The sequence below is a fragment of the Mauremys reevesii genome, linkage group 4 (genome assembly GCF_016161935.1).
Source record: "Mauremys reevesii isolate NIE-2019 linkage group 4, ASM1616193v1, whole genome shotgun sequence".
Taxonomy (NCBI): domain Eukaryota; kingdom Metazoa; phylum Chordata; order Testudines; family Geoemydidae; genus Mauremys; species Mauremys reevesii.
Window position 1 is genome coordinate 116,954,998 of NC_052626.1, and position 141,142 is coordinate 117,096,139.

Genomic DNA, 141,142 nt, shown 5'->3' on the forward strand with positions numbered 1-141,142 from the left:
CGCTGTTATTGGCCTCCAGGGTATTAGGAGATATCCCAGAATGCTTTTAACTAAATTATTCCCTTTGTTTTGTTATGCTGCCTCTCTTTGTTTTGTTGTGAATGCGGGGCTCGGGCTCCGGGAGCTGCTTATCTAAAAAAACAAACACAGCTCCTGTTTGCTGTGATCAATCTGTGAACAATCAAATGAGATATCCCCCTGCCTGCGTGATTCACAGGGGTTGAGTGTTTGCTTTTTGCTTGACCAGAAGCGAAAAAGGGAGTTGGCAGCTGCTTATCTGGTCTGCAGGCTGTTTGCAGTTAAAGAGTAAGGGGTCAGGAAAAGTTTCTGATTTTGCAAGGCAGGGAGCCGATACACAGTGTCGGCTCCAAAAATCCACTCTCTCTCTCTCCCCCGCTCCCTGTCACACTACACTCTACCCCACCCCCCTCTTTTGAAAAGCACGTTGCTGCCACTTGAACGCTGGGATAGCTGCCCATAATGCATCACTCCCAACAGCGCTGCAAATGCTGCAAATGTGGCCACACTGCAGTGCTGGTAGCTGTGAGTGTGGCCACACACCAGCGCTTTCCCTACACAGCTGTACGACCAGCGCTGTAACGTCCAGCGCTGCAACTCTCAAGTGTAGCCATAGCCTCAAGGTGCAATGGGCACTTAACACTTCTGCAGTCCTAGGACAAAGAAGGATTAGTGTGTTATAAACTCTTGTAATCTAAGCAATCACTCCATAGCTGACCTCTCAGTCCTCGTTCTCAAAGGAAACCTGCACAACACCTGCAAAAATGAGCCTGGGAGCTTAAATTCATACCTGTGCTGGACGCCAAAAAATCATGGATTCAATAAGGACCACTGGATTTATGGTTCACTACCACAATCTATAATGAACCCCAAGAGGCAACAGCTAGGTCTACAGGTGAATTCTCCCGTCGACTTAGTACCGTCTACGCTGGAGTTTAGGTCATAGAACCACTGGGTTAGAGGGACCCACGAGGGTCGTCTAGTCTAACCACCTGCCAAACTGCAGGATTTGTTTTGTCTAAACTATCCAAGATGGGTGGCTATCCGGGCTCCTTTTGAAAACTCCCAGTGAAGAACCTCCCTAGGCAGTCTATTCAAATGTCCTACTGTTCCCACAGTTAGGAAGTTTTCCTGATCACTTTAACTGAGTCACTCAGGGCACATTTACACTTAAAATGCTGCATGAGCACAGCTACATCTACAGCAGCATGTGTTCAGGTGCCCCTCCCCACCACTGCTTTGCAGCCATGCTGCTCCCGCTCCTGCAGCTGTTCCTGGGACCCTCCTGCTGGCTGTGCAGAGCTGAGGGGGAATGGGGTGCTGATGTCAGGGCATCCCTCACCCCTGTATCCCATATACAGAGCCGGAGAGAGGGGACAGGGTTCAGGACTTGCAGCAGCTCTGAGGTCTCAACAAGCCTTCCCTCTAGGCAGTGAGTGCCTTGAAAAGACTTCCCCAGCAGCCAGTGCACACAATCTTAATCACTCACACACACCCCTCAACACATACTTGCATTATTGTTGTGACTCCTTGGTACTTCCTGCAATGCACATATTGTTTCTGTAATTTATTCTTTCAAAGTGTGTTATTTTAGTTTTTTGAATGGTCTATGCATTTCATAATTTGTATTTCTCTTACGCTTAAATTTAATTCTTTGAGTAGGAAGTTCTAAAATGTCTAACCTGTCCCAGCTGGAGTAATTATCCCTATGGTAACTTTTAAAAATTTATATATTATGTTTTATGTTTTTACTGATGGTGCACTCCACACATGGACAGAAAAAATTAGAGGGAACATTGCATAGGATGTTAGGTTGGTGTAACTGTGTCACTCAGGGGTGTGGATTTTTCTACTTTCAAGTGATAAATTATAGCAGCCTCGTTTCCTAGTGCAACAAAGCCTCAGACCTGAAGAAGAGCTCTGTGTAAGCTCAAAACTTGTCTCTTTCACCAACAGAAGTTAGTCCAATAAAAGAAACAGAAGTGTTTAACAGTACACACAAGGATCTGGTTCAAGAGGTTTATTATAATTGGGAAAATATCAAGTTAAGAAAAATAAGAGGATGTTTAATAAAACTGCTCCCCCATGTCTAGATCATCAATTCACACTTTGAACTATGTCCTAACCTAAGGTCTTGACTTAACTTTGTTAGATAATCTGTGGGTCATTTATCTAGATATTAGTTTAAATTTTGTTCGGCAGATGTATCTTTTAGTTCATTACAACATAAGGACAATTGCATAACTTGATACATCTGTGATGTTTTGATGTAATTAGAAACAAAAAGCTGCTTATTTAATGGAAGATGGTACATAGCATGATTTTAAAGACACATCAAAGGCTACCTTTACAGCATTTTTTGCAATGGTAATCTTTGCATTCAAATAAGCCAAATACAAAGTGGGGGTCAGGATCATAGACTCATAGAATATCAGGGTTGGAAGGGACCTCAGGAGGTCATATAGTCCAACCCCCTGCTCAAAGCAGGACCAACACCAACTAAATCATCCCAGCCAGGGCTTTGTCAAGCCTGACCTTAAAAACCTCTAAGGAAGGAGATTCCACCACCTCCCTAGGTAACCCATTCCAGTGCTTCACCACCCTCTCCGTGAAAAGGTTTTTCCTAATATCCAACCTAAACCTCCCCCTCCGCAACTTGAGACCATTGCTCCTTGTTCTGCCATCTGGTACCACTGAGAACAGTCTAGATCCATCCTCTTTGCAACCCCCTTTCAGGTGGCTGAAAGCAGCTATCAAATCCCCCCTCATTCTTCTCTTCTGCAGACTAAACAATCCCAGTTCCCTCAGCCTCTCCTCATAAGTCATGTGCTCCAGCCCCCTAATCATTTTTGTTGCCCTCTGCTGGTCTCTTTCCAATTTTTCCACATCCTTCTTGAAGTGTGGGGCCCAAAATTGGACACAATACTCCAGATGAGGCCTCACCAATGTCGAATAGAGGGGAATGATCACACCCCTCTATCTGCTGGCAATGTCCCTACTTATACAGCCCAAAATGCCGTTAGCCTTCTTCGCAACAAGGACACACTTGACTCATATCCAGCTTCTTGTCCACTGTAACCCCTAGGTCCTTTTCTGCAGAACTGCTGCCTAGCCATTCGGTCCCTAGTCTGTAACAGTGAATGGGATTCTTCAGTCCTAAGTGCAGGACTCTGCACTTGTCCTTATTGAACCTCATCAGGCTTCTTTTGGCTCAATCCTCTATTTGTCTAGGTCCCTCTGTATCCTATCCCTACCCTCCAGCATATCTACTCCTCCTCCCAGTTTAGTGTCATCTGCAAACTTGCTGAGGTTACAGTCCATGATATCCTCCAGATCATTAATGAAGATATTGAACAAAACCGGCCCCAGGACCGACCCTTGGGGCACTCCGCTTGATACCAGCTGCCAACTAGACATGGAGCCATTGTTCACTAACCACTGAGCCCGACGATCTAGCCAGCTTTCTATCCACCTTATAGTCCATTCATCCAGTCCATACTTCTTTAACTTGCCAGCAAGAATACTGTGGGAGATTGTATCAAAAGATTTGCTAACGTCAAGGAATAACACGTCCACTGCTTTCACCTCATCCACAGAGCCAGTTATCTCCTCATAGAAGGCAACTAGGTTAGTCAGGCATGACTTGCCCTTGGTGAATCCATACTGACTGTTCCTCATCACTTTCCTCTCCTCTAAGTGCTTCAGAATTGATTCCTTGAGGACCTGCTCCATGATTTTTCCAGGGACTGGTAACCATGCTGACTAGCATCCGTCAGGTCGATCAAGGGTGCCTGGCCCTAATTTTTCCTGGTAGATGGTACAGTATGGCTGATAACCATCGTCATCATAGCAACAGGGGGCTGAGCTCCGTCAGCCCCCACCCTTCATGTGTAAAAAAAAAAAGATTCAATTGCCCCTGGACTAGCAGAGGGATGCTGGGCTCCTCTCCTCCACACTCCTTACTGTCCTGTCTGGACTATCATAGCAGCTGGAGGCTGCCTTCCACTCATTTCTCACTAACAAGTCAGTGTGTCTTATTCCTGCATTCTTTATTACTTCATCACACAAGTGGGGGGACACTTCTTTCTCCACGAAGTGCAGCAGTCTGGGAGCTGACCTTGTTCATGAAGACAGAGGCAAAAAAAGCATTGAGTACATTAGATTTTTCACATCCTGTGTCACTAGGTTGCGTCCCTCATTCAGTAAGAGGCCCACACTTTCCTTGACTTTCTTCTTGTTGCTAACATACCTGAAGAAACCCTTCTTGTTACTCTTAACATCTCTTCCTAGCTGGTAACCATCTCTGCTGTCATGCAAAAGCAAAAGCATGCTGCTGTGTAGCGCTGCTGAATCGCCTCTGTCAGCGGCATCTAGTACACATACGGTGACAGTCACAAAAGGCAAAACAGGCTCCATGGTTGCCATGCTATGGCATCTGCCAGGGCAATCCAGGGAAAAAAGGCGCGAAATGCTTGTCTGCCGTTGCTTTCCCAGAGGAAGGAGTGACTGACGACATTTACCCAGAACCACCCGCGACAATGATTTTTGCCCCATCAGGCACTGGGATCTCAACCCGGAAATTCCAAGGGGCGGGGGAGGCTGCGGGAACTATGGGATAGCTACGGAATAGCTACCCACAGTGCAACGCTCCAGAAGTCGATGCTAGCCTCGGACCGTGGACGCACACCACCGATTTAATGTATTTAGTGTGGCCGCGCGCACTCGATTTTATACAATCTGTTTTACAAAACCGGTTTATGCAAATTCGGAATAGTCCCGTAGTGTAGACGTACCCCCAGTGCCCCCATCAGCTGTTACCCTTGCTGGGCAGGTCTTCAGTGGCTCAGACCTCCATCTAAGTCACTTAGTAGGTGAATGGATGAACCCCTTCTGGGGTAACAAAGCTCAGCAAATGGTTAGCCCTCATTAGGGTCTTCAGCCCCATCTCTGGGACCACTTTTACTAAAAGCCCCAGAAAGAGGCTGCAATTGGAGAGTCCTCTTTTCAGGACCTGGACCCACCCACTACTCCAGGTCCCAATCCATGGACTCTGCAAACAGCAGCCATGTGCTGCTTCCCTTAATAGTTGCTTCTGCATTCCCTGGGCTGTCTCCTATTAAGTTCCATCACCTTCACCCTTCCTTAAGGTTTCAGTCCTTGGGTTCTCTCTTTCTGTTCCCTGGTCTCTCACTCCCAGGCCTCATTGCCTAGTGAGTTTCAGTGTCTCCCACCCCTCCTGGTCCCCACCAGGAACTGATGAGCTGCAGGGCCTGCAGCTCCTTTTATATCCGAGCCTGCTATACTCTGTTTGGCTGCTTTCCTGCAGTCTCGCAAGGCAGGCCTGGAGAGGACCCACCTTCACTACTTCTTCCCTGGCACAGGGTGCGGTAGGACAACGAGGCCTCCAGCATGGGGGCATCAGAGGACTGGTACACCCTGTCACAGTAGGACACTTACTGCCATACATTGTTAAGCTTGGCAGCCCTGGTTTCCGAGACAGAACTCTCCTCCACTACCCCCACCACCAGAGTAAAATTAAAGCTTTGAGGGAATGTTGAATTTGTGATCAACAGATCTTGCCACACATCCTGTGATTTTTAATAGCAGCAACAAATAGATGTTTGGGTAGCATTTATTGTTATCTACAAGGGCTGGTCTACATTAGGAATTTATTTCAGAATAGCTACATCTCACAAGGGTGTGAAAAATCCACTCCTCTGGGAGACCTAGCTAAACCAACCTAGACCCGCACTAAGTTGACAGAACCTCTAGCTTTTCTTTGCCAAGACGTAAATTTCTCACTCACCCCCTTTTTCCTGCCAAAGAATGGCCACTTAACCAGGTGATAGTCCATTTAATTTTGTTGATACCTGGCGGAGGTGTCAGTTTGCCCTTTGTCTCTGAAGAACCAGTTTGTAGCTGCTTTTCTAAACCTGGAACATGTCTCACTAGTGTCCCTATCCCTCTCACCCAGGGCCGGTTTAATAACAAGCAATTCAAACAATCCTCAGGTTCCCCAAAATAAAGTCCATAATCACAACACGGAAGTTGATATTTAGGCATGGCTCTTCTACCACAGACCCATTCAAAGCCACCAGTCCCCCTCCCAGGCCTTTTTTGGCTAAAACTCTGCTTTCTGGCCCTGGCTGCCTTCTCCTGTCAGCCACACCCTATCCCCAGACCTTACTGCCTAAGGCCTGTCCTGCTTTGGCAGGTTCTACCTAGCTGGACTCAGGTTTCTGGCTCTGACTTCTAACCCCCCTGGTTTCAGAGTCTTCCCTACAAAGGCCTTTCTACAGTCTCCTGAGCTTCCCTCTTCATTACAGCCACCTGCTGCCTTTTATAGGGAATTACTTGATCCAACCCGTGTGCCCCTCTTTAGTAATCAGGGTTGGCTCTCCCCAGCCCTCCGGCTCTTAAGGGTCGAGCCACCCTGTTACATGCAGCATTAACAGAAAGATAGTTATCCAGAGTTCATTCACTGAGTTGCTCCTGTTGCCTAAGGGGCCAGACACATACATAGGATAGACACTGTCTGGAGTGCTCTCAAATGTGCCTGGTGCTCTATGTCCCCTCTGAAGTCTTAACATTGCAGTGGAATAACATCATTTTACAGAGTCTTTCCACAGAGGACCAGAGGCAGCAACAGATCACAGCAGCTTAATAGAGACTGATCAATATGTGTACACCTGCTCTGCTCTCCTTCCTTATGTAGTTTTCCTTTTACATTCCATCTCATACTGAACAAGCAGCTGATTAACAACCAAAGAAATATCATATGGCTAAATCCTGAGGAACCTGCTATGATGGGTTCAATCAGGGACCCCTTGGGGACTGTCACTTGACATGCTGAGATAGCACTGAGCCTAACCCTTCTGCCTGTATGGGCACCCCTTAACTCTGTCTTGCTGAGCCAAGCCCTCCAGCACAGACCCAGAGATAGGGCCACACCCCTCTGCAGAATACAGATGCTGAGATCAGATCAGCTCTGGAAAAGCTCAGCTAAAGTGACTTGGCTCAGCATCCAAGTGACTTGCCTTCTGGGAACCTGAACCCCAGATAAAATGTGTCTTATGCTGCATCGAAAACTCTGCAGTATAAGCTCATAAGAATTTGCCCTCTTTCTCAAAGTAAACAGAGATATGCACAGACTCCTTGCCACCCCGCAGGTAACAATTACTTACATTGGGTTTATTAATAAACAAAAGTGATTTTATTAAGTATAAAAGGTAGGATTTAAGTGGTCATAAACAGACAGAACAAAGTAGGTTGCTAAGCAAAATAAAACAGACCATGCAAACTAAGCTTAATACACTAAGGAAACTTGTTATATGTAGTATCTCACCCTCACAATTGTTCCAAGAATCTTTGCACAGACTGGATACCCTTCCAGTCTGGGTCCAGGGCTTGTCCCCAGTTCAGTCTTTAGTTGTTTCCAGCAGTCATCTTGGGTGGGGTAGCCGGGGAGCACTGATGACCAGGATTACCTCATTCCTCTCCCTTAAATAGGATTAGCATAAGGCAGCATTCCTTTGTCTCCCAAACATGACCCCCTTTCTTCACGCCAAAAGTTACAAAAAGTTCCAGGTGATGTTCAGTATCAGGTGACCAGACCACCTGACTGTAGTATCCCAGAGTCCGTGAGTTAGCAGCATGGAACATCAGCAGGAAGGCAAGCCAAAATGTTTTCACAGCCTGTTGTACTAGCTGATGAGTCATTAGCACTGTCTGGCTTCTACATTATTGTAGCTGACGTGTTAGCAGTGGGAGAGACCCAAAGCAGCAAATATGAACTACAGATACACAGGTCAATATTCCTAATTTCAGCTACAGAAATGATACATGCATACAAATAGGATAAACACATTCAGCAAAGTATAACCTTTTCACTTATGTTACATGAAGCATTTTACATAAAGCATATTCCAGTTATGTCATATTCATAAGCATATTTCCACAAAGAATATGGAGCGCAACATCACACCTGCTTTTATTATTTTACATTTATAGTGTGGTAGTGCCTAGAAACCAGACAAGCTTTGGCCCCATTGTGCTGAACATGATGCAAACATATAATAAATGAAAGTCCTTGCCCCTTACAGATAAGGACTATGACTTGACTCATGAGCATATTGTTACCTGAGTTCTAACTACAGGGAATGAGGGCTACGAGCCATGAATGTAAGTGAATTTAGTGGTGGTGAAAAGTGCCAGATTAACAAAATGGGTGACTGAAGACCTATTGTTAATCTACAGAATTAGTACCGCACCAGAACTGACCATACAATTTCCCCATGACACCATTTGTGTTCCCCTGCAATGACCTGGACATTACACCTTCAGGGGTTAAAGAACAGGTCATTCTGCACCCCCCACCCATTCCCTCCCTTCTCTTTTTGTGGAGAGTGTTAAAAGGGGGGTAGTTAATGCCAGTTGTAATAGTGGTTTCTGCAGCATGGCCATCAGTCTGCTGGCCACGAAACAAGCCCCAACTAATTCATTTCATGTATGCTGCTGATCAGCCACCCCACTGTAACAGTCAGTAACTGAGCCACTGTACGCCACTTCCCTTCCATCTCCCGGGTCCGGACTGAACTCAGCCATTATAACCACCACCTACATGGTTGGGGAGACTGACTATCATCCATTTTGCCACTGTCAGGGGATCCATTCCCCCCCCCCCCCCCAGAACTAATCTAAAACCCAGTGAAGTCAATGGAAAGACACCAATTGATTTCTATGGACTTTGGCTCAGGCCCTCACTGTACTAACTCACATGCCACAGAGATGAGCTCAGTCTAAGTAGACTAAACAGAAAACCTAAGTTTTCCATTAAGGTTCTTCCTCTTATCTTTTGGCAGGAAGGGCTCTGGCTTTTGTCTGCTCTTCTGGGAACTCCGCCTCCAGTGACTGAGCTGCTGCTAACAAAACCCACAGGCAGATCCCTACATTTCTGCAAGCACAAATCATTCCCATTTACAAGGACCCAGTGCTGTGAAATGCTGAATATCTTCAACTCCAAATGAAGTCAGTGGGAGTAATGTGCTTCAGGATCAGGCCAAAAAACACATTATAGAATATCTGAATGAATCAAATATGCAGCACTCCATCAGATAAATGGTAAAATTGGATTATTAGCCCCTTCTACTACTATTATATGAAAGGATTTTTGATGTATTGTATTGAAAGGTATATAAGAGAAGTGCATGTCCAGGGAAGGAGGGTGGCTAGGAATAGATTAACCAAGGCTGCTGGGAGGCCAGAATGGAAATGAATTATCAACGTGGGTGCGTATAGAGAGGTTAATTGCAGGTAGGAGTGAATAGTGAGAATTCAGATCAGCTCTCTGTGAATGGACAATCCAGTATCGGAATCCTAATCTGAATAGCAAGGGTCAGATTTAAGAGTTCCTTTTAAATAAATAAAACATTTGAGCCCCATCTACAACCGTACTCACACGTACCACTCTTGGAAGTTCAAATATAATTACCCTAATCACCATTAATGCTGTTTTCTTCCCTTTGCACACACACATACAGTCTTGGTAAATGTGGAACACAACCAGTGTTATTTTGGGTAACCAAACAAATCAATCACCAAACTAATTGATCATCTGGGTTGTGCCCAACTGTCCACAATTCTGGTTCACAGCAAAGCACCAGCAATGCCTCACCCTTAAATCCATCCCCATCTAACTCAAACGGATGCAGCAGGTCCATTTCGCTGTAGATTTACTCCAGCCCACTGATATTAGCTGCTTCTAGTGTGCTCTTGCACAGTTCTCAATTACCAGCTCTTTTCTGGTTCTCTACCACCACTCCACCAGCCTAGAGCAGATACCATATAGGCCACCAAAGACACATAACCAGAATCCAACTAATTAAATTTTAATTAGAACTTGGTTATCTACTTTAGACTCTTAGACTTTAAGGTTAGAAGGGACCATTATGATCATCTAGTCTGACCTCCTGCACAATGCAGGCCACAGAATCTCACCCACCCATTCCTGTAATAAACCCCAACCTATGTCTGAATTATTGAAGACCTGAAATTGTGGTTTGAAGACCTCAAGCTGCAGAGAATCCTCTAGCAAGTGACCCGTGCCCCACGTTGCAGAGGAAGGTGAAAAACCTCCAGGGCTTCTGCCAATCTGCCCTGGAGGAAAATTCCTTCCCAACCCCAAATATGGCAATCAGTTAAACCTTAAGCATGTGGGCAAGACTCACCAGCCAGTACCCAGGAAATAATTCTCTGTAGTAACTCAGATCCATCCCATCACAGACCAGTGAACATTGTTTGGGCCTGGTTACCTAGTCTGGGTGCACTAACTTCTAGATTAGAGTCGCCCACTTTCCCCCTTGGGATAACATCCATGAAGTCTCACACTTTCACCCCCTTTCACTCATCTCCAATTAACTGGAATTCTGTATTACTGTTTATGAGTGTGGAACACAGGGAAACTCTGGACAGTACAGCTTTGGGCAATCTCTGGAACTCCTCTAAAATATGCAGATTATATCCACCAGCTGGTAGAAACAAAGTCTCAATTCTCCCACTTCACCTGTAGAGGGAACCAAAGAGCTCTCATTCCAACAACATTGTTAGCTCAAGGACAATACATTCATCTATTAGCATTGGTTTAAAAAAAAATCCTATTTTATTGCAGTGAAAATTTTGAAACAATTTTGTTAATAAAATCTTCCAGACAATTTTGATTTTTCAACAAAAAAATTAAATGAAATTTTTCATCTCATTTCAAATTGAAATGTTTGTTGTTTTGTTTTTCAAAAACCAAATTGAAATGAAAATTTACATGAAAACCTAAATTACAGGTTTTGTTTAGTTTCGGTTTGAATATTTTTCACTGAAATACTGAAAATATAGTTGAAATTAAACTGTTTTTACCACACATTTCAATGAAACTGCATTTTTTAATGCAAAATCATTTTAACCAGCTCTCTATTCAGCGCCATCCGCCCCATGGAAACAAACCCTCCTTCCCCAGTTCCGCCCCGCTAAACAGCTGTGGGCCGAAAAGGAAGGTTGGGGGGAGGGGGAGAAACAGCACGCCTAGGGTGATCAGATCACAGCAGTAAAATAGGACCCGTCCCCTCCCTGCTCGGCCCCACCATCACACCCCTCTTCACCTCCTAGCCCCCCGCTGGCTTGCTGCATCTCTCCTAGTCAGTCCCCCACCCACCACTCTCCTCCTTTCACCTTCTCCCTCCCCTGCCAGAAACCCCCATGCCCGCCCCTAGAACTCCTGCTGGCTCACTGCTCGCCTCTTTGCCCACCCGCTTGCCCCTGAATTGCCGCTCACCCCCTTGCCCCCCCCCACTATAAAGCCCCATTCAAAGACCCAGGGGTCACTATATTACTGCACACAGCAGTCAATCAATGCAGTTGTAAATAAATCTCTGCATTATGCATTTTTGTATAACTTTTATATGACTTTGTATTGAACCTTGGTAACATGTTATAGCGGGTCCCTAAGGTAGTATATTTAAGGTAAAAGAAAAATGTCTTTTTGCTAGAGGTAGAATAAGATCTTCCCCCCACTTTGTAATCAATTGCCCTGTTGAATGAATGAGGTGTGAATGAGGAAGGCCTGGAAGGCAGGCACCTCCAGACAGCTGCAACCCTTGGAGAGGGGCTGGGAGCCAGACCAAGGACAATCAAACTTGTCAAGTGGGCTGACTAGAAAAGAGCAGACAAACTGATGGCCTTGGGGGTTAGAAGCAAGCACCTTCCTTTGGGGCAACCCCCAGCCCAGAGAAAAGCAGCAAAAAGGACCAATGGACACAGTCCCAGATTTTGAATCTGGGAGATTTGCCCCACTCCAGCCACTGACTCGCCGCTCGCCTCCTCCCCCCAAGAATAAAGCCTCATTCAAAGACACAGGGGGTCACTATATTAATGCACACAGCAGTCAATCAATGCAGTACCAAAAATTAAAATACTGAAAATGGATGCCCCTGTCGAAGAAAAACTAAGTTCTCGCTTTTTGTTTGGGTGCAGCAGAATCAAATACTTTATTATTTCTCCAGTAATTACAATGGAGGGAGAGAGTGCCATAGGACACAGGGTCCTGGACAGGTCTCTCAACTGGTAAACAATTACATCAAGCCTTTATACCTTTGTTACAGACAATTTCTAACAATCATGGAGACAGTAAAAAGCAACAAATACATTTTGTTTATACATAAGCTTTTCTGCTATCTTACTAGAAAAAGCAAGACTGCACATTGCAAGGTCGTAATACTTTCACACAGTTCACTCTGTCTTACATTATCTTGCTTCTACAAATCTCACGTCATAAGGGTCACAGTATGGCCTGACTCTTGCTAACTGACTAACATGCATTAAAATCCCCTTCAAATCCTTATTAATTCTTTCCTTGCTTCCACACTCCCCCCTTTTGTACTTCTAGTACAACAAACAATTTCAAATCTCAATTCGCATTAAACCATGGAGTTTAGATTCTACAGCAGATATGTCAACCTGAGGGGTTGTCAAGGGATGTAATGACAATGCATGATTAGCATGATCATGAAAGGTATTATTACTATAATTATGTTTTTTTCAAAAACAACAACAATAACATAATCCTAAACTAACTAACAACACGACAAACAATAACATTCCCATAGGAATAATATAATGGGGCTGTTGTACAATTTTGATCACAAAGCATAAAACATCATACCTAGTACATAAAGTAAACACTCTATAAGCTGTATGAAAGGCATTCTTTTCAGCTTAATATATATTCTAAAGCATGTGAATTTGCCCTTGCAATTCAGAGATTCTTTGAACCTTTGGCAACAATGAAAGCAAAGTTTGAAACCAATCAGGCACTATTCTAGTCCAATCAAAATATACCTGAAATCTAAAAGCTACTTGCAACATTCTATCTGCATTCTATCTGCAGGCCAGTAAATGATATAATTGCCTGCAGCAGTGGTAAGATCAATATGTATATCTTGTAAAGTGGTGGTATTAACGTACACACAGCTATCATTAGCTTGAAAAAGTGGGTGTCCCATCAGGGTAGTTCCTTGACCACTACCCTCCCAGCAAATATTGTCATAAACAGTGACAACTTCCCCTGGCTTCAGTGTCTGTACACACTGAAGCTGTGGTGGTTCTAACGGCCAAAATGTCCATAGATTTCCTACCCCATCCAAATATTAGCTGTAATCCCAGGAGCACTAACTAAAAATCGATCAGGAGAATCAGGCGGTCTCACTTCCCAGATATCTCGGTGAATCACCCAATCCCACATGCATCCTCCCCATGGACCCGGCAGGATTCGGTATGTGGAAACCCACACCCATCCTAACCGGTCCATATGCTTGGAAGGAGCACTGTGAATGTCCACACTTCCATCCAGAAAGTGTCCAAGTATGTCTTCATGACCACAGATCAGATGGTACTCCTGACGTGTCTGTAAGGGCAGTGGGCCAAGTCTGGTCTAGATCCCACTGCAATGCCTTCCCAGCCTCAGTGATATTGCAATACCATCTCTATCAGTAACTTCTGGGTCATAGAACTAAGGGCTGTAATGACATGTAACTTACCAACTCCAGCTTGTACTGAAGATAGCTGAGCGTCAAAAATAAGGCTAGTGGCCTTTTCTAGTTGGCCCAATTTCTTATCATGTTCTTTGCTTTTAAGATATTGGCCCTAGCCCACAGGGATCTGCTCAATTCCCTTTTTGTCCAGAGGAAATAACCCAGGCCTTTTGTTGTGCTAATCTAATGGCAGCCCCTTGTGAGCAATCTGGGTATGTAGAAGTGATTTGAAAACCTGATAAGGGCAATGTCATTTAAAATCCAATTAGGGAGGGCAATACATACTGAAGGATTTATCCAGAACACAGGGCGCAGCCTGTAGAATAAACCCCAAAATCCAATTAATACCACAGTCCCAAGCATGGGTCCCACAAATTTCTTCCTGCCAGTATGTAATTCTTTGTTTCTTCACCAGGGTCAGTTCTCAATGTCCTTTTCAGTCAGGAATTCCTGGACTTTGGCAATGTCAGTGGAGTGAGTGTTTCTTCTTCTTTCCCAAAACAATCGAGGTTTAGCATCCTACAGGGGAGAGGTTGCCAGCACATATCACCCTGTAATGGCTTTGCTTTTCTCTAGAAAAGTCTAAAGGCACAGTTGGTCTGTCAGTGGACAAGGGAGAGGTTGCAGGTACGTCACCTTGTCCTTTTTCCCTGCTGTCCAGAAGCACAGTGGAACTAGAAGAAAGAATAGGGTAATCATCAGTAGGAAAATTCTTCTGATGTGGAGGGGTCTTTTTGCAGTGAGAATCCTGGGTCCAAGCAGTCAGTCTGTGGCACTGCACAACGGTGTTGGTAGTCAGCAGGACTTGGAAAGGGCCTTTCCAGCGTGGAGCCAAGGCAGTCCTTCGTTGATGGATCTTTATGTAGACCCAGGCTCCTGGTCCCAACGAGTGGCAAGGTTGCACAGGATCCTTCAGTAGTGCTTCCTTCACCTGTGTATAAAAAGACTTAACACATTTCATTAGTGCCTGACAATACTTAAGCATTATGTTATCCAGCAAATGAATGTCCATCTGAGCTGGGGTTAGTGGGGGTGCAGTTGGTAGTCAGCATTGGGTGTCCTGTCAAATTTCATGAGGGCTGAGTCCAGTCGTTCGATTGGGAATGGCTCTCATACACATCAGTGCCAAAGGAAGGGCATCTGGCCACTTTAAGTGTGTCTCAGCACAAATCTTGGCCAGTTTATTTTTTGTAAGTCCCGTTCTGGCGTTCCACTGTCCCAACTGTGGGTGGTGAGGGCAGTGAGTTGCACATAACCCCTTTACAATCTGTCCAGTAAAATGAGTTCCAGGATCACTGTTGATAGTCACAGGGATGCCAAAACGTGGTACAAAATCAGTAAGCAAAGACATCTACTGTCCTGCAGGGAAAAGCTTCAACCCGAGTGGTAAATACATCAACTAAAACTAATACATATTCATAACCACAACATTTAGACATTTAAATAAAATCAATCTGAATATTTACAAAAGGTCCCCAAGGAGGAGAGTGGGCTGGCCGCGGCACACCAATCTCGTGTAACTGCAGCAACCATTCCACCCCCCCCCTTCCCTTGGTAGGCAGCCAAGCGGTGTCCTTGACTTTATTTTCATTTTAACCTACAAAGGAAACTTGTACTGTTTACTTATACACCTCCTTCTATACCATGAACACATAAACATTACCGTTATACAGTACATTAGTCTTATTATTCAATGTATGTCACATATACCCTTACATTAAAATAACCTTATTACAGAACTTTGGAACAACAAGCCAGGACAAGCACACCCACTTTAAGAAGTTCACCTAATATAACCTCCAGTCCAATAGCTATCCACCATCCCCAGCCCTCTAGCTAAAAGTCTGATGTAGCCAGAAGGATCCCTCGTACAATATGGGGAGTGGGTTAACTTTTCATGTCCTTGCTTCCAAAGACTGTCAGTATGCAAATTTTAACAACAATTCTCAATTAAAAGATTTGGCCAATGTAGTTCCTTTCTCTTACTGAAGAAAATGTATTAGACTTTAGTATATCACATTTTTCTGATGTAACCAAACACTTTGTATTCTAAGTTGAACAAAACAAGTATCTGCATTGCAATGCAACATTTTTGCTTGATGTCAAATCAGACCATCTCATGAAAATATTAAACACAACAATTTTGGCCACGAGAAAAACACAACAAGACAGAACATAGAACACACAACATAATTTTTACTGTGCCAGTAAATCAAGGTACGTTGAATGCTGTGCAGCTGGCATTAGTTTTCTTTGATTATCTGAAAGACAAAAACAGAGGTCCACCCCGTCTGGGCAGTTAAATACTTAAAATATACAAATACTCTTGTTGATTCTAGGCAAAACAGAGGAATTACCCCATATTTTCTCGTATGTGTTTCTTAGACAGCCTTGGTTTCAGCGGCCTTTACCTTATCAGTTAGTTAATTTGCAGTAACACAGATTATTTCTGGCTTGCTTTTTATTTCTTTTAACTCCTGCTTTTAAACACTGACAGAAAACATCACCTCTTACAGTGCCTGTAGAGCCTAATACAATTTTAATTACATAGCACTATATCCATTTTTCAGCTAATTCAACAAAATTGGTCACAGCCAAATTATTACAATCTAATACATTTATTTGCCTGAATTCATTCACAAACATGTCAAAGACACCAAAAAACTGTTCTCTTTAGCATTTTTACAAAGCTCAACCGCTGTTCCCTCCAGCAACTCCCTTCCAACAGCCACTTTACCAATTCAAATCACCATTCCAAATATCCTTCTGAGTATTTGAAATTCTCATGGTCATATTCACTTACTCCGTCTTTCCACTACACCCTCAAAAGTTTCCAACGTATTTTCCAATCTCTCTGTCTGTTGCCTGCCCGTCTGGGCCCGATCCTTTTTCTCGCTGAGCCGTCCCTATCCTAGGCACAACTTGTGCCACTACCAGTTTAGCTAGGAGGGTGGGCTTCACAACTAGCCCCCACCCTTCTGGTCTTATCCCTAAAACATTTTTACTCCCAAACTACTCGAGTCCTCCCTAGTAAGGCTTGCCACCTGGGCAAAAATACATGGCCATTGGGTAAAGGCCATTTACTTAACACATAATCCAAACCCCTTTGGGGGTCTACCCAGAGACCCACCCATTTGTCTGCTGACACTTAAACAGAAAAGAAAAGTACACAGAGAGCAGAGAAAATTACAGTCTAAGCCAGATTTTTCCACTTCTATTACATTGTCCGTCACAGGGGGGCGGGACAGAATTATCTTATTACAACCTCAGAGCTTCATCGCACACATGGCTTCCACCCTGAGGAATTACGAACGAGAAGTTCAGTTCCGCTCACACACCCAACACCCAAATGAACAGAGCAGAAAAACAACAGTAACCGGTTAAACAAAACAGAACAAAACTAAATAGTGCACCAAAACCAAATAGTGTTTCCTTAATCTATTAGAGCTCACCTTTAATCATGCAATCCTTATCATATAACACCAACAATACCAAACAAAGCAAACACAAAATAACAAGGGTAAAACAGATAGATGGTGTAAATTCTGCAGGGCTCCCCCATTATTAAGTGCTCACCAAACTGTGACAAATTCCTGTTACTAACTTATCCCTCATGTCAGGTGATCAGACTGACAGAGCACATAATCAAACTTTAAAGCTTCATTAAAAATAATAAAACAACAATGGAGAGTATTGGGAATGCTCCCACCTCACACAGGAAAAACATGAATGCCCCAAGCCTTAAACCACTTTAATACTCACACATGTCTCACTGGGAAGTTAAGCTTTGCAAATATAATTCCAATTCTGTAACTTGTACTGCCTTTGGTTTGCCTGTCTCTATTTTCCACAAGCAGCTGGGGCTGAAAGCAGTTTTCCTTTGCACTTAGCATAGTCCGCACTGATTCTTGACCTTGAACACAAAACAACTTCTCCTATCTCTGGGTGAAGCCAAATTTCAAATTAACCCGTTCCTAGACAAATTGCTCACACTGTGTCAGAGGTTTTTCTTTGTGATTAAAGCTCCACTGAGATATATGATCTTATCTAGATTGAAGGTACCTTCTAATGGGCATTATTTAGATGGCTTTTCACGCATGTACAGATTCCAATCATTTAAATACCTGCAGGTTTTAGGACCATAATGTACGTACATGTAATATGCTGGGGTACCCTTAGGGGGTGAGGTGGAATATTTAGACTGTCCCTTACCCATTCAAATCTAGTTTTGCCTTACCCATTCTCCACTTACACACACAGAGAGGGTGCCCTGTCCGCGCTAGCGGCTCAAAAACTAAGGAGATGATCAGACTGTCAGTAGCCCACACGGAAGGGAAAGGGGAGGGAAGATGGGTTCACACACCCCTAGACCCAGGCAGCTTCCTCGCCGGACTATGCCAGGCTGAGTCAGCCCACCGTGGGTCAGATCTCCTAAAGATCCACTAGTTACCGGGCTTGCGTTAGAGCAGTCCTGATCATTAGCTTCCGCTTCACAGGGTACTCTGGGCGTCTTCCGATAACGATCACTCACACTGGTGTACACACACACACACACCAAGGCCTCTTTCCTCTTTTTTTTAACGCTTTTTTTAACCTTTTTATCTTTTTAAATTTTTTTTTTTAAACCATGATGCGTCTTTACCTGGTCCGGACCAATACCATGAGGCGGTATGACAACCCCTCTTGAGGCGGTAAAAACCCCTCAGCACCGGTGCATTCTAATGCATTTACCTATGCATTACCTTATGCATTACCTTATGCATTTCCTTGGCCAACTTAGCAGTTCCCAGTACTGCTATAAACTAACCTTATTGGGGCCTCTCCCCAATACCACTTTGCATCTGATCCTGCTGCACAGTCAATAAGTTCAGATGGCGTGAGCCCAACAGAGACAGACGTCCTCACGGAAAGTCCTCCTCCGATACCCCAATAGAGATTTCAAAAGGTCTCATACCTCTCATGTGGCGCCATGGGATTCGAAGGGGAATGATCCGTAGTAGCCGTCTGTGGGTCCGTGGGCATTGCCATCCCGGACGAGCCCCCAAATTGTCGAAGAAAAACTAAGTTCTCGCTTTTTGTTTGGGTGCAGCAGAATCAAATACTTTATTATTTCTCCAGTAATTACAATGGAGGGAGAGAGTGCCATAGGACACAGGGTCCTGGACAGGTCTCTCAACTGGTAAACAATTACATCAAGCCTTTATACCTTTGTTACAGACAATTTCTAACAATCATGGAGACAGTAAAAAGCAACAAATACATTTTGTTTATACATAAGCTTTTCTGCTATCTTACTAGAAAAAGCAAGACTGCACATTGCAAGGTCGTAATACTTTCACACAGTTCACTCTGTCTTACATTATCTTGCTTCTACAAATCTCACGTCATAAGGGTCACAGTATGGCCTGACTCTTGCTAACTGACTAACATGCATTAAAATCCCCTTCAAATCCTTATTAATTCTTTCCTTGCTTCCACACCCCCCTCCATCCACCGACTCACCACCCGCCTCCTCACCCCACCCCCTCCAAGTATCAGAGGCGGACACTCTTGAAGAAATTTTGGTCGTGCCCAGAACACTCAGAGCCTGCCCCCCTCCGAACTCTGCCCCCCACCTCCCTAAGGCTCTGTGAGGGAGTTTGGGTGGGGGGAGGAGGTCTGGGCAACAGACCCTGGGCTGGGGCAGGGGAATGGGGTGTAGGACAGTTGAAAGGTTGGGCTCTGGGATGGAGTCTGGGGTGCGGGCTCTGGGCTGGGGCAAGGCCTTGGGGTACAGGCTCTGGGATGAAGTTTGGGTGCTGGTTGCAGGTTCTGGGCTGGGGCAGGGCCTCTGGGTGCAGGAGGGGGGTGAGGGGTGCAGGCTATGGGACAGAGTTTGGGTGCAGGCTGTGGGATAGAGTTTGGGTGCAGGAGGGGGTGTGTGGGAAGGGAGTGGGGGTACAGGCTCTGGGATGGAGTTTGGGTGCTGGTTGCAGGCTCTGGGCTGGGGCAGGGCCTCTGGGTGCACGAGGGGGTGAAGCCCCAGCAGCTGCTCAGGTGAGGTCCACTGGCTGCAGATGATCCTGTCTCCCACCGGAAGCTCCCTCGGTGTCTCCTCCAGGTAGGTGGGTGCCGGGGGAGGGGAGGGCTGTGAAGCATGTGCCTCCTCCCCCACCCCGACATGCAGCGGGGGGCTGCTCTTCCCAGCCCTCTGCCCACCAGCATCTCTGGTTGCCATAGAGACAGCAGCAGCCAGGAGAGCCGCGCAGCTGCCCTGCGCCCCTCGGCCTCACTCGCCTCGCCCTTGTTACGGCACTGATTCTTGAGCCCAGAGGGGAGAGCTCTGTGTGGATTGTCAGCAGCTAAACAAACAGGGCTGGTTTTTTACCTTGATGTGTTTTAACACCTGGCTGCACGGGAGTGGTGAGTAGAAGACTGGATTGCCTAATAATCATAAGCACTTCTGGCCTTTGAAAGTTACAGGGATGCTGTTCCCCTTTCTCAGTGATGATCTTTGAGTTTATAGCTTCCTTTCTTAATCCTAAAATTGAGCAGGGGCTAGGCTCAAGTCTGGGGAATTTACTTCCCCTCACAGTGATTTCTCTAGGTAGGTTGGGGGCCATTGTGGGATCAACCCTGAAATCGCTAGCACAGCCTGGCTCAATGTGATTAACAAAACAGTGTTTTTCCAGATCAGTAACCAGAGTTCCATTCCAGTCTGAGCTCCTATTAGACAGGAATTTGAAGGGGAGGGTGCCAGTGGGGAAGGTGATAGCATGGGCAGTGAGCAATGCCCCATAGACCCGGGGAGCTTTCACTGAGTCTGTGTAGAGAACACCACTTAGCTTCAAGCCTGAACGTTTCACTACTGTGAAATGCAAACCCAACACACATAAGGGTAGGAACCCGATACATGGAATGGCTAGTGGTGATCATCATTATGGCTCCGGGAATCCTGTCCCTGCTCAGAGGCAATTCAGGGAAAGAGGGATCTGAAAGAGATGAAAACCTCTAGGTCAGTGGTCCCCAACGTGGTGCCTGCGGGCACCATGGCGCCTGCCGGGACATTTATGTGCGCCCGCCTAGTGCCCAGCAGGGGAGACAAGCTGCGGCCCCACGCTTGATGGGGACAGAGAACTCCGGGGCTGCAGGCTGCGGGCGCCAGTGTTCTCGGTCCCAGGCAGGCGCGGGGCCGCGGCTTAAGCCAGAGAGAAGCCATGGCCCTGCGCCTGCCGGGGACAGAGAACTCCGGGGTTGCAGGCTGCGGGCGCTGGTGTTCTCTGTCCTCGCGGCTTCTCTCTTCTCTCTGGATTCATATATATCATTATATTAAATATGATGTTTTTCGTATTATTTAATGTACAAATACAAAATAAGCCTTGAAAAATTGTTGGCGCCCGCCACACTCTTCTGAAAACATGAATGTGCTACTGGCCACAAAAAGGTTGGGGATCACTGCTCTAGGTCACTAATGACCAGTAGCTGTAACCAGCCAGTGGCTGGTTTTTGGCCAGTAAGAATGAGTGCACGGGCTCAGTTTTTCCTAATGGAGCGGTGTTCACGTCGCTCAGTAATACTCAGCACGGCTGGCACTCGCATGCGAGGATACAACAGGCCTGGAAAATGAACGACTCTCTCAGCCCACCAGGGCTGGCTTTATGAACTGTGGGGCCTGATTCAAATACTCGGCGGTGGTCCGGGGCTTCGGCGGGACTTTGGTGGCAGGGGGTCTACTCCGGGTCTTCCGCGGCACTGAAGGACACCCCGCCATCAAAATGCCGCAGAAAACCCGGAGCGCACCTCCCTCCCCCTGCTGCCGCTGAAATGCTGCCAAAGAAGACCCGGAGCAGAGCCGGGTGAGTAAAAAAAAATTAAAAAACTAAAAAGGCATCTAAGGCGCAGGGCCCTCTTAGGTGCAGGCATGGGGCCCTCTTAGGCATGGGGCCTGATTCCGGGGAATCAGGGGAATCAGCCTAAAGCCAGCCCTGCAGCCCACCAGGTAATTCTGCAGCTCAGCACGTTAGCACAGCAGTGAGGGGAGAAGCTCAGATTGCCACTGCCTCTAGGCTGTGCCCTTTCCGTGAACACAGGACTTCTCAAGTCCAGCACAAAACCCACTTTTTAACCATGAAACATGGAAAAGGAGAAGAAATTCAGGGTAACCCAGAGGGAGTGACAGCAGCATCCTGGACACAGACTTTCCTGTGAGTAAAGGATCAGCCTTGGACTTTGGTTTTCCGACTAGTCCTTGTTTACCCAGCTCCAGTTCTGAAAGTGCCTGTTCATCGTACAAACATCGAGAATGCTGGCAAGGCTGAGGGGAAGCAAAGTTCAGCTGCAGGGAATGCAAGAGGAAGGGTGGTACGGCAGCTCCCCTGGCAGCAGCTCAGGTCGTTAAAGCAAACGGTTCTGATCGGCAGCAGGGTAAGAAAGAAAAAGGTGGGACTCCACCTCCCAAAGCCTGGGTCTCTATGTGCTCCTGGCCATAAAAACTGGGGCTGGGCAGAAATCCAAGCCCTCCCCACCAGCCACGTTAAGAGCTGCTGACTGACCCCCAACAGTGCACATTCACTACAGCTCGTTGAGGGTTGCAGTACCATCGGGGAGATTATTGTGTCACCAGGTTATACAACAGCTGTCTTCCCACGGTGCCACGAGAAGAGACTCAGCAACGGCCTCTCTGAAGGCTCCAAAGCCCCTGCACTCTGGGGCCTGGCCCAGCAGCACCGGCTGGAGGAGGACGGGTTCAGGTTCAGCGTGCTCTGTGGTCGACAGCTAAGCACTCATTTCCCCGTATCCACTCGCCCCTCCTAAAAACTGTACCTGCAGCATGTGCTTGGTTAACTCCCTCCTGTTGACTCATTCACAGAAGTCAGGTTTCAGACACATCCCAGAACGATGTGCTCCTAACAGAGGGGTTTGTTGCAGAGAGCTCCACTGTGTTGTGGACTGTATTTGGGTTTGGATGTATTTAATCTGTCGGCCAGGTCTGTTTTCTATTGCTTTTTCCCATCTGAAACATGCTAACTCTGGTGCCGTTCCTCTGAGGAGCTCCAAGCACCTCACAAACATTGGTCAACCATCAAACCACCCTTGTAAGGCAGGTAGGATTACCCCCATTTTACAAAGGGGAAAACTGAGGCTCAGTTACCCAAAGTCCCACAACACACCAATGGCAAAGCCAGGAACAGAACTCAGGTTTCCTGATTCCTAGCTGCCCCACTTTAATCACTAGACTAGATTCTCTTGCTTCAGAAACATTAATTCTGTTTTCTGATGCTAATTTAAAAGGACTTTATTCTATTTCTGTAGATTAAATGCTTTCCTTAAGCAGATCTCTCCCTCATAGAGGTGCTTTTCAAAGGTCTGCTCCAATGCACTTGAATGTTTCCATCATGCAGCCTTTGTTGTCTCCCTTTCAGCTGTGAAATAGCACTAATCTCACACAGGCAAACTGACAAATGAAGCAAGTTCAGACATTGTCATCCAGAAGTCCCCCTGTACTAAACTTAGGAAACCATATGTGGCTGCCTGTTCTTATCGGAGGGTGTGACCAAGCAACTCCCCAGCCAATCAGAACCAAATTAATTCTGCAGGCATGAAGCAACTGAACTTGTTTATCACTTTGACATCTGGCACCAGAGCAAAAACTTGCAAATCTTAAACTGCCTTCACACAAGGAACTTGTGACACAGACAGCTGCAGTCTCACAGCCCACAGGCTGGGACTAGCTACACTCCCTACAAAGGGTACAGAGCCTGGATTGGAAGAGAACATAGTAGAAGGGCCATGTCGGGTTTTCAACGTGCATTCAGGTTGCTCAATGCAACAGTGAGGAATCAGATTGTTCCCAGAGCAAATATTGTTTCTGGAGCACCAGAGGAGATTGTCACTCCAGCTGTGAGTAACCTTTTGTTTAGGGGACTAGTGATATTCTATTATTGTAAATGTAGCAATTTATTGACTTCTGGGCACTCAAAACTGATTAAAAATATAGCTGATATCATTGGGATCACCTAAAAGGACAAGTATCTCCTGTGTGTGACAGCAAAAATGGGCTCTGATGGAAAAGAAAATATAAATCATGCAGGGAGAAAGTTAAATACTGACACATCTTTTTAAGAAAAGGAGAAATTTAAGTAAGTTTTCCTTGGGGTGGGGATAGGAGATGTTGCGACTGGTGTTTTTCCATTTGTTGAATTTCATTTGGACATGAAAGTAAAAGTATAAAGAAAGAGGGAAATGATGAGTTTCACTCAGGAATAAAACCCTTTTCTTACAAATTGCCGATCAGGTCACATGATGTATCAAATTCTGCTCTCAGTGACCGCACTGAAGTCAATGGGGCTGCCTGGCTGTAACTGAGGTTGACTCACTTTGATTCCCAGGGGTTATTTTTCTTTATACTCTACTTTCTTCTCACATCGGTCAAAGGACAGAAAAGGGCCTCTTTTCATCTTGTGCTTGCACCAGTGGGCAGGGCAGATGTTCCGCTTTGGGTGTGAGTGCCCAGCAGGCCTAAGCCTGTAACAGGCCAAACCACAATCCCACTTCTAATCACATGGGGGGTGGGATCCAGACCGGCACTGTGTGGCTTGGGCTCATCTCTACTCCACTCAGTACCATCACAGAAACTAGTGCTGCTCCTGATTTTGATAGGAAATGTTCTTTCCCTGCAGAAGCAGTTCCCTGCTTCGTGAACTGCTTTGCATAGCTGGTAAGGTGAAGACCCCAAAGAAAGACCTCTGATCCTGCAGAGATCTCCATGTGAGATATTGGAATCTGGAATATTGCACAGATGCAGGGATCTGCCTACATGGAGCTCACTGAGGGATCGGGGACAAACTGGGTGAACAGAGACAAAAATCTCTCTGCTTTTTACTCAACTTGAATCTGTTTGGCATCTACCGGGTTAAAAAAAGAAGCCTCTTTGGAGGCTGTGACAGTGGTTAAGTCAGAATCCATTGTTGGTCAGATCTGTTACACGTACCAGGAAACAGTAGTGATCAGTCACCTGCAGGCTGACTTATGGTGTAACTTTAAACAAACAGACAGTGGCAGAAACTAAACTCTGTTCCTTCCATTAAAATAACCCAGCTCCCTGTTTTGTGGAGCCTGCCAGGAGTGCCATGTTCAGAGGTGAACATGGGCGCCTCTTTCTCAACGAGCCAATAATAAAAAGAAACAAACAAAAAAAAGGTCATATGGAAAGAAGATGCTGTCTCATTCTGGCTATAAAAAACATTCCCCTTGTTGGGGGTGGGGCCAAGGGAGGGGTCATACTGCAACCGCCTACCGTTTTAGCTCTAGCTCTGAGATCTAGTGACAGGGCATCTGGGTGTCTCATAAGAGGTTGTGTCGCAGTTTGCTTCACTCTACTCTTGTTTTGTTTGTATTTCTATAGATACTATCTCACCCCTCCCGCCCTCCCTCTGTAAGATCACCTCTCCTCGCCTCCAAATAAACCCTCATTTTAGTTAAGCCTTTAAAATGGGAATTTCACCAGTTGAAATTGCATCCGCTACCGTCGTGTAGCTGTGCAGAATCCTGTTGTTTTCCTGCTTTCCTCTCCTTTTCCAAGAGATTGTGTGTGAGCTGGGGCCAGGCCTATACTAAACTCAAGAGTGTCCAATCCTGAGGTGCTGACTTGCTACTCAGTTCCCCGTTCCTTACTCAGGAGCCTCAGAGAAGCTTTGCTAGATTAAGGTGTAAATAAAAATTGAATAAGAGCCTTAAACTTTGGTCCGAAGATTTATTCTATTAATATGCTTTGCTCTCAGGAACAGAGCACAAAGGATTAATGTATTACAGCTGTATGTAGAATTAACTTAAGACTGTTTGCAGCCAGCGCAGATAACTTGGTACTAGGTGAAACTTTGTCCAGGCCATTGCTACTGTTCTTGGCACCTCAAAGTGATTTGAAAGTCAGACTGATTGTCACCGTGCCCTTTAGGAATGCAGTCCCAGGCCATGACCTTCTTGCTGAATCTGAGGAGCTGGCGAGCTCATGGCACTGATCAGTGACCTTGGAAGGCCGAGAGCGAGCAGTTATTGCTGGGCTGCTTTGAATATGTCCTATGCCTGGAACCTTGCTGAGACGTTAGACCGAGCCCTGCCTGCGTGGGATGAATTTTATGGGAACTAACCAAACCAGAACAGGGAAGCTCGGCTCTATGCCAGCAGGTGGAGCTTGGAGTCATTCTGTTTTTCGAAGCAAGTGTCCCAAACCAGGTCCCAGCTAATGGCAGGATCTGGGCTAGGGAGCTGGGTTACTTTGATTTCCGTGCCCAAACTGAGATGCAGCAATACAGGTCTGTCGCATCTTAGGAGTATTTAACATGCACGGTTTCAGCTTTACGCAGTCGGCAAAAACAAGAAGAAAAAAAGAGAAAAACAATTTAAATACTGTTTCTGTAGTGCGGGCAATTCCACCCACCATTACACTCAATGTAATTTTGACTATATGCGATTTTTGCTTTACGCACTGACTGTGGAACGTAACCCCAGCGTAAGCGGAGGCAGACCTGTACACAAACATGCAGCAACAGAACTAAACAGACATATCAAACCACATTTAGTCTAGAGCTAGAGGGAATCAGTACATTTACCTATAGCTCCTCTCCCCGTCTCTCTGTGAATCTGTTTCCATGTTCCCTGGACACCCAAACTTCTGACTGAAGTCAGTAGGAGTTTGGGGTGCACCTAGAATGGAGATGCACTGGAGCCAGCTACAGTTTGAATCCCTAAATCCCAATATGATGTCCCATCTCTATACTGATTCATGCTGCAGAAGACCCTATATGACCTCTGGTTTCTCTCCCATTGGCAGGATCAAGCCATTGCGCTAACTGCAATGTTTGCAGCCTTCCTGATCCCTTCGGGCTGGATTCTGGCACATCTGGAGGACTACAAGAACAAGCCTAGCGAGTGAGACACAGGAGGAAGCTGCATCCTGCCCAGTTCAGGAGAATGGGAAGAGGAGACTATTGAACAAACCCCTTCATGGCAACCTTTGAGGATTTTATAATTAAAACACCATGAAAAAACCACAATGGGCTGAGCAGGGTTTTTGTTTTGAGTAGAATTGGATTGTATATGCTGGTTAGAGTAGACCCTAATCTGTACTACACCTAGCACAATGGGATTTTCCTCTTAAGATGGACATTTCACCAGCTTTACAGTGTAGCCCTAACTCAAGTCCATGAGGAACAACTTACTATGCTCAAGTGCACTCAGGTTGCAGGCCCAGTCACTAAAGTGCAATAGAGCAGAGATACTGGCAAGAATGCGCAACATGGCCATTCACTGTTCAGTAAGACTGGAAAGCTGTTAAGTGGGGGCTTCTGCACATTTATAGTTCACAGACTTTAGCTGTTGTAGGTGCTCCACATGCCTGAAAAATCAGGCCCATTGGCCCAGATCCACAACACTATGTAGGATCTTAACTCCCACTGAAGTCAATGGAAGTTAGGAGCCTAAATACTTCTGTGGATCTGGGCCACATGTCATTTCTCCCCCCTCCCTCACAAAATAGCTAACGGGGAATTAGTGCCAAGCAAACACAGCCAAGGCTGCTCCAGGAAAGCTGATTGCAAGGGTAATTCAGAAAGGGGGCAGTAACACTGCTTCTATCATGACAACCCCGTCTCAAAGAGGGATTAGTTTCTTTAGTGAATATCATGTCTATGGACCCTACCGGAGTTATTTGAAAAGGTTAATACAATAAAAGCCCATGGTTCACTAGGATAGGGGAAACTCCCTAATCCACTTCTGTTGGTCCCCCCACCCTTATCCCCATCTCACGCCAAACCTAACCCTCTCCACACACTACTGAAAGGGCTGTAATGAGGTCTCCTGAGCTCCACTGCTTCGAGAATTAGGAACCTATTAAGTATTGCAATTAAAACTAAACTGCCAAGTCATACATTAACTCTGCTTTATGATGTTTGTTCCATTACTTTCTACTTTCCAGTGGCTCTCAGTCAGCATGAACTAGTGAGGTCCTACATTATTTTTAAAAGCCCTCCACTTAGCCCAACCCTGAAATATGACAGAAAATATATTCATCACCATGGTTATTTGCTCCTTACCTGTGCATCACAGACTGAATCATGAGAAGTGGCAGTACATAGTGAGGGTGTCTTAGGAATTAGGTTTGCGAGCAATCTTGCATATATTAATGACTCAGGGCATAAATATGGGAAATTTTCAGATTGCACAAGGTTGGAGGAGGAAATGGACCATGACACTTGCAAACATCACAGAATTATTTCAGTGGCTAAAACAAGGGAGGAGAGAGAGACTCTCCAAATAGGGTTTGACAGAGTGGTGTGGCTAGGGAACATGATGGTAGATGTGAAAACAAGGGGCCACTTGCTGAAATTAAATAATTTAGAACTTATAAAAAAGGAAATGTTATTTATGCAGGATTTTCCTGCCAGGCAAGGTCGTTCAACTGAACATGGAGGTCAAAGAGTAAAAAGGATTAAGTCATTTTATAACCAAACTCCACAGGTGAAACTGGTGTACATCTAATCAAGTCTCACACCTTCAGATCTTCTCTACCGCTGTTCACTACTATTGCACTAACATGCACCCTATTTGCGGTGCGCTTGCCACGAGTGTGAGGAAAGACTTGAAAAGCATATGCAGAGCTACAACCATGGGAAATCCTACTGTGTTGGCAGGAGTCTTTGCCTGGTGAAGAAATCCAACTTGTATACTTTGATGAACTATAGGCACAAGCACTGGTGAATAGCATGCCAGCTTTTGGAATAAGCCAGTCCTAGGATACTGTCCCAAGCACATGGTGCAAGAATATAAGTATTGAATCTTACTGTTTAAAGCTAACTTTATAAATCTTCCTGGAAGTTTGTCACTATAATTTATTTTTCATTTGACACCATCTGCCCAATTGACAGGTGGAAAGGGGGCTCAGTTGCTGTCTGCAGCAGCAACCACTGAAGTCAGTGCCACACACAAAAGAGCACCAGCCACCTAGCGGAGATTAAAGACCTGCTTTGGTATCATTCTGACTAGTGTTTATGCTCACACATCACATTTCCTTTGGCACTTGTACCATCATAGCCTAGGGCAGCAGGCAGCCTCTCCTTGATGTGGAACCTGTGCCCCACCCCCACAATCACTCCGTTCATTCCCCCAGCTGAAGTAGTAGCCCAAGAAAGGTGTCTTTTCAAATAGACTGGTCATGGGCCCCTTTACCAGCTTTCTCTCCTGGCTGTATGAAAAATCCACCACCCCCATGAAAGACCCAAGCTGGCCACACTACTAGTAATACTACGGAAAACTGACTATCATTGAACTGAAAGACTATTTAAACTAAACACTGGTATAAGAGCCATGGACAGTGCCAGAATACACAGGCAGACTAAACCAAAGCAATAAAGCTTAAACTATATTAGAAAAACATTCATTATCTGCAGCCTAGTTCTGTCATCTTTCCTCACCGAAAGTTGCTACTCCATGTGAGTATGGGTGACAGAGTCAGATGTTGAGAAACGTGTCAGAAACACAGCTCCTAACAAGACAGATCCTTGAATGCTGCTCTTGGCAGTCACCAATATTTCAATTCATTGTTAAGATGTATTGCTCTGTAATGAAGACTACACCTGGCATGCCGTGTAAGATCTTACGTTATTCAGTTAGATTTTAAAGAATATTTCAGTTCCCCCTTAAACAGGACACAACCCAAGAATTAGCAAAAGAGCATGTGAACAGAACTGTAGAAGAGGGAAGGCAGAGAAGTTTATTCCAGCAATACTGCTGCACCACACTTCACAATAAAGTGTTCATGAAAGACAAGAATAAACCCAAAAAGGATATAAAACCAAATGCACTAAATTAATGATTTTATTCCTGGCAAACCCACTGATGGGTGAGCAGCTCCCTTTACTGCCAACTGTGGGGGGTCAGGTGTCTTGGTAATGCTGCCTTTGGGCTGTTAGGAGGAGGGGCTACGGGGGAGAAAGTCATGCTCTCCCAAGTCCAATCACCACATCAGCAATGCCTGATAGTGGGAATATGGCATCTCTCTCTCTAGCACAGTTTAAGACAGAAGCACCCATTTACTGGGCTAATGACTCTACCATGTAGCTACCACCAGCACCCTCCAGTGCAATAGTTTGACACTAAGACTGATTCAACCACCATTATTGAGCCCTTTTCCCCCTTGGTGACAGTAGGACAGGAGCTCCTATGGTCAGTGCTAGCAGACTGTTGGCGCACAGGGAATTCCTGACTTAAGCACCAAAGGGTTACACAGTAAAGGCCACTTACTCCTCTGTACACGCGTCAAAAAGTAGTTCTTCCCGACCTCCCCTAGCCCCCCCTTTAATATAATTCTGTACAGAGTCAGTGGTCTGAGCACCACCAGTTTCAGCAGCAGCAAGAGTTATTCGCTCAGGCAGTGCAAGGTCTTCTATGTTAGGATATCGTGGGCTTGGTGCTCCACCAGCATTTCCATGCTCCTCACATCTGTGCACCAGAACTCCAGACGGTCCTTCATCCCCTTGATCTGGAAAGCAAATCCATAACAGCTTTAGGAGCCTGGACATAGAAGGGGAAAAGTAATTGCACCTCCCCAGGAATGGGCACTAGCGCAAGACTGGGCATGCTGCACACTGAATTCAACTACATTGGAGCAGAAGTTCTCACTACATCCACTGCATTTAAAGGTGGAACATGAAAGCAAACATGGCTAATCAGAGGCATGGCCCCAGGAAAGCCATTACCAAGAGTGAAACCAATTCAACATGGATAGGGCCCTACCAAATTCACAGCCCTGAAAAAACACATCACAGACCGTGAAATCTGGTCTTCTGTCCGCTTTTACCCTATAGTATACTATACAGATTTCATGGGGGAGACCAGCATTTCTTAAACTGGGGGTCCTGACCCAAAAGGGAGTTGCAAGTGGTTGCAAGGTTATTTTAGGAGGGTCGTGGTACTGCTACCCTTACTTCTGCACTGCCTTCAGAGCTGGGTGGCCAGAGAGCGGTAGCTGTTAGCCAAGGGCCCAGCTCTGAAAGCAGCGCCCTGCCAGCAGCAGCAGCAGAGAAATAAGAGTGGCAATACCATGCCAAGCCACCCTTACTTCTGTGCTGCTGCCTTCAGAGCTGGGCGGCCGGAGAATGGCACCTGCTGGCCGAGGGCTCAGTTCTGCAGGCAGCAGTACAGAAGGGTGACAATGCCATGCCATTCTTTCTTCTACACTGCTGCTGGTGGTGGCTCTGCCTTCAGAGCTAGGCTTCCGGCCTGCAGCCACTGCTCTCCAGCTCTGAAGGAAGCGCCACCAGCAGCAGCAGCACAGAAGTAAGGGTAGCAGTACTGCAACCACCCCACAATTCCTTTTTGGCCAGGATCTCTACAATTACAACACCGTAAAATTTCAGATTTAAATAGCTAAAATCATGAAATATAGGATTTTTAAAATCCTATGACTGTGAAAATGACCAAAATGGACTGAATTTGGTAGGGCCCTAAACATATGACATCAAGATCCCAAACTTGACCTCAAGATATGGTGTGATAGGACTCCAAAATTCTAAGTATGTGGGTTTCTGAGAAAGCTTTTAGAAAATGAGGGTAATGAGGGAGGAAATTTTAAGGGAGAATCATTTTAAGTTTTGTAAAATGAAGCCGTCCATCAGCTGTGACATTGTCTCATTAGGACAGCAGTGTGCATTTCAGTTTTACTCAAAGCAAAGTCAAACATTATTTCCCTCTCCCCAACCAAGTATTTTTCATGGTTTAAAGGTTTTTATATCTCAGAAAAGCTATTCAAAGAGTTCTTAACACCTTCTTGTTACACATTCGTTATGGGAAAAACTAATTAATCATGGAAGGGAGGGATGGTACAGACATAAGGTCTTCTAGCCCATCCCCCTCCTCAGGCAGAATTATCTATAGCATTTACTAATATGTCATAGGCCCCAAATGATGAGGGACCAACCCTGGGAGACTATTTAGCTCTTAACCTTTCTTTCAAAGTCAATCCCTGTTAGATGCAAGGTCTCAGATATAGACGATGCGCAACATGGCATAGTTATTAACCTGAAACCTTAAGTTTTCGCTTCATTAAATTTAAATTTGTTACATTAACCCAAGTTTTTGTCAATTTATATACACAAGTGTGCATGTGTGATATGCCTATAGTTTGCATGGCCCTATTCTCAGAATCTCACACTTATTCCATCCATCATGTTCCCAAGGAAGGCTTGTGAGTACAACTGCAAAGCTTAGTTATGGATATCTGGGTTGAAACCAGGAACTTTTCAAATAGTGTTTTCCTCTGGAAGGGGAACCTTTGCTAACTCTCTTCTCCAAACCACTGCAAGAAATGGGCAGAGCCAAGGTCTGAGAACTACAATCTTATTAACAGCTCTCATGTCAGTATTCAGGCCAATCACAGATTGAGAAGGAGAGTTGCCATTGGTTAAGTATTTCAGCTGACATTACCTGCTGTAAATCCAGCACACGCGGTTGGACCCAGGTCATGTGCACTTTCTTATCCACTTCATCAATACTGCCCTTTACTAACCCTACTGAGAGGGCCTTCATCACCAGCAGTTCCACCTGAAGATAGGAAGAAAGGGATTAAGAACCAGTCACTTTTTCACAAAGACTCCCCAATTCTTTTAAATTGAGTCATATTATAATGCAGTCATTAGACTACTGTTCGCCACAGCACAAAACAAAACTGAAAAGTGGCACAAGGCAACTATCTCCACAACAGATCACTCTGACCAAGCTGGGCAGCATTCTACACAAACATCTGGATCCACAGAAATGAAAACTGTGCGCTTGTTCTACCAAGGAACATGAGGGCCACCTGTGTCTGAGACAGAGCAGGAGATGGCAATTCATTCTTCCTCTACAGCCAAAGGATTCTTTGCAGTTAATTTGCAAACATTAACGCAGTGAATTCCCCCCCCACACACTATTTGACGACATATAGAAATGAATCTGTTCCGCAGATATTGTTAGGAACTTCACAATCAAGTTACTTATTGTCATCATTAGCATTAACACAACTCACCTCATTCACCGTGACTTTGGCACTTTTAGCAATCTCTTCAAAAGTGAGCTGTCTGTGATTGGCTGGTCGGGTGAAGGTCATCTAAAGGCAAGCAGAAAATCAGCACTCTTCAGAGTTCTTCTCACAAGATGTATTGAGTCTCCCTAGTACTGTCCTCCAGAAGCCACAGGGTATGTCAACACAGCAATTAAACACCCGTGGCTAAACCAGGTCAGCTGACTTTAGCTCCAGGGGCTCAGGTTGCAGGGATGTAAAATTGCTGTGCAGATGTTCAGGCTGGGATCTGAGCTCTGGGACCCTGCAAGCCTAAACGCCTACACAGCAATTTTTAGCCCCCCAGCCCAAGCTAGCTGACCCGGGCCGGCCACAGTCATGCCGCAGGTCTTTTATTCCAGTGTAGATGTACCTGCAGACTTCAACCTCATCTCTACCTGTGCAAATCAGAGGCTCTGATAACAAAGGGCCAACAGCAGCTAGTTCTCCCTCTATTTTTAAAAAAAAAGACTGCTTTATTGAAGATGCTAAAGTAAGCAGCAGTCACTTCCCCCCCCCCGCCATCTACCTCCCCAAACAGTAGGCTCCCTAGGAAAAAAAAATCGCTCAAAGAAAGTAGATTCTAATCCTGAAGATGGAAATTCTCCATGCACATCATGTTATTGGCATAACTGCAAGTGCTTAAGGACCAGTAGTTTTTAAACTTCTTTTCTGGGGACCCAGTTGAAGAAAACTGTTGATGCCTGTGACCCAACGGAGCTGGGGATAAGGGGGGTTTGGGGTGTGGGAGGGGCTCGGGGCTGCGGTGCAGGGGTGAGGGCTGCGGGGTGGGGTCAGGAATGAGGAGTTCAAGATGTGGGAGGGGGCTCGGGGTTGGAGTGCAGGAGGGGGTCTGAGCTGGGGGTGCAGGCTCTGAGCTGGGGCCAGGGGTGAGGGGTTTGGGGTGCAGAAAGGGGTTCGGGTGCAGGAGGGGGTCAGGGCTCTGGCCTGGAGATGAGGGGTTTGGGATGCAGGAGGGGCTCCAGGTTGGGAGGAGGGCTCAGGGCTCTGGGTGCAGGCTCTGGGGTGAGGGTGGGGATGAGAGATTTGGGGTGCAGGAAGGAGTTCCAGGTTTGTGGGGGCTCAGGGCTGGGGCATGAGATTGGGGTACGGATTTACCTACAGCAGCTCCCAGTCAGCATTGCAGACGGGGTGCAGAGGCAGACTTACCACCTGCGCCCTGGAAGCAGCCAGCAGCAGGTCCGGCTCCTAGGCAGAGGCGTACAAGCGGCTTTGCGCAGCTCTCACCAGCAGGCGTGGCCCTCCCTGGTTCCCAGCCAATGGGAGTACAGAGCAGGTGCTCTAGGCAGGGAGGCCACAGGGCTCCGCATGTGGCCTCTGCCCTGAAGCCAGATCATTGCTGGTTGCTTCTGGGGCACAGCGCGGTATAGGAAAAGGTAGGCACTAGCCTGCTTTAGCTGGACAGCACCACCGACAGGACTTTTAACAGGTTAGGTTACCCATACCCATTAGTGACAATGAAACCAGGCCTTGTACATAGAAGGAATGCCAGGACAAGCATTTGTGTCTTAGATGTTAAAGGATTTCCTTGCATGGGGAGAGTTTTCAACCCTTATCCATTTGAGGTGAGAATCTGGGCTATTCTTTAGGCAGTTATGTTGGGACATAGTTGAAGAACCGTCCCTTCAGATGCTGTCTTTGGAAACCTTTTTGGCTCTTGCTATCTCATACTAGCATCTACTGGCACTTTCTTCCAGCAGCATTTGTCTTTGAGCACCACCAATAGGCAAAATCATGTAATGTCACCATTAGTGATTTATATCTAAAGAGCAACTATATAAAATAGCAGTAGACTGAAAGCACCATGCACACAGCTCTCAACTCATAAACAGAATCTACTTGGACACTACAGGGAAGTTAATCATGGGGACACCTTCCAGACCCATAACACAGACAATTGGGGTGCCCAATCAGGGTCTCCGCTAGCAGCTTACCTCCATGAGGCACAGCAGCTGGATCTTCTTCAGGAGAAGAGCTTCATTTGCAGCCAGGTCTGGCTGTGAGATAACAAAAACATTAAGCAGCTGTCTATGAATAAAGTTAATTTTTCTTCTGTTTCTTTCTTTTTTTAAAGAAACATCCTATGCACTAGAAATGAGCCCCACAGAGGGTAAATACTCTCTCATCTGTCTTGCTTCTGTACTAAAAAGCCCTGGATTCAAACCCAGTACTGGCTGACCACTCCATATAGGGTGGTGTACTGTGAACTGCTATCCTCCACATGATATGTAAAATGATGGTCCTTAACTAAGGGCTGTCTAGGTGGACAATAAAGATCTCTGGGAGCTATTGCCATATTGATAACTTCCTGCATAATCACTGAAATATTAGTATTGACAATCATTACTTTGCAAGTGTTTCGGGAATGTGAGAGGCACTCTTTAGTGTTTTCCATAGTACCTTGAAAATTATATTTAAGTGTGTCCCAGGTAAGTTAGACTGGCACAGCAAGAGCCCTCTGCTCTTGTTTCCTTGGTTACAGAAGACTTTCTTCCATCCTTTATATTTGATTAGAATAAATACATGAAAGTAATCTAGTTATGGTGAGAAGGTGCTGTTAGAAACATTATAGTGGAGATTTTACATGGACTGAAGTCAGGAAAACTAGAGTTATGGGTTGTATATTATCCGTAACTCTGTCCCTTTGTACTCCCACATTATTTTATTATTCTAGCTGATGTCTATGCATTTATCAGGGCACATGAAGTTGTGTTGTGTTTCCCATCTCACTCACTCACCTGCTGGCCCCAGGCAGTCTTCAGAGCCTGGAATTTCTCTACATTACCGCTATTGAAGGCATAAAGTGTGTCAATCAGCCACTGTCTGTCAGTGTTTCTCAAGGACTCCAGCACAGGGTGCATGAGCTGTGATAAATAAGGCAGGACAGCATTATTGACCGACTATAACCAATTTCCACCATTCAACAGCTGAGACAACACAGAGTCTACTTACCAGCTCGCCAAAGTTATAAACTCCTTCTCCTAGGAGTCCTGCCAGCCCCAAGGTAAAGGCTCTCTCCTGCTGCTCTGACACTGCAAGGAAGAACAGTGTGTGTAAAGCGACAGCTTCAACCCTATTGCTCCTTCCTCTTTCAGTATGTGTATATGATCTCTCTCAGATTTTTTGGTCATCACCACGTCCACATTTACTCAAGACTGCAAACATGATCAAATCTAATCTTAATCCACGTAAAATGCAGTTCCATGCCAATACTGGAGGCTGCAAGAACCAGTGTGTGACAGAAATCCACTCCAGTGCAGCCTGAGGGTCTGAACTACTTGAGGTCACTGACCACCACAGTGATCTGCTTGCAGCAGAGCCCCACCCCCGGTTGGAAATTCAGAGGAATATCGTCATTTACCATATCAGCTACGCAAAGGAGCTCACAAGAGTTGAGAAACGGTCATTTACTCTCCGCTACCTCACTGACAGTCTCCCCACCCCCATACATCTTGGGTAGAGTAGCCCTGAGATGAATGAGCAAGCAGAATTCATCTCTCTGGGTGCACTCTAATAGGATAATGGTGGAGTTATATAATACAACAATGCTGAGAAAAGCTGACTTCCCTATGTGCTACGTGCCTACACCTGGACTACATTGGTGGAACAGGCCAGGACTGAATGAACATGGAAACTGCTGTCCCCTATATCTGGCACAAGGAGGCAGATTTACCTGGTAGATCCTTGACATCAATACAGCCCAGGAACCGCAATGCATCCTTATAGTAAGAGGCATGATTCCCAATTGTCTGGTAGTACTTGCTGGAAAGGTCGTAGAAACGGCTGTGAACAGATGTCACCCCAGGGAGATTGTTCAGCATCTCCTCAACATCCTCTATGGTCTCCTAAAGAAAGGAGAAAGTCCAACTCTTGACACAGACATTTTATACACACCTGTACCTTTCACCTCCACCACTCACTATTTTAGTTAGTCTTGAAATTTACAGCTTATCACAAATTATATTCACACGTTTGGCACAAAAATCCCATCCAGAGTGAATCAGATGAGAGTGCAGCTGAGAACATTAGTAACAGCATTTGAAACAAAGCAAGACAACTCCCTTTCTCCCAAAAAGTCTCATTCATATTTACAAACACTGGTCAGTGAGTGCACTTCTTGACACTTGAAACTTCATATTTCCATTAATACAAGAACATGAACAACTGAGGGATCCCCATTTGGCTCATGTTGGTGAAAATAATATATCATAACTTTGCTTAATAATAATAGAAATGTAGGGCTGGAAGGGTCCTTGAGAAGTCATCAATTCAGACCTCCACGCTGAGAGAGGATCAAGTAAACTTAGACCATCCCTGACAGCGTTTGTACAGCCTGTTCTTAAATACCTCCAATGATAGGGATTCCACAACTTTCCTTGGAAAAACCCATCTGTCAAAGCGGATTCCCTCTTACCCAAACGCTCCAACCCCCACTTATGTCAGTAAGCTCCCTCTCCCCCAAAAAAGGTCAACCAAGAAGCTAAATACAGATATACAATACTACTTAGCTCTTTGCCAAACCACATACATGATCCTAAATTCGTAGAACCACCTGAAGTTTCAGTTCGAGACACAGAAGGGTTAACTCAAGTGTTTTTCTAGCTCTTCTCAGAGGCAGCTGCTGATTCACACCAACTGAAGATCTGGCTCCATATGGGTCATTCATTAGTGGTGATAGTCATACACTAGAAGTATATGCCAATAGCATCTCAGCTAAAGGAATAACAACACTGGAAGTAAGAGCCAGTGTTATCAGAACTAAGCAAACACTTTCCAGCCTTCCAAATAGAGCTGGATTTCCAGGAGACCTGCCCATGCTGCCTAAGAGAGGTTACAGATTAACTTAAATTCACAAAATTCAACAGACACAGGAAGAGAGGGGATGCCTCTAAAGGCTAAGCAAGTGCATGGGCATCCAGATGAATTGAGTGCGCTCAACAGACAGAACCTAAATAATCTCACCTTTGTGACCTGTAGGTCGCCAATGTTTAACTTCAGAGCCCCGATGGCTGTTTTACATAAAATCACAGCCTCATCACTGCTTTTCACCTGCAATCATAACACAGTTACATATCAGAAAAACATAACTGTTCCAGCCACGCAGGCAGCTACTGGCAGTTAAAGCATAACAAGTGCTAATTTAGTGAGGTTGTGTTTCTTGCTGTGTTCCCAAATCCAAATCCACGTTGGCTTGTTCACAGAGAATTGTATGAACTGAATACAGACACAGATGTAAACGTATCTACCCACACAGACCTACATATACATGTAACAAGCAGCAGCTATTTTATTTAACTGTGTGCCAATAGGAAAAAACTTGGATTTCACAAATACCTTTTCTCGAGTCTTTTCCAGGAAAGTAAGGGCCACATTGGGATCTAACAGGGAGCAAGAAGGAAAGCATATTAAGGATCCAAACAGCACAATATTTGAACCTACCACAAGAAAGTACCTTGATTGGCTCCACAGAACTCAGAACCAGATTCTCAGTGGGTAAAAGCCATCATACAAACTATGCTGATTCACACTAGCTGAGGATCTGGCACCGTATGTATCAGTCATCTCTCCAGCAAGGTCCATTCTGCAGCAGTAATTTCACCCTTAGTTGGTAAATTCTATGAGTTTATGCTTTTTACTTTCAATACTGTGCAAACCAGTTGCCTCATTTTCACACTGAAGTCCAGTTAAATCCTAGGTCTAATAGCCCTAAAAAGTCACCATTAATACTAGAAAAGTTACTCACCTGTCATCTGTCTAACTACATGAAGAATGATCTCTACCAAGGACAAAGGGTTCACCCTGAAATGAACAACATGGCATCAGAACAGTTAAAATTAAGAGTGCACAAGCTACACACTTATGTACAAGTAGCCAATCTCACCTGTGTTCAAACTCACTGATGAAGTTCTCGTAAAGCTGTGGGTGGTAAAAAAAAAAATTGCGACAGCCAGTTAGTGACAGAATATTTCATTATAGTGAAATAGGCAACTTGCCCATCATTCAGTATAAACTCCTCCCTCAAAGTAATTTTGTACCCATAAGTGGAGAAATCTAAAATCTAAAAAAATGTACTGACACTAGACTACAGAAGCCAAAAAATGCTCATCTTATGGAGAGCAGTCTCCAGGATCTCCTCTTTGCTGTGGAGACTGATTCACCAGTTAATAGATTCATGAGACAAGACGACTAGTCTCTACCAAGAGGGGGTTAACCTAGGTCTGTTTACCCCTCTTTGTTGTGAGGGGCCGCTATTCCACTAAGTATCCATATGGTCAATAGAAGCCTATCTATTTCAGGTTTTTCTACACATCCCATATGCAGGGCAGTGAGGGCTTTCCTCACTGATGTCCATGTCTTTTTGGTGAAACATAATTTGATATAAAAATGCAAAGAAGAGGGAAATGAGCAGAAATTAATCACAGGAGTACCTAGATTCATTTAAGTTCAGATATTTGTGTGTTGCATTGTTAAAGATGACAATATGCCTAAGCTGGAAGAGAGGAATGAAATCTGCTCTGATACCTGAGTTTGTGAACTCTAAAAAAAACCACTCTGCGCATACACACAGTTAATCCATTTGTTGCCAAGACTGAAGAATAGCCTTTTAAAAAAACACACAGGTGAACCAAACTAAGACCTGTGAAGACCTGAAACTCATCTCATTCCATTCCTTACGTTAAAGGACCATTATTTTATCTAACCCATTTCAAGCTTCAGAATGTTTATAAAACATGGCCAAATTATGCCCAAAGTCCAATCCATAAATTTCTAATACTAATAAATTGTATCTATTTGTTGACATTTTGAAATAAATATTCAGACCCTTCCAAATAGATGGGGTGCGGTTAGGAAGTTTTAAAGCATATTTTCCGATCCCACAATGTTTTGGCAGGCCTTCGCACACCTATTTTATATCAGCCCAAGAATGCTCACACTATCATCTTTACACTGACACTTGCTTATGAATCAATCTATTCACCTTGATGAGCCCATCTCCTTTAGCAAAGCAGGGGTCCTGCACAAAGTCCAACACCTGCAGAGTCAGCTGGTGCCAGAGTCTGAAAAAACAAAAAAAACAAAGAGGCCCCTGGCATAAGCAAGCATCAATACAATAAGCAAAACTATCAGATGGACACCTACTGAAATACAGAGGCAAATGTTATAAAGCTAATTTCAGTTAATTCATAAGGACCACAATAAAGGATAATTTATGACTCAATTCAGCACTAGTTCTGAAAAAATTGAAGACTTCAACTGGCCAGGACCAGCAGCCTGGTGCTTATAACTATTCTAGACCAGACTTCAATTAAAAAGTATGTTCTTCAACCTTTTCCTCATGCATAGTTCGGAGGAATAGTAAACACTGAGTGCAGCTTTCTGCAAAAGATCTCAAAGCACATAAGTAATATGAATCAATCCTCAAAACATCCTCCAAGGGAAAATATTACTTTCCTCATCTTACACATGAAGAAACAGGCAGCAAGAAGTCACAGGGAAAACAGCAATCTCTAGCCTATTTCAAACCCTTGTCGATTATTTTTAAAAAGTTGCAGTATGGTTTCATGTTCTACATGCATTCCTCCATCCATGGCAATTTTTGTGGTTTCAACAATCACATTTTCCTATATTTTAAAACTGGTTTCTCTCTGTTGTTGCTGTGAGCAAGGCCGACAAACAGGTGAAAATCACTAACAGAAACAATGAAACGGACTATGTATAAAGTGCGGTCAAACAAAATAAAACTGAAAAAGCATCTCAAATTTGCTATAATTATCCTAGGTGTTTTTTGTAGCTACTATAGGTAAAAGACATCAGATGAGTGTGGTTTTTAAGTTAAAGGTGTCTCTTCAATATGACATTAACTGAAGAGTACTGAATGGCACTACTACAAGGGGGATTGCACCGTCATTTCTTGTAACCCTCACTGCACCCTGACCTCCTTCTGACAACAAACATTACTGACAACAAAAATTACCAGGAGGGGGGACTGGAGCCCAAGCCCACCCATAGCCCCAACACCCTGGGCTGGGGGGGGGGCAAAGCCCAAGGGCTTCGGCCTTGGCCCTGGGCCCCAGCAAGCCTAGCACCAGCCCAGGCGACCCCACTAAAATGGGGTCACGACCCACTTTGGGATCCCAAGCCACAGGTTGAGAACCCCTGCAGTGTAACCCAGTTACAGTGGAGATGTCAGAGTGCGCTTCTGACGCTGCACTGAACCCCCCAGGTAAGTGCACGGGGGAGGGGGGGTCTGCACAGAGGTGCAGGATTTGCTCCCCTGGGGGGGGGTCTCAAGAGGAGACTGGAGTGGGTGGGTCTCCTGGCGGAGGAGGGCAGAGCCCCAACACCAGCTCAGGGAGCAGCCCTCAAGCAAAGCGCTCCAGCCTCCCAGCACCGGGGCAAAACGCAACCCGGGCTCCCAGCGGCCGCCAGGCCCCAGCTCGCCCGGGGGGGGGGGGGGGGCGGAACCACCCCCGCCCCATCCCACAGCAGCGGGCAGCCCCCGCCCCCCCAGGCCCGCTCACTTCTTGGTGTAGAGCTCCTCCAGGCGGTGCCACACGGCGGCCTGGCCCGGCCCGGAGCTCTGGCTCTGCTGCAGGAAGCCCGGCACGTCCTTCATGATGGGGGCGAGAGGGGAGCGAGACAAGAGAACCCCAAGGAGCAGGAGGCCAGGCCACCCCGCTACTACCGCCGGAAATGCACACTCACTTCCGGTAACGGAGCCCCGTCGCGTGCGCGCGCGCGGCATGACGGGTACCGTATGGCCTCGCGTAGTGCAGCCCCGAAACCCCGCCCTCGAGAGGGAGGAGCCGCTGCCCGGCCTGAGCCCGCTGGCCTGGTGCGGGCGCAGGCGTGCTCGCTGGTAGCCATGGCAACAGGCGCGGCCTAGGCCTAGGCCCTGCAGCGCGGAGCAGTGATGGGAGCTGCCTGGAGCGGCTGTGACCCCCGCAGCCCCAGGGAACGGGACACGGGCTCTGGGGGACACGGGCAGCCCAAGCCTACGGGATGGGTGTTTCCATCTCTAGCAGCCCATCTGCTCTCCCAGCACCATCAACAGCAGCTCCTCCACGTGCTGCCATGGCAGCACCTTGCACCAAGCGCCCTTGGCCAACACTAACTCGTGGCCAGTCTGTCCAGCGTGGTGCATCGAAGCGCCATGGCATGGGGATGCTGTGTCTCAGCGCCGTGACGTTTCAGAGACCTCTAGGTCAGCCGGGACCATGTCATGGACACAGCTTTGTGGCTCTCGGGACTCCCTCCTGCCCCTGCTAAACACATTACTGCATTCAGCAGTGAAGGTCTCCTACCCCCCTTCCCCAAAAAGTGTAACTGATTCTGTTTAGGGTGGCAATGTTTCTCAAAAGTCCCTGAAGGGGATCACACAGGGTCACAGACCTGCCCCCCTAAAAAAAAATAAAGCTGAGCTTCTGAGGGTGGCCCTTTACACGCTGTCTTACCAAAACTGCTGCTTCCAGATAATGATAGAGCCCCACTTTTTTCAGACCACTTTAAGCATTTCACTAAAGTACCCCATTCTCATCTTCTTTCCCTGCCCAATGGACACCCTGCTCTGAAGGCCAACCATTACCATGAAGATAGTTGAAAGTCATACTAAAGTAAAAAATTATAGTGTTTTTACTTGAAATCCCCCCAACTTTGGGGGAGGTGACCACACAGAGACAGTTAGTTGATCTGGCCTCTGTCCCTTCCTTTCTAAAAAGAAGGAAATCCTAGTGCATTTATTAACAACTCGATGGATGGAGGAAAGAGTATACTAATGGCAGCAGTGGACAAATACAAAGATGCTTGAAAGGACAGCAAATACTGTTGTATGACAGAATTAAAATAGAGTAAGAGCTAAATAAATTTTTTAAATGGCATAAAATCAGTAAAATGAGGTTCAGCAATTTCACATGGGGAGAGAGAATCAAATACAGAGGTTTACAGTGGGAAAATAATGGCTCAGCAGGAGAATTGCAGGTGGGGATCTCTGAGTAATTTCGGTAGATGATAAAATGGATAGGAACCAATGCAAGGGGAGCTTTGGGGGCACTGATAAATGGATCAATTTGCTGCCTAATTTCAGGCCTAAATTAGGAATGGTGACAGTGATATCTGAATGATAGGAACAGTGCCCAATGCTACAGTATGAGGACACTGAATTGCTGGAGATGTCACCTCTTAGATTAGATAACAAGGTTCAGAGCACGCATGGTTATGAAAGATCCATGGCACATTTTGAAAGATTTGGTGTTAATTACAATGTCCGGGACACTTTCCCATCCAGGATAGCACCTCTTGCAGGACTTATATTCAGTATTGCCAACTGCACATGTTTGAAAATCATGAACTGGGCCCCCCAAAATCATGAGATTGAAAACAAACCATTTTGGTTTCTTTTTCGTTGCCTTCTGCTTTTGGGGCTTTTAGGGTGTTCTCAGGTCAGATTTTCAAGCCTTTCTCCACTACCATGAGGACTAGAAATGTACTTTAGAAAAAAAGCTGAATTTTCACCTCATCACTTGTCTCCAGCAGCTGGAACTGCTCAAATATCCCGAGACTCGCAATAAAATCATAATCATTCCTTGACCTAAAGACACTGTTGTATAGTATAGCTAGAGATGAAGGCTGCTGTGCTCTACTCCATTTCAGTGGTTAGGTGTATGATCCCTCTAGACAGCAACTATAAAATTACATGCTATGGTTATTCTAGTGTGAACTGCTGTGGGCTCTTCTATTATGGACATTGTGGTAAATCCTTTCAGCTGTTCTGCCTGGCTCAGGACCACCTTAAGCAAACAGGCTGGTGCTTTGCTTCGTGCCGTAGATCCCCCTTCTCCAGCCTAGTCCAGGTCACTAGTGCAGCGAGTCCCAGGGGGATGCAGGAGAGAGTGACCGCCCCGTGCCAAGCTCCCTGCAGCTAGACTGTCACTTAGTCGTCGGGGTGTGTAAAGGGAAAAGCAGGGAAGCAGCCACAGCAACCTCACTCGTTCTCATCCACGTCGCACAAGTCTCCACTTTCTGCTACAGGGCAGGGGCAGGGGAATGAGCCTGGGGTTACGGTTCAGAGTCGCGGCTGCTAGAAATGTGTTTCCTGCTACGAGTCTTCCGGGATTCACGGGTAAGCAGCATATTCGAGGGAGGTGGGGGGAGAGGGTGAAAATGAGCGGAGGGAGCGGGGGCAGGCGGATTTGGGAAGACTTCTGTTCAGAGGGAGGGGAACGGCAGGGTAAATTGGCTGGTAAAATTCAGAGGTGACGGGGAGAGTGGAGTGGCTTGGGCAGCAGAGTTCAGAGGGGACTGAGGAGAGCAAAGTACAGTAAATGAGCTTGTAGCACGTGGGGAGGGGAGCTTGCTGGCCGTTTGTGGGAGATCAATGTCAGTGCCTTACTGTGTATGGCAGAGTGTATGGTTACATCTGTAGCCATACCTGCCTGGTCTCAGGCTTTTCAGTGATAGAGCCAGGCACTGAGTTTGCATGGCATGCCAAGCTACCGGCTTTGCTTGTACCAAGTGTGGTGTTAGGAAGCTCTGTGGATTTGGAGGTGCTCTCTTTTAGATGAGATGTAAGAGTGATAGAGAGACAAGGTAGGGGAGGTAATATCTTTTACTGGACCAACTTCTGTTGGAGAAAGAGACAAGCTTCTGAGCCACATTGAGCTTGTCTTCAGGTCTCTTTCACCAACAGAAGTTGATATCATTTCACCCACCATCTCTCTCTAATATCCTGAAACCAACATGGCTACAGCTACACTGCATGTAAGAGGGATGTCACTCATAATGCCATAATTCCTGGTAAATGCATGTTCTTTCCATAACTCTGGATAGATTCCTTTAAATCGGTCACCCCTGGCCCTGCCTTTCTAAGGGACTGTTGTCAGCTGGTCCAGGTTGTTATCTTTTGTTTCAGCCTGGAGGAATCTCTGGGTATGCAGTCAGAGAAATCATCCCAGGAGGTCCGTTGGCTCCATGGGGGGCAGAAATCTTCCCTTAGCTTCCTTGGGATCTGGCTTCATCCCCACAAGTGGAACTTCCCTGCAGAGGGAGCCTCTGGAATGCCTTGGAGAGATGGCAATTGCCTGTGGAGTGAGGTATGGCTGTTTTCTCATTTCCTGCTGGTCCCTGTCACTCTCAAGCACAATCCTGATAATTCTCCACAAACCAGGGCTCATGGACTCCTTATGGACTCATCAGACTCTCTCACTGTCTCAGAAATACCCACCCCCAGGCAGGGGCGGCTCTAGGCACCAGCAAACCAAGCTGTTGCCTAGGGCGGCCAAATCTAGGGGGCGGCAGGCTGGGCCGGTGGACCTGCCGCAGTCATGCCTGCGGGAGGTCCACCGGAGCCGCGAGCGACGGACCTGCCGCAGGCATGACTGCGGAGGGGCGTCGTCCCGCGGCTCGGCTGGACCTCCCGCAGGCATGACTGCGGCAGCTCAAGCGGAGCCGCCGGACCCGCGAACCGTCCGCAGCCGTGCCCGCGGGAGGTCCGCTGTTCCCGCGGCTCCGGTGGAGCTCCCGCAGTCATGCCTGCGGCAGGTCCGGGGCTCCGGTGGACCTGCCGCGGGAGCTCAACCGGAGCCGCGGGAAGAGGGGACCCGCCGCGGGACCGAGGAAGGGCGGCGCAGCACACCGCGCTGCCTGGGGCAGCCTATTTTCTAGAGCCGCCCCTGCCCCCAGGAAGGAGGAGATGAGGCTGTTATAATTAAATTCACCAGATACTGTAAAGAATGCTGAGAGCTTGGAGCTAAGAACAGTGTTTACCATCTAAATGCACAGGCTCTGTGTCTCTGTGAGCTATGCTGGTGCAGTATCTGCTGCCCTGGGAACTCTGCAAGTGGATCAAACAGCAGAGAGACTTTGAAGAGAAATATTGGCCACTGCTAGAGATGGGACATTTAGTCTTGTGCTGCAACCCTTGGAGGCCACATTCAGTGATTCTGTGACCTAATAATCACCACCACTAGGCGTCACCAAGAACCTCTGGGCTCTGCTTTCTTGTCTGGATTTTGCCCTAGTCAGTGCCCTGTGTGACGGGTCACAGAAACCCTCTTGGGACTGCCACCTGATGTGCTGAGACTATCTCTGAGCCCATTTTCCCTGCCAGCTTGGGACTTCAGAACCCTGTCTTGTTGAGCCAGACATGCTAGCCTGCTGCAAACACAAACCCAGGTCTGAACCATGTCCCCCAAAAGCTGCAGACTTAGCTGAAAACAGCTTAAGAAGTGCTCCTGTCTCTAACACTCAGACACCCAGCTCCCAATGGGATCCAAACCCCAAATAAATCTGTTTTACTCTATATAAAGATTATACAGGGTAAACTCATAAACTGTCTGCCCTCTATAACACTGATAGAGAGATAGGCACAGCTGTTTGCTCCCCCACGTATTAGTCACTAACTCTGTGTTCAATAATAAGCAAAGGTGATTTTATTAAGTATAAAAAGTAGGATTTAAGTGGTTCCAAGTAATAACAGACAGAATAAAGTAAGTTATCAAGCAAAATAAAGCAAAACACACAAGGCTAAGACTAATACATTTAGAAACTGGTTACAGATGAAATCTCACCCTCAGAGATGTTCCAATAAGCTTTTTTCACAGACTGGACTCCTTCCTAGTCTGGGCCCAATCCTTTCCCTTGGTACAGTCCTTGTTCCAGCTCAGGTGGTAGCTAGGGGACTTTTTATGACTGCAGCCCCCTTTGGTCTGTTTCATCCCTTTTTATAGCTTTGGCGCAAGGCGGGAATCTTTTGTCTCTCTGGGTCCCCACCCCTCCTTCTAAATGGAAAAGCACCAGGGTTAAGATGGATTCCAGTACCAGGTGACATGGTCTCATGTTCTGTGAGACCCCAAGCCTTCATTCTTCCTGGCCTGACTCACAGGAAGACTTGCAAGTAAACAGAGCCATCCACAGTCAATTGTCTTGGTTAATGGGAGCCATCAAGATTCCAAACCAGCATTAATGGCCCGCACGTTGCATAATTACAATAGGACCTCAGAGTTATATTTCATATTTTAGTTTCAGATACAAGAATGATACATTCATACAAATAGGATGAGCACACTCGGTAGATTATAAACTTTGTAATGATACAAGAGACTTTTTGCATGAAGCATATTCCAGTTACATTATATTTACACTCATTAGCATATTTTCATAAAATCATATGGAGTGCAATGTCACACCCTGGGTGAGCAAACATTGCTTAGGTTGTTTGGGGCAATATTCTTCTCATGTGATGGATTGTAGATTCTCATTTCTTCTTCCACACTTAAGGCTGAGCAGTGATTCAATTAGGTATCTGCCATCTGCACATGGACTCTACTAAAGGAGGGATCCTGGATGGGATTTAGGGAGGGCTGAGGTTTCTTCAGTCCTTAAACTGGGCAGCCCTGTCGGAGTAGCCCGAAAACACAATCCCAAGTGCTTTCTGGTTGCCAACCAGGATGCAAAAGGGGCTCCCGTGTGCATTAGCATTGGGGAATCATATACTAATTTGGAGATTCAAAGCTCCCTTAACCCCAGTGTGTTGTCCATAATCCACCCAAATACACACATGGTGGAGCTGTGATGCTTAATGTCTTATTTAGATTGAAAACATCTTTGGGGTAAAGACTGACGTTTTGTTCTGCGTTTGTACAGCACCTAGCACAATGGGGTCATGGTCCAGGCCTGGGTGCTAGCACAATAAAACAATAGATAATAGATGTATTTTAAGAGCTTTGATATCCTGGTATGAAAGGGCTGTAAGTGCAAAGGAATATATTGTGCTCCTGGGGGCTTCATACTAACTGCTACTATGTTTTCTCCCCTCAATTACCAAACAATAGCACATGAACCTACAATTGAAAGATCAGCTCCTGGCTTCCTAGGAAACATTTGGGATATTTTTCTCCATTTGAGCAGCTTGAGTCCTTTTGTTACCTTTCTGCTCCTAGAAGGATCCAGGGGGCCAGACCGGTCTCCTTATCCACTGCTGCTATGGGCATCTTTGGGATCGGCAGAGGAGGAGATGGCAGTGGGAACCGGAAGCTCACCCTGCAGGACGTGGCAGAATTAATTCAGAAGAAGGAGTGTCACCGGATGGTGGTGATGGCTGGAGCTGGGATCAGTACACCCAGCGGCATCCCAGATTTTAGGTAACACCTCACCCCTCTCACAGATGCTTATTGGAGCCAAGCCAGAGCTTGAATTGATGATATTCAAAACTTAGGTAATACTAGGGGGCTGCCACTTACCATTCCTCTCCCTCTCACTAGTACTGGGGGTACTGATCCTAGCTCCAGCTATCACCACAGCCCTCTCATTAGTGCTAGTTTGTGGCATGCCATGTCTGCTGCTTCTCTTTCCCTGGCCAGCTTGGACAATGCCACAGTTAAGATGAGTGCTCCCTTCAGCAGCTCAGAAGCTATATGACACCTTGATCCAGATCCTCAGGCCCAGCTGAGTTATGCTTATTGCTTGATTTCGCCTCTGCACTTCCCCAGATCTGGGGCTGTCCAGGAGTCAGTCTGGCCATGGCGTAAGCTAGAGTTGAAACGGGCCACTCCCTCAGCCCAGGATCACAGTGTACTTGCTGTGGCCCTTCCCATCCTCAGCAGATCCTGAACATGCCTCATACATCAGGGGGTCTGGAGTTGGGTGGTGTAGAGCCAGCGATGCCAGTTTGACGTCACCTGAGGGAAGGGGTGAAAGTAACTTACAGAACTTACCGATACTGCCGGAGTCCTGAGGGGGGCATGGCCTCTCAAGATTTAAAGGCCCTGGGGAACCAGCTATGGCTGGGAGACCCAGAGCCTTTAAATCAACCAGGGGCTCCCAGCTGCAGATGTGGCTGGGAGCCCCCCGCGGCTCAGGGGCAAATTAAAGGGCCCAGAGCTCCTGTCACTGAGGGAAGCCCCGAGCCCTTTAAATCCTGGCCCCAGCCCAGCCGCCAGAGCTGTGGCTGGGATTTAAAGGGCTCTGAGCTGCCCGCAGCTGTGGGGAGCTCTGAGCCCTTTAAATCTCAGCTGCAGCTGGGATTTAAAGGACTCTGGGCAGCCCGCAGCCATGGGCAGCCCAGAGCCCTTTCAATCCCTGCCGTGGAAGTCGATGCGGTCCAGCACGGTGTACTGGCTCTTGCCGGTACGCTGGACTGGACCGGACCGGCTTACTTTCACCTCTGGAGCAGCAGAAATACTGTCTCCCCACCCCTCAAAAGGGCACCAGCGCCCTCCCCATGGGATAGTAATACATACTGTATGTATGTGTATGTGTATGAATGTGTCACAAACAATGCAGCTGCAGCCTGCCACCGACCAGCAGCAACCCCAGCAACCGGCCCCTGTGGGCTGCTGCCTGCAGAGTGCCAGCAGGTGCCGCTGGGCTGGGTCTGCCAAGGAGTAAATAACCAAGGCAAAAACCACAGCCAGCCAGGGAGGGGGAGGGGGCAGGGGTGAGGGAGTTGGGGTGAATGAAGGACAACTGGAATAGCCTTCATGAAATAGACAAGATATTTAGAGAAAGTTTTGTCAATTTCAGCCTCTGCACTCTGCAGCCAGGACAAAACAGATTTGAGATTGCACCCAATGTCCTAAGGACATTTCAGGTGTTAAAATCAATATATAAAGAGGGTGGATTGGAATGAAAACTACTATTTCTTTCAAAGGAGGCACAATAATTTCCCTGAATATTCAGTTTTCCCCTCCAATCCCTTTGTTGTTTTGTCTATGGGGGCTATTTGCTTTCCCTGTGAATCTTTGGTTGCTTTAGCAAAATTGCATTGCCCAAAATAAACTCTAATCCTCATGACACATCTTTCCACCATGTTCTCCATGTTTTTTGTGTTTTTTTTTTTTAATCAGTAACATTTCAAAGAGGATCTGCAAGCACTTTGGCCATCACAACCATGATCCTCTGCTGGGGAGGGAATGGGATAGATTTGAACTTGGAAATTGTTCCTGATTTTGATTGTGTTTAGGAGATCCTCTCATCCCGGGGCAGAAAAGAACTGCCCCTGCCATGGTCACACACACCCAACAACAACTGGGAGTGAAATTAACAAGGATGCCAGAAACTGGCTTCTAACCCTGCGGGCTGAACTGCACAGGGAACAGCTGAGTTTAAACTGTTCTTTTGTAGGCAGCAGCAGCAGGCATCTCAGCCAGTGTCCCTACTGCAAGCTAGAGCCTAGAGGAGAACCCCTGCTGGGGTGGGGGGGGGGGGAATGCAGAGCCTTGTCTGCAGCCTGGCTGGAGGAGGGGGAGGGAGGAGATGAGAAACCAATGTGACAGTGAGTTTTCCCCTTCCACCTGCTTTTATTAGCTCTGGATTTAAGCTGTGCAGCCAAATGCTTGTATTTGTTGTGTATATTAGTATTGGAGACAAGATCCCCTTATCCCAGGGGCAGAAAAGGACTGCCCCTGTCATGGTCAAACATACCCTCCCCACAGCTACTGTGAGTGAAATTAACAAGGATGCCAGAAATCTAGCTCTAGGGGCTGAACCATCAGGGAACAGCTGAGTTTAAGCTATTCTTATGCAGGGAGCAGGCTTCTCTCTCCCTCCCTCAGTCAGTCTCCTTTTCTTACGGGTCCTCCATAGCGGGCCCGTACCAGCTTACTTTCACCTCTGCCTGAGGGGTTCCTCTTACATGCAAGGGAAATCCTCAGCTGCCCACTTAAGGCTCCTTTGCCCTGCCTCAGCTGCAGAAAGCAACCAGATAGGGCTCAAGAATCTGGTCATTCTCTCTCTGAGAGGTGTCATATGTCACACTGTACGGGTAGGTGTCTTTAGAACATCTGTGCTGGGTTTGTTTTCCTGTGGCATTAGTTGACTGATAGGCCCCCTTTGTCCCCTCTGCAGGTCTCCTGGGAGTGGCCTGTACAGTAACCTTCAGCAGTACAACATTCCCTATCCAGAAGCCATCTTTGAAATTGCCTACTTCTTCCACAATCCTAAGCCCTTTTTCACTTTGGCCAAGGAGTTGTACCCTGGCAATTACAGGCCCAACTATTCCCATTACTTCTTGCGACTCCTGCATGACAAGGGGCTCCTTCTGCGTCTGTACACTCAGAACATCGACGGGCTAGAAAGAGGTGAGTGTCCCCTTCCTGTCTCTCCTTGATGGAATGCAGAGAAAAACAAGGTGGGGTGGAATATGAGAGTAGGGCTGTTGAAACATCAGATGAATTTAGGGCCAGTAGGTTCAATTTCCTTGTACTGAGTTGATCTTCTCTCCATCTTGTGTTCAAGTTGCTGGGATCCCTCTTGATAAGTTGGTAGAAGCTCATGGCACCTTTGCCACTGCCACATGTACCACCTGTCGGAGATCCTACCCGGGTGAGGACTTTAGGGTGAGTGGCAATTGCGAGGGCATCAACACAGAGACAACAGAAGCAAATTCGAAGGGGGCCTGCAAGCCAGTTACCTTGTCCTCATGGCCAAGAGACAAGGTTCCTGTTCCAGGACAAATTTTGTTTTGTTGCGATGTGATATGATGGCAAACCCATGTGTGGTTGTGGGATGGATGGAAGATGTGATGGTGGAGTTGCCATGCTGCCTGGTAAAGCATGTGGCTGCTGGGTTTTCTTGTTTCAGGGAGATGTGATGGCAGACAAAATCCCCCATTGCCCAGTCTGCACTGGACTCATCAAACCTGACATTGTGTTCTTTGGAGAGGAGCTCCCACACCGGTTCTTCCTGCACGTGACAGATTTCCCCATGGCAGATGTGCTCTTTATCATTGGAACCTCCCTCGAGGTCTGTGACATAGATCATGAGAGGGCTACAGGGATTCAGCACTTTGGGACTTGGGGAAATAATGCAAAATTGAACAGGGCGTTGGGGGAAATGGAGAGGGGGAGATTCAGGGATCAGGAAAATGAAGAGAGGAATTTGAGGACATAGGGTGAGGAGCGGAGTACTCAGACTCGGGGGGGCGGGGTATATGGAAACAGAAGAGAGCTAGGCAAGGTCCATGGAGCTCAGGGTAAGAATGTGGGGATGGACCTCTCGGGATGGAAGAGATGAGTTTTGTGGATACTTGAGGAGGTAACAGTAATAACTGGGGAGGACTCTGCTGTAGAGATGCCCTCTGCCAATTCAGTGATGTGCTAGCAGGGGTACAGTAGATAATAGCTTTTGTCTGGGATATTCCTCTCAGCCAGTTTGCCCAGGTTATGAGATGCAGTGTAAACTTTGTTATTAAAAGAGGGTCTGTGTAATATGGAAGAGACAGGCTGCGAGGTTTGGGGCCTTCTGAGACCCTGCATTTTGATCCCTGAGGTTCAGTTTGTGGAGTGCAGTGAATTCATTTTGTGGGGGTTTGGACTCCCCTGCTGACTGCCACTCCTGGGATGAAGCTCTCTGTTTCTTTGCTCCTTGTGGGGGGATTTTTTTAGGTGCAGCCCTTTGCCAGTCTGGCAGATGCAGTCCGCAGCTCTATTCCTCGTGTGCTGATCAATCGAGACCTGGTGGGACCATTTGCGTACCAGCCACAGTACAATGATGTGGCCCTGCTGGGAGATGTGATCAGTGGGGTGGAGAAGTTTGTGGAGCTGATGGGCTGGAAGGAGGAGATGCAGGAGCTAATCCGGAGGGAAACCGAAAAGGTATGAAAGGCTCATGGAGGCCTCCCTCAACCTCGTCATTCTTTGTGTCAAAAAATATTTCAGTGCCAACAGGTAATAGGAATTGTGGGGACCAGAAAGTCACACAGAAGCCATCTTCATGTCTACAATCCGAGGGAGGGAGGGAAGAAGGGAGAGTACATTCCAAAGGATAAAAGAACCACTAGGGCATTTAGCAACGAACACAGAGGATTTATATCAAGAGATAAGGAAGTAGCCGGAGTTGTTAAATACATTTTCAGCCAACATCATACTTGTCTCAACCAAGCAAAGAGAAGACCAAGACTGTGGAGTATAGTTCCCTAATGATGGAATAGTTTAACAGTATTTAACTGAATATCTGGGTCATCCTGATCTAGAAATGATGTGGATATTTAAAAAGTACAAGCTGTTTTAAGGGAAGTCTGTTCTGTTTATTTACTGATGCATGTCCAGATAGACTTTTCAACCCCTAAAGAAGTGAAGAGGGTGATGGAGACTTGCCTAAAACAGGGATCAGTTTACCAGAGACAACAGCTGTGCAGCTAAGAAGCATACAAAAAACAGAAAGGGTTAGGTGCATTTAAAAGGCAAATCATCACAAGTCTGATCCAAAGCCTAGTGAAATCAATGCAAAGACTCCCATTGACCTCAACAGACTTTTGATCAGACCCCAAGTCCAGGATAACACAAACTCCGGGGTGCAGACTGCAAAAGTTCCATAGAGATTCTGAAGGACTGAAATGTTACCAGTATCACTCCCCATGCCAAGAGAAATACTGACATTTGCCAAACTAATCTGTGCACATTATAAACACAAAAAAGTGGTGGCTTTTTTCCTCCTCTCAGTTTTCAGAGCAGAGGCTGTCGTGAAGTCTCAGTATTAAACTTCATTCATTTTACAGAATATTCACCGTGGGTCAGATCCTCAGCTGGTGTGAACTGACATCACTCTCTTGATTTCAATGGAGAGGCAGCAGAGCTAAGCAGCTTTGTGCCAGCAGAGGATCTGGCTCTGTAATTGTATTGATTCCTTCTGAAGTGTTACCATAAATAAAATTAACCTATAATTGCCAAAATAAATAACATTCTCTTTGCTCTTTCATGGGGTTGTTCTCTTATTTGCTGATTTACAGAATCAGTTCATTAGCAATGGCTCTCCCAGTCATTTGTATGAAATAATGAGGTTGTGCAGTCATCCCTATTACTAACAGGAGTAAAAGCATTTGTCTAGTCTGGTAGTAATGAAATGCTAAGCGCCTAATCCTGCAAACCCTCGGTCCTCTGAGAAGTCCCATTGATACAGGTGGTCCTTTGAGATCTTCAGAAGAGAGATTATAAAAAAGCAAGCTATTAATTATTTTATTTTACACTAACATTAATTAGGGACCAGTAGTAGTAGTATTTTATTTTAGTCTAGTGGAGCATTTAACTCCACAGATCAAACTCTGCTGGTATAAATGGGTGCAGCTCCATTGGTGTTAGTACAGTTTTGCCCATTTGCACCAGAAGAGAATTTGGCCCTGTATTTTTAAACAAAGTGCTGTGAGAGGGCATGATGTAGTATGGAGATCCCAGACCCCATTTTAACATTGCTGTTTCATTTTTCACTGTCAGATTATGGATCATCTACTGAAAGGCTGATTAGTCATTTGTCAGGGTTTTTTTCATGGTAAGCCATCTGAAGGTAACACGAGAGTGCACAGCCCTTCATTTCATGGTTGTGCTGCTGTAACTCAATGAAGCAAATCCAGTTAATTGTGGCATGTACGCTCTCTCATATCACCCTGGGCTTTTGGCCTGAGTGTCACCAGCTGAGCTGATGAACACTGGAACACGTGAATCACGTTGACGAGCCATGAACATTCTTTCTATTTTTAGCTGGATGCAAAAGACAACTAGGACAGTTGCCCTCCTGCTGCTGGGAAATGATGTTCACCTTGAAAAAGGGTAGGTGTCATCCCCAGCGAGCTGTGAGGAGGTTACAGAAGAGAGCTGGGGAAAATGCACTCCAGCTTTGCAGTGGCTACTGAGGACCTCTTTGGCTGTATCTGAGTGCCCTGCCACAGTACAGAAAAGACCATCACACAAGACTCGTAGGAAGTGAAGACCAAATGGCAGATGTGGACTGGCTATTGCAGGAGACTTTCCCAATCTGACACCTCAGACTGGCACATGTGCCCACTGAACGCTGTGACCTCAACGTTTTCCTGTCTTCCATTCTCCCAGCTCACACATTTGGAGAGATTTTGCCTCTCCTTTTGTGTCACGTAGATCCTTTAACAGCTGTATTAACTATCATCCAGCTTTGCGATGTTCACTATTAGACTGGGCCAGAGTCTCATTTCCCTCCCACCAGGCATTCTGGACTCTCACCAGAAATTCAGGATCAAATTTTCATAAGTGTCTTGTGAGTCTGGGTGCCCCAAGTTTTGGGTGCCCAACCTGAAATACCCTGGAGTGGCCTGTCAGAGGGTGAGAGCTCAGAATGTCCTGAAAATCAGGCCTATTTATAGTACTTCAAGATGGGCACCCAAAGTCACTAGTCCACTTTGGAAAATGTTAGTTATCTGTCTCATTCTAATGCTGTTGGGATAAATACCCAGCTCCATCAGACAGGTTAATAGACATTGTCTGGCTCCCTGAACCAGCTCTTTGAAAGAGCAGGTTTCGAATGCAAGCAGGGTTTTTTCAATTATTTATTTGTTGCAAATTTGTAGTGTTTATTATATGGGTGAAATTGCTGCTAATCAGGAGGTGAAAGGTATCAATGTGTCTAGAGATGATGCCTGGAAACCCCACTCCTGCTGAGCAAACAACCCTATGTGCCAATTTAAAATGCTGTTTGAATGGAACATGGTTTGATAGCTGCACAGCAATAATAATTATTAATACTAGTAAGTGTTAATGCCTTTGCGGATGTCTACACATGATATTTCAATGTCTCTTTCACACATTTCCCCGGGGTCAGTGCTTTGATTGCACTTCCCTCAATTTGGTTCATGCCCTTTGTTATCCTTAATTTCTCTTAATTATTCGCTTAGCAACTATTCACCCTTTAAATGCTGGCTCAGTTCCTTGCACAGATTTACAGCTCACTGAATGCTCCAGTCATATGGAGCAGTAAAGGGTTTATTGTCTATTCACTGAGCCTCCTAGGGAGGGAATGTTTGCCAGGACACCAGGGTTATTTCCTTTTTTCAAAAGGTGCCATGAGATATTTAATTTGCACATCACAGATGGGCAAAAGGGCTCCATGTTTAATGTCTCATCAGAGAGCACTACTAACAGTGAGAGGCCCCTTCCCCGAGAGGCGAATGCAGCAATAATTAGCTCGTCTAGTACAATGATTTTTCTGGATGTGACCTTTGCCCAATACTATGTCTAAAGAAGCACAACAGAGGAGATGCAAAACACCTTGCTATGGTTAATATTTTGAAATGCACAAAAGTCAAGGAATTTGAATGTTAAGGCTTCCATAGCTACTGTAACTCTGCGTCTTTGTACATTTGTCTCCCTTTATATTGTGTTAACTTTTACACCTTAATATGTATGTGCAATGTGGCTAATTTACGGTTGTGGTATGAAACCTAGCTTTGGATTATCTGTCTTCTATGCATTTACAAACTTCAGGCCAAATCCTCAGCTGGCGTAACTCAACAGCACTCCATTGACTTCAATGGATGTATCCTGATTTACACTAGCTGAGGATCTGGCCTTGTCATTCCAACCATTACAGTAACAGAGTTTTTTGCTCTTGCACTTCTTTTAAATGAGGTCTGTGATTGAGCTCACATTCAGATGAACAGACTTGTTTATCTGAATGTGTGATTCAAATATATTTGAATGTTCTTACATGGCTGTAGGTTCAGCCATTGAAATAAATGTCATTTGAATTCATAGCCTAAATAACAGCAGAAGTGTTTCTTTCACTTTGCAGCGCACCAGATACTTAGCCTATCTGGAGTTCTGCCCATTTGTACAGTTAACATTTTACTACAAAATAGCATATGTTGCTTCTCAACCATATTTTGTTATACACGTCAAAGGTGCTTGTCCTGACATGAGCCTCAATTCTGCAAAACCTTATGCACAAGATTTACACATCTAGGCAGCCCTATTAAAGTCAGTGGGACTACTCATATGTTTAATGTTGAGCACATGGGTGGTGGAGCTTTTGTAGTATCAGCGCCTAAGTCCATTGCAAGCTTGAGTTTTAAACATGGCCTATTTCTGAGGAATTTGAACACAAGGAAATGGGCGAGGGGTGAGTAAAATACACCGTGTTTTTCTTTAATTTCTTGAATGGGTGATGTTTCTGCCAGATCTAGCACTTTGAAAAAGATCAGAGGTTTGCACTGAAAGTTCACTATTATTTTTTGCCAACTTCTATGTTAGAAAAATAAATAAAATAAAATGGCTTGACCCAGAATCTCCACACTTGATTTCTCCTGTATTCCTCAGGGAGCCTGCTGTCTATTCGTGAAGTTTAGTGGGTTAACTTTTTGAGTTATTCAATTTTTGTTCTCCTTTTAAACTCCTTGGAGTTTAAAAACTTCCACAAAGTTCTTCACTAGGTGAAGAACTAAACTTGCATTTTTAAAGAAGTAAATCTCTAGCCTTTTTCCCTTGCAGAGACAGCCTTTAAAATGTAAACCAACTGCAAAGTATATTTAGAATTGTTTTTCTCCCCTTAAAAAGTTCACAGTAGGAGACATTTTTAGGAAAAATCCCCAATTCCCCAGTCCCCACAACTGCCCTCCACAGCTGCACTTCTGCCCGCCAGGGCTCCAACAACACCTTGATTTCCTGGACCACAACCTGTTCAGCGATAAGCCACAAGGCCCAACCCTTCCTGACCATCCTCTCAGGAGAGAAACACTGCTATGCTTAACCTACTCTCTCATTCAGTATGGATCAGAAACCCCACTATCTACATACAAGCAGGTAACAATTTTGCCCAGTTCCACTCCACAAACACTAGCTGAAAACCTCATTCTGCAATTCGGTATATGCCCTTAGATATTCTACACAGAGCAGAAAAGGGAACTAACATGCATGGATTGTATTACTTATTTTTAATAATTACAACCATTTAAAAAGTAATTGGAATACTTATCATGCTCCTATAGCTACAGTACATGTGGCGAGGGACAGGGGGCAGAGTTAAGGGTGTTAGTGGAATCTTAACTTAGAATTTCCTGAATCTCAGGTGCTTAGAAGTTTCAAATTAAACATTCAGTGATATGTTTGTTTTTTTAAAAAACTAGAGCTAGTTTCACCCTTAACTGTCTCTTAATATTGCCTATTATTTGGGAATAAAACTGTGTGGAATGATCATGGCTATATGACGGACCCCCAGAAACACTGGCCATTTTCTAATTTGCTTAGAGTTGTGACACTACTCAGATCAATCATTGACACACACTCGTCTGTCTGAAGGTTTTCTTTATTCTAGTGTAATTCTTTCTATTTGTGCTAATATGTTCTGAAACTCTTGGTACAGGAGACAAATTGGAAGATAGTTTCTCTTCTTTAAACAGAAAAGTCTACGCCAGAGTGCAGGAGGGGATTTGATACCAGCCTGGGAGTGCAAAGAGCTGGGGCTTTGTGGGAGCTGAAGCAGATGATTCAGCGAGAAACTATGCAATGGGTCTCTGCCTTTCGTTCAGAAAGCCGAATGGGAGAAGTTAGTCCAGGAAACTGAGGGTAGTGGAAACAGGGACACTGCACAGTGCTATAGACTACAAATCAAAGCATTGCTGGCAAACAGTCACCTGCAAATGTCAATCCTGCAGTCAGTGTGAGTGCTGAAAGTTTCTCACAAGAGTTATATTCTCATACCCCCACATGTGCTCCCCACACAGAATGAGCACATGTATCCTAACATGCGTACTGACAGGCAGATGTGCTTAAATATTACATTCACATCCCCACCTGTACACTCCATACACCCCTCATATGCCCACAAATATTATCTATATGTGTACCTAAATATTACATGTTGACATGTGCCATCTGTACATATACAATTGCATACACCCAATACACCCAGGCTCACCCATACAAGTACATACCATCAGTATGTAGACATGTAATGCCCCCACTCTTCTAATCACTACACATGTTCCAGGCATGTACTCGTATATACACATTCACACACATCTCATGTTCCCAAATTACCACATATGTTCTCTGACATAGGCACACCCTCATGTGCCCTTACAAATGAATGCACGCTGCACAAGTGCCTCACATACTATAAACACACCCACACCCCATAAAAACACCCAGATGCACACACAGTGATGTGCCTACACATAAGTCAGCACACACAATGCTCCACATGCTACTGGACCCCATTGGTGTAAGAAGATATTCCCTCCTCCCCCTTCCCAATCTTTCTTTATAAAAGTCCTACTGGACAATCCTGGGCTTGGGTTGGAGTGTGAGATCCTCAGGGACATGAAGGGAAAGAGACCAAGATGAAACCAAGCTGTGGCGAGCTCTTTGGGAAAGGAGAGGTGGTTATGGGACCGGAGAGGAGGTGGTTGTTATCCGTCTGGGCAGTGGACTCCAGTCCTGATTCAGATCCCACTGGGAGAGTCCTCACCCAGTATTATCCCCTGGATGCAGCACCAGTTCTGGAGGGAGAGTGGAAAGCCCACAGTCCTTGGGGGGGTGGAGAGGTGTGAATCAGTCCAACCCCAAGTCAGAGTCAGACGATGACCTCTCCTCTGCCAGCTCATGCACAGCGTTCTCCAGAGAGGTGAGATTGCCCCCTGGAGTCATCCCCATCGGCTGGATGACTTGCTGTCTGCAATACAGAAGGAAAGAGCAGAGTTATTTTGGCAAAAGGAGTTCCCAGGAGAAACCACATAATGTTACTGGAGGGGCTACAGAACTGGGAGACTGGGGAACGCTCACATCACGGAGCACTCGTGTCCATCCTCTGAGGACCTATGGGCACCTCCAGATGGCAGCCAGGGAGAATGCTTTGTGGGATACCAGTGCAGTAGAGGCCCCCTAGTTAAAGAAACAGGCCTGGTTCCAGCAACAACATCCCCATGCACCTAAGGAAGGAATAAACCTGTGAAAAGAATGAGGGGCTGATTTTCAGAAGTTCTGGGCATCCACAACTCACACTGAGCTCCCCACCTCTGAATATCCGGCTCTGTACTTCCACTTGCAAAGCTTCAAAAGGCAGCAGAAAGAATCCCACAGCCCAACAAATCAAGTCCAAGGAATGGATTGATGCCTCTTCTCAAGCAACCCGAAGAGTGCAGCCCCTGCGGTAGAGCGTGCTAGGGGCCCAGAACCCCAGTCATGTTGGAATTAGCATTGGAGATCCCAGGAGCCGCCACTTTAAGCTCCTGCTACACTGGTTGGGTTCTAGAATCTCCTGGGCATTCCTGGCACCGTCCGGAGTAGCACTGGGCAGAGGCAGGGAGTGCTAGCTGAACCACTGTAGTGTAATGTTAGGACTGGCACCAGGATGAGTTTCTCTCTCTCTGACACACATGTGCCATCAGCATTAAATGAACTGCCCTTTTCCTTCCCATCTCGGTGCCTTCTGAACTCTCCAGGTAGATCCCGGACCCCTGTCTGTAGTGCCCCTGAATGATGGATGAGCGCCTACTGGAGAAGGCTCTCCTGTGGGGAAGGAGAATTGGTGCCACTGGCTGCCATCTGTGGCTGAAATGCTACTTCCTACCAGCAGCCACCCAGGGGCAGTGCCACCATCTGCTAGAGAACTCCCAGGCTGAACTCTGGTGAGGTGACAACTCCCGATGCACTGGGAGGTGGAGAACACATTATGTGGTAGTTTCTTAGTCTGTTGCTGTATCAATGAGGTTTGGCCAAGGCCCCTGAACTCCTTTTGCTGGGGTAACAGAATCCAGCTCTGTTAATTTATTCACGTGTTAAATCTTCGCAGCAATCACCCCAAGTCCATCCCCTATGACCTTCCAGGGCCCTGGACTTCTACCAAACACTCACTGCACGGAGCTGGGATTCCCCTCCTCCTCAAGGCATATACGTAGTTGTGTGCCCATTAAGACTATCCTACTGCACTGACCTGCCATAGTCATGACTCTATGACAAACCTGGGTCTCCCCAATCTGTGTCTGACCTATATTAGCCAGGACTTTTTCTTCTAGTGCATTCCCCTGCATCCCCAAACCACAACTACGCACACTCCATTCTCTCTTCTGATACCTGGACAGCTTGTCAAACATGTTAACCAGCTTCATGGCTTCATACTCCTTCTGTTCCTCAGTCATCCCTTCCATGGGGTTGGGGAGCTTCTCCTCCACACGGCCTGTCACTGGGTTAATGCTGAATGCAATGATAGGAACAGGAGGTAGATAGAGAAAAAGAGAGAGACAGAAGAGAGAAACAGGTTCATTGAAAAGCAGGCTGCGTCTATGAGTCTACAATAGCATGAGAGCAGAGCTGCCCACAGAGCACATGATCTCTCCTCTCCTTGGGACACTAGCGCTGGAGGTATCACAGGGGACAGCCAGGTGCTCCTGGCACTTGCCCATGCTCCACTGCATCAGCCCCCACTCTCCTTAGGTAGGAGAGTCCTGCCAAGCCCTCCCCTCCTTCTCTGGCCACCAGAGTGGGAATACACCCTCTCCTCGTCACTTCCTTCCAGAGGCCTCCATCTGTAGAGACCTCACCTCCCTCCTCTTCCACATACATGTGGCCCAGGTGATTCCAGAATTGGTGGACTAATGGCCTGATTTGACATGGCCAATCCTACATTCAACCAGAGCTCGGTAGGACTCTCTACCAAGAGTTCCTCTGTCCACCCCGCATCACAGCTAAGTACTGCTGAGGAGAGAGGAACATAATCACTGTGGCTGCAGACAGGGACCCAGCAGCTGGAGGTGGGTATGACCAGAGCTCTAACCCAACCCTCATTACACATGCTACCCCAGCTCCATGCTTCTCCGGAGAGGTGCAATAAGACGTGCCCTACTGCCAGTGAGTGGATATGGGCACGCTAGCAGCTGTCACACGAGTGGAGCCATTCCCGAGGTGGGTGAGGCACTGGAGTAGGAAGTAGGTAATTTTTGGATGAAATGCCATCAAATGAAGTGAGTAGTGAGGAGGAGAGAGTAGGTGAAGCCCTGGGCAGGGGGATGCAGGGAGAGGATGGGGAAGAGCAGAAAGGAATAGGGTGAGAAAAGTGGGTAATGGGGTAGGTGAGAGCACAGGGACAGGAGGGGGAAGGGAGTTCATAGGGACAGTATGGGCATGGAGAAAGGGATTTGTGAGTATGTAGGGACAGAGGGACTGTGGGAAGAGGTGGTGGAGGAAAAGGGGTCCTTACTTGGGCTTAGCTTCCTTGTATTCCTCTGTGTCCGTGTCTTCATCCTCAGAATACTCTCCCTCTGCCCGCCCTCCTGCCATGAGACCTCGTGCTGCTAGGAGCCCAGCTGCATTGCCATACCCTGTGTACTTCACAAATCGCGACACTGATGGGGAGAGAGACACGAGAGTCAGCACATCCTCGTGCTGCCCACCAGCCCTCCTGGGGACAGGCTGGAGTGACTGAGAGAAAGTGACCAGTTTTAAACAAGAGGCACCAGCCAGCACAGACATCCACTGGATGTCCCTCATGTGGAAGCAGCAGATGGGAAATGCATACTGTGGGTATGTCTACACTATGGGATTATTCCGATTTTACATAAACCGGTTTTGTAAAACAGATTGTATAAAGTCGAGTGCACGTGGCCACACTAAGCACATTAATTCGGCGGTGTGCATCCATATACCGAGGCTAGTGTCGATTTCCGGAGCGTTGCACTGTGGGTAGCTATCCCGTAGCTATCCTATAGTTCCCGCAGTCTCCCCTGCCCATTGGAATTCTGGGTTGAGATCCCAATGCAAAAACAGTGTCGCGGGTAATTCTGGGTAAATGTCATCACTCAATCCTTCCGCCGGGAAAGCAACGGCAGACAATCATTTCGCGCCCTTTTTCCCTGGATTGCCCTGGCAGACGCCATAGCATGGCAATCATGGAGCCCGTTTTGCCTTTTGTCACTGTCACCATATGTGTACTGGATGCTGCTGACAGACGCGGTACTGCACTGCTACACAGCAGCATTCATTTGCCTTTGCAAGATAGCAGAGATGGTTACCAGTCATATTGCACCGTCTGCCATGCCATTGTAAATTGGCGATGAGATGACAGTTATCAGTCGTTCTGTACCGTCTGCTGCTATCATGGGTGCTCCTGGCTGGCCTCGCTGAGGTCGGCCAGGGGCGCATAGGCAAAAATGGGAATGACTCCCTGGGTCTTTCCCTTCCTATGTTTTGTTTAAAAATAGAGTCAGTCCTGCCTAGAATATGGGGCAAGTGTACTAGAGAACCAGAGAGCACAGCCGCTCAGTGTCAGAGCCCCAGAGATCCCACAGAAATGATGAGCTGCATGCCATTCTAGGGGGTGCCCCTGCAACAACCCCACCCGTTGCTTCCCTCCTCCCCAAACCCTCCTGGGCTACCGTGGCAGTGTCCCCCCATTTGTGTGAGGAAGTAATAAAGAATGCAGGAATAAGAAACACAGACTTTTTAGTGAGATAAAATGAGGGGGAGGAAGCCTCCAGCTGCTGTGATAGTCCAGGCAGGACATTAAAGGGTAGGGGGGGAGAGGAGACCAGCCTTCCGCTGCTACGATAGTCCAGGCAGTACAGAATATTTTCTTTAGACATGACGGGGGGGAGGGGAGGGAAGGCTGATAGAGCTCAGCCCCCAGTTGCTATGATGAGGACGGTTACCAGCTGTTCTGTACCATCTGCTGGGAATGACCAGGAGTCATTCCTATTTTTACCCAGGTGCCCCCGGCCGACCTCACCGAGGCCAGCCAGGAGCACTCACGGGCTGATGACGAGGACAGATACCAGTCCTTTTGCACTGTACCGTCTGCCACCAGGGAGGGGAGAGGCGAGGATGCTGTTGTTTAGCGCTCCAGCACCCCATCTACCAGCAGCATGCAGTAGACATAGGGTGACATTGAAAAAAGGAGAGAAACAATTTTTTTCCCTTTTCTTTCGGCGGGGGGGAAGGGTATAAATTGACAACATACACCCTGAAACACCCAGGAAAATGTTTTTGACCCTTCAGGCACTTGGAGCCCAGCCAAGAATGCAAATGCTTTTCGGAAACTGCGGGGACGGTGGGATAGCTGGAGTCCTCAGTCCCCCCTCCCTCCCTCCATGAGCGTCCATTTGATTCTTTGGCTTTCCGTTACGCTTCTCACGCAGCACTGTGCTGAGTCCCTTCTGTGGCCTCTGTCTATCATAGCCTGGAGATTTTTTCAAATGCTTTGTCATTTCGTCTCCTGTAATGGAGCTCTGATACAACAGACTTGTCTCCCCATACAGCGATCAGATCCAATATCTCCCGTACGGTCCATGCTGGAGCTCTTTTTGGATTTGGGACTGCATCGCCACCCGTGCTGATCAGAGCTCCACGCTGGACAAACAGGAAATGAAATTCAAAAGTTCGTGGGGCTTTCCCTGTCTACCTGGCCAATGCATCCGAGTTCAGATGGCTTTCCAGAGCTGTCACAATGGTGCACTGTGGGATAGCTCCCGGAGGCCAATACCGTCGATTTGCGGCCACACTAACCCTAATCCGACATGGCAATACCGATTTCAGCGCTACTCCTCTCGTCGGGGAGGAGTACAGAAACCGGTTTAAAGAGCCCTTTATATCAATATAAAGGGCCTCGTTGTGTGGACGGGTGCAGGGTTAAATCGGTATAACGCTGCTAAATTCGGTTTAAACGCATAGTGTAGACCAGGCCTGTGGCACTGATAGTCAATACACCGCTCCTGAATGCTCAAACAGCAAGTTCAGCTCCGGGTCCTCCTCCCTCAGACAAAATCCCCAAGTACCAATTCTTCCCCTGAACTTTGTGACAGTGGAGCAGAGGGTAAAGCAAACAACACCAGATTTATCATCTGACTCCCCACACTGGAGGGGCTGAACAATGGATCAGTGGAGCTGCATCTGTTGACAGCGGGTCTGAATGTTGCCCAGTGTGCCTGTGAGGTGGGAAGGAGCTGTCTCCTTGCAGAGTGTTTCACTGACCACTGGCACTGCTCATCTATATGGTATGTCTGAGAGGTGGGAAGGCAACTCCGCCTTCCCACAGTGCACTCCTGTACTACCTGCCCCAAGCACTGAATGTCTGGACAGCGTGTCTGAGGGGTGGCAAGGTGTGTCCTCTAGCCTCGGAAGGTCTGATGTGGTGTAAGCTCTAATTGGCTTTGACCAGAAATTGGATTCCATGCCCTGCCTCCCTGGCACTAAGATCCCAGAGGATCTCATCCATCCTGTGACATTTTCGTTACTCACCGCTCTCCTTGCAGAGCACAAAGAGGAACTCGGCCGCGCAGTGCTTCACATCAGTGTCAATGTGAGTCATCAGGCGCACAAGCTTGTTCCGCAGCAAGTTCCCCACCTCGGGGCGATTCTTCACGTCCCGCAGCGGAGGCAGCACCTGCAAAGCCACAGCAAGAGGGATGAAGCTGGAACAGCACTGGGATTTCCAGAATACCACAATGCAATTTACAGATTAATTAAATGAATAAACTATGGGGAGTGCAGCAAGCGTGTAGGCAAATGTTGCAGGTATTGTGGGGCTCATAGCCTTGGATAGCAGAATCTATATACGGAGGGAGCGGGGTATCTGTCTGGAAGCTGGTGGTATCCATAAAGTTTGTGTTATTCTTCTCTCACCTCAGAGGAATCAGGAATGAGTATCATTTGGATTCTCCCTACACCAATACGGTACCTTAGCTTTGAGGAACTTCCTCGTCTGGCGGTGGACGCGGGCACTCTCTGTCAGCAGGTTCAGCACAGGGGTCAGGGTCTCCTTCAGTTTGTGACCCTGTGAAGGAGCCCAGAAGAAACAACAACAACTAGTCATCACAAGCTCACGTAGTTCTCATTGTCCAGTTCCTAGCAGAGACAGATCCCGAGAGCGCAGGCCTGCAGGTAAAGAGATGAGGATGGAGGATTCCAGTTCTGTGCCATGGCAGCTTTCCCACTGTGTCAGTGCTCAGAGCTGGCAGCCTCTCTGCATCCGCTGTATGGCATGGGGCTGCCAGAAGTACAATGGAACACAGGAGCGACAGCAGAGAGAGCTGAGAAGTCATGCAGCCATGCTCAGAAAAGCTCTCAATGTATTTCTAGAGATTGAGGACCATACCCAATGTTCTGCTGAGTTGGTGACGTTTTTAACAGGTTTGCTTCATATAACACCTTTCTGTTGAAAATGAACTGAGAACTTAAAAACAATTTTATTTTTGGCTTCAGGGAAAACAGCTGGAATAGTAGATCCAGGAATTTGAGGGGGAGAGGGGGTTGGGTGTTAATCCCAATGGATCTGCCTTAATGAAGCTCACAAAAACTCCACCAGCCCTCCACCTCAAAGTGAGATTGTCACCAATCAGTCCTCAGAGCTGCTGAGTTAGTCACGGGAAAGAAACAGCTAACCAATCAATCAACTGCCTACTGTTCAGCAACTCATACTGTCATATCCAAACAGCTGACCAACACACCTGGTAACTAACCAGTGCCAGGGTTTCTGATTCAATCAGCTTTTCAGCACCCTGATCAGTCAGTTAACCAATTCCCATCCAATGAATCTTGCCATGCAAACAAACAGCCAATAAATCTATTACTTTTTAATCAACAAGTTAATCACCCTACTGTCCAGTCAACCAGTGAACCTTGTCAAACACCAACCATAATTTTTTTGCTTTTGTCAGGAAAATATCTGCCACTTCTATTAAAGATATAGCTACAAACTACTCTGGCGAATTCCAAACCAGCCATCACTTGCTGACATTCCTGTGGTCATCTCGTGAGGTGTTTTGGGTTTTTTTTAAATGGAGAAAGTAGCTCTGCTGGTCAGGGATGGAGGGCCAAATCTGCCCTACAGTGAGAAGAGAAGGTACTGCATGGAAAGATGGCACAATGAAAAACTCTGAACAGCATCTCCTCTACCTACCCTGTCAAGTCGTCGCTCTAAGAAATCCAGCAGGACACTGACTGCATCCATGTTGACGCCCATGTACTCAAGCGAGCCTGGCCGCACCTTCGGAGTCAACAGGACATCCAGACACATGAGCGGGAGGTTGCCCAAGAGGTTAACTGTGTGGCTGAACATACAGGGAGAGGAGGAACAAAGAGACATCCAAGGCTCTGTGTTAATGTAGATTCTTTTACTCTCCAAGGAGCAAGTTAATTTCTAAATTCTAGCAATATGATGCGCCGGAGGGTAAGATAAAAAAACATCATTTGCTGGGACCTGCAAATGGACTCTTCTACAACCAAACTAATCAAAGGGTGTGCACACAAAGGTCAAACATGACCTGATTTTGGGAGGTCTCAGCTCTCTCTCTAATGACAACTGTCAATGTCAATTGCACAATATATGGCAACTGCTCAGTATGACTCAGGATATGGTTAGATATTTAAGGCCAGATTGTGAAGACCTTTTTCACGTTGGTGAGCAATTCTTGCTCTGACAAGTAGTCCCATTCCCTTCAGCAGAACTACGTGTAGAGAAAGGTAGCATTCAGCATGAGTCAGGGTATCAGAATCTGATCCTTAGTGTCAGGATGGCTTAGATAGTAGCACCTTCTCGTCTGGGTAAGAAGGTTATGTGGGTTCAAGTCTTATGCCAGGACAATGATCTTCACCTATGAAATTCTTCTGTCCGGTCCTCTCCATCAGCTGAAATCATCAGGCAGTGACGCAGGAGAGCGCCCAGGCGTCGGTACAGAGCAGCATCTTCCTGGCCCCAAAACAGAAAACAAAAAACCTGATTATGAAAGGGAAGCACATCTCTGCAGTCCCTGAAATCCCAGGGTCTGTTTGCCGTTCTGCCTCTCTACTGCTGTTTTGGGAACAGAACACTTCTGTACATTGATACCAAGAACAACCAAATCTTGGTAAAGTGGTGTAAGATACCAATCATGGCAATGTCCCCAGAACTCTCTTTTGGCTTCCTGCCATGCTCATGTACTTGCTTGTCCTTTATCTTGCTCCATATCCCTCCCAAGTCCTCCCTCACACTACACGGTTAATCCAGGGGCCAGCAGAGGCCACAGACATTCCTAAGAGTTAGCCATCTGCAACCTCCATCATATCCATTAGTTAATACAGAAGGCGGAAAAGGGCCATGCCTTGGCCATTTCAAAGGTGAGTTACATGACTGTTTTGCCCTCTTCCGGCACAAAGAAATTATTTTTAAAGTCATAAAAAAGTTTACAAAAAATTAAGAGTTATTAAAATGCTACAATTTGTTAAGTGTTAACAAGTATCAGAGTGTAGGGCAAGTATCAGAGGGGTAGCCGTGTTAGTCTGGATCTGTAAAATGCAACAAAGAGTCCTGTGGCACCTTATAGACTAACAGATGTATTGGAGCATAAGCTTTCATGGGTGAATACCCACTTTGTCAGATGCATGTGGTGGAAATTTCCAGAGGCAGGTATAAATATGCAGGCCAGAATCAGTCTGGAGATGAGGAGGTTAGTTCGATCAGGGAGGATGAGGCCCTCTTCTAGCAGTTGAGGTGTGAAAACCAAGGGAGGAGAACCTGCTTTTGTAGTTGGCTAGCCATTCACAGTCTTTGTTTAATCCTGAGCTGATGGTGTCAAATTTGCAAATGAACTGAAGTTCAGCAGTTTCTCTTTGGAGTCTGGTCCTGAAGTTTTTTTGCTGCAGGATGGCTACCTTTAAATCTGCTATTGTGTGACCAGGGAGGTTGAAGTGTTCTCCTACAGGTTTTTGTATATTGCCATTCCTAATGTCTAACTTGTGTCCATTAATCCTTTTACGTAGGGATTGTCCAATTTGGCCAATGTACATAGCAGAGGGGCATTGCTGGCACATGATGGCGTATATTACATTGGTGGACATGCAGGTGAATGAACCAGTGATGTTGTGGCTGATCTGGTTAGATCCTGTAATGGTGTCACTGGTGTAAATATGTGGGCAGAGTTGGCATCAAGGTTTGTTGCATGGATTGGTTCCTGAGTTAGAGTTACTATGGTGTAGTTTGTGGTTGTTGGAGAGAATATGCTCAAGGTTAGTGGGTTGTCTGTGGGCGAGGACTGGCCTGCCTCCCAAGGCCTGTGAAAGTGAGAGGTCGTTGTCCAGGATGGGTTGTAGATCCCTGATGATGCATTGGAGAGGTTTTAGCTGAGGACTGTAGGTGATGGACAGTGGACTTCTGTTGGTTTCTTTCTTGGGCTTGTCTTGCAGCAGGAGGCTTCTGGGTACATATCTGGCTCTGTTGATTTGTTTCCTTATTTCCTCGTGCGGGTATCGTAGTTTTGAGGATGCTTGGTGAAGATTCCCGCACGAGGAAATAAGGAAACAAATCAACAGAGCTAACCAGATCACCCACATCATCACTGGTTCATTCACCTGCCACAGGACTCTTTGTTGCTTTTTACAGTGTATAGGGCAGAGACAGCAGAGTTGTCATCAAACTATTCTAGAAGTGAAGGCCCCATGGGCTGCTTCTGTTCCTACATGTGTATGTAACCGTGAGTCCACAGACTGGAGGATGCACCAACATCAGACGCAACAGGGAGGAATTGCTAAGTGGAGGTGGAAAACCACAATCAGACCAAGGCATGGGTAGTGACTTCTGGGAAACTTACCTCATCCACCTCCTTCTTGCTGGAGTCAAATGTGATGTTGAAGAGCACCTTAAGGATCTCCATGGCACGCTCTGTCTCCTGGCGTGGCAGGGGTAGGGGAGGGCTCCCCTCAGTGGCTACCTCATGGGGGTCCAGCCATTTCACCCCTAGTGTCAGCTCCAGGGTGTCTGTCATCAGGCTGATACCCCTGAGCTCCTGGGCCAGCTGCTGCCGGATGTCCACCCTCAGTGCTGTCAGCAGGAACAGAAGACGCAGGTCAAAAAACCTGACCTCATGGGGGAGGTTCTTCTCATTGTAGAGTTTGATGCGCTCTGTAAGACCCACCACGAGCCGGGCCTCAGCCGTCAGCTCTTGTGCCCGGGGACTGCTGAAGACGATGTTGCAGAGGCATTTGAGGGCCTCCAGGATCACATCTAGGTCTGGGACTTCTCGAATGAGCTCCTCTGAATAATCAATGCCAGCATGTCTGGCCAAGGTTTGCAGGCCTTCCCTGGTGGTAAAGGGGTCAAGGCAGCTTTTGTCGCGGGACAGGATGCGGATGCTTTCCAAACATGTGACTTGGCAGGAGGGCTGGAGCTCTCTCTCCAGGAACTTGATCAGCAGGTGGGCCATTTTCTGGGGAGTTGGAAGGGAAAAATGAAGACATGGCAAACAATGCCTTAGTTCTGACATTTCCACTGCTGTTCTCACGAGTGGGCACTGTGTAATGCACCGCGCTGAAACAGATAAGCAGTATCTAGAGATGGGCCTATCAAAGTTCAGATCAAGACATGAACTTTCCAAAGCTCAAAGGCGTTTGGCTCCAGAGTGTGGGTTCTGACCCACATCTAGCAATAATGCATGGAAAGGAGTACAAAATTGGGGGGGGGGGAATGTAATGGGAGTCTCAAGGTCAGAGAGCAGGTGATACTGGGGATGGGGGAGCAGGCTGAAGGAACTGAGGGAAGGATAATACAAGGTTAAGGGAAGGATGGAGGATCTAGCTGGGCTGAGAAGAGGGTGGGAAGAAGGGAAAATCTCTCAGAAGGTTTAGATATAGTAGAATGTCACTAATTCTCACCAATGACTAGAAGACTCATTGGCCCAGACTCCCTGCTGGGGTAAACTGGGATAGCTCCATCAATACTAATTTACACCAGCTGAGGATCTGTCCCATTGTGAATTGCTGATATCTTGCAGATCAGCGAGTAAGAAAACAAAACAGCAATAAGAGCAAAGGTACAACCCTGCATAGTTTTGTTTCAATGTATAACACTTCATATGACAGTAGTAAATGTTCTGCATATGTTGCATAAGTAATGATGCCACAGCAAGAGAAGACCTCACTACAGCTCGCTTGCTGCCATTCAATCTGTGATGAGAGGTGAGACAGTCATCTGCCATGTGAGTGAATTTTGGAGACTGTGGATCAATGGTGCATGAATCAGTGGGGTTTTGCAGTAAATCTTAAGCCTTTCTGGGGATGATCCAAAGTGAACTGAAGGAGGAATAATGGATATATGATCACTTCATGCTTTGTTGCAAGATAAGACCTTCAAAAATCAGGATCCTTACGCCACCCAAGAAAGGGTTTTTGATGGAGTTCTTGAAGTACTGGAGGTTTTGTTTTTATATATATATATATATATATATATATAGTATATTTTAAGGCTATAAAAACCATTTAGTATAAAAAACACCCCCTTCCCCTTCCCCCCTCCGACAAATAGTGTAGCATCAAAAACTCCACAGAGGGAAGTTGGGCCTCTCTAATGGAGTAGCTGCTCTCTTGCAGGTAGCTGGAGTCTCCACTGGGTCCTAATACTGTTTTGTCCTTTCGTAAGGCAGGGTGGTGTATGTAAGGGGTTGTCTCTGGTTGATCAGATTGCTCCTTTTAAAAGCTCTTTGCCATAGGATTCATTGTTGCTTACTGCTATAAAATTCAAGGGTATTTGGCATATTTCTCACGTTCTATCTATGGGTCACTTCTGTGTGTAGACACAAAAGACATTTCCACTGACTGAGGAGGTACAATCATTTTGTACCACAATACATTTCTCCACTATAGATAAAGGCCTCAGTGTGTCTATGCAGGTGGAGAGTATTATTCTGGCTACCTGGGTGGTGGCAGGTGTGTGCCTCTGTGTATATTACATTCTGCAGGCCACATTCAACTCTGGCATAATTTCATTGACTGTGGTAGAGTTAAAGAAGGCATGACTTTGGTCTGTGTGTCAGTATAGGTGGCAAGTGTTTTCCTGTACAGTATGTCTATTTAGGTGATGTTTGTGTGGCCGTGTGTACATGCATGCACATGGTGGGCATTTGTCTACCTGTAGGGGTGGTGGCAGGAGTGTTGTAGGGTGTGTATCCAAACCCAAAGTAGAGAAGGTGCAGGCAATGTGACAGAGGAGACTGAGACAGAGAGTGATTTTCTATTCCAATGTCTGAAATACGAGATTGAGGCAATAGCTTTTTCACACTAATTATCAAGAACCATAAAAGACGTCTTATGAAAAAGCATTGAGGAATAACTTGCATGGCCCTGGGGAGGAAGGAGAAGGACAGCAGAAGTGGCATCATGCTATGTAGAACCTGCCCTTGGATCAGGAATGGACACTACTGACAAACTGACTCAGGGGACCACTGTTCTAACTCAATGCTCCTCTATCAGTGACCCAGTCCCAGTGAGAGAGCACTAGCTTCTCTCTGGGATTTGCCATCTCTCACCAAGCCCTTTGGCATTCACTGCTCTGCATTCAGGTGCCTCTGGATAGCCATAGTAAGAAACAAAGGACATACCTTCCTCTCCTCCCGCTCTTCATCTTCAAAGGTGAAACACTGAGACTTCTGTGAAAACAAACCAGAAATTACCAGTCTCAAGAGGCAAAAACCAAACTGAGAAAATAAATTTGCTCTACAGTATACAAGGAATGGTTCAGGGACAGCCATTGGGTTGCTTCTACCCAGCCAGACACATAATATGAGAGCTACGGGCCAGTCATTGAACTGAAAGGCAGCAATGAGAAAGGAAATCATTCTTCTTGCAGAGAAGAGCCAATTCATGGAACTCACTGCGGCAATAGTATCAGAGGGCTAGCCGTGTTAGTTTGGATCTGTAAAAGCAGCAAAGAGTCCTGTGGCACCTTATAGACTAACTGCTTTGTGGTATTCACCCACGAAAGCTCATGCTCCAATACGTCTGTTAGTCTATAAGGTGCCACAGGACTCTTTGCTGCTTATACAGTATGGCAATGTTTATCAGAGGATATTAAAAAAGTTTAAGATATTTACATAAACAAGTAGAACACAAGCAGCTGAAGTCACTAAGAAACCAGACAAAAAGTTAACAGAGAAATCAGGATTGCTTGCAAAAGTTCAGAAAATCATTTCCCTCCACGGTATAGCACAGTTGACTAGACTCATTATGGAGAGTTTCACCTTCCTCTGAAGCATTACGTAGGAGCCACTGAAAGAGGCAAGATACTTATATGCCTAGGAGACAATTCTGCTAGCACTCTGTTGCAAAACTGTTACTCGGGGATATATATGTTCAAGGAGCCAACCCGCAGGCACTCCACAAGGCATGTTTCCAGCCAAATTAAAAAAACAATGGAGGGGGAGCAGGAGTCACATGAACTGGATATACCATTACAAGTCCTTTATACATGGTTGCAATTAGGGTCTGATCCAGAAGCTGCTGAAGTAAATGGAAAGACTCCCACTGACTTCAATGCACTTTGGATCAGACCCCTACTTCCTGGAGTTTGCATTACATTTTAATGACCACTTACATACCCAGACTGTTCTCCAGACACTCCTCTGCTCCATGTCATCCGTCCTCCTTCTGCTTCCTGCCATGCATCCTATTAACCCTCCTCCCACTCCGTGTTCCTGCCATTCCTTCACAGTTTTGTGTGACTTCCTTCTTCTTAAATCTAAGCCTCGTTATTTCACATTTCTCTCCATTGCCCTGATCTTGCTCCTTGTCTGTCCAAGCCATTCTGCGATTTATTAACAGGCATATTTGTACTGATCAGCCCCTGATCTCCTACAGTTGCTCTGGTTTTGTACCATTAACAAGTTTCATCCTTCACTGCATGCTCCTTCTTTTAGGTCACTGAAATGTAAATACCTTTTTAGGATGACACTTCAAAAACGGATTTCTCTTTTGTTCTCTGTGGAGTTTTAAGATCCCTTAGCAATCTGTATATGCAGGAGGCTCCTGTAACATGTCTGCTTTACAAGGTCCTGGGCTTGATCCTCTGTGGAACCCGCAGCTCCCCATTTAGCTTGCTAACCTACAGCCTGGGATTCTTAGGATGACGGCCATGGGTTTCTGATTTGCATTGGGTACAAACATTTCCACACGTTGTTAAATTTGATGCAGGAATCACTGTGTGAAATTCTGTGGTCTGTGTTACATGGGAGGTCAGACAGATGATCACAATGGTCCCTTCTGGCCTTAAAATGCATGACTCTATAAAACAACATGAAGAGTTATGGAAAGAACAGATGAGTAGGGATGGGAGCTGTCATGTAGGAGAAGCCTGTGTCCAGCTTTGCCAATAAATCCATTCTTTTCTAAAGTCTATTGTGATACCTATGTCTCTCCCACTGCTGTATGGTTGTTTCTGAGCACTTCCCAAGCACTTAAATACAGAAACAACAGTAACAAACTCTCTCTCTCCTTTTCTTCTTTCCAGGCCTGGGTGAAACACAGCTTGATTCATTGTTTGTTTTTTATTTGCTTGTGAGAGTGGGTGTGTTGAGTGTCTAGTGCCTTGATTAAAGTAGAGAAATGTTATTTCTTGTGAGAATAAGCTGCTTCTGGCTCTTTATTCTGTGGTCTATGAGGACATCCAGGATGTGAGTGATTGTCTTGGTGAACTAAGAGGATAATTCCTTGCAGTGAGAGGTGCTGTGTTCTGGAGTTGAGTGGCGGCCAGCTGAGTTTGCAGTCTAGAAAAATTCTACGGGGCTCTCTATCTCCCTCATAGCAGTGGCAGAAGTTGATACTGGAAGCTGGCTGTATCAAAACACATTTTCCACCACTTATGCCTGAGTTTCTTCTTGCTTCTTTCATCCTAGGTTGGCTGAGAATGACAGTGATCCAGGGTGGATCACGGTGTGTCAGTGCTAATATCTATAGTCACAATCAGGAAGTGCTTAGCACTAGCGCTAGTTCTTCTCCTCCTTGGCCTCTCAGTTGGTTCAGGTTTTCAATAAGCAAGTTTAGGAATTTGCCAGTGTCCAAGAGATTCTCAGGATCCACCACATGCACCAGTTTCTTAGTCTAACAGCAAAGCTTCTGCTGCTCTGTAGCCCAGTTCTCTCCATCCCAAAGGGCTTCAGCTAACAAGGACTGCTCCATGCTTTCAATATCCAAGCAAGCAACTGGCCCAGGACTTTGATAAGTTACCTTCTTATTGGCAACCCTGAACAAAGTCCACACCCAGACTGTACAGCACCTTCCCTCTTCACGAGGCCGCTTCACACTGGAGCAGAAATGTCTGAGATCTGTCTAAATAGGTATTTTTAACATTGCAAGTGACATGGGCATTTAGACTGCGGCTGCACTAGAAGTGCTTTACCAGTATAGGAACGCCAGCACACTTCACTGGCAAAGTGCTGTAGTGCGGACGCAACTTATACTGGCAAAGCTGCGCTTTGTACCAATACAGTAAAAACACTCCCCATGAGAAAAACACCAGTAAAAGTGGGGTTTTGTTGGCATACATGAGGGGCTTCTGCTATGTCAGTCAGGGATCAACCCTCTTCATGTGCCTGACCTGTGCCAGCTGAAGACTGTAGCGTAGACATAGCCTTACTCTGCTCTCTTTTTCCAGCTCTATAGGCCCCATTGATGCATGTCGACTGGCTGTAAAACATGCCAGGAGCTGAGCAGGCTTCTATTTTACACATCTTTCTTTGAAGAGACCTCTCCCAAGAAAGATCCTATTTCTACAATTTTTAAAAAGATGCAAGACGCAAAGGACCACCTCCCCAGACTGGGAAAGCAAGAGATACACCCGACACCTAATACAGAAGACTGCTTGGCAGCTAGGTGAAGGCTCTTGGTCTTAACAAGGCACCTAAGGTGAACACCAGTCACTTAGGAATTTACACACCCTGTTGCATCTTAAATATTCTAGGTATTGGCCCTACTCTCTCTCCTTGGTGACTATTTCCATTACCTCCTCCACAGCCACGTCCTATAGTTTCCTCAATCTGCTCTGAATTCCTTAATACAGCTGTTATACTAGCTTCTCTCCAGCCCCTTTGTTTTTAAAAGGTTTAAAATATAGAAGCATAAATTGCCCTGTCTCACTTCCTTTGTTAGCCTCACATTGATCCTGTCCCCACCCTTTGGTTTTCTCAGCTTTCAGATCTTCTAATTCCTGATTAGCTATTCTGGACATGATCTTGATTTTCAATATAATTTTATATGTATCCTTCATCCCACAGTCTAAACAACATATACAGCATCACAGCTGGGTTAAAGAAGAATTCCAGGCAAACAATCAGCACACTGTACAAAAGTGGGAGGAGGCTGGGTGATGTCTAAGGACTTCAAAATGGATTATTTAAATCACTGAGCCATCAGCATGTCATCTTCTCCCCTTGGATTCCAGGCAATTCAGATAAGATCAATAACGCGTATAGATCTGTCTCTTGCTCTTGGTTCTCAATGCTATGATTTAGGGAATTTCCCATTCTTCTGGAACACAAAGAGCCATCCCTGAGGCCCCACAGTCTCCTTCATCTGCCTCTTATCCTTCATTCTGAAAACATTTGTTTTATCTTGCCTCTGCTTTTCATCCCTCTGGTTTCGGTTTTCATGGCAATTTTACTGTACAATTAACCCCTTCACTGTTGAACCCTGATGCCACTTCTGTATGGCAGCTAAATGCAGCAGCATTATTTTAAGTGCTAAGCTGGCAATGGAACATCAGAATTTCATTGATGCATTTTAACCAGGTACGTTAGACAGCATTGAAGCAGCTAATTTCATTCTATAACCTTTCCATTCCTCTCCTGACCTTGATATTTTTTAGCTCAAAAGTGCCTCCTCCTCCTTACCCCGGATGATTCTGTTCCTTTCCTGAAATGGACTTTTTGTTTCCTTTTTCTTTTTTTTTTTATTTTTTTTTATTTTTTGAGTGGCAGGCACACAGAATTTGTCCATTTTATTCTCCATCAGGATCCTTTCCATCACATTCAAGTTGTGTCTTGCTCCTCCATTGCTTCAACCTTATTAATTAACCTCAGTTTTACACTCTCTTCCGCAACTGGCTCTGTGAAATTCATTGTCTCTAGATTCCTCACAATCAGGTTAACTTCATTTACACACTTAAATAGAATTACTGGCACTGTTGACTGGACCATAGAGGTGGGGAAACATCAAAGCAAGTCCTCTACGCTACTCAAAACTACGTTAAGACATTCCTTTCTTCTCAGCTCACTCTTTTATAAAGCATGCAAGGAAGCCATGTATTTATGTTTCATCTCTTTGAAGCTAGGGCACTGGGCCAGATCCCTAGGTGTTATGAAATGGGGAGATGACACAGGTGGATTTCCACCTCTGCCTCTACTCCTGGAGGCAGAAGGGGACTGTTCTGGTCTCCAGTGCAAATTGGAGCAGCTCCGGAGCTGCTCTAAGGCCAGTTCAGTCAGTCCAAGATTGCCATGCCTTCTCCCCCCCGGCACACCCACTGCACCCGGAAGGTGGTCCCAGGAACACGTGATGTGGTAGAGCTGCCTACGCTGACTTTCTGCCACCCAAGGTTTCCTCTATGCAAAGGGAACCCTCAGCTACTCTGTTAGCATAACTCTGTGTTCTCTTTGCACTCAAGGAGTGGTACAGAGGGGATGAAGCTGGAGCTGAGAATTGGGTCTTCTTCTAATTGTCTGTAAAGGACCACGTAAAGGTATGGTGCTGCACGATAATAAGGAATAATAATAATAATGTCTATAAAATTCTGATTTATTCTTGTTGCTTGTTGTCCACATATTTATATAGTTTGAAAATCAAGTCTATGAGTAAGTTATTTTAGCCTAGTACTGTGTATAACACACACCTAACTGCCTGTCTGACCAGCTGACATTTTAAAAGACTACAGTGCAGAAGCAGAGAAGTCGATATTCCTGATCCAGGTATGCTGTATGTCCATGCAGATCAGTACTCAGTTACACCCCAAATCATGCATATATGGTGCATACATTTTTTCTTCTTGATATATAGTGCTCACTAGTGCACTGTTTCACCCATTCATTCTCTCTAGTCTATCTGTCTAGGTATTATGAGGTCCTTGTTACCATAGTATCTGAGCTTATCAGTTATTTACCACGTGTTCTTTAAACACAGTTGATTAGCATATGTAAACACACCCTCTCTATAGCTTATTACAGCCTGTATTTGCTACCGTTGAGTCACTTTGTAATGGAGATCATTTTAAATTACATAACTAACAACAAGTAGACCATGTCAACTTTATAATACACTGCAGACTTTCTGGGTGCATTGTCTAGAAAATGTTCTCATCTAGTCTTTGGTACCTTTCACGTAGTCGCTCAATAATACAGGGCCAAACTAAGGGTCTTATTCAGATTTTACTGAGTCATTTTCCAGCAGAGTTCTGCTGAAATCAATAGGAGTGTTAAGTGGTAAGGAAGGAATAACAGTGAGGAAGGATCAGAGGGTTTGGCCCATTGCTCACCATAGCAGACGGATTCGAGGAATCCCTCTCAAACATCCAAAGAATGGCATTTCAAATCCAATCTTTTAAAGAACTAAACAATTTTCATACCTCGACATGATGCGTCATTCAAAGGTTTGAGCCAGAAACCAAGATGAGCCCAGTCTATGTAACTCCAAGGTCTCTCAAAGCATATTATCCTATTCAAATCAGGCAGGGGTTGCTGAAGCAGATAAAGGAAAACACTACAGCACCCAACTGTGGCTGCACCCTGCACAAGGGGTGGAGGGTGCACATAGCCTTCCCTTGTTCCCCACCACCTTTCCCATACTGGATCAGACCAGAGCTCCGGAGGCTCCTGCTTCCAACAGTGGCCAATGCCAGATACTTCAGAGGAAGGGGTAAAATGGACAATTATAAACTAGCATTTCCATGGGGGAAAGTTATGATTTATGCCCCAACAGAAGAGGGTTTAAAGACTTTTATCCTATCTAATGTAACTGCAGATATCCCTGTTACATTTGTAAATGTTCAGTCCTTGTACCCTCCTCAGCTACTTGTCTGAATTATACCTTGTGGCAGTGAGTTCCACAGGTTAATTGTGCAATGTGTGTAAAAAGCATTTCCTTTTACCAGTTTTAACGGTATTACCTTTTAATTTCACTGGATCATAGAATCATAGATTTTAAGGCCAGAAGGGACTATTATGATCATCTAGTCTGATCTGCATAAAACAGGCACAGAGACTGTGCCTTTATGACAAGAAAAGGTAAGGATGACCTCCTGACAGATCTGTCCTATATCACTCATTATTTTATATACAGGACCTCTCTCACGTCCCCTTTCCAAACTAAATAGTCCTCTCTCTCTTCATATGGAACCACTTCCATGCTCCTAATCACTTTTTTGTCGTCCTTTTCTGGACCTTTGAAATTTCTGTTATATCCTTTGGCGATGCAGTAACCAGCACAGATTATAATAGGTCCTGAATTCTCTGCCGGGATAAACTGGCACAGCTCCAATAGAACTATCCCAATTTACACCAATAGAGAATTTGATCCACTGCTTAAGGCAAGGATGTCATCAGTTTACATAACAGTATCATCATATTTTTGTTATTAATCTCCATCACATTCTTAATACTCCCTAATATATTTTTGACCAACATTGTGTTTTGCCCAGATGTTTTTATTGTGCTGCCTACAAATGGGGCTCTAGGATTTTTTCCAGAGTGATTATACTTAAGTTTAGAACCTATCAACATGTATGAATAGTTAAAATTGTTCCTTCCAATGTACATCACTTTGCACCAGTACACAGTGAATTTTTATTGCCCCCATGTTGCTCAACTGCCTTTTGGCATCTGATCCAGCACCCACTGAAGTCAGTGATAGTATTGCCATTTACTTCAATGGGCTTTGGGGATCCGGTCTGTTGTAGGGTCCTTCAGGAATTCCTGACGTTCTTTTGCAGTCTTCAGAGATTTACATAATTGTCTGTCATCTGCAAATTTGGACTCCTCCACTGTTCGCAATGTCTTCCAGATCCTTTATAAACGTATTAAACAGCCTGACATGAATTCTTCAGGCACCCTAATGTTAACTTTCTTTCATGCCCATTTGTTGAAAAGAATGTATCTGGGGCAGGAATCTCCCATCATCTTCCATGGTGAAGACCAACACAAAGACATTGCCTTAGCTTCTCTGCAATGTCTTATCCTCCTTTATTGCTCCTTTTGCTCCCTGACAGTCTCGCTGACTTGCTAACTCTTTCCCAGGCTTCCTGTGTCCGATATACTCTCAAAAATGTCTTGGTGTTTGTTCTGCTATGTTTAGCTATTTGCTCTTCAAACTTCCTCTTAACGTCTTAATTCTTATATTTCATCTGCCACCGTTTGTGTTATTTCTGCTATAAATCACTTTTATGGGGTTCTACTGTTTCTTAGTCGAGACTTTCACTGGATTAAAATTGCCCGGTTGGAACAGATGTAGCACGCACAATTTTTCCCTGGAAAATGACACTTGTTCAACAATATTTGCAGCTTTCTCTGCTCGCTTTCCACCTACTTCTGCGTGATGCAGCATGAGTCATGTAGGATCTGATGGGCCAAATTCATTCCTAAGGTGACTCCTTTGAAGTGAATTTCACCTGCACTTGCGTATTGGTTCCTGAGCTGAAAACATCATGTGAGCCTATTCGTGTAATGTTTTGAAACATTTCCAAGCTGGTAGCAGCAATCGCTCATTCCTACCAGTTTGTTCTTTTCATGTCCTATTTTTGATTCCTCTTATCATCTTATCAACTTTCAGATGAAGCATATGTGGCAAATCCCTACTGTCAATGTGCTTCCTTAATTATCTTTAATTGTGAACCATAATAATTCTACTCCATTCATAGCTTCCTCCTTAGGCCTCATATGTTACCTCCAAACCTTCCTTTACCATAAAGGGCTCCTCCTTTCTATCGCTCACTATTTAGCCCCTGCACGAACATTCAATTCCCTGCCATGCTTCCCTTGCACCCTTGATGCTAAAAATCCAGCCTGAATGCTTTATTTCCAGTACATAAGTGAAGCAGGAAGGGGAGATATTTACTAGATGCTTAGGAACAGTCACTGTCAAAACATGCAGGAACCACTGATGCTACAAACAAAAGATTTACCCGCTAAGCAGGTTAATGGCAGTTTTATTGAAGCAATGCACAGACAGATGTAGGTAGAGGAGACAGACGGGGACAGCTGGGTGGCACAGAAATCCCACAGCATGGCTTCTCCAGCCAACCTGCTCCCAGACACGTAAACAGGGAAAGCTGAGGACTGGCTCAGGCCAAGCACAAACACAGCACTCACCTCCTGGTTGTAGATCTGCAGTACCTTGAGGATAGCGTCTTGTTCCCCACTTTCCACAGTCTCTACCACATTCTTGAGCTCCATTGCCCCAGCAGCTTGGCTATGGATTGGAACGATATGGGGTGGGGTGGGCGGCCTTGCAGCGTTGCCGGATAATTACCCGGATAATTACGGATGCACGGGGACCTTGATACACAGACAACTGGGAGGGAGAGGGGAGGAACACAGAGAGAAAAGTGAAATGGCTCACTCTGTTATATCCAAAGGGCAGAGCAGATGGATGACCCCTGTAAAATCAGACACTAACTCCCTCTCTTTCTCTCGCCCTTTAATCCTCTTCCTCCTCTCTCTGCTTTCCAATGTTTAATAAATGCCCTCCCACCAACGCACTTAGGAAACCTGCCTCCCTTTCCCAGCCGGAAGATTAACACAGAACAGATAACTACAGCTCTCTGCAGCCCTCCTCCTCCACCCACTGTCCTGATTTCTGTTATCACACAGCAAAATCCCAGAAATGACCCTGTGGAGTAAAAGAGATGCACAATACACAGACAAGCACCATCCAGGCTGGGTTAAGGTGGAGCTGTCCTTTAAGGTGGCATGAAGAAGTTCCTCAATTAAAAGCACTGGGGTTTTGCTTTGTTGGTTCAACAAAGAATCTAGAATACTGAGGCTCTGTAATTGAGGAAGATGGGGGGATATACCGAACACACTATAAAAACGCCTGTCTTGATGACAGATAAAAGTCCTCTATAGGCCAAAGTCACAGTAGGCTTGTATCATCCAGGAAACCAATGTGTTACACAGCTAATTATTTAATATAATTGTATATTTATATGCAGATAATACTCATTGATTCTTCGGGGCTAGGCATGTGTTTAAGGTTGTTTGTAAAGCCTTGTGTTGATATATGGTGCTGAGAGACATAGTTAATAAATAATATAATACATTATTGAGTACAATTCCATAAGTTTATGTATGTTTATATTTCCTATAGCTAGATATCAATTCTGCACTACATATTGGTAGTGTAAAATTACACAGTAAGGCCATGATCCTGCAATGAGTCCCCTGCAAACCCCTGTCCCCCACCTCCGACTTCAGTGGGGCTTCATCCAGAGCTCATTGCAGGGTGTGCACCAATGCTATGGCATTACCACAATAAAGAAGGGTTCCTACTGACCATCCACCATGATGTGCATCCTGAAGTATGAGAGCTACTAATAGTGCCATTTAGGAAGACAGAGAGGAACACAGCTCTCAAGAAGCACCAACCACCCCCCAATCCCGCCCCCCCTCAAAAAAACAAAAAACCACAAACAAACAAACAAAAAAAACCCTAAAAGAAATTCTATACAGTTGTAGATTTAAAGCTGGAAAAGGCAGCTCATCTAATTCCACCCTCTTTGGGCCAGTGCAGGATTGTTCCCTACAGTGTATTCTCCAGCTCTTTGTCCAGGCCAGTCTGATGGAGCTTCCACCACTTCCCATGGGACTAGGGCATTTAGACCTCACTATTTGGAATTTTCATCCTGTTTTCCATCTTGCATTTTTCTGTTTAACTCATGAGGAACTCATCCCATTAGTCTTAATTCCACACCCAGCACCATTCTCTCTTTGATGCCCACACCTACCATAAATATATAGAAGCTGGTCTTTGTGCTCCTCCCTCTGGTACTGGTTCTGCAAACATTTACATGTGCTTACCTTTAGTTCTGTGAGCAGTCCCTTGAAATCAGTGGAAATACTCCTGGTAGTAGAGTTCAGCATGTGTAAGGTCTTTGCAGAATCAGGGCCTTGTCTTTGTTTAGCCAAACTACACATGTGCATGTTTTTTAACCTTTCATAATAAATCAACCTTTTCAGAAATCCTGATCACTTTGGAGGGACAGAATGGGACAAATAGTAACTATTTTACTAAAAGTAGGGACTGGGACTCCGCAATCGAGACAGAGGGCATAGAAGCAAAATGTCTGCAACAATTAACAATAACCATTATAATAATTATTAGATTAGCTTTACTTTAAATGATAAAATGTTGCTAAATCAGTTGAAACAACTCCACCTTCCAGATCAATGAAAAAGGGTATAAACAAACCTTAGGAGCTACTATATGTTAAATTTTATATATATATATATATATATATATATATATAGCACATTACCTTTACTTTAGCTTTCCTTGCTCAGGTTTCCTGCCTTATTTCCTGAACACAGCAGTTGTTCCTCCAATGCAGCGTTTAGTGAGGGCACCTGCTTTGTTTGTTTTTTTAAAAACTTGTTCTTTCAAGCTCGGACACCAGCGGCAGAGTGGAATGCGGTGTCATTTGCTCGGCTGGGCTGCTGTTCCTAGGGTAGAGGGGAAGAGATCTTTCTCTCCTCCCCCTCCCCACTATCCACGGCGAGCGGGAAAGGGAGGGTTTGTGTGTGTGTGACTCATACGGAAGTTGTGACCCGTGCTGTTAACGCTGCAGCCGAGAACCGATTCAGAAGGGGTGGGTGGCAGCAGCTCGGGTAAGGAAGAAGACACAGACAAAAGAAAAGCTGCGTTAAGGGAGGTTTGGAATCGAGGGAGGGACAGAGTTAACTTCCAGGGATCCGCCATAAGAACGTTAAACAAAGGATGCAATCTGGAAATATTTTAGGCGCTGAACACCTTTTCCTGGTAGGATTAATGACAAATAATGAAAAATCCTCTCCTTTCCCATTGTGTTTGAGAGTGAGAGATGGAAAAAAAATCCCTAACGTAAACTAATAAAGCAGGGCTAGGCAAACCTGTTCTTTCTCCTATTCGTTATTTTAAAAATATGTAATATTTAAAGCTATGAAATATAAAATAACAAACATTAGGCCTAAGTAAACCAAAGTTCTTCCATGCTGTGAACTTTAACCAGCCTAAGATGCTAATAAACAGCAAGCAAAATGTGTAACTGTCAGCTTTCTTAGCTTGCAGCTGTAGGACAGCTTAAAACAGCAAAAAGCCGCAGTAAGAGGGGGAGGAAAATCTGCGTGTGTCTGTGCTGTGAAGGCCATAGATAAATATGTGAATGAGAACAGTTCTAACAAGCTACATTATAGTGTTAAGTGTAACTGTTGCAAGGGGGAGGGAAAAAGGGGAAAAAACAAGGGGGGTATAAATGCTGGGACCCCGCCTGCATGCAGATGTGCAAGATTTGAGAATGCTTTTTCTCCCTGGCACCTTTTTTGAGCTCAAATAAACTTGGTTTGCTTCTCCACCCTGGTGTGTTAATTAGTGCGACGCACACTGGGCAACGAACCCCCACTGTTGCTCCTCCTCGGGCCCTTTGGGCCGGCAACACCAATGGTGTAAATACTTACTGCCTGGCAGAGTGGCTTCCTCCCTGCGTGGTCCCACTAATGGAGTTCTCTAAAGCCTAGATCCTACTAGCTGTTCCCCATCGCTGGGACCTTGCATCTCTTGGGAGCTCTGTGCAGGCACAGGCATCTGCTCACATGGATCAAATTGCAGCCTCAGGGATTAAATAAATAATATTTTGTCAGTGTGAGGAGACCCAGGAAGTTTAGGCCAGGATGTTAGGCTTTGTTAATTAAAATAAACTATTGAAATGTTTTCCATTCCACTCAAAGCTTATTTTTTTAAATGTAAACATTCCGATGTTACAACAAGCCCAAACAAAAGAGCATTACAGTACTATCACTCAGGTTTAAAAACTAAACCCTGGGGGGATGGTTTGCAGGACTGAGGCCTACCACCAGGCGTGACACTATCTAATCTACAAACCCTAAGGAAAGGAGAGCAGCCAATCAGGATGTTGGAATCCCTCCTGCATTGTCCTGGAGTCTCCAGGAGTTAAAGATTAATATTTAATTAAAGCCCATCATGCCCTGTGATGAAATCTCCCAGAACACCTGGCACCAAAACTGGCAACTCTACACTTGACTGACCGAAGGGGTGAGAGAGCGGGGTGGGTTACAGCCCTACAGCGACCCACACATCACACAGGTGTATTGCTGACGTAGACACACGCAGGGCGGTGTGGGGCCCCATTGCAATGGGTCTAACACAACTAGCATCCACCCTCTAGCCCATGGGTCCCCAGCCGGTGGGGCATGACCCCCTACCCTGCCGGGCATGGGCAAGCCCGGCCTCTCTGCCCGGCCAGCCGAGGGGCACCGGCGGGCTGGATCGGAGCCAAGTGTTTATGGCCGGCTGGGAACGGGACTGTCCGGACAAGGGGGAAGGGGCCCAGTTGTCCGGTCGGGGAGGCTGCTGGGCGGGACGCTCCCGGGCCGGTGTCTCCTCCCCCCCAGCAGCCGGGGCTCGGTGGCAGGGGAGGCCCCGCCTCGGGAGGCGGAGTCACTCCCCGCCCCCGCCCAACCAGAGCCCCCGGCTAGCGGCCGAAGCCGGATACGGAGGCACCAAGACAGGACGCGGCCATGGCGGACTGGGGTCGAGGTGAGACCGGGCCCGGCTTCGCGCGCTGCCTCCTCCCCCGGGGCAACCGGGAGCCCCGGGCCCAGCCCAGTCCCGAGCTCGGGGCCGCCGCCGCCATCTGTCCGGGCCCGGGCGCCCCAGCGCCCGTCTGGGGAAAGGGAACGGCGGGGCCTGGCTATTGGTGGGGGTCTGGGAGTGAGGTGGGGGGCCTGGCAGTGGGGTGGGGGACAGCGGGGCCTGGCAGTGGGTGGGGGTTTGTTTGGGGGAGGCTGGGGGGGACAATGAGGCCCATGGCACGGTGGCAGTAAGGTATGGGGTGGAGGGTGGGTTTGGGGTAGCTCTGTGGTGTGGGGAGGGGCTTGTCAGTAAGATATTGGGGTGGGAGGACAATGCAGCCCATGTTGGTAAGATGTGGGTAGTTGCTTAGGTGTGGGTCTGTGGGGCAGCAAGGGGCATGTCAGTACAAAATAGCCGTGGATGGGATTGGCTTGGTTTGCTGGTAGTTCTGAATTTAAGGAGGCGATCAATGGATACGACAGTATGTCAGGCAGTCACTTTGGTTTCTTGTTTAAGCATCTTATGCATGTGGGGTTTTCTAAATAGTAATTTCATAAAACAAATTTTAAAGTTAACATTCTAGGAAGTGGGTTACTCCTCCACCTCCCTCCGGCAACCACTGCCATGAAGGATACTCCAATGGGGCTGTCTCTTCTAGATCAGGGGGGAGTGAGCAGGTTTCAGGGGGGTCTGCCAAGCACCACTCTGCTTGCTTCCATTTGGGCAGTAGGGGTTCAGAGTATTTAATGCTAAACAGATACTGCCTGGATCCCCATAGGTTGAAGTGTAGCTGTGTAATGGACTGAGGACTGGTGAGGGGTGTTTTGAACTTGTGTGTGCATGCTCATTATGAACTACAGGCTCCCTTGCTACCCCAAGATTTCAGCAGTGGTTCCTCCATTTAAGTAATACTCCTTACTTAAGTTGGCATGAATATCTGGCTTAGACATCCTCCTATTGAAATTATTACAGAAGAACAAACTACTATTATTTATTATTGAATATGTACACACACACACTCTTAAGCCCAAGCTTTTCCAAAATATGCACCTGTGCAGCTAAAGGCAGAATTAATCATTTTTTTAGAGCAGGGACTCAGATGTAGAAAATGTCTTTGTTTGTCTGTCAAATGGTTGATGAATTTGCTATTCATTTCAGACCAGTGATACCTGGCACAGTAGTTCAGGGTTGAGAGAAACAGTTTTCTGAAATATTATTGCTCATAGTTGCATAACCTTCCATTTAGCATTTGTCTGAAAAGCAGCCTTAAAAAGAAGGCATTTTCCCAAAAGCTGTGGTATGGTGTTTTTTCCGTACTTTCTTGTAAATTACTCTTGCAATCTCCATAAGGTTTTAGTAGTACCTTTTCATCAAAGGATCTCAAAGTTTTTCACAAGCATTGATCTTTACAATACCCACATAAAGTAGATAAGCATTATTATCCCCATTTTACAACTCTGCAAATGGAGGCATAGAAAAGTTAAGTGACTTGCCCAAGGTGTCAAAGCAAGTCGGTGATAGAACTAAAAATAGAAATCAGAAATCCTGACTCCATTCCTCAATTTTAACCAGTAAAATACATTGCCACTTGTTGTATCATAACCAAGAGGACTTTTTCAGGTCAGAATCCAAATGCTGTGGACGATATGCTAGATATGGAGAATAAGCGCATGGCAGACAATCTAGCTACCAAGGTCACCAGGCTGAAATCGGTTAGTTGCTAACTTCACATCATGCATTTTCTTTACTGTTTTACATTGTGGATGTTGAGAGTACATAATAGGTTACATGGGGCTGTCTTATTTATTCAGCTTTTGAGAAGCTTTAAAGTACATCACTGTCTGTGACCGGTCAGGTAGCTAACTTTTGCTATTGGAATGTCCTGGAGAATTTTATTGAAATCCTCATTCCTTGTTTGGGATTTAACTATATTATTGGGTACAAAATTGGCATCCAGAGAAGGAATTAGGTTTGGTAAGTGAATGGGGGGTGAGGTCAAGATATGCAGAGATATATTGTTAAGGGTACCTTCTTTGGAAGGTTTCAGTAAAGCCATATTAAAAATATTCATGAAAAACGTGTGTGTGCAGTGTTCCCTAAGGATAATATTCCTGAGACTAAATCAGTTCCATTGGCTTGAAAAACCTTGATTTAAATACACTTCTTAATGCAGAGACCACAGTGTTAGCAAAATACTGGAGTCTGTTTTCCATTTTCACTTTTCCAGTATTTGCATGGTGACTTCATATACAAAAGTTTCTGTCTGTGGTTGGTTGTAGAGTGGAATTTCTGAGTCTGGAGATTTCAGGAATTTCTACTGTAACTGTTGGTGTGTACATTGGACTGAACAAACACATTGTGTGTATGTGTGGAAGGTGGTAGGAGTGATGGCCATTCTTGTTTGTGTGCTTGGAATTTCACCAGCTTCTGGTATGTTAAGAGTTGATTGTTTCACTTGGAGATGCTGACACTTGCTCTCTTCTGTCTTGAGTAGCTGGCACTGGATATTGACAAAGATGCTGAGGATCAAAACCGCTATCTGGATGGCACGGTAAGAAACTGATAGAAGTCCATAAGGGGTGAAAATTTATGTGCTGAATCTCAAGAGTTGTCTTAATTTTTTGAGTTTCATAGCAGCCCAATAAATGGCACCAAATTAACTTCTAGTATTTGGGTTTGGCAATGTCTCAAATGCTGGGTGATAAATGTGAAGCTATTTTATATGGACTTTTTGGTACATAGTCCAACAGATACCTACCAGCTGCTAATATCATTGTGTCTGATCAGACTAACACAGCTAGTAACAGAAACCATTGGAATAGGACAATGTATTTTAGAAATACAGATGGTGATTATCTACTTATTGGGATTAAAACCTCTGCCTCAAGCTAATATTCAGATATAGGCCTTTCTTGGTCATTTGTTTGTAACTTTGGAAGTGTTTATAAATATGTCAGGATTACTTCCCGTAATCTCTGAAACCCATAGAATTAATCAGGGCTTTGTATTCACTACTCTTTTTGGAAGTGCTGAGGCTGGGACTCTGTGCAAATGGGTATCTGTTCATGTTATCAAGTATCTTACCCTTCCACTTACCACCTTCACTTCTACAGGTATTATGAAAAACAAATGTAATTTATAAAACAAAAATAAAATCTGGTTATCTATTCTAAACTCTGGCTGCTGATGGAAGATCCAGGAACTTCAGGAAAGGCTGACATCACTGTGCAGTGTGTGGGCTAGCAGATGCCCTAATTTATCATTCTTGGGGGAAAAAGACTTTGCTTTCTAACCTCCATATTTTTAATGTCCAATTGATTTCCTCTTTATTTAACAAGCTTAACTTCACCCCCCATTGCAGTCTTAAATTGTTATACAAATTGTATGGTAGCAACAGAGAGAGAAGATCTGTAACAGAGCTTACCCACTGAGGCTTTTGGAAAAATTCTGAAAGGAAAGGAATCCAATGCAGATGTTTGAGGATGGGACTGAGGTGGTCCTGCTGTTACTTGTTGAGCGAAAGCAGGCAGTGGCTTTTCTGCACATGTTGAAGTCTGGAGAAGCTGCGACATGGAGGCCATAGAGAAGGTAACTGCAGGATTGAAAGCAAGATGGGATGAAGATATATATGAAGTCTTCAACAGGGATGGGATCCATACAGTCACATACAAAGTCAGAATTGGGAAGGAGAGGAGAATGGAGGTTGATGGTGAAGGTTAGCAGCAAGATTATGGGCAAAAAGCCTTCATATAACTCTTAAATCAACAAGGTATTTTCAGGAGATGAATTTGTGCTTTTACCTAAGAGAAGCATTTCAAATAAATGTCTTGGAGGAAACTTGAGCAGAAGCCACAAATTGCGTGTAATTAAGGAAGATTGGAGGGAAGGATGCAGCATTAAAGTTATTGGATAACATGTTCATTTGAGTGTGGCTGAAAAACTGTAGCAAAGGATAAAAATGGGAGCGATAAAATCATAATGGAGAGGAAGAAAGTATATGGCCAATAACTGAGCCCTGCTAAGTTCTATATAGGAGGGTTCTTGATGCTGCAGAAAAACCACTACTAGAGATGAATAGCAATTGTGTAAACAAGGGGACTGGAGATGCCTACGCATCTATGGAAGTAGCGTAACAGGAAAGAATGGTCCAAAGTCTGCATTGAAGTCAAAGGTGAAGAGGAAAAAAGAAGTAGGTATCATGAGAAAGGAGACTATCATTGAACTAATCAAGGGAAAGTACATTCTGTGCTACATCCAGAGTCGCACTTTAGACTGCCGGACTTCAAGAATATGGTTCTCTGAGAAGTGACTGAGAAAATAGCCTTTTTTCCAAGCACTTTGAGAAAGGAAAGGTTGCAGGTTAGGAGAAGCTTTAATTAGAAGAGTGAACAGCAGTAGACTTTAGAGATTTGGGTAAGGAAAAGGAACTGCTGATGATGGTAATTATGTGAGAAAGCAGAAACAAAATCTAGGAGAGGAAAAGGGGAGCTTGAGAGGAGAGAATTTGCATTACAGTAGGGTCTGATGACACAGCACCGAGCAATATGATGTTCTAGTCTGCAAATAACATTATAATCTAATGGAAAGAAACTGCACCTTTTTCTAAACCTTTGGGCTTGTCTATGCATGGTGTTATCCCCGATTAACTGCATATATGGGAAGTCTTGTTCCAGAGTAAGAATTTCCACACCTGGAATCAGGAATAACTCCATGTATAGACAAGCCCTTAAAGATAGATAAGTAGCATTCTGTATTACTAGCTATACTGTATGAGGTGTGTTGTATGACATAATTGAGGACCCTGTCATAATGCATACATAGAGTAGGACAAAACTAAGGTTGCTCTGAGAACCCTTAATTCTGCATTTTCTGGTTTGTGTGCAATTAAGATACCTAAAGTTGCATTGACTTAGGTTGTTGTTATATTTGGGGTGGGGGTGGAGGGGCATTGCATTTAATAGAACTTTACTTGCCCTTCAAATATCTAACCGCATTGAATGAACTGAAGGTAATAGTCTGTCCCTGGAACCTGAGTGTGAGAGTAGCAGACAGTGATTTCTTAAAGACGGATTGCTGCTTGTATTTTGCTTTTCCTTTTTTTGATTCTAGACTTAGCAGTTAGTCAGTTCCCCGGGCAGCTGGTGACTGAAATGGTTCTGCTTAAAAAAGTAGCACTCTCTAGGGAAAGCCCCATTTGTTTTATAATTTCTCCATTTCACTTTTCTGTCTCCCTCAGGACTCAGATTTCATGAGTGTGACAGGCCTGCTGACGGGGAGTGTGAAGCGTTTCTCCACCATGACACGCTCGGGAAGGGATAATCGCAAACTGCTTTGTTACGTTTCTGCTGGACTGGTGGTTGTCTTTTTCATCCTCTATTATCTGATCTCAAAAGCACGGACTTGAGTGGGGTCCTCATGTTGGAATTTTTATGGAAAGAAAAACTGTGGCCATGATAAACAGAGACTTGCTCAAAGATATCCTCAATCTACCCTGTCAAGGATTGTTGGGATATTCCTGGAGGACCAGATAACCTCTCTGGACTCCAGGTTACTGTCACTTTTCTAATCAGTCTTGGACATATTCATCAGATATTTTCATAAAATGAATATAGTTCATTTTGATCTTTTTAAATGTATGTATACTGCAACTTGATCTCCTTGTTGACACTTAGCCTTCATTTATTGCTTTATTGTCCATGACCTTTAGCCTTCATCTATTACCTGGCTCATAACCATGTCATGTCCACCTTAGTGACGTGCTGTGTTGTTAATGTGACAGTGTCTGACTCAGCCCATAGTAGCAATGTGCCTGTGCACCATTCAAAAATGAGCAGAGCTGGGAGGGGCTGCATGGTTTAGTCTGAATATGGGACTGGGAGGCAGGAGCTGTTGCGTTCTAATCCAGCTCTGTCATTGGCTAGCTCTGTGGTCTTGGGAAGTCAGTTAATCTCATTTTATGTTTTGAAATACATTAATACCAGCAGTATCTCAGGCTAGAATTGTTGTACAACACTCTGAAGAACTAAATTGTGTGTGGTAGGTACTGAGTTGAGTAGTTACTACTTGTTACAAAAATCCATCAGCCATTCATGGTATCGGAGCAGGATTTTACCACCATGATAGCTTGGTTCTACTGACTTGCTTGTCTCATAGCGGAGGATGGGGAAAGGCAGTGAAAAGATGGCTGGTGGCAGTAGCACGAATATCATGGGTCTTGTAACAAGTAAACACGTGCTCAGTTGGAACTGTAGAAGTCATGAGACAGTTGAAAAACTGAAGAGGAGGAAAAACATTACTTTACAAAAGGCTGGAAACTATTGTTTAAATAATCTAGAAGGGGAAGTTGTTTGAACAATTGGTACTAGCATTCCCATAATACAGCACTTTGGTATTGTTGGGAAGACATTTCCACTCCATAGGTAAAGATGGAGTTTAGATCTGTCGTCTTAAGTGGTCTGATCAGAGGGATGATTTAAAATAGGTCACCTTAGAATTCCCAATTCTTTGTCCCCTCCACAGTACATCACTTGGTAGGTACGCCGCATGTCACTGGGTAACTGTGTGGGATACATACCTGAGCAAGTATTGTCTATTGTTTGTGAAGCCATCACTCCAGAACTTGCAGCACTTTGAGATACAGTATGTACCCTGCTCTGTGATTGTTCTACATAATTCTGTGCATTAGAATGCTGTGTGGATGAAGGACGTTTATGATCTTTCAGCACTACATCTTTATTCTGTACTGTATGCTGGTTAAGAATGCTCATCCCAAATCACTCTCCCTTTCATTGACCTTGTCACTTCCCCTCTCATTCCAACCCATGTATGTTCTCCCATCTGAATTATTTATATCTGCCTCCAGTTATAATAAACCATTCTAAAAATACTGCTATTGTTTTAAAAAAAATACCCCAAACGCTACACATTATTTTAAAAGGTTTTTATGGTACAAAACAACTCTACCATAATTGTTTTGTAGTGTATATTATTTGTTCCAAGGGCTGATCTGGATTTTTCTGTAAGAAAGCCAATCATCAAGCAAGGAAATCTTATTCCTCTTGATGTAGCCACCTGTCTAGGACCAAAGAACATATCCTCTATACCGTTATTCTCCCTAAACAAACTCATATTCCCTAATCCCTGTGTATATTGTCTGATCCTGACAAATGACACTGTGTATGACAGTGAAAAATTCCTCTTACAAGCCACAGAACATTGATCCTTCTGCAGATTTAGATCCAGTTTTCTTAATCTGCTTCTTACCTTGAATACTGATCTTCTAATGTACTAGTTGATGTACTGTAACTTGTGTCCTTATCCTGTTCCAAAGGTAGAATGTGCAATAGGGATGGAGGGAGAAGGATGCAGTGATGATCCATTCTGGCTCTTGGTTCAGTTGACTCAGTCCTGTTTGATTCTTGTCTTTAGTAAGACTTAGCTGTTCTGAGCTCATTTTACATGCTTAAAAAATTTGGGTGGCTCACTTGACTATTCCATCTGCTTCCCTCAAGCAAATCTTTCATGACCAAAAAACTCCAAAGCACTCTAATTCTTGCCAGAATGAAGTGTGAATAAAGTTGTACTGTCTTAAGATGCTGCACCAGTAATTATATATGTATGTTCTTATCATGGTCCAAAGCTGTATTATACTAGTCAGTTTCCAAACATGTACATGATTAACTTTTTATAGGACTTATTGCCTTGGAACCTGCATTGATGAACAGTCATCAATAATACAGTACTCACTACAAGGGACAGTGGAGATTACATCCAAGCACTAAGATGCAATAGACCAGAAGGTGTGACAAGATAGCACCCTATGGGATCTGCATGTATCCATAGAGAAGAAGAGAAATTGGCCCCTACTGACTTCTGGGATGAAGAGGAAAAATGACCACTAAAGTACAAGTCACCCATCTTGCTCAGGAGTCAATAATAGAGCTGGTCAGGAACTTTTAAACAATTTTTGTTGTTGGAAATTCTGATTTGTCAAAACCAAAACTTCCCCTGGGTTTCAATGGATTGTTTGACACTTTTGTTCCAATTTTTTTTCCTTTTTGGAATGAAGTATTTGATTTTTGATTCACAATGACTTCTTGTTTTGAAATGTTAGTTTAAAAATATTTTTAAAATAAAGGTCAGCATTGTCCTCTGGAGTCCAACAGTTCGCTTCCCCATCACAACCTTCACACTAACCTGTTTTGAAAGGCTAAGTAAAACTCCGAGAGAACACAATAAATGGGGGAAGGGACTGTTGGGGTTCCCAGCTTGGTTAAGTGGGGCAGACAATTTGTCCTTCCCAATAATTGTGTTAACCTTTGGGCTCAGCTGTGGCACTCAGGCACTGCTCATAGCAAGGGATGGTGCAGAGTTGCACCACTTCTGTGTGGAGCTTGAGGAGTAAGCCTCAGACACACAATTTCCCTCTATAATTCAGGAGGAGAATATCTACTTCTATACCACTTCAACAGGAGCAACTTCCCTCCCCTGTGCTGTCAGGCCTGCTCCAAGTGGTGATGTGTAGCTGCAGTGTGTCCATATCTCCACCACCTCCTCTTTAGGGCAGTATGCTTTTCTGAAATAATTCCTGTGCTTTCTGAGTGCAGCCTGCAGTTATGGTTAGCCTGCATGTGGACCTTGCAAGACGCTGCATGTTCACAGCCATCTGGCATACAGCAGCTGAGAGAGCAAGAACAGCGCTTCTCCTAGGTTAAGGGGATGTTGTTTGGCAATCTAGGCTTACTTTGTTTTAAAAAATTCTAATGAAACTTTGTTCTTAAATTTAATGAAAAGGTTTTTTTAATTTAGGATTTTAACATTTTCTAGCAATTCTAAAATGGCAATATTTTGCTAAGGCATGAGAACCAGAAGTGGTTTTAATTTTCTCTTCTCCCCCAGCCCTTCCCTCCCGCCCCATTATCCAAGATTAGTGAAGAGGAGAATGTAAACTAGGAATGAGTGGTGAAAAGCCCATTTAAAATTTTAAAGTTTTGTCTTAATAATCTAAAGATGTAACACATCTAAGAACTTGTTTTAACCACCTAGTATCCCTTTAAATTTTACTCTGTAACTCCATCTAAAGGTAGAGTGAAGTATTCAGCTACTTTGACATAAATAGTGACTCCCTGATTTATTTTCTTTACATGCTGATACTGCAATAGAACGCAATCAAAGGGATAAATGACACACACAGTGAGGGTCATCACAGGAGTAAAACAAAATAGTTCAGTAGTACAAAACTGAGTGACTCTTTATGTATACAGTTGTGAATTCCCAGTTTCTGGAACACAGGATCCAGATGCTTCAATGCTCTAATGCCAGGGTTCAGACTCTCAGCAGGTAGATACAGCAAGATCCACATGCCAGGGTAATACTGCTAGCTTCAACATGTCCTCTTCATTAAGGGGGGGTTATGAAAAATTCCTTCATAGCCAGAGGCAAGTTAAAATATTGCAAGTGATCATTTTCTGAATATTTGTCATCCTTTAGTGCTAGAACTTGTAGAAACGTATTTGTTTGAAGATAGATGATCGTTAATTATAAGAACTTGTATAAAAACTGGCAGCTTTAAAATATAAAGCAACATGATATAGAAAAATAAATGTAGTTTCTGTAAGGCAGCTTGCGTGAAGGTCAATAGACATCCACTATCAAAGGCATTGTATACTCAGAGTGTCGGATTCCGAAGCTAACAACTGGTGCGCAAGGCTTGGTCAGTGTTACCTGGAGATGGAAAAGTAAATACCACAAATCAGGATATTCACTATTAACTAGCATCAGGTTTGTTAGTTTCTACTTTCTGTGCTACATGCCCTCCCCAATCAAGTACTAGATCTGGACAGTCCAGGTCACCTATTGTCACACATGTGCCCCTTTTACTAGTTTCCTATCCGTGAAAAGAAGTTTGTAACTGAAGGTGCACAGACTGTCTGTTACGCAGCCAGATTAGAATGGTTGAAGAGCAATCGGCTTCTCTGAACTCTGGGTTAAATGTTGCAAAAATTTCCTAATAAGATGAGGGATGTGTGGTGGGGTTTGACCTTTCATGTTGGCAGTCTGAAAGTGCAGCTTCTTCCCTTAGATAAGTAGCCTTGTTGCTTCTGGATGCACCACACCCTGCATCAGTTTCTTTATGAAATAGAGTTCTCATAAATGATGAGTTTGTTTACTTACCCAGATACGCCTATAGATCCTACCTTGTCCACTTTATGCCTCTCTCTTTTTATTGTTGCTAGTATGCATTTAACTGTTCCCATTAACTTGGTATTTTTATTCCAACACCCTCTAATCAGTTGTTTCTATAATAACTTTTGACATTACCGCCATTTGGGTTTAAAGTTCCTGTGCTTTTTTTCTTAGAACAGAGATGAGTATTTTAGGAATATTGGTGTAAAATCTGTTCAATATCTCTTATTTCAATGGTCCCTTTAAAAACAGTTTTGTTTTTTTATTTAATACTCCTTCCCCCCATACACACAATTAGCATTAGGGATGAGCTGTGAAGTTGTAGTCTGTATCGATACTTGCCCAAATTTCAAAATACTTCCAATCCTGTATGCCAGCTTGAGCAGGCTTCTAACTGAAATATTTTTAATTATTCTTAATTATGTCCCCCTGTACATATAACGTGCATTACTGAAAGAAAGGGAGGGGTGTATGTTATGACGCAGAACAAGGCAGAGTGACATAGTAATTGCCAAGTGTGTCTTTTAGGTGAAACTTAAACTAGGGCTTTTCTGTGTTGTTATAAAAATTCCACTGGCACTTTATGAAACAGTTTGAAATTTGCAGTATCTTGGCCACATTTCCAACTTGGATAATTCTGCCTTCCTCCTTGCAGTTTCAACAGGGTACAGTATCTCTGACTTCCTTTTCTAATTGTTACAATATTATATGCTGTAAAAATAGTTGCCACATTTCATCATTAGGGACAGCAGTGGCAGATTAAAATGATCCCCAAACTAGTTTGTAAATTTCTAAAGCTGCCACTTTAGGATACTTCTGGCACTTCTATATATAGGCTAATGTGATTTATAATTGTAAAAAATCAATACAGGTAAAAGAAGCTGCACTAATTTTGATGCTGCTCTTCAAATGTGTTTGTGTAAATAAACTTGTGCATTTGTTTAAGTAAATAAAATCTCTTTATTCATGTCTGATTATTAGTGACATCACAGCAGACTTTTCAGAAGCCTTCTCAATCCATCACTACCTTCGAACACTGAGTAGCTGTCCTCTCATTGATCTGCCACATACCCAGGGGCGGCTCTAGGTACCAGCAAAGCAAGCACCCGCTTGGGGTAGCCCATTTGCAGGGGTGGCATAGGAGCTGAGAACCAAGAGGGGGCTCTGGGAGCTGTAGTTTCTTGGTTAGCTCCCTGCCTATAGAGCCAGCCCTGGAGCAGGGAAAGAACTACATTTCCCAGCATTCCCTTGGCCACTACCAATTGGAAAGGAAGGAGGGGGACCTCATGCGGCAGCCTGCTGTGAGTGGAGCGCTGCACTGTGAATGGTGGGAGACCATATTTTAACATTCAAAAAACAGGACACTCCGGGGGAGAGAAGCCCCACCCTGCCACCATCCACTCCCTCCGACTGCCCCCCACAGAAACCCCAACCCATCCAACCCCCCCTGCTCCTTGTCCCCTGATCACCCCCTCCTGGGACCCATGCCCCTAGCTGCCCCCCAGGATCCAACCCCCTATCTAAGCACTGCTGGTCCTTGTCCCCTGATTGCTCCCTCTCGGGATCCCTGCCCCTAACTGGCCCTTGGGACCCCACCCCCTATCTAAGCCTCCCTTCTCCTTGTCCCCAACTGCCCACTCCTGAGACCCCATCCCCTACCTGTCCCCTGATAAACCCCTGGGACTCCCATGCCTATCCAACCACTGCCTGTCCCCTGACTGCCCCCACCCTGAACCTCTGACCCATCCAACCCTCCCTGCTCCCTGTCCCTTGACTGCCTCTCCAGAACCCCCTACCCCTTCTCCAGCCCCCTTACCATGCCACTCAGACCAGCGTGTCTGGCTCCGCGCAGCACCAAACACGCTGCTGCATACATGCTGCTGTGCTCCCCCGAGGAGCCCACAGCCACCCCCCCACACACACCCAGCACCTGCCTTCCAGATTTGAACACACCAAAATTCAGGAGTGCTCAAGCTCAGTTTGGGCAGCTGTTAGTTCGTTTCTCCCAAATCAAATACACTGATCCACTGTAACTTTCTGTAGAAAAGTAGGATAAAATTGAGAAAGAAATGCTTCCCAGTGTTTATTAGGACTGGAATTGCTATTTTCAACAGCCATTGCCTTTTTGTTTGTTTGTTTGTTTAAAAAGAAGACAGTGATATTGCATTGGCAAATTCCCCATAGAAAGAAAGAGTGGAACAAAAGAATAATAAAGGCACCTCAACTTTTCCTCATTTATGGAATTCAGTCTTATAATATGCATCCAGATATCCTCCAATCACACAAGCTGAAAATTGTTCCACTTTACTGCAGCACTGTACCCATATGGGAACCAATCCTGTCTGTGTTTTGTGCACATCCAAAATTCCTGCTGAATGACTCGCCCTGGGAGCGAGTTACCGGTGACCCAGGGCTGAGGCGAAAGGAGGGTGCAGGTGGCAGGGGAGAGAGCCCTGGGCTGGGGCAGCAGGAGGTGTGTGTGGGGGGCACTGGTGGGGGGGAAGAGGGGAGCCCAGGGCTGGGGTGGCAGTGGGGTGAGGGGAGGGCATTGTTGGGGGGGGAAAGAGGGAAGCCTAGGGCTGGGGCAGCAGGGGGGTTGGTGGGGGGGAGCCCAGGGCTGGGGCAGCAGGGGGGTTGCAGGGGGGAGCCCAGGGCTGGGATGGGGGCAGCCAAAAAATTTTTTGCTTGGGGCAGCAAATAACCTAGAGCTGGCCCTGCACAGACTGTTCCTCCATCTCCTTCCCGGTCGTCCCCTGTTATGAGGACTTCCCACCATTCCTTCCAGGATAACTTTATCAAGATTATTACTATCTCTATGCCTGATGTGACCAAAGGACATAAATTTACGCCTGTTGATTTCCAACAACATGGTCTGCTTCTCTCTAATAATGCGGCTAGTTTAAGCATTTGTTGCATTTTCCATCCAGGAGATGTACAGGAATCTTTGGCAGCATCCCATCGCAAAGGCTTCAGTTTTCATCTACTTTCCAACATTCATTACCATAATTCACATCTATAGGTCGCTCTTGAGAAAATTAAGCTTTTCACCAATCAAGCTTTCATCTATGGGGGAGGGATAGTTCAGTGGTTTGAGCATTGGCCTACTAAACCCAGGGTTATGAGTTCAATCCTTGAGGGGGCCATTTAGGGATCTAGGGCAAAAAATCTGTCTGGGGGTGGGTCTTTCTTTGAGCAGGGGGTTGGACTAGATGACATCCTGAGGTCCTTTCCAACCCTAGCATTCTATGTCATGCTTTTTCTAAACTTTAGTAAGGGAGGCCATGGCTGAGCAATCCATTCCTAATTTTATTCCACTTTCTTTTGAACAGCCTTCTTGGCTGGATATGTATGATCCCAGGTAACTGAATTCATCTATTGCCTCTACAATTTGACTGTTAATCATGATGTCCACTTTCATCCTGTTTTTGTTAGTCATGTCAACATACATGCACTTCATTTTTACAGTATTCAGAGATAGTCTATATTCCTCACTAACTTTTTACAGATTCCAGCATTGATTACATTCCACCACTGGTTGTAGCAACAGGTGTTGTCATTGGCATATCTAAGGTCAGTTAAGAGGGGGTCCACCAATGGAAATCCCAGCTCCTTCCACTTTATCAAAATCTTCCAGGGTTTGTTTCATTCTGCATACCTCTTGAAAAAGTTTAGGACAGAATACACCCTTGTCTTGCGCACAGCCCAGTGGAAAACCACTAGCTATTACCTGCAACAGTGTGGTCTGTTGTTGAAGGTAGAGACTGGCAAATCTGCCATTATCCTACAAAGATGATCAAGTTGGACAGTATTGAATACTTTTGAGTAGTCCATGAAACACATGATCAATGGGTGGTTGTACTCCCTGTATATTTCAATGATGTGACTGACCGACTGATCACGTGTGTCTTATTCCTCTCTGAAAACAATTTTTGGTGGTGGTGGTAGTTCTGCTTCTGTCATTTGCTTCATGCGATCCTGGATTATGTGGGCCAAAACTTTGGTCAATTGTGATATTAGGCTGAGGATACAATTGTTATTCTCTGTTATGTCTCGTTTCTTTAGTAATGGCAGAAAGACTCCCTTTCATCTAGTTGTCTGGCCAATTTCTAGTCGTCCATACATGGTTGGAAATTTTCCACATGAGATCAATACTGCGGGCACGAGTCACTTTAAACAGTTCTGCTGGTACTTTACCTTCCCAGGGTGTTTTCCCTGGCTTCATTTTCATAATAGTACACACCACTTCCTCTTGTGGGATTGATGGCTCTGGCTCTGTACCCTCCTTTCTGTTGCCCTATATTCTGAGTGGCTCTAATGAACCATAAAGATTGGCAAAGTAATCTCTCCTTCAGAATTTGATATCCCTTTCAGTGAGGATTCTGCCAACATGATCTTTTGTTATGTTCAATTGCAGGGAAAACTTTTTGGTAAGAAGTCTAATCTCTGTGAACAAATTTTTTGTATTATTACTCTCTTTGTGATTCGCAAGTTCCATGCATTTTGCCCTGCTGTATCCATTGTTGTCTCATCTAATCTGCCTTTGGATCTGTTTAGTTCCTTGTACTTTCTCTTTCATTCTTAAGTCTCTAAGATATTCTTTTTCATTCTGCATTATTGTTTCACCTGCTCAAGCCATTTCTCAGTCATCTGTGATGCACTGCAACACTGACTTTTCAGAATGTATAATTTGGCAGCTTTGGGCATGACAGTTTTCATGTTATTCCAAAGTTTATTCAGGTTGTTCTCTTTTACCTGTGACAATCCCTCAAACCCATTTTGGACAGAAGTCATGTAGTTTTTATTGATTCTGGACCAATCCAAATGTAGTGGACCTGCCGAACATCTTATCTTCAGTTTATGTTTGAGGCTAACGGTTGGTGGTCTCCCAAGTGCAGACTGGGAGTCAGTCTGTATCCATTGGATGCTCTATTACATAGACAATTTGGTTCTTTGACATACTTTCAGGTGACTTCTATGTGTTTAAATGTGTAGGGTGATGGGTGAAGATGGTGTTTGTAAAGACCAGGTGATGAGAACAGCAGAATTCAACTAAATGCCTCCTTTCTCATTTTATAAACCAAAACCATTGTTTCAGTAAGCTTCATGAGAGCTTACACTTCCAACTTCACCATTCATAGAATCCTTCCCTGGGCACTGCACCTTGGCATGGTGGGAAGGCTTGCATATTCCAATGAGCTTGGTAACTATGCCAGCAGGAGCTTTATCTCCAGACAGGGCCACCCAAGCTGGACAAGTCAAAGGGTAAGGACCAGACAAAAAGTAGTCCAGCTGGCTGGTGCTGGGTGTAGAGTGGCATTCAAGTAACTTGGCACATTTTGTGCCAGTGTTTTGGCTGGATGAGTGCCCTGGGGAGGGTAATGGAATCCTGATGGAGGAAGTGCCATCAGAAGGTGGAAAAGTTCAATCAAGTATTTAATCAACAGCAGCTAAAAACTAGAGGGGAGTCAACAAGAAACCACCTTCTGTACTTCCATGCTAGAACAAAGGCGAAACATTAATCTCCACGTGGTGCTGGATGGCAAGACTCCAAGGTTAGAAAGCACAACAAACTATACTGGGGGAGGAGGTTCTGGCCATTAAGAGTACCAGTTGCAGCTATGATAGTGCTGTACCAAATCCTTCAGGATGAGCCTGATGTTTGCACCAAGGAAGAGTGACGTGAACCTTTGTAAATGAATGATCAGAGTAGACACATGGGTGAAAGGAATCTCTCTATGTTGGCCAGAGAATTGAAAAGATATAAGAAATATGTGGAATCTCAGATCTGTGATGGAATAGTTGTGGCTGTTTCATTACAGTGGATGGATATGCAGTTTACTACTCAGGATCTGAAAAAATGGGGTCGCAGTTATCCAAGAAGACCTCAAAGTGTGTGCTTGGATATAATTCAATCAGCAATAGAATCATTATGGTTTGTCTTTGAGTCCACGTATCAATCATACAAGTTTATGCTTCTACAACAACAGCTGACAGTGAAATGACTGAGTTCTATTTGATTAAACAATATGTTTTTCTTTAATCCCTGGTGCACAAATATAATATTTTTTGGTTTTGTACATGTGCTTATGTAGGCTCAGATATCTGATGAATACATACTTAGACAGATGGAATGAAAGATCCTGCTGGCATTGATATGCACAAGGATTTCTCAAAGAAACCTGTCCAGTTTCTTGACTCTCTGCAATTAATCTGTCTCAATAATGCATTAATATTGTGGGATGTGGGTTTTTTTAAATTTAACTTTGACTTGTTCAAACATGGCCTCTTTGGGGCAGTAATGTAAAGCATTAATTGTAGCTCTTCCATGCAGATTGATGTCCCTTCTTACCAGTACTCATCTTAATGCATTGATATATTGAAGGATCTTGTCCTTGCTATATGAATCTGGATTTTTATATGTTGAACTCTGCTGGAAAAAGTTTTCGTGATAGCTCTAAATCAAGACGTGTCAACTCAAGGAGTTTAAATACAAACCAGCCCTGTAGCCTGCGACTGTTTGACCTCTGACTCAAGTAAATTACCCTCTAGATCTCTCTGCCTTACCTTTCCGGGATAATAGTCTCCTGGTCCAGGATGTCTAACAGTTCCTGCAGGCTTAGTCCGGGAGCTCATGCTGTACTTGGGGGCTCTCTTTTTGTACACATCAACTTCTGTCTTTTTATATGCAGCTGGACCCGGGGTCTGTAAGAGAGTCAATGGAATCTTCCATTGAAAATGGCTACATTCAATATCCCCAATTTCCTATGAGAGCTGCATAGGTTTATCTGCAACAATTAATTAATTTTAACAATTTTTTATTTTTTTTGCAGAAGGGTTCCCTCTCAATAGTGTCATGTCCTTTAGAAGTTTATATTAGATGTCTGAAGTCTTATTAGCCTGAGCCACTTCACTTTTGACAGACTGCAAGGGGACAGTGGCTCAAACTGAAATGAAAGTGCCATTGTTCTGTCTCTGCAAGCATTAGGCACCTGTGATCTTCACTGGTTTTTATATATGGCTTACAGTAAGAGATTTGTCTAAAAGCCCAGTGTTTTCAGTAGGTTTTAGATAATTAGCAAGAATCTGTACATGATCTGTACATGATCATTTTTCATCTAATACAAAAAAAAATCATTTTGTAAATATGTAACATTCCATGGTATTCAGCTACACAGTCTTATTTCACTTAGTATGATGTTATCATAGGCATGAAATCTGATGATTAGTTTGGTAGGTGGCACTAGGAATGTTGCTACAGCCTTCTACCTAAAGGGATCGTTATTTCCAGAAAATAAGCTTGAGCAAGATGTCAATTTTTTTCCTCACACCCATCATTGTTAAACACAATCATTTAAAAAAAAATCATGTTCCAACTCTTACCACACAGCAGTATCTGAGACGTAACCAGGGGCGGCTCTAGAGCCCAGCGGGGCAAGCACCCGCCTGGGGCGGCCCTTTCCCGGGGGGGCGGCAGATTGGGCCGGTGGACCTGCCGCAGTCATGCCTGCGGGAGGTCCACCGGAGCCCCGGGACGACCGGACCTGCCGCAGGCATGACTGCGGACGGTTCGCTGGTCCCGCGGCTCGGCTGGACCTCCCGCAGGCATGACTGCGGCAGCTCAACCGGAGCCGCCGGACCCGCGAACCGTCCGCAGCTGCGGGAGGTCCAGCTGAGCCGCGCGACCAGCGGACCCTCCGCAGTCATGCCCGCGGGAGGTCCGCTGCTCCCGCGGCTCTGGGGCGCCTCCCGCGCATGACTGCTTGGGGCGGCCAAATTTGTAGAGCCGCCCCTGGACGTAACAATTATTTCCCATTGTAAGAAAGCTGTGGTCCTTCAGATGCTGCTGTGTTTACCGTGGGTATTTTAGAAAGAATTTTTACACATACTTGTTGTCTGGGGACATGGATCACTGTAGGTATTTCAGGAAGAAAAATTCTTTGGAGATGGCAGCGAACTTTGAGTTTGAAATGTTGCTACTGCATATGCACAATAAGGTGTCAAAATACTCAGTAATTATAACACTGGAGCAAAAGATTTTTCCTCTAGAACAAAAAATATATTGCAATATGTGTGTCCTGATGTGAAATTTCATATCTGAACTTCTGTTACTTAACACATTTCTTGTCCTCATCCCAATTACAACTCCTTTTCTAGATGGAGTTCAGGGAACATGGTGCTTAGGCATAGCACAAGAACTAGGCCTACTCTGAAAACTATAGTAGTCATTGGAAAGATTCCCATTGATTTTGTTGGGTTTTGGATCAAGCCCTTAGACAGGTATTTGCTGCAGATACAGTTAGAGCCCTGACTTGCCAATGATGCAGTTACTAAGAACAGCCATATTTGCTGCCAGTCTTCATGCTGCAGAACACTTGTATCTCTTCAAGAACTAGGAAAGAACCCACCAGTGCTTAGAGGCCTTCAGTCTTGGAGGCAGTGACTGACCACTGATTGTCAATGAGAGCAGCTGAAGAGGAAATGGAAAAGCAGCTTACCTTATGCAGATCCTCATCAAAGCGACCAAGCTTACTCTTCCATTTCATGGAATAACAAGGGCTAGCAGTTTTGTCTACTGTGTTGGGTCCCATCACCCGAGGAATAGTGTATGTGCCAGGACCTGTGGGGGGGAAACCATGATAGTTATGTACAGTGTGAATCCCCAGGGATTAGAGGGAGCATGATATTGGAGAGGGTTTTCAACAGGGGCTGGAGAGAAGGAGGGATATTTCTTTTTCACATTCCCTGGCCCTTTTTTGTCCTGGAATAAGGGTAGGCATCTGGAGTCTGAACTGCTGATGCTCACGGGTGGTGAGGCTGGCATGCTGAATTAAACAAACAGAAAAGGATGGTTACTGACCTTACACTAACTGCAGTTCTTCAAGATGTGTCATCATAATCAACTGCATCTTGCCCGAATTTTCTCAGAGCCCTCAGCATCTTAGGAATTGGCAGAAAGGTATGTTCATCCCAGTGTCAAGGAGTCTGGGCTTGAACCACCTCAGGAGCAAAATGCCTGATGTTTTGTTGCTCTGGTCTGTAGCAAACACGTCTGTTTCTGGGAATTGCTACGTGTGAAAGATGTTCTGCAGAACTGAGTCTTTGATAGACCACTCCTGGTTGTTTGAGAACTACCTGCTAAGTCAATCTGCCACGATGTTTTGAGGACCAGGAAGGTGCAGCACCACTGGTGTCATTTGATCTGGAATGCACCCAACTCCACAGTGGAGACAGTCTTGCTCCCCCTGTCTGTTAACACAGTAGCTGTGGGGTTGTCTGTCAGCACTTGGATCATAGATTCCTAGAGTAGCGGTAGGTGTACTTTGCATGAAGCCAGATAGCTCTGAGCTCTAGGATGTTTATGTGAAGATGAGTTTCCCTGGGGGGATCATAGGCCCTTAGTCTGAGGGTGATTTAGACGAGTCCTCCATCCCCAAGTGAAGGTTTTTATTGCTAAAATCTTGGTAGGTAGAGGTGCAGAACAGAGTATCCCCTTGCATACCTGAACTGGGTCTTATCACCAGTTGAATGGGGAGAGGACTTTTTGTGGGAGCATGTAGTGTCTATTGAGTAGATACTCTTTCATGGAGCACAAGTGAAGTCTGGAACTGAGCCATGTATCCTACCCCATGTGTCCAGTAGAACACAGGCTGATATGAGTATAGGTACTAGGGAAGGTGGCACCAGGAACGATTTTCCCTATGAACATTAGGTCATTTCCTGCTGTTCCTTAAACATACTTCCTTAGAGTTTCTTTGTGGCTCCTGTGGCATTTCCAAAGCAGGAGAAGGAGAGTGCAAAGGAGTCGAGTCCCTAATATGCCCTGATGGGGATGAAGTAAAGGAGTACATTTCTTCCAAAGGAGGGACTGTACTGTCAGGAACATCCTGGCTCTGTTGTGCTCTCCTCAGCTGGATAGGGGGTGAGGTCGGTACTGGAGCTGTCTCCTTTACCTATTGTACTGATGCGTCAGTAGCTGGTGAATCCTCAGCCACTCAAGGAGAGGAGACTGGTACCGAGCCACAGATAAATCACTCAGTATTATATATGCCTTGAGTACCAACACTCTCGGGACCAGTGCTGGGCACTAAGGAACATAGTTTAAAGGTTGCCTGTACAGAAGCACCGGTTGCTGAAGGATCATTACCACAAGAGATGCTGTCTGTAGGTTTAATGGCTAATATTTGTGCTCTTTTAACAGTCAATACAGGGGTGCCTAAAAATCAGAACCTGACTGAAATCAGAACTTTTTTGTGTGTTGCCAGTGGGCAACAAAACAAACCCGATGCTGCAGAGAAGCAGGTGGACACAGTGAGAGGTTCATTCTCACTGCCACAGATGATAAGAAGGAAATGAGAAACTCTTGGACCTGGTTCACCACTTATGATTTATGCCCTGGGGTTAGGGGCACAAGGGACCTCAGGGTGCATGTGCAGCTCCAGCAAATACTGCTGGGCAAAATAATCTGAGATCGTACACATAGGGTGCATGTGCACCAAGAATAGAATCATGTGGATAATCACTCAAAGAACAATGGAATTAAAAAGCCTTCTGCTCCATCCAAGGATACTGCTTGAAGTTTAGAAGCCAGGCTGAGTTTGTAGGGCTGGCAGTTTAAAAAAAAATCACATCTTTTAATTGTGGGCTGATCTAATTTACACTGGAATCCCTGGGATGCTGTAGTGGTTTCTGAGAGTAGAGCAGCACTTTTAAAGCTGCCCCTGATAACTATTCTGGCTATAAGAGGATGTACTTCACATAACTTCTCTTTAAATTGTATAATGCTTATTATTTTTCAGTGTTATTTTATGCAATCATTATAAATTGTTCTATCATAAATCTCAGGTCCCATCTATACAACAATCCCACCTATGTTGGGGCAGCAAATGACAAACCTGCTGTGGCTTAATGGGGCTGTAATGCGGTTTGGTTTTTGCCTCTGAACAGGACTTATTTTTATCTTTTCAAGGTTGTAACATAGTTCATGTAACAGGATCATAATGTTTTGCCCTTGTACAGATCATTTTCCTGACTTTGTCCATGCCACCTCTCTCTTTTCATCAGTCCTCTTGCTCTCCCTTCTCCATCACATGAAACACAAACTACTTGTCTTCTCTTTCAAGGCTGTTTGTGACTTTTCTCCACGCTACCCATCATCTCTCATACGCTATTGAGATGTCTAACGATGCCCACCTTTGTTCTGCCATTTATACCAGCTTTTATTGCTCACTTGTTACATTTTCAATCAAGCACTTTTGTGTTTCCTACCAGTCTGCCCATCATGCCTGAGGAGATCCCTGTAAATATCTGCCAAGCCACCTCTTTGTCCTTTTTCAAATCCATCCTTAAAACTCTCCTTTACTGTGATGTCCACACACAAAAATGTGATAACAGATGGAAAGCTGGTATGCTGAGGTGGTGACTATCAGGCCGACTAATGTTGCTCCTCATTCTGTCTGTGTCCACGTGTTGTCTTTCATCTTATACTTAGATTGTCAGCTTTTTGGGAAAGTGACAACCTTTTTTTCTGTGTTTCTACAGCACTCAGCACAAGGGGGTCCAGTTCCAGGACTGGGGCTCCAAGGTGCTAACCCAGTAATGTTTGGGTTCTGTCTATGCAAAGAAAACCAAAGTGTATTATACAAGGTTTGGGCACATCTATTTTGCAGTTAGCACACAAACATTGTTGTGATTGTAGACAGGGTGTTAGCTATCTGAGGGAACCAAAAGTAGTAGTTGCATAGTGATGATATGTAGACATTGCTCTGAAAGTGGTACATTATGTTTTGGATCTGTCTAAATGATTGATCCATGGCTACTATTTTTGATCAACCTGTATCTCTTCTGTCTCATCTCTGCATGTTTGATACTTTTCTTGCTGGTGAAGTAAACCTAAACCATCTGTAGCGACCTGGGTTTTTCAGACATTTTTTCATAAAAAACACAAACATTTTTCTAAAACCATACTCATAATGGGACATTTTTTCAAGACATATTATGGAGTTTGTCATGTGATGACCCCTCTTGATAGTTGTGCTGCTAATTATTTGCTGATATTTAAAGTGTAGGTAAAAGGAATTGCATATGCATTTCAAACAGACATAGGAAGATAAAGTTAGGTCATATTTTGGCCTACTAATCTTGATGATAGTATGTCTCAAAGTCTGGGTGTAACACTCTCTTCTAGTGAGTTTTTATACCTCTGTGCCAAAGGAGTTCTCCTCAATTTTGAGACATAAGCTGCCTGGCTGTGGTATCAATGTCTATTAACTCTGAGTGTTGTCACATGAGCATTGAGTGTTTTTTCAGTATTTTTTTTCCCTCCCCTGGAAATATTCCTTTTGGTTTCTGTCCCCCGTTACCCCTTGTTAATTGAGAGGAAGAATTTGGTTTCTTCCTCTTTTGACACTGAATCAGTTAAATTGTCTCTAAGAGCCCATCTCCACTACAAATACAAATGGGATACAGTCTAGTTATAACATGCATGTCCATTGACTCATTTAAGACATGATTTCTGTTTTAGTGTAGACAGGGTTCAGTGGTTTGAGCATTGGCCTGCTAAACCCAGGGTTGTGAGCTCAATCCTTGAGGGGCCATTTGGGGATTGATCCTGCTTTGAGCAGGGGGTTGGACTAGCTGATCTCCTGAGGTCCCTTCCAACCCTAATAATCTATGATTAACCATGTGCTGCAACTGAACGAAAGCTTTGGATGTGAGCAAGTCTTAAGCCCAGTTACAGAACACAGTTAAGGTTCCATTTGCACTACAAATTGGAACTCTATTGTAACCAGGTAGAGGACAACCATATTAAGCTCAGGACCATCTCTAGTTCATGGCTTTTAAGAGCCCCAAGTTCAAACTACATATGCCATTACCAAAGCTTTCTTCCTTCATTATAATACTTTGCTGTGGAGTCAGGCTCAGGAATTTCACTTTCTTTCTGGCTTTTAGGCGAGGTGGCAACTACAGGACTCCTAGATCGATTTCCTTTATTAGTTGTTGGATTTTTACCTGGAGTGCTGTCTACACTGAAGCTCCTAGTCCTGAATGATATGGAGTGCACAGGAGCAGATTCATAAACATGCTTTTTTGACTTCTCTGGTGAATAATCGCCTAGACAAGAGATGAGCAAAGCAACAACAGTGATCCTTTCATGCCAAACAGGTGGCTTGATCTGTAGGTTCAGTCTGTGCAAAATTGCAGTGTCCCAACCAACCACATCATGCTGCACTGCCATTTCCCTCTACATTCCAGCCCCATTGTCCTGCTTTGCCAGTTCTCCTCCATCCTGCTCTCAACCCCCTGCACTGCTGTTCCCCTCTTCCCAGCTCTGTTGCCCTGCCCTGCCCTTCCTTCCCCACCCATGTTGTTGTTCCTCCCACATCCTACCCTCAAATGCTGGAGCTGTTACTTTCCATTTGAAAACATCCATACCTCATTCTGGTGTGGTTTATATTCCCCTAACATAAGACACCCATAGGCAGATTATCCTCACCTTGAATAAACGGTTGAAAGAAATATTACTCACTTGGGCCAGGTGTGACCTCAGTTTTCACGTTGGGGCGCCCACACATGGTATAAGCTGGGGCAGTTTCCTTTCCCTTCCTGGTCATTGAGGGCTCCACATAGTAACGAGGACCTGGAGAACAGGCTTCACGGAGCAAGGGCCTTGCCCCCTTAAAAGTGTAGGCAGGGGCTTTCCTTTTGGTGGGGTTGTGCTTCAGGTAACCTAGGAAGAAGGGCTACATTTCATATGCATGTGTCAAGTTTTATTTTAATTCCCCTTTGGGTCCTGTTGCTAAAGCCTTTGGACCATGAGATTCATTTCTAAGATGCTGGCTTTACTGTTGGTTTGTAGGATGGACATATGGTCATTATTATTGCCCATTCATCTCAGTTTATGGGTACGTCAGAGGTTTCTCTCTTGTAACTAAGCCTAAGCTGTCACCTTCTGAGAAGTTGTGTCACTGGACAAAAGGGGTGAATCACTAACTAATGGCAAAACTAATTGATTTCAGTGGGGCCAGGATTTCACCCAAGGATTGCAAAAGTGAGCTGTACTATCCTGTTCTTAGGACAGTGACTAAGGCTTGTCTACCTCAGAAAACTTACCAAAATAGCTATTCAGGTAATAATTATTCCAATAGTTCTTTCAGTATAAGCCCTTATGTGGATGCTCTGGAGCTTATACTGAAATAACTATCCCTGGAATAATTACTCTGGAATAGCTAGTTTGGTACATTTCCCAGCACAGATATACCCTAAAGGCAAGAGAATTTTCCTTCAAACTCCCTTGTAATATAAGAGATTCTAAAAATTACTTCCAATTACACAGAAGAATAACTCCTAAACAAAATTTGTTTGAAATACTAGTTTTAAATAATTTGGGATAAAACAAGACAACATAGTGACAATGGGATTCCTAGTATGACTGAAAACATTGTTTTTCCCCATGTAAAAACACTGGTGATTGGACTATGTCAAAGTTATTGTAAAGTAAATTCTGGAACTACAAAATACTTGGGTTATTTAACAACAAGCTGTTAAAATAACCAAAAAAAAACAAAAACAAAAAACCACCACACCCAAACTCAAATGTAAAGAACACTTTTTACTTAGCACTAATTTTAAACCTTGTTTTCCAATGACTTCTAATGGGGATGCTACCTACCATGTGTCCTGCTGCTGGGAAGTACAATACAGTTATTCAAATGGCAGCTTCCCAGTGAGAGTGACAACAACCTCCTAGTAACATTATTTCTAAAAATCTATATTGAAAATTCCTCCTGAATTTATATTCTTATTGATGTTTAGATAAGTTAATTGATGCCTTAAAATGTGCATAATACAAATAATTTAGATGGTGATACAATTCCTTAGCTAAATATTGACAGTTTATTACGAGGAAGACAAAAGGTATGCAGCAGCAGTAGTGAGAGGTGATGTAAGAGGCAGCTTGACTCTTACAAATGTCTGACTGTCATTTGCATCACAGTCAGACATCTAACACCTTGCTCCAGTTTTCTGGGGAGCTACAGCCATAGTGGTTGGCATTGAGGTTAATCACAGCAGGGTATTCTTTATGAATTTCCCAAAACCTTCTCCTTTTTGTAATTTCTACTCCAAGGAAACATGTTTCTAGTTTAGCTTTGTGATGTCATGAAAATTTACCAGCCTACCGACAAAATCTACTCGCCACAGAGAGATTTAAAATAATGATTGATAGTAAAGAAAACACTATTTGAAACAGTTCAGCATAAGTCTGTACTAAGCAGTCTCACCCTGTCTTATTTCCTAGGGTATAATGAAAATTAATACAGACATCCCATAGGAGGTTTTTATTAACTGTCACATCAGAGAAAGTGGAATTATTTGAATAAAAAATGTGAGTTTGTACTAAATTAATTGTTTAAACTGATCTGGATTTAGTGTGTTTAACTCATGTTATCATCTGTGTTTCTTGAAACTCTGTGTCTTTGTCCTGTTACCTGTTGTTCCCTGTATTGAGTACTTTGGTCCTGGGCTGGTAAAGTGGGCCATTATTGGGCCCCTTGGACGATGAGGCCTCCAGGTGCCCACCCAAGCACTGTCACCCATGGTGGGAGCTGGTTACAAAGCCTAAAGGGAGAGTAGAAAGGTTAATAGCAGGATTCTCTTAAAGAAGCAAAATTCTATATGAGAATTTTTTCACTGAAATGCAGAAAAGAGTCTGGCCCTGTAATTGTACCACACCTGAAGCCTCATCCGCTGACTCCAGTCTCCATGTTAATGGAACTGAGAGACATGCTGTTTTATAGATTGCATTGTATCAGGAATAAAGGATGCCTGCTCATATAGTACATACCTAGTTTATCTGCTTCTTTAGGCCATTGATACTAACGTATTCAAACTTAGTGGTCTACTTGTTTTGCTAATCTGCATTTTCTCTTATACCCGTTACCCTGTTTATGGTATGGTGAGGAGCAGGGCGACATCAAGGTGTGGAGCTTTCTATCAGGACCTCCTTCATTGGTAGCACTGCACAATGGCTGGTGAAATATGCCCAATAGGCTAATATGGGGTGAGGGTGTGCATTCTTGTGAAGCATCAGGTTCTAGCCCTGATGGAGGCAAGATATTCAGCTAAATGCACTGGACCAACAGTCCGATCCAGCATGTCAGCTCCAATGTATAAGCAAACCAATTGAGACAATGGATATAGGACAGTGGGCAAGTGTTGACGAAGTTATAGCATATCAGTACTGTAGTAGGAGTATCTTGGAAACCTCTTGGTATCTGGGTGTCTGCTGCTACCAGTAGCATGGTGGTACTGAGGCACTAAAACAGATGTTGGAGGGGGAATTGTAGGTGTTTTCCATCAGTGTGATTCATTGTGTTTACCAGAGGGCGAATCCCCTAGAGAATAGGAACAGGAAACTTGACGCCTGTGATATTAAGAATCTTTTCAATGCAGTAGACAGGGCAAATCCCTGAATCCAGGATAAGGAGTCCTCGGACATTTCAGAGGGTCTGGTTTTCTCCCCTATCAGAGAAGTGTTATAAAGCAGACCCTGGTTTTATTTGGTCATTGCTAGTGACCTTCACATCCTGTATCCACAGCAGTTGTAGGATCCTCCCTCACAGTGTCTTTGCCACTAAGATTTTCTTGTCAGAGTTTGAACTTAATAAAAATCTCAGGTCTCCTGCAGGTTGTTCATTAGCCAGTATCTCAGCAGAGCCCAGAATCCCCCAGGCTGCAATTCTGTTCTAGATGGATAGGCCTATCCCTAAACTTGTACACATACTAGGGGTGAAATCCTGTCCTTAGTGAAGTCAATGGGACGTTTGCCATTGTCTTCAGTGGGGCCAGGATTTCACTCCCATTCACTAGTATGTGCACTTAGCCCTCTGCCTCCATTCCTTTAGCTATATATCTCCCTATCTCACATGGTGTAATGGGACTTTTTAGATTACACTGCTCTCATCTGTAGGACACTTTGAATAACTGGGCCGTCAGGCCCTCAGGTAAGCTACCTCATTATCCCTGTTCAAATTACTCTGTACTACTCTCCTTTGCCTTGATGCTTACAAAAAATTGACAGCAGTTAGCCCACCAGTGTGCTGAGACCACTGCCTATTCATGCTGACCAATATTATCGCATAGTTTCCTTGTACTCTTCTCTGCCTGTCTGTATCTATCTGTTGCCTCTTGTCTTTCTGTTCTGTCTGTACAGCTTCTTGCACTGTGAGGTCCTGGGCTCCTAAGCACTATGGTAAGAAGGAATTGCTAGAAAACAGCTCACTCTACCTCTTTCTTCTGCAGAGTCATTATTGCACCTGCTGGTATCTCACTCATCGGACACTGTGTGCTCACCTGAGCTTCGCCTGTACTTGCTTCTTTGGTGCTTTAAGCATCAGCTGTGTGGCTCTGTTTTCTCTGTATCAGCAGCGAAACTTGCTGTGCATTGAGTCGTGAACCACCCCGTCTACTGCCGTTCCTTTTTAAATATGTTATGACTCAGGAGATTTATTTTAAAACAGTTCCTGGTCTGGACTGACACAGGTGCCTGAAACCCAAAAGATAAGAGCTCTTCAGCAAGCTGGATACAAGAATGAAAAATGAAGAAATAACATTAGCATAACAATGTACTTGCAGATTTAAAATAAGGAATTAACCAAACAAACCTGGAGGTTCAGCTGTTCTCTATAAGAACTGCAATTTTCCTCTCCTGTATAGGTCCAAGAGGGTTAAATGTGCCTCATATACATTACATGTATGTATTACACACTTTAAAATGTGGTTACAGAGAGAACAGTGACAATGTAAAAATGACACTCTTTGCTAACTGTCCATCTTTGATTTTTATCTCCTGGTGTGCTGGGAGATGCAAAATTTTAACTACAGCTGGCATCTCAGAGCCAGTACAGTTACAGAGAAGGGAGCTGAATGTTATCCTGCCTCTCCAACTCAGCTAAGTTCCTACTGCAGAATCTTTTGTTACTGGCAATGATGTACAGGAAGAGGCAGATCCTAGGTTCAGTTTGCAGCACTGGATGTTAGAAAAATGATTTTTCTTTGGGTTTGTAAACTGAGCTGATATGCTGTGAAAGCCACTGGATATAATGGCCCCGTGCTGCGCTCATAGAACTCCCGCTGATTTCAACAGGACTCCTGTGTGAAGAGTAATTGAAGGATCAGGCCTTAAACATAGAAGACCATGATGCCATTTTCCATTCACTTTTCAAACTATAACCTGGTAAAATATTCCATGATAACCTATAACCCTGATGCTATACATGTTGGAATTCAACATGCAGGAGAAACAAAGCTAGTTTTGGCTTATTGCTTTCTATAGGGAATTCTCAGCAGGTCGAGTTTGAGGGAAGCACACGTCTTCCTAGCAGTTCCAAATTCCATGTAAAGCCATCTCACTATTGGCACACCAGCAGTCCACAAAAAATGCTCAGCTTGTCAATGCAATTCTAGACTGTCTGGTAGAGTTTTGAAGACTTGCAAAGAGTTTTTCTGTGGACCGCAAATGCTTTACAACTATGTTATAAAGCTACTTCTCTGACGCAGATAGTGTCCTAAATAAAAATAATTCTGAGTCTGCACAATGAAGTGTCAGATGTTAGCAGATTGTGTTTGGAATTTGGTGGGTTTGGACTTAACTGTGTTTTCTTGCGTACCCTACCTAGCAAATTACAGCAGTTTACTATAGGACAGCCGACAGTTGTGTGAGTATAGCATTTTTACACCTTTTTCATGATTTTTATCTTCTGCAACACTTTTTGTTGTTAATGTTCTGTATTGAAAAGAAAATACATTAATGCATTATTTTAAGAAAACAGTTTTAAATATACCAGCTTGGAAATATTAAAGCATTTATGGTTAGAGAGAAAATGATTTGTTAAAATTATCCCGTTAAGCTCAATTTGCAGTAAAGGGCAAAAAGACTGGATTCAGTCCTTCTTCTATAGTGACAAAACATGAGTTTCTGAATTAAATCAGACTCAATATAGCTAACTATAGAACTAGAAGCTGTACAGAAATGAAGACGCTGTGAAATGGCCAACTAGGTAAATAGGAAACAATTCACCTTTCTTGTCCTTTGAAGCCTAATTATGTGTGAATAAACCCTGTCCTCTCTGCTGCCCTTCTCACTTTTCTTTCAGTAATAGAACTGCAGAGTTTTAGGAGAAGGTGGAATGCTGGCAGGGTAGGCTTAGGTTTCTCCCTCCATGTGGACTTGGGAAGAACTTTCATGAAATTGTCATAGAAACTCACAATTACTTGTACAGTGGCTCAGGAGGTTCTAGAACACTGTCCAGTATTAGGATTCTAGCCTCTGTTGTATGTGTTTCATGAATCATTCCTATAGCTTTGGCATCATAGTGCTACTTTTTTAGTAGCTCACAATGAGGGAACAGGACCTTCAGATCTGCACAAGGACTTTGTGCCCACAGGGTAGTCCAGTTCAAACTGCAGTGATAAGTCTTTCTGCCCACTTCTCTAGCATGAAGTGCTGATTCATCTCTTCAAAAAGTCAAAGCCTGCTTACCTAGTGCTTGCATCTGGCTGCTTTGTGTATACATTGAGCTCTTCCTATGAAATTCCAAAAAGACTGCATTGGGTTTTGTAGGTTAGGGACAAACCTTTCAGTCACCTGAATGATTCGGAGTCTAAGCCCTGGTTTCGAGAGTGACAGACACTTAAAGCCAGATTTTGAAAGGTAAAGATGGAGATAGGTGCCTTGTGAGATTTTCAAAATTGCCTTATCAGGTTAGATGCCTAATTTAAATAGATTTCAAAGGAAAAGTCAATGGATAAGTGCATATGTCACTTCTGAAAATGGGAGGTAGGCTTCTAGGCCACTTAAATACTTTTGAAAATTTTACCATTAAGATGTAAAACCCAGTGAACTTGCTTTGGAAGTTACAAGAACAAAACAAATCATTCAGGTTTGCTCCTTCCATATGATTACATGATGGGTCGCATGGTCTCAACATTGATCCAGGGCAGGTCTGTCCAGGGACAGACAGATGAAAAATGTGAATTACCGCTCTTCTTTTTCCTAATGATTTCAGTACAAATGGAACAATGAAGCATTAAATTTCTACAGCAGGAGTGGGCAAACCACAGCTCATGAGCTGTATGCAGCTCTTTTACAGTTAAAGTGCAGCTTGTGGAGCCCCCAAAGGCGCCCCCGCATCCATTCCCCATCTACCAGACAGGGGGAGCTCAGGGCTTCTGCCCTGCGGCGAGCTGGTGGGGCTGGGGCAGGGTTGCCAACTTTTTAATCACACAAAAACTAACACCCCTGTCCCCGCTCACTCCATCCCCTCTCCCTCCGTTGCTCAGTCTTTCCCACCCTCACTCACTTTCACTGGGCTGGGGCAGAGGTTTGCGGTGCATGGGGGTGTGGGCTCTGGGGTGGGGCCGGGGATGAGGGGTTTGTGGTGTGGGAGGGGAGTCCAGGCTGAGGTCGGGGTTTGGGGTGTGGGAGGGCTCCGGCTGGGGGTGGGGCCAGGGATGAGGGGTTTGGGGTGCAGGAGGGGGCTCAGACTGTGTCAAAAGCTTCACTGTCACACTAATGCTTCCCACCAGCCACTAGGCTGGTTACCCCATCAAAGAAGGAAATTAGATTAGTTTGGTGTGATTTGTTCTTGGCAGGTCCATGTTGGCTATTACTTATCCCCTTATTATCCTCTAGATATTTACAAACTGATTGTTTAATAATTTGTTCCAGTATCTTTCTGGATATCAAAAGTTAGGTTAACTGGTCTATAGTTTCCCAGGTTCTCATTTCCGCCCCTTTTTAAAGATAGTAGTTATGTTTGCCATTCTCCAGTACTCTGGGACCTCATCCATCTTCTGTGAGTTCTTGAAGATAATTGCTAATCTTCAGAGATTGCTTCACCTAGTTTCTTAAATACTCTAAGATGAATTTCATCAGGCCCTGATGATTTGAATACATCTAACTTTATCTAAATCTAACTTTTCTAACTTACTTAAATATAAATATATATATAAAAAGGTCTTTGCACTTATTGTATATCACATTTCATCTAATGATCTCAAGGCATTTCACAAATATTAATTAAGCTGCATATGTTCCCAGTACAATAAGTATTTTTATCCCTGTTTTAACAGATGGGGAAACTGAAGAGAGAGGATGACTTGTCCAAAGCCCTCAATGGCAGAGCTGCTAGTAGAATCCAGGAGTCCTAATCCCATCTGCCAGACTTCCCTGTGTTTGCCTGTATCACACATTAGCCAAATGATAGTTGAATTAAAATATTCAGGAACACAACATCTTGACTCTTGTGCTAGGCTGCAGTGGCAATACCTAAACACACAATCAGTTGTGGCAAATTGCTAGCACTATTATGATGGGTCTCACACTTTCTCTTCTTGGGGGGAGGTGGGAGTTCAGGGCACCATTTCTTGCCCCTGAATTGGAATATTAACTGCCCCACTAGTGTCCTAGAGGGGAAGAGTGGAGAGGGAGGAACCTGGGCCCACCCTCTACTCCAGGTCCCAGCCCAGGGGCCCTGAGGATAGTGGTAAACCACATGAACTGACAGTTCCTTCCCCTGGGCTACTTCCATCTCCTGCCCTTCAGCTTGTGGGGGCTTCCTGCCCTCCCTCTTGTTGTCAGAGCGGTACCGGTGTGGTGCTTTGCTTTCTCCTTGTTGATATCACTTGGCTGCGTGCGTGAGTTTCCTCTGTGTGCTGCCCCAGCTTTGCGCAGATAGCTGACACAGCAGCCCCGACGAGAACCCCCAATAACCACAGAGTCCAGTAAGATGCAAAGCCACGTCGGCTAGGTTTATTGCGACCTTGGACACCCGTGCAGGGTCCCCGTAGATTACTTAGTTTACCGGGCGTATTGCGAGAGAGTGCCTCTTGGCAACGGACCCGGCTTAATTAGTGGCGGGACTTTCCACTGCCCCCTAGGCCGGACAAAGACACCGCCCTAGGGATGCATTCTTATACACAGGTACAAACAAGTTACACATTACTTCTGACGTATTGAGGTGCAACCTTTCTACGTAGCACAGTACAACCCCTCTATGTATTAAGGTGCCGCCTCTTACCTTGTACATGTTGGTTTAATTAAAACAACTTTATTTATTATATTACCCTTTTGCCCCTGTCATTGGGATGGGCCAGCCTGTTCTTTATTTGTGTGGAATGTGCAAGTATGTGAATGTTCTGATATCTAGTGTTTAGTACCTTTTAGGTACGTATTTTTTTGCAGCATCAGCCCTTTCCTTGCCAGCTTCTGTGAGCAGGGCCTGCCTCTGGCTCACAGCTTAACTTTGCTTTATGTTAGCAAAGTCTTGACCATTACTTTAGTTTAGGCCTTAGGCCTTATACCAGGCCTCTGATACCAAGGTTTATATCTTAGGGCCTCCTCTTACTACACCTCTGTACAAGCCAGGTGCCCCTTTACCTAGGATCTTGGACGTCTTAGCCCACCACAGCACTTCTTCAAACTGTTCTCTGCTCCAACACTGTCTGATTGAAGCAGGGGTTTTTATCAGGTGACTGACTGCGGGTGCTCTAATTGGCTTCAGGTGCTCTAGTTAATCTATAGCAAACTTTCGTCCCCTTTCAGGGAATAAGGCTCCCTTCTAACCTCCTCCTGCTGTCCTCTGGCCATTCTGTATCACATAGTGAATTATCAGAAGGCTGATAGGGGCCCTTACATGTTCAGCAGAAAGACCATCGATACTTTTCTTCAGTGCAGCCAAAGCTGCTTTAGTAACGTCATCAATTATGTATTGGGAAAATGGTCCAGCATAAAGCTGTTCAAGCCCTTAAGAAGTGTCCAGAAACAACCAGGAAGAACCACTCCAGCAGAAGCAGTCCCTGAAGCACAAAATACACTATAAAGTTTAGCAAGGTAACTAAAAATATTTTAAGTTATTCATTTTTCACTTATTTGAGGCAGTGTTTCCACAAGTGTGTCAAACCCTACTGCTGCCCCCAAAATCTAGTTAGGTTTATGCCTATTTTAGATGTAAGCTATTTCAGCTTCAACAATTTTCCACTTTCAAAGGAGATGCAAAATAATACAAAACACCGAAGTCTGCTCTTAGTTATATAAGGCCTGGTCTACACTAGGAGGTTAAGTCGAATTTAGCAGCGTTAAATCGAATTAACCCTGCACCCGTCCACACAACGAAGCTATTTAGTTCGACATACAGGTCTCTTTAGTTCGATTTCTGTACTCCTCCCCGATGAGGGGAGTAGTGCTAAATTCGAATTAGGGTAGGTGTGGATGGAATTCGACGCTAATAGCTCCGGGAGCTATCCCACAGTGCACCACTCTATTGACGCTCTGGACAGCAGTCCGAGCTCGGATGCTCTGACCAGCCACACAGGAAAAGCCCCGGGAAAATTTGAATTCCTTTTCCTGTCTGGCCAGTTTGAATCTCATTTCCTGTTTGGACATCGTGGCGAGCTCAGCAGCACTGGCAACGATGCAGAGCTCTCCAGCAGAGGTGTCCATGCAATCTCAGAATAGAAAGAGGGCCCCAGCATGGACTGACCGGGAAGTCTTGGATCTGATCGCTTTGTGGGGCGATGAGTCTGTGCTTTCGGAGCTGCGCTCCAAAAAACGGAATGCGAAGATCTTCAAGAAGATCTCCAAAGCCATGACAGAGAGAGGATACAGCCGGGATGCAACACAGTGCCGCGTGAAAATCAAGGAGCTGAGACAAGGCTACCAGAAGACCAAAGCGGCAAACAGATGCTCTGGATCCCAGCCCCAGACATGCCGCTTCTACGAGGCACTGCATTCCATTCTAGGTGCGGCCGCCACCACTACCCCACCACTGACCGTGGACTCTGAGGATGGGATAGTGTCGACGGACGGTTCCTCAGAGATGTTCGCAGACGGGGAAGATGAGGAAGGAGATGAGGAGGACGAGGCAGTCGACAGCGTTTACAACGCTGATTTCCCCGACAGCCAGGATCTCTTCATCACCCTCACGGAGATCCCCTACCAACCCTCCCCAGCCGTTAACCCGGACCCTGAATCAGGGGAAGGATCAGTCGGTAAGGGCTTTAAACATGAAAACATTTATTTCTAAGGCCTGGTCTACACTAGGACTTTAATTCGAATTTATCAGCGTTAATTCGAACTAACCGCTCAACCGTCCACACCAGGAAGCCATTTAATTCGAACTAGAGGGCTCTTTAGTTCGAATTTGGTACTCCACCCCGGCAGGTGGAGTAACGCTAAATTCGACACGACTAGCTCGAATTAAGCTTGGTGTGGATGCTAATCGAACTTAGTAGCTCCGGGAGCTATCCCACACTGCACCACTCTGTTGACGCTCTGGACAGCAGTCCGAGCTTGGATTCTCTGCCCAGCCACACAGGAAATGACCCGCGAAAATTTGAATTCATTTTCCTGTCTGGGCGGTTTGAATCTGACGTTCTGGTTGCACATCGGGCGAGCTCGCAGCACCTGCAACGATGCAGAGCTCTCCAGCAGAGGAGTCCGGGCAATCCCAGAATAGAAAGAGGTCCCCAGCATGGACTGACAGGGAAGTCATGGATCTGATCGCTGTGTGGGGCGAGGAGTCTGTGCTCTCGGAGCTGTGCTCCAGCAAGCGGAACGCCGAAGACCTTCGAGAAGGTCTCAAAAGCCATGAAAGAGAAAGGATACAGCCGGGATGCGATGCAGTGCGCGTGAAAGTCAAGGACCTAAGACAAGGGTATCAAAAGTCAGAGCGGCAAGCGGACGCTCCGGGCACAGCCCCAGATATGCCGCTTCTACGAGGCACTGCATGCCATTCTAGGTGGGTCTGCCACAACTGCCCCACCAGTGACGGTGGACTCCGAGGACGGAATAGTGTACCGGGACAGTTCCTCCTCGATGTTCGCCGATGGGGAAGATGAGGAAGGGTCTTTTGAGGATGGCGCAGGCGACAGCGAACACACTCCCGCTTTCCCTGACAGCCAGGATCTCTTCATCACCCTCACAGAGATCCCCTACCAACCCTCCCCTGCCGTTAACCCGGACTCGGAATCAGGGGAAGGATCAGGCGGTAAGTGCTACACACGTATAAACATTTATTTTTTATAACATTGTTATAGAAAAAATAGAAACTGTATTTACAAAATTCTAAATATTAAACTATATGAAGAGAAGGTCCACACAAATGGGGATAGAAAAATAATCCTCTAGCGACATTTCCACGAAGGTGTCATTCAGTTCCTCGCAAAGCCTCCGCATGAGGTTCGTCGGAAGAGGTGCCTTGTTGGGACAGACTCTTCCACGCCAGGACATCCGAATATAGAGTGGAACCATTGCCTCGACTAGCATTGCTGCATATGGTCCTGGTTTGTGCAGTGCGTCCCGTAACATCCTGTCTTTCTGGGCACGAGTGACCCGCCTCAGGGTGATCTCGTTCTGCAAATACTGCATCTAAGTAGGGCAATTAGTGTAGTGTTACTATTGTTAATGGTTTACAATTAGGTTGCATAACAATGACCCTCGCCTAACAGCCACGTGCGAGAGGCCACAGAGAACAAGCATCCATTGATCGTTCCCGTTCACTGGCGGGAGGGGCTGCAAAAGGCTCATCCTTTCTGCTTTGCACATTGCCTTTAGCAGGAGAGCACAGCTAACCACTAACTGATAAGCAGTATGTACTGTAAGGCTTACCAGGACTTTGTGCAAGAGGGATGCAGCTGTCTTTCCTCACTTGTGCGCTCTCCAGTGCAATGGCGCCGCCAATGAGCGTATTCGAAATCTCGGACTAGTTCCGAGATCTCCTGAGACTTGGTTCCCTCTTTGGTCTTGTTAACTGAAACTGACTAGACTGTGTTTACTGTTGGCAAACATGTATGTGTTCAAGGAAATCACCTACTTTTTCGCATCACACAGCTTCGGCTCTTTCCCGGACTGCCCTGGCATCACCCTCTACGAGGCAGGCTCAGATTAGACGCCGAAAGAAAAATACTAGGGACGACATGTTCCAGGAACTGATGGCCTGCTCCAGAGCGGAGGCGGCAGAGCAGAGACAGTGAAGGAGACCCTGTGTCAGCAGCATCGCACACACATGGAGCGGGAGGATAGGTGGCGGCAGGAAGACCAGCAGGCGACTCAAGCGCTGCTTGGTCTAATGAGGAGCAAGCGGACACGCTCCGGCGCCTTGTAGATGTTCTGCAAGACCGCAGGCAGGAGGAGAGAGCCCCTGCAGTGCATCTGCAACCGCCCTCCAACGCCAAGAAGTCCTGTCCCCCCCTCACCCAAAGTTACAAGAAGGAGGGGCGGTAGGGGCCGTGAGAACTGTCCCTGCACCGCAGCAGATCGCTAATGTTCGAGACACCTCTCGCGCTGTAAATTTGTACAAGTTCTTTCCTTACAGCATCAACCAGTCCCAACTCCAAGTTTAAACCCCCCACTGTGTACTACATTATTAAAAGCGGTTTGGTGTTACTCACTGTTTCTGTCACGTTTCTCGTGTCAGAAGACTTTCTGTGGGTGTGTGTGTGTGGGGGGGGGGAATTGTAATTGCAGTGCATAGCCCACAGTACCATGGTACAGACTTGGGTGCAGGGTCAACTGCAGGGCACACACAGACTGCAGTCACTAGGCACCAGGGTCAGTCTGTGTGGTGTATGCTGCCCCGGGTCTTTTGTTGATGTGTATGCTTGTCCAGGGTCCTGGTGCCTGCCATCCCCGAATGTAAAGGCAGGCTTCCCTTCACATGCACTTCGACCGTAGCCACGATCCTCCCCGGTGCCCTGAGCCCCAAAAAGAGCCCACATCCAGGGCAGATACTCACCCTTCCCACACCACTCACCCCTTCCAACGCCCAAACCCACAGCCCACAGCCGTCATGTAAACCCCTATCCAAAGACGGCACCCCTCGCCCCTTCCTGCAAACCCACCCATTCCTGCAACCCTCCCCCTACATGCACAACCACCGTAAACTGTCCCCCACCCCACAGAGCTATGTAGGAGCAGGAGGCTGTCCGTCCTGTTTTGGACAAGCGGTCTGTACATCAGTGCACACCTTACCCAGCACAGAATGCTTCCATGTTTCAACCAAGAAACAGAAATGCAAAATCAACGAAAGATGTATTATTAATTACTGTAACATTTCATTAGTTTTAAAACGTGCTTTGGAAGTGGGGGAAACTTGGAGAACCGGGTTTGTGAGCTCAGATCTAACTCGACACATACAGACACAGGCCCATGATCAGGCTCTCTTAAAATCAAGTGGACAGTCACAGGTTACCCTGCTCTGCGAGGAAACTCACTTTCAAAGCCTCCCTGATGCACATCGCTTCCCGCTGGGATATTCTCTCGGCACGGGTGTCTGGCTGATCGTAAACAGCAGCCAGGCGATTTGCCTCAACCTCCCAAGCGGCCAAAAAGGTCTCGCCCTTGCTCTCACAGAGATTGTGGAGCACACACCAAGCAGCAATAACTACGGGGATATTCTTTTCGCTGATGTCCGAGCGAGTCAGTAAGCTCCGCCATCTCCCCTTGAGACATCCGAAAGCACACTCCACCACCATTCTGCACTTGCTCAGCCGGTAGTTGAAGAGTTCCTTCTCACTGTCCAAGGCGCCTGTATAGGGCTTCATGAGCTAGGGCATTAGCGGATAGGCCGGGTCCCCGAGGATCACTGTAGGCATCTGCACATCCCCAACCGCTATTTTGTGGTCCGGGAAGAAAGTACCTGCCTGGAGGCGTCTAAACAGACCAGAGTTCCTGAACACATGCGCGTCATGAACCTGGCCCGCCCACCCGACGTTGATGTTGGTAAAACGTCCCCTATGGTCCACCACAGCTTGCAGCACCATTGAAAAGTAGCCCTTTCGGTTAATGTACTCGCTGGCCTGGTGGGCTGGTGCCAGGATAGGGATGTGAGTCCCATCTATAGCCCCACCGCAGTTTGGGAATCCCATCGCGGCGAAGCCATCTATGATGACCTGGACATTTCTGAGAGTCACTACCTTTGAGAGCAGTTGCTCAACGATTGCATGGGCTACTTGAATGACAGCAATCCCCACGGTAGATTTGCCCACGCCAAAGTGGTTCGCTACTGACCGGTAGCTGTCTGGCGTTGCTAGTTTCCAGAGAGCAATGGCCACTCGCTTATGCACACTCAGGGCTGCTCGCATGCGTGTGTCCTGGCGCTTCAGGGCAGGGGACAGCAAGTCACACAGTTCAAGGAAAGTGCCCTTACGCATCCTGAAGTTTCGCAGCCACTCTGTGTCATCCCAGACCTGCAGCAATATGCGGTCCCACCAGTCTGTGCTTGTTTCCCGGGCCCAGAATCGCCGTTCCACACCATGAACGTGACCCATTGCCACCATGATCTCCACTGCCCGGCGTACCCTGCTTTCTGAGAGGTCTGTGCCACTCTCCTCACCGCGCTGCCGGAGCCTCCTCGCCCGGTTTCTCAGCAGCAGACTGTTGCAGAGGTGGACAATAAGGTGCGAGGAGTTGACAACGGCCATAAGTGCAGCGATGATCGCAGCGGGCTCCATGCTCGCAGTGATGTGGCGTCCGCGCTGTAACCGACCAGACAAGGGCGCGAACAGATTTCCCGCCGGCGCTTTCAGGGAGGGAGGGCGTGATTGACGGTTCAATGACGACAGTAACCGAAAACCACCCTCGACACATTTTTTCACCCAGCAGGCATTGCGAGCTCTACCCAGCATTCCAATGGGCAGCGGGGACTGCGGGAACTGTGGGATAGCTTCCCACAGTGCACCGCTTCCAAAGTCGACGCTGGCCCCGTGAATGTGGACTCAGAAGTTCGAATTTGTGTATTTAGTATGGATACACAAATTCGACTTCATAAGGTCGAATCCACAAATTCGACTTAAGTAGATTCGAAATAGTCCTGTAGTGTAGACAAGGCCTAACAGAACAGGAATATTAACTATGCAAAAAGAAGGTCAATATGAACGTGGATAGAACAGAAATCCTCTTCGGGGATCTCTACGAAGCTCTCCTGGAGGTAATTGAAAATCCTCCGCATGAGGTTCCTGGGGAGAGCGGCCTTATTGGGTCCTCCATGGTAGCACACTCTTCCGCACCAGTCTATCCTCTGGTACTCTGGGAATCATAGCCTCACAGAGCATGGCGGCATAGGGCCCTGGTTTTTGCTGGCTTTCACGCAGCATGCGGTCTTTATCTGTGGCAGTGATCCTCATCAGGGTGATGTCGCTCATGGTGACCTGCTTTGAATTAGGGGAATGTTAGGATTGGGACTGCTTGCCTGTTCCTTTACATAACTGTAACCGGCGGTTTACAGCCACGCGGTGGAGGCGGGACAGGGGCAGCATACAGGGATCTTTCCCGGGGACAGCCACGAGGGGCAGAGTGCATGCTTTCCGGATTGCCGGCAGCAGGAACTGGCCAACGGTAGGAGCATTGCTTTGACCGTGAAAGGAGGGCACTGCTATAAATTAAGTTTTAAGCAGCCAAAAGTCTACAGCTTACCATGTCTGCCTGCTACACGAATTCTGCTGTCCTGCCCCGCTTGTCTGATCTCCACCGCAAGACCCCAGTGAATGCGAAGGCCGAAAATTCGAACTTGTCCTGAGTGCGCATGAGATAGGTGCTGTGCATGGTCTTGTTCACAGAGACAGACTAGACTATGTTCATTGTTAGCAAAAATGTATCTTTGTAAGGAATTCACTCCCTTTTTCCCATCACACATCTGCGACTGTCTCCTGACCTACCCCGGCATCCCCCTCACAGAGGCTGGCGCAGATTAGGCGGCGAAAGAAAAGGACACAGGATGAAATGTTCTCAGAACTTATGGGCTGCTCCCGAGCCGAGGCGGCCCAGCAGACCCAGTGGAGGGAGAACATGTCGCAGTACCAGCGCTCACACAGCGAATGGGAGGACAGGTGGCGTCAGGAAGACCAGCAGGCGACTCAAACGCTGCTTGGACTAATGAGGGAGTAAACGGACACGCTCCGACGCCTTGTGGATGTTCTGCAGGACCAGAGGCAGGAGGACAGAGCCCCACTGCAGTCTATCTCTAACCGCCCTCCCCTGCCACAAAGTCCCATACCCCCCTCACCCAAAGTACCAAGAAGGAGGGGCGGCAGGGGCCGTGAAAACTGTCACTCCACCCCTGCAGAGTGCTCAAGTACAAGAAGGCTCTCATTCCCCAAATTTTGATAAGTCCTTTCCTTCCCGCCTCACCCAAGCCCCCGTCTCAGTTTCATCCCCTGTCTAGTTGATAATAAAAAATACTTTTCTGTTAATTACTGTTTCCGTCATGTTCTTTTAGAGGAGACTGTGTTTGAAGGGGGTCATTCCTTGAGTTTAGAAGCGGTCTTTACATCACTACACACCCTACCCACCACAGTCTGCGTCCCAGTTTCAACCCTTTACCCTGAAATCAGTAATAAAGAAAACGGTGCTAATTAACAAAGTTCCATGTATTTTATTTTTAAACGTGTTGGAAGGGGGTGAACGGAGTATGTAACTGCAGAGGATAGTCAACATTAACTGGGTAAAGAAACGGGGGCAGGTTCAGCTTCTCTGTAAACAAACTTAATAGTCTCAGGTTACCCTGCTCCCTGAGGAACCTTGCTTTCAAAGCCTCCCGTATGCACAGCGCTTCCCGCTGGGCTCTTCTAATCGCACGGCTGTCTGGCTGGGCGTAATCAGCAGCCAGGCAATTTGCCTCAACCTCCCATCCCGCCATAAAGGTCTCCCCCTTGCTCTCACAGAGATTGTGGAGCACACAGCAAGCTGCAATAACAATGGGGATATTGGTTTCGCTGAGATCTGAGCGAGTCAGTAAGCTTCTCCATCTCCCCTTGAGATGCCCGAAAGCACACTCCACCACCATTCTGCACTTGCTCAGCCGATAGTTGAAGAGTTCTTTGTCACTGTCCAGGGCACCTGTATAGGGCTTCATGAGCCAGGGCATTAGCAGGTAGGCTGGGTCCCCGAGGATCACTATAGGCATCTCCACATCCCCAACAGTTATTTTGTGGTCCAGGAAGAAAATACCTTCCTGCAGGCGTTTAAACAGACCAGAGTTCCAGAAAACACGCGAACCTTGCCCGGCCATCCGACGTTGATGTTGGTAAAACGTCCCCTATGGTCCACCAGTGCTTGCAGCACCATTGAAAAGTAGCCCTTTCAGTTAATCTACTGGCTGGCCTGGTGGTCCGGTCCCAGGATAGGGATGTGAGTTCCATCTATAGCCCCACCGCAGTTTGGGAATCCCATCGCAGTGAAGCCATCTATGATGACCTGAACGTTTCCCAGGGTCACTACCTTTGAGAGCAGTAGCTCAACGATTGCGTTGGCTACTTGCATCACAGCAACCCCCACGGTAGATTTGCCCACGCCAAAGTGGTTCGCTACTGACCGGTAGCTGTCTGGCGTTGCAAGTTTTCAGAGGGCTATGGCCACTCGCTTCTGCACAGTCAGGGCTGCTCGCATCCGGGTGTCCTTGCGCTTCAGGGCAGGGGACAGCAACTCACACAGTTCAAGGAAAGTTCCCTTACGCATCCTAAAGTTTTGCAGCCACTGTGATTCATCCCAGACCTGCAGCACTATGCGGTCCCACCAGTCCGTGCTTGTTTCCTGGGCCCAGAATCACCATTCCACAGCATGAACATGACCCATTGCCACCATGATCTCCACGGTGCGGGATACCGTGCTGTGTGAGAGGTCTGTGCCACTCTCTGACTTCATGTCCTCACCGCGCTGCCGTAGCCTCCTTGCCCGATTTCTCAGCATCTGACTGTGAAAAAGGTGGACGATAAGGTGCGAGGAGTTGACAACGGCCATAAGTGCAGCGATGATCGCAGCGGGCTCCATGCTCGCAGTGCTGTGGCGTCCGCGCTGTCACTCACCAGAAAAGTTCGCGAACTGTTTGCCCGCCGGCAGGAGTGACGGTTGAATGACGACAGTTACCCAAAACCACCCTCGACACATTTTTTCCCCCAGCAGGCACTGGGGGCTCGACCCAGAATTCCAGTGGGCAGCGGGGACTGCGGGAACTGTGGGATAGCTGCCCACAGTGCACTGCTTCCAATGTCGACGCTGGCCCCGTTAGTGTGGACTCACAAAGTCGAATTACTGTCTGTAGTGGGCCAGTGTGGCTCCCCTCCTCCCCGGGGAGGGTTGAGTCCCGGACACAGGAAGGGGCGGGGCTACAGAGTGGTGAGCCCACCCCTCAGAGGGTCAGGCGGCGACCCGGAAGGATAAAAGCCGGCCATTCTAGCTCAGTCTGGGCCCAGCCACCGCGGGGAGCAGACCTGCCTGAGGGATCTCCTGACGGGGAAACCGCTGGAGTCCAGGGCAGCTGCCCGGACTGGCCGGAGACCCCCCTCGCTCGCTACTGGGAAGACCTGCCGGAGCTTCCCCGCACCACCTACGAGGAGGAGTGTCATAAACAGTTAGTTAAGGGTTAAGGTCTCTTTGACCTGTAAAGGGTTAACAAGCAGTACCTGATGAACACCTGACCAGAGGACCAATCAGGGACAAGATAATTTCAAATCTCTGTGGAGGGAATTTTTTTTTTCTGTGTTTTCGTTTGTGTTGAGTCTCTCTTGGGAGCTAAGGGAGTCCAGACATCTTAATCAAGTCCTCCCAGGTTTCTGCAGTATTTTCATCTATTCAGTCTAGTGAGTATAAGAAAGGCGTACTAGTATTATAAGTTTATTTCTACATTTGCAATTGTGTGTTTTGCTGAAGGAATATCTTTATTTCTGTTGCTGTTACTTTGCTTTTACTGAGAAAGAAAGGGGGAGGGGGAAATCTCTCCAGGTTATAAGTTAGACCCTGTGTATTGTTTCATCCTGGTATTACAGAGATAGTGTACTTTCTTTTTGTTCTTTTAATAAACTCTTTTCTTTTTAGGACTTGATTGATTCTTTTCTTTTTTGCATTTTCAAGGGAAGGGGAGGGGGAGGGGAGTGCCTTTTTGTGTTGAGTCAAGGATTTGACTCGGTGTGTATCTCTCCGGAGCAGGCTGGAGAGAGGGAAGTGGGGGAGGGGAACTGGCTGTTTCTCTCTCTCTCTCTCTGGTGAGATTCAAGGGGTTTGAATCTGGGTTCCCCAGGGGAAGTTTGGGGGACAGGCAGTGTGTTACCCACTTTAAACTTAACTGGTGGCAGCAGAACCGGATCTAGACTAAGATTAGTTTAGAGGAGTCCATGCAGGTCCCCATCTTGGAACCCAAAAGCTCCAAGTGGGGGAGAAGACCTATGACAAGGAGCCACCAGGAACCTCCCCGCTACCTTGCTGTTACCCCGAGGAACCCCCGGAGCAGAATTGGCCGGACTTCCCCGAGGAACTACCAGATCTACCCCCCAGCCCGGGTTGTGAGGAACCCATGCAGTGGGACTTCCCAGGACCGGACGCCGTGGACCAGGTAGGACCCGAGGGGGATATTGGAAGTGGCCCGGGGGCAGCCGACCTCAGTCAGGCTGCTGACCAGACAATACCCATGTCAGTGTGTTGCGGTCAGGATCCCCACTGACCGTCAGCGGTAACGACCGCTGCCTAGGGCCCCGGGCTGGGACACAGTGGAGTGGGTGGGCCTGTGTCCCCGCTGCCACCCCACTTATGGGTGGCAGTTATCCCCCTCACCTCATTGCTCAGCCCTGCCACAAGAGGCCTGAGCTCCCTTGTACTGTTTACTGCTCAGCCCTGCTACAAGAGGCCTGAGCTCCCTTGTACTGTTTACTGCTCAGCCCTGCCACAAGAGGCCTGAGCTCCCTTGTACTGTTTACTGCTCAGCCCTGCTACAAGAGGCCCTGCTACAAGAGGCCTGAGCTCCCTTGTACTGTTTACTGCTCAGCCCTGCCACAAGAGGCCTGAGCTCCCTTGTACTGTTTACTGCTCAGCCCTGCTACAAGAGGCCTGAGCTCCCTTGTACTGTTTACTGCTCAGTCCTGCCACAAGAGGCCTGAGCTCCCTTGTACTGTTTACTGCTCAGCCCTACTACAAGAGGCCTGAGCTCCCTTGTATGGTTTACTGCTCAGCCCTACTGCAAGAGGCCTGAGCTCCCCTGTACTGTTTCCTGCTCCGCCTTGCAGCCGAAGGCCGGAGCCCCAGTAGACTCTGACTCTGTTGTCTAGCCTTAAAGGGACAGGGCAGAGCCCATGTGAGACCAGCGGGCCGGTGTGACTCCCCTCCTCCCCTCGGAGGGTTGAGCCCCGGACACACCCCGTTACAAGTGGCACCTGACCAGGGACTGTGATCCCTTGCCCCTGTGAGAAGGGGCCGGTAAGAGGGCGGCAGTTCGCCCCCTCTTAGCTAGAAAAATGGATATGGACCGGCTGTTCCAGCTGCTGGTGGAAATCCAGGAGCGGCAACAGGCAGCTCAGCTCCTGCAGCAGCAGCAGCAGCAGCAGCATGCCGCCCAGCTGGAACAGCAGCAGCAGCGAGATGCGGCCCAGCTCCAGCAGCAGCAGCAGGCAGCTCAGCTGGAGCAGCAACAGCAGCTCGTACAGCAGCTGGGGAACCAGCTGCAGCACCTCCTGGGGCCCGCACACAGCCCTGCCGACTGGCCAGCGGGGGAGGGCGCTGGGAGGGGCCCACGTTCAGCGGCCCCCCTGCGCCTGACCAAGATGGGCCCAGATGACGACCCGAGGCCTTCTTGGTCACTTTTGAATGGGTGGCCCTCGTCACAGGGTGGGCGAGAGACCAATGGGCCACGCTGTTGGCCCCCTATTTGACCGGGACGGCCCAAACAGCCTACCGCAGGCTGGCGACCGAAGAGGCCAGAGATTATGACCGAGTGAAAGCTGCAGTCCTGGACGCTTTGGACGTCAGCCCAGAGACGTTTAGACAGCGATTCAGGCGGCACACCTACCCTGCGGGCGCCCGTCCCCGGATGGTGGCCCAGACCTTGAAGGAGGCCTGCCGCCGGTGGCTGCAGCCAGAGGTCAGGACGGCGGAGGAGGTCACCGAGCAGGTGGTCTTAGAGCAATTCGTTCATACCCTGCCGGCCAGGGGAAGGGCCTGGGTACTCCGCCACCGGCCGACGACCTTAGCTGACGCCGTCGTGCTGATGGAGGGCTTCCTGGCCGCTGAAGCCTCTGTAGGGCCCACCTTCCGGCCACCTGTCTCAGGGCCCGAACGGCCCCGTGATGAGAGGAAGACGTTAAACCTGCCCAGCCCACGAGGCCTGGACCCCGGGCCAGACTCCCGACCGGGATCCCAGACTCTGCGCTTGGAGGCAGCTCCCCAGCTGACTACCCTGGCCTTCCACCCGGGAGCTCCAAAGGCCCGTCGAAGTCCCCCCCGAAGTACCCGAGCAAGCCTCCCTCGGAGTGGGCGCCCCGAACTCGGTCCCCGCTTTAGATGCGGGAAAGCGGGACATATCCAACGAGACTGTCCCGAAATGGACTGCAGTTTCGGGCAGGTCTACGCAGGGGATGACCAGGCCCGACTGCCAGAGGCACCCAAGCTCACAATCCCGGTGATGGTTGAGAACCAAGCCACACAGGCCCTGATTGACTCTGGGTGCGGCCAGACACTGGTTCGCCAGACTTTGGGACCCCCGGCCGACCCCCATCTGAAGCCGATCCATTTGCAGTGCATCCATGGAGACGTCCGACCCTACCCGAGCGCTTGGGCCCGGCTAACGGTGGATGGCATCACCCGGCAGGTAGTAGTCAGCTTGGCGCCCTGCCTGGCGTATCCCGTGATCCTGGGACGAGATTGGCCCACCTTCGAGGAGGTCCTCCGGTCGACGCCGGGTTTGGCAGCCGAACCTCAGGCACCTCTGCCAGAGGCGGAGCAGGCTGGTGAGGAGGGCAGAGGAGACCAAGAAGCCAGTGGATCGCCGGGAAAAACCCTCGCCGCACTCTGCTTCGACACTGACTTTTGCCACGACCAGCGCGCGGACCCTACGCTTAGCCGGGCCTACGAGCAACTCGTGGCCGTCGACGGGTCCGTGGTGGATCCTCACCGGGCCACTCAGTGGCCCCATTTTGAACTGCGCCGGGATCGGCTCTACCGGGTCGACTGAGACCCTCGCACCCGAGACCCACAAACCCAGTTGCTGGTACCCCGCTGCCATCGAAGGGCCATGATGCAGTTGGCCCATGACGTGCCCGCCGCTGGGCATCTAGGGCAGGAAAAGACCCTCGCCCAAGTCCTGGCGCGGTTCTTTTGGCCTGGCATCCACCAAGATGTGAAGCGGTATTGTAACTCCTGCCCAGAGTGTCAACTGGCCGCTCCGCCTCGGGTACCCAAGGCGCCCTTAGTCCCTATGCCGGTGGTCGAAACCCCCTTTGAACGGGTCACCATGGACCTGATAGGCCCACTCCCCCAGAGCGCGGCCGGCTTCCAATATGTCCTCGTCCTTGTGGACTACGCCTCCTGTTTTCCAGAGGCCATCCCCTTGCGGAGCATCACCGCCCGGACGATTGCGGGGGAACTGGTAAAGATTTTTGCCCGAGTAGGACTGCCCAAGGAAATCCTAACGGATCAGGGCACTAATTTTACTGCTCAGCCCTTCCGCAAGAGGCCTGAGCTCCCTTGTACGGTTTCCTGCTCAGCCCTGCTGCAAGAGGCCTGAGCTCCCCTGTACTGTTTCCTGCTCCACCTTGCAGCCGAAGGCCGGAGCCCCAGTAGACTCTGACTCTGTTGTCTAGCCTTAAAGGGACAGGGCAGAGCCCACGTGAGACCAGCAGGCCGGTGTGGCTCCCCTCCTCCCCTCGGAGGGTTGAGCCCCGGACACACCCCGTTACACTGTCCTTAGTGTGGATACACATGTTTGACTTTGTAATATCGGTTCCACAAATTCGATTTAAGTAGAATCGAACTACTCTGGTAGTGTAGACATACCCTAAGAAACACTAGTGGTTTCAGTAGAGTTACTCCAGGTTTGCACTGATTTAACTGAGAATTCCTGTACACTCCGACTCCTTTGAGCCTAATTACACCCGCTTAATAACAAACGAATGTAAGGGTGTGGAAGATGCTGTAACTTACTCCTTGAGGGCCATAACAAGTTGTGAGTGAAAGTAGGATGTCTATTATAACTTCCATGTTCTCATCTCTAGTTACTTTCTTTCCTTTATTTACTTTTGTCTTCTGACCCTTCAGTTTATGTATTATTCTAGACTCCTTTCATTCAGTATCAGTGAGCCTAGTTTAAAGGCTCATTTAAAGAGGGAAGGTACAAATTGGATAGTAAGTGTGAATTTAAGTGACTAAATAATTGCAAGGGAGTTTAAGCAAGTCACAGAGGTTGAGACTTTTAGGGCAGTTGTGTGGCTAAGTGCCCTAGTCTGCTTTGAATATCTCTAGTGAGTATCCTGTGGACTTGTAAAGCAGAAATACAGAGACAGAAGGGCAGGGATTGATTAAAAGAATTTTCAGTAAAACCTTTTAGTTTGTGGTGCATCTGAGCTCACTTTGTTCAATCCTCCAATTTGATTTTTGCACTGAAGAACTGCTGCTGCTTTTTTGATGATTCATTGGCTCAATCTTTGTCTTCCCTGCTTCCTAGCTGTATTTCCTCTTTCACCACTATGTGGGACCTAACAATCTTTTATAGTCCTCATGATTAGTGACCAAGATGTACAGAAACAGCAGGACAAACAAATATGGAGGTCAGACAGTTCTAGGTTAAGTGTGTGCAGTCTTCTTTTGTGAAATATTTTTGTCCCATTGCCATGATTCTCAGCTCAGATTCCCCATTTTATTATGTTGTGGGGAATCTCCTCTGTTTAATTTGTGTGTGTTATTTTCTGAAGTTTCATTTTTGAAATGGGAGAGAAATTCATATGCAAAAAATGCACCAGCTTGAAGTATAGTGAGTAAATTGTGCTTGGAAACATGAAGGACCTTTTAACCAGCCCCAGTGTTTGCTTTTATTAAAGTAATTAAACACTTCAGTGCATCTCTGCTGGAACTGTTTCTGCATCATTTCCAAGTTACTGTCCACATGCTTGTTCCAAGCCTAGGATTCAAAGCAACTATCTTGTATGATCTTTTTCAGGTACCAGTTTTAATGTATGTGGTTTAAAGGAAACTCCGAGGAACTTAGTAAATGTTGCCAGTTTGACATAGATTTGCCTCAGTTATTATCATAACAAAATCTGGCATTTTCCTTTCATACCTACTGTACCAACAATGGTAGTGATACATGGATTTCTTCTTTGTAATATTGAATTATCAATGTAAATGAATGACTTGTGCATTGATATAGTGTTTGTCATCCTGTGATCTCTAAGCAATTTACCATCTAACCTTCGTTATTTTTCAGTAATGTATCAGGTATAAATTTCAATAGCTAATTAGATCCTTTCCCAAATCAAGCCCTCTGCCTCCTGCACTAATAAAACAGGACACAACCAGAGAACTGAACTGCTTTTGGTTTATTGGAATAAAAAGTTTAAATCTAAAACATCATCTGTGGCTTTTTTTATGCATTACAGATTAAAAACTCTTGATCAAAGAATCAGGAAGAAGACAAAATTAGAGAGAGGGAATCAACAAGAAGCAATCAGCAGGTAGGATTATGATGATTTTTTCAGTGGTGCAGATCCATGGAGTTATGGTGCCTCTTAACACTTTCCCAGGATATTTTTCTGAAACAGAGATTAACAACAGTGAATGGAGAAGGCTTGACTCTGCTAAGAAGATAATGCAGGTAAAGTGCCGTACAACCAACTAAATTGAACATTAGGGATCTAGTACAACATTTTGGAGTGTAAGAGCATGTTGACTGGTCGCACAGTCACTTTTGTCGTGGTGGTATTAAATCTGGGTGTTTTTAAAACCATGAGATTTCATCTTTCAAACAGTAGGTTCTGCCAAGCACGTTTTATTTTAAATATGCCTAAGCAAAATTGTCATGATAAGCAAGAAAGGAGCTATTTCTTACTCTAGAAAGAGGAGTAAAATCTCATTTTTATTTTTTTCACCAGTGTAACCCTTTGGACCTGAATATGCTTCATGTAGGGCCTGATACAAAACCCAATGAAGTCAGTGAGAGTCAACTGACTTCAGTTTGTTTTGGATTAGGCCTTTACATTGCTTTTACACAGGGGTATTTATTTTTACTTCAGTGAAGTTATTCCTGATTTACCCTGGTACCCTTTATTTAATAATAATTAATCAGTGAAATTACCATCAATTCCATTATGGCTTCTGAATGTTCCTGTGAAATGTTAAGCGTACATTTCTTGAGCTCGTAAGCAGCAGTCCTCATCACATCACTGGTTACAAAAGGAGCAATTGACTCCATGTATTCCGGAGAAGAGCCCAAGACGTACTTGTTAAGAACATTAATGAGAAGTGGACACATATCAGCAGTAACTGGAATGTAAACACATGAAATAGAGTTAAGCAGGATAATATCAAAATATTTTGAACTATTTATTGCTAAAATATTTAGTGCAATTTCTCTACTGTCTTAAAACTCACGGTGTCGATGCCATAGTAGAGGTTGTGATGGCTATTCCATTCTAAATGTCTGTGATCTTGTGCTTATACATCTATCACTGTGTTCGTACGGCTGAAATTTGTCCTCATTTTCATTGAATGGGAAATACTTGTAGAATAAGGTACTACTTAATGAGAGTAAGGGTATTATAATTTGTCCTGTTGTGGATGATTTCTTGCCTGGCGATAACTCCAAACCAGATTATAAAATCAAACAGACCATGGATGTATATATTTTTTCTCAGTAAGGCCAAGAACCTTGGATATTTTTTAAGAAATGTGGTTGAGTATAGCACAGTGAGCATGTCTACTATATTCCTGGTTTTACTGATTTCCCCAAGTTCTGGGTGTAGATGTCTCAATGTACAGAAGTGGGATATACACATTCAAATACCATACAAACTGACATTGCGTAAATGGTCACCCTTTCCCCAGCCTGCCCCACTTCTGGGGGAGGGGGAACGATGAAAAAATAGGATGACAGTGAGTGAGCGGAAAGACTGAAATGCAAATAGAGAGAGAGAGAGAGACTGAAAAATGGAGATGAGATGGGGAATAAAAATTGTTCATAATTTCTTAGAATCGGTTAAACTATACTTAGGACACCCACTCATTCCAACCAAACTTTTGAGAGCATCTGCCCTCTCTAGGTCTGGGTTTGGTCTCCTAGTACATAGTATAGGCTTTCTTCTACCAAATCACCCTGCCATTCAGTTTTTAAAAACTGAATCTCACTGGGAGAGTGGGGAAACCACATTGGTTTTAATTTGCAAAGCAAAATGTTTTGTATATTCAAACTAATTTTGTGAACCTCAAGAAACAAAACAAAGCAATGCATGAGGATCCCTTAACCTCTTAAGTTCCCCCCAAGTTCACTCATCCCTATTTTAATCAAACTCTAATAGCCCTTGCTAACCCAAATTCATAATATGTAAGGTAGTGTTACATGTTAGGCTACAATACCAATTTGATACTAATGCCCATCTTTTTTATCAGTGCTGCTTTGAATCCCATATATACTTACATCAGTTGACCTGATTCTGCTCCCAGTTTACCTGATGTAAATCAGGAGTAGCTCCAATAAAGTCAGTGGAGTTGCATCAATCTAAAGCCAATGTTTGATTAAGAAGCAACGCAACATGATTCTGATCTAAGGTGGTAGAAGTTATGCACAGGTCAGAATACAGATGTGAGTAATTAAATTGCACAGCTGTGTAGCTTCCACTATGTGACATTCAGGGCCAGATTCCACCACCATCACTAGTGTTGAGTAGTACCTTACTCCCTGAGTACCCTATTGATTTCATAGACTAAAGTGGCAGAATCTGGTCCTCGGTGACTGCAAAATAAGTATAACGGACCTCAATTGTTTGTCTTTCCAGCCTAGAAACTGGAATGCATTTGCTGTGGGAACCTTATAAACTTCTTAAGGCTGATTTCAAATAGCTTGATTCTTGAGGCTTCAAGAACTTGAGGTTTCATATAGAGAGTGACCAATTATATAAGGCTCCATTGTGAAACACCTACTCATACAAATCATCCCATTGACTTCAGTCAGTAAATGTTTTACTGTCTGGCCTGTAAGTAATACTCACCAGAGTAGCAGCACAATGTCAGGCTGATCAGCAGAAGGGCAACTGGCAGTTTCATGGTGAAGATGATGATTTATCACGTATCACAACTCAAACTGGAAGAGCCAATGAACTCACTTAGGAACTTTGCATGCAGAGATCCAATATATAAGCACAGCAGCAACATCTGCTCCTGCCAGCAGAGTCTATGCCAGACCACATGGCCTCATTAACACTGGAATCCATCCCATATTTGCCAATGGAGTGGAAATAAGAAAAACATGTAAATATTACTCTTTGTTCTCTTGGAAATGTAATGGTCTGAAGAGTTAAACATCTCCAGTTCTTGTTATGTAAAGGTGCAGCATGTGCACTAGAAATCAAGAAAAGGGCAGGAAAGAATCAGATGTTATGTAAAGGACAGTTCTGATGGACTAGGTGACCCCACATAATTGGTCTCTTCCATCTGTAATTTCTATGCGTCTTCAGTATTTGTGTTAATATTTGGTTTGATGCAAATAAACGTCCCCCTAAATTAGTTGTATTGCCCTGCCCTAACTTAGTCTGATGACAGAGTGAACGGCATGTGCAAACTGAATAGCCTTCTACACTTTCAGAGAGACAGATGGTCTCCTAAGATACCATCTGCCTAGATTCTCACTCTTGGATCTTAACTCCTTAGCAGGAGACTAGTGGAACACCCATGGTTGTTTTAAAAAAAAAAAGTTGGCCTCTGAGCATAGCTGTAGCATGGTAGAGGGGTGAGCCACTGCCCTCCACTCCCTATAGGTATAAATGCTGCCTCTACGCATTCCAAATAGTTGCTTCTTGTCGGTGGAGGAGCTCCCAGTTTGCTGTGCTTCTGCATTGCCCCAGCTCTTTCTATTTCTCTGTCCTTTACATGATTTATGCATCCTTCCAGTGAGTTTGGTAGGTTGCATGAATTCTGATACCTTGGCCTCAGCAATGCTGTATATTTTTGTAGCACTTCAGGGTTTGTTTTGCCTGGTGCTCTGGATTCCACCCCAGAACACCCACTCCCACACTTTCTCCTTCCTCTTAGGGCACCGCTTCCTCCTCTGCGTTTTTGGTATGTGCCTCAGTCTCTCTTGGTGCTTGTACGTTTTTACACTTGAGTTGCCAGAGTTTGTTTCTTTCTATTTTCCTCACCAGGATTTGACTTCCAATTTGTAAAGGATACATTTTTGTCTCTAACCACCTATTTTACTCTGCTGTTTAGCCATGTTGGCATTTGTTTGGTCCTCTGACTTTTTTTTTTTTTAATTTGGGGTATACATTTAGTTTGAACCTCTATTATGGTGTTTATAGATAGTCTCCATGTAATTTTCAGGCATTTAATCCTTGTGACTTGTTGCAATGAGTTTTCTGTTGTTGGGGTGGTTTTTTTATTACAGATTAGACCATTCGTGTTCAGACTGGACTCACAACATCCATGGAAGCAGATCTGTATCAGGAGAGGACAAATGCACACAATCTCTGGTTGAAATTCATGATGTACTGATGGAGGTTTGAGCAGTTACTGGTAAGCTGGATCTGTGACTCTCCTGGCTGTTCAAACAGGTATTGTCAATTATTGACAATGAATTCCTCAAAAAGAGTATGCTGCTAGCAACCCTCAAACAAGCCTTTGCTAGCTCCTTGCTCAAAAGGTGCATCTTGGATTTGACACACAGACTGACTTGGTTGTGTTGGCAGATGCTGGTGGATGAAGGCCAGGTCTCATGATCAGGACACTTGATTTCTTGATCATGAGGTGTTGGCTCTCATGTGGCCCCTGGAAGGATTAAATGGAGCTGTGTTAATGTAGCTCTGTTCTTTTTTTCTTGGAGAAGCTATGTGGAGTAGTTGTTGGCAATTGCTCTGCTTCCCCAAGGGCCCTCAGATATGAGATTCTGCAGGCAGTCATTCTGTTACCTATCTTATTTAATATGTAAATGGAGCCATTAGGCTGGTTAATGATGAGGCATGGGGTTCAGTCTATATGGAGTATGCTGATGATACTCCGCTTTGTGTGTCTGCTTAATCTGACTAGGACAGTGCAGTTAAGCTCCGTAGCAAATGTCTGGTTGAGATTTGGGCATGGAAAGGTGGCCAAGACTTAATCCAGATGAGTGTGAGGTGATAGTGGGAAAATGGGAGAAGCAGCTGAAGGACGAAGCAGAGGTAACACTGTCCCCATTGACTGTGGGTGTTCGTCCTCCATTGATCACCTGAATTCACCGTTTGAAGGTGGTGGTAGATCCCCAGGGACATATTGCAGCAATGACCAGGAATACTTATTTTCATCTACATGACCCTTTATCTCTCCTTTCTATTGTTGTGCAGGCCTTTCTCACCCCAAGAAAAGACTAAACTTGCATGAGTTTTCAACCTGTGGGTTGCAAACCCTGAGAAGTTCGCAAACAGCTTACAGGGGACCACAACCACCTTCTCTTTCTTTATGGTTAGATGAGAGGGAGCATGACTCAAACTTAGTGGGGGGGGGGGAGTAATGATACCCACCCACGGTCCTCCCCGAGGCCAGGCTCCACCCACTTGAGGTGCCAAAAATAGATTAAAGGCTTTATGAATCATACGATATCACAAATATCACGTCACATTTCACATCACACATCACGATACTGCCCTTGCAGTGAAAAAACTTCCATTGCCACTGGGAGAAGCGTTAATGACAGGCCCACGAGCTCTGTCTGAACTAAGCACCATCCTTCTCTGCAGAAGCTCATGATCACAGCTAACTCAGACAAATTCTGCTACCCTTTTTCTCATTCAGCATGGTCTTACTCCACAAATAGTTCCATTTAAATCAGTACTCAACATAAGGTGGCAGAATCTGGCCCTGGTGAGGAAAAGACATGCAAGAGTGTGTTACCTTGTCCACATCAAAGATAGTAAAATGTGAGATTTTCCTGTCTGCTTGTTGGAGAATGTGTTATACTTGATCGCTGAGCTTCCAGACATGTAAAACTTAGCCATGGTAGAGAATTTCCTTCCTGAATGGAACTGTGTGGCTCAGTAGGCCAACAAGCCTCTGGATGCCATTATCCTCCATAGTGCAGTATGGCTGCAGGGATAGGCAGGCGTTTCTGTTAATAGCCACCTCCCTGATGGTATTGATGATGGGAGGACTATTTTCCCTCCTCCTTTAAACCACATGTCAGATAAGTTGTCTTTTCCCATCTCATGATAAATTCTTTCTTAGCGGTGAAGCTCGGGGTGAAGTCGTGCCCATACTTGTTCCGATGCTTCATGCTAGCAACCTATTAGAAGATTGCAAAGCAGGACTGGCTCCATTCTCCATCTCCTCTTCTCTTGCAGCACAAGCTCACCTGGGCTGCATTACAGCCATCCTGCGGGGGTAGAAGCAAGCTCAGTGCTTTGTCTGGATCACGTGAAGGTCCGTCAGCCTATGTACAATGAAAACAAACTACACAGCATGGATCTTCACCCTAGTGGTACCAGTGAGCCCACAGAGCTGAGGGCCTCCTTTGAGGAGAACTCCCTGATGTTGAGGCATAAAATAAGGGCACAGAACATGATTTAGTTCCTGTTCACATAGGTCAAATAGAACAAAGGTGTGGTCCTTAGTCCCCAAATGCAGCATAGCAGGTTTTTTGTTTGACTTGGATTCAGAACTTTTAGGACAAATCTTATCTTGTCTACACAGTGTAGAGTGACCAGATGTCCCAATTTTATAGGGACAGTCTCAATTTTTGGGTCTTGTTCTTATATAGGCTCCTATAACCCCCCACCCCCTGTCCTGATTTTTCACATTTGCTGTCTGGTCACCCTAATACAGTGTAAATCTGAAGTAACTTAATTGAAGTCAGTGGAGTTATCTGGTCTTGCATTGATGTAGCAGAGCAGAATTTATCCTACTGGAGTAGTGGCTGTGGTTTGGCCCTTTCCCTGCATGATGCTAGCTTCTGTGTGATCTTTGCAGGTTTGGGGAGCATCATGGTGGTGTTGCTGAACCAAATTACTCCAGAGTTCCCAACAAAGGGGTAATACAGTCATCTTCAGTATGAGATTGTGCCAAAGTTACTTCAGTTCTCTGTTTTGGGGTATGATTCTTCTCTCATTTACATTGCTGTACATTCAGCTAAGTGCAATGGAGCTCATTCTGATTTACACTGGGTTAAGTGAGAGGAGAATCAGGCCCTTGAATTTGTTCTTGCTCTTATTTTCTAGCTGGTTTAGAGAGTTTACAGATGTCAGCAGCCTGTTACAGAAACAGGCCTGAGCAACTGTTCGTATCTGGATCCAGATTTTAATGTCTCCAGAGCTCTGGTATTCTGGCACAGGCTCATCTCTAACTTACAGCACAGGACCCAATTGATAAATAAGAGGAAAGGATAGAATGTGTGACACTGACAAAGTGTGCTGCAGCTGGAAAGGTACAGTGCTTGGCAGAATTAATGTTGCTACGAAGGCCTGCCAGAGCCTGCATTGTGCACAGGGTTACTGTTACAGATATTAATACCTGTGGAACACTTCATACATTATTCACTCCTGCTCTTTCTTGGGAGCTTTAATCACACTCCATCAAGCTGCCAATGAGGTACTTATTGGGTTGAACAATCTCAGTATAAAGTTGCAGAGTGGTAGCCATGTTAGTCCTATCTCGGGGACTCTCCTTCTGCCCCTCCACCCCCATGAACATGATACAGTTCTGCGGTGACCTAGAATCCTACTTTCAATGTCTCCGACTCAAGGAATATTTCCAACAAACCTCTGAACTGCACACTAACCCACAGAAACCTTCCTACCAACACTACAAAAAGAAGGATTCTGTGTGGACTTCTCCTGAAGATCGAAACAACAGATTGGACTTCAACATAGAGTGCTTCCGCCGATGTGCACATGCGGAAATTGTGGAAAAGCAGCATCACTTGCCCCATAACCTCAGCCGTGCAGAACACAATGCCATCCACAGCCTCAGGAACAACTCCAACATAATCAAAAAGCCTGACAAAGGAGGTGCTGTA

The 141,142-nt window shown here is 45.7% G+C and overlaps 5 protein-coding genes and 1 long non-coding RNA gene across 18 annotated transcripts; 3 read left to right on the forward strand and 3 right to left on the reverse strand.

Moving 5' to 3' along the window:
- Positions 1-29,312: 29,312 nt before the first annotated feature.
- Positions 29,313-41,337, reverse strand: PSMD13 (proteasome 26S subunit, non-ATPase 13). Its single transcript, XM_039536908.1, has 13 exons — positions 41,205-41,337; positions 39,662-39,740; positions 38,564-38,598; positions 38,426-38,481; positions 38,017-38,060; positions 37,645-37,731; positions 36,356-36,527; positions 35,635-35,714; positions 35,421-35,546; positions 34,617-34,679; positions 32,629-32,709; positions 32,049-32,165; positions 29,313-30,105 (listed from the first exon to the last, which is right to left on the reverse strand). The coding sequence occupies exons 1-13, from the start codon at positions 41,297-41,299 to the stop codon at positions 30,010-30,012; spliced, it is 1,131 nt and encodes a 376-aa protein (XP_039392842.1). The 5' UTR covers positions 41,300-41,337; the 3' UTR covers positions 29,313-30,009.
- SIRT3 (sirtuin 3) lies at positions 40,884-56,177 on the forward strand. 7 transcript variants are annotated; one of them, XM_039536912.1, is made up of 8 exons: positions 40,884-40,906; positions 44,591-44,771; positions 47,619-47,819; positions 50,524-50,756; positions 50,914-51,014; positions 51,259-51,420; positions 52,062-52,271; positions 53,886-54,137. In XM_039536912.1, exons 2-8 carry the CDS (start codon positions 44,650-44,652, stop codon positions 53,910-53,912), a joined length of 1,056 nt encoding a protein of 351 aa, XP_039392846.1. In that variant the 5' UTR covers positions 40,884-40,906; positions 44,591-44,649; the 3' UTR covers positions 53,913-54,137. The 7 variants fall into 7 exon arrangements, with proteins under 7 accessions (XP_039392846.1, XP_039392847.1, XP_039392850.1 ...); XM_039536913.1 differs by lacking the exon at positions 40,884-40,906 and adding an exon at positions 41,296-41,393; XM_039536910.1 differs by lacking the exon at positions 40,884-40,906 and adding an exon at positions 43,392-43,801.
- Positions 56,178-58,754: 2,577 nt separating this feature from the next.
- Positions 58,755-84,557, reverse strand: RIC8A (RIC8 guanine nucleotide exchange factor A). Of its 5 annotated transcripts, XM_039536903.1 has the most exons (13): positions 84,419-84,557; positions 83,831-83,982; positions 82,657-83,000; positions 80,492-80,693; positions 71,747-71,794; positions 68,966-69,580; positions 66,995-67,095; positions 66,301-66,451; positions 65,080-65,175; positions 64,641-64,785; positions 61,609-61,753; positions 60,486-60,605; positions 58,755-59,085 (listed from the first exon to the last, which is right to left on the reverse strand). In XM_039536903.1, the coding sequence occupies exons 4-13, from the start codon at positions 80,573-80,575 to the stop codon at positions 58,965-58,967; spliced, it is 1,626 nt and encodes a 541-aa protein (XP_039392837.1). In that variant the 5' UTR covers positions 80,576-80,693; positions 82,657-83,000; positions 83,831-83,982; positions 84,419-84,557; the 3' UTR covers positions 58,755-58,964. The 5 variants fall into 5 exon arrangements, with proteins under 5 accessions (XP_039392837.1, XP_039392838.1, XP_039392841.1 ...); XM_039536904.1 differs by lacking the exon at positions 84,419-84,557 and having other exon boundaries at positions 82,657-82,840; positions 83,831-84,318; XM_039536907.1 differs by lacking the exon at positions 84,419-84,557 and having other exon boundaries at positions 66,995-67,089; positions 83,831-84,318.
- On the forward strand, positions 84,545-93,117 carry BET1L (Bet1 golgi vesicular membrane trafficking protein like). Of its 2 annotated transcripts, none has more exons than XM_039536920.1 (4): positions 84,545-84,929; positions 86,586-86,677; positions 87,460-87,516; positions 90,202-93,117. In XM_039536920.1, the coding sequence occupies exons 1-4, from the start codon at positions 84,911-84,913 to the stop codon at positions 90,367-90,369; spliced, it is 336 nt and encodes a 111-aa protein (XP_039392854.1). In that variant the 5' UTR covers positions 84,545-84,910; the 3' UTR covers positions 90,370-93,117. The 2 variants fall into 2 exon arrangements, with proteins under 2 accessions (XP_039392854.1, XP_039392855.1); XM_039536921.1 differs by lacking the exon at positions 84,545-84,929 and adding an exon at positions 85,755-85,777.
- An 858-nt stretch (positions 93,118-93,975) lies between these two features.
- Positions 93,976-114,384, reverse strand: ODF3 (outer dense fiber of sperm tails 3). Of its 2 annotated transcripts, none has more exons than XM_039536918.1 (8): positions 114,226-114,384; positions 112,434-112,692; positions 110,636-110,765; positions 108,676-108,876; positions 108,159-108,260; positions 103,646-103,767; positions 101,715-101,852; positions 93,976-94,688 (listed from the first exon to the last, which is right to left on the reverse strand). In XM_039536918.1, the coding sequence occupies exons 3-8, from the start codon at positions 110,742-110,744 to the stop codon at positions 94,599-94,601; spliced, it is 762 nt and encodes a 253-aa protein (XP_039392852.1). In that variant the 5' UTR covers positions 110,745-110,765; positions 112,434-112,692; positions 114,226-114,384; the 3' UTR covers positions 93,976-94,598. The 2 variants fall into 2 exon arrangements, with proteins under 2 accessions (XP_039392852.1, XP_039392851.1); XM_039536917.1 differs by having other exon boundaries at positions 93,977-94,688; positions 112,500-112,692; positions 114,226-114,383.
- Positions 114,385-114,477: 93 nt separating this feature from the next.
- On the forward strand, positions 114,478-116,439 carry LOC120403105. Its single transcript, XR_005597470.1, has 2 exons — positions 114,478-114,858; positions 116,280-116,439. It is a non-coding gene; the product is annotated as an uncharacterized LOC120403105 (long non-coding RNA).
- Positions 116,440-141,142: the final 24,703 nt, after the last annotated feature.

Coding starts and splice junctions, on each gene's coding strand:
- PSMD13 (XM_039536908.1), bottom strand. CDS start 41,299: ATGAAGGACGTGCCGGGCTTCCTGCAGCAGAGCCAGAGCTCCGGGCCG. Junction 35,547..35,634: donor TTTATAACTTTGGCGAGCTG/GTAAGTAGACTC, acceptor TATTTATCACAG/CTCATGCACCCTGTGCTGGA. Junction 32,710..34,616: donor AGCTGCTGTGCCTCATGGAG/GTAAGCTGCTAG, acceptor GCTTGCCTTTAG/ATGACCTTCACCCGACCAGC.
- SIRT3 (XM_039536910.1), top strand. CDS start 43,726: ATGAGCCTGGGGTTACGGTTCAGAGTCGCGGCTGCTAGAAATGTGTTT. Junction 51,015..51,258: donor ACCCGGGTGAGGACTTTAGG/GTGAGTGGCAAT, acceptor TTCTTGTTTCAG/GGAGATGTGATGGCAGACAA. Junction 51,421..52,061: donor TCATTGGAACCTCCCTCGAG/GTCTGTGACATA, acceptor GGATTTTTTTAG/GTGCAGCCCTTTGCCAGTCT.
- RIC8A (XM_039536903.1), bottom strand. CDS start 80,575: ATGGAGCTCAAGAATGTGGTAGAGACTGTGGAAAGTGGGGAACAAGAC. Junction 71,795..80,491: donor TGCAGATCTACAACCAGGAG/GTGAGTGCTGTG, acceptor TTGTTTTCACAG/AAGTCTCAGTGTTTCACCTT. Junction 69,581..71,746: donor AAGAGCGGGAGGAGAGGAAG/GTATGTCCTTTG, acceptor CCAACTCCCCAG/AAAATGGCCCACCTGCTGAT.
- BET1L (XM_039536920.1), top strand. Junction 86,678..87,459: donor AGGTCACCAGGCTGAAATCG/GTTAGTTGCTAA, acceptor TGTCTTGAGTAG/CTGGCACTGGATATTGACAA. Junction 87,517..90,201: donor ACCGCTATCTGGATGGCACG/GTAAGAAACTGA, acceptor TGTCTCCCTCAG/GACTCAGATTTCATGAGTGT.
- ODF3 (XM_039536918.1), bottom strand. CDS start 110,744: ATGGGTGACAGTGCTTGGGTGGGCACCTGGAGGCCTCATCGTCCAAGG. Junction 108,261..108,675: donor TGAGGTCACACCTGGCCCAA/GTGAGTAATATT, acceptor TCTCTTGTCTAG/GCGATTATTCACCAGAGAAG. Junction 101,853..103,645: donor TTGATGAGGATCTGCATAAG/GTAAGCTGCTTT, acceptor ACTCTCTTACAG/ACCCCGGGTCCAGCTGCATA.